This window comes from Felis catus, chromosome A1 (genome assembly GCF_018350175.1).
Source record: "Felis catus isolate Fca126 chromosome A1, F.catus_Fca126_mat1.0, whole genome shotgun sequence".
Classification (NCBI taxonomy): domain Eukaryota; kingdom Metazoa; phylum Chordata; class Mammalia; order Carnivora; family Felidae; genus Felis; species Felis catus.
Window position 1 is genome coordinate 12,156,385 of NC_058368.1, and position 144,179 is coordinate 12,300,563.

Here is a 144,179-nt window from a genome sequence, read left to right on the forward strand (position 1 = left end):
TCTAGTGTCTCCATGAGGTGCTTCAGCTCTGGAGAGTTTGGCAGGGCTTCAGCTTCCCAGGAACCCACTTGCTGGCGTCTTGAAGCCTTCATAGAGTTCTCTTTGTCACTTTGGTAGTAGCTTTTGGTCCACTGCCCTGGGGCGCTTGCATAGGCTGCCTTCTCCATCTTTTGAGCTTTCCAGCTGCCTGCTCTGGTTTCTGTAGTCTTTTTACGGTCTCCCTGTTTATTTTGCTGGGACCTTAAAAGTCTAGAATCATCTACTTTAGATCACAGCTGGTGCTGCACAGTATTTTGCTTCATCGAAAAGATGAATTCTCCTTCTCCTTGACCTTTCCTCCTCTATGCACAAACAGGTGCAGAGCTCCTCACCTCGAAAAAGTTTCTCTGTACTCTGTGAACCCCCCAAGTGACCGTCTTCTTGCACTCCTTCCGCCGGCCAACTCCTCAGACGAGGAGGTACAGACGGCCTTTATCTCCTCACCTCCCACACTCTCTGATGCTTCACACCGCAGTCCGGCTTGAGCCCTCTTTAGTTGTCTTTTCTCAGCAAGTTTGATCATCTCTCCTTTTGGAAGTGCTCCTCTCCTTAGCTTGAAACGCACATTATCCTGGGACCTCTGGCACTCCCCTGTGGGTTTTGTTTTCTTTTCTTCTCCTTTCTTACACCACCACCTCTCCTCATAGATGGATGCCCTTACCAACAGTCGGCCCTTGGCTTTTGGTTGTTTCTTTCAGAACACCCTTATCTTATCTGCCATCCCAGCATCAGAATGTCTGGTCCAAATCTCCAGGCCGTATCTGCCTTTTTAGTCTATTTCCCTGCACAAATAGGTGTTTTTACTACAAATACACTGTGAGGCCTCTTTTCTTCATGTTTTGCCTTTCTACTATCCTTGCCTCCAGATCTCCTCGTAAATTTTATTCTATAAACCCCAAATGTTGTCACATTTCTTATGAAATTAAACAAAATTTTTTTTAATGTTTATTTTTGAGAAAGAGAGACAGACTGTGAGTGGGGGAGGGGCAGAGAGAGAGAGGGAGACACAGAATCCGAAGAAGGCTCCAGGCTCTGAGCTGTCAACACAGAGCCCGACGTGGGGCTCGAACTCGCAAACTGTGAGATCATGACCTAAGCTGAAGTCTGGAACTTAACTGACTGAGCCACCCAGGTGCCCCTCTTATGAAACTTTTCCATCCAATTCAAAATAGGATAATTTCTCTTTCCTCTGAATTCCTGGAACGGTATCATGTATGTCATTTGTGAACACTCAACAACATATTATCAACATTCTTTATCCTGTTTCTCCAATGCAGTATTGTCTTTGAAGGCAGGGTGAGGGGTCAGCTACGATTTGAAGTCTTCAGCTCCTCACGGTTGCTTTGCCCATGGTTGCTACTCAGAGAGGTTGTTGGTGACAATATCCATTCCTCCCCATAGGGGCTGAATGTTGTGGCTGAGGAGCTGAGAGCTTGTGAGGCTGGGGCTGTGTTTGGGCCCATGGAGGTCAGTGGACTTCCTTCTGCTCTCTTGCCTGGCATGGGCTCACAGAGCACACAGAGAAGGACTTACAAGAAGGGACTGAAGGGTGAAGGAATGTGGATGATGGGTGGCTTGGGAACCACCTTGTGGTTGTTGAAAATCATCACCGTGACAGATCTCAGTAAGTAAATTTTAAAATTTCCCTTCCTTGGATGCATCAATAACTTCACCTTCATATTCAAAGCACAGCAAGTAATTAATCTCTTGTTTGCCAGAGAACAAAGCACTAAATGAAACCCACATTTTAGAATTCGAAGGTGGCTGTGAAAGACGAGAACCAAAATCAAACTGAACAAGTGAGGGGCAGTGCGAGCAGTTCTCACGCTTCAGGAACCCGCCGGTCAATAACCACAAACAGAAACTTGATAAACAGCAAGTTCTGGAAATAAACCTTAATTATCATGAATGTTCATCGTCGAGTTAAATTAACTATCACCTGGGAATATCTCTGCAAATGCGGGAGCCTTGGATGTCCAACTTAGGAGAGATGAACTTCAAATGTGAGCATTAATCAACTTGGTCATTCTTTTTAACCACGGCTCCAAAAACAAACAAACAAACAAACAAAAAAACCAAAACAAAACAAAAAAACCACTTCTCTCTCTTTTTTTAAACTGTTGGTTAAATAAAAGTAGCAATAAATACAATCTGCCCTGAACAGACCATACATCAATAAGTGAACACTTAGCCTAAGCTACTTTTCCATGAGACCCATGATGCATTTCTAATTGAAACTTAACAAGCTACGATCCAGCAAATGCTCCAGTCGTCAGCTCTAGAAGGGAAATGTGGTCCTGCACGCAGACATAAATGCTTTTTAGTTTAGCGGGGAGCGAGTGTGCCTGCACAGTTGTGTGGTATAATTTTTTTAATTGCTTAAGTGTCACTTTGTTATTTCACATTTATTGAAAAATGTAAATGCCACATGTAAAAGAATAGCAGTATGTCTTGTTCCAGTCCGATGGCTTAATCTTACTAATCACGATAATATATGCTAGCTGGAGTTGGGAATATTTAATGAAATATTGGAATAAATTTATTGTGCTAACATGTAAAGGAAATTAATAAAAGCACCTGCATTTGCAATGTTCAAAACTTTACCAATTTTAAATGTGTAAGAAACAGCACAGGGATGATCATCCCACAAGAACAGACGGACTCATACCTCGGCGGAGATCTTAGTCATTCAGCACAGGCACAGGTGTGCTGGGAGTGAGTCCCACGGTACTGGAGGGGGAGGGAGATATTTGCAGGATCTTACATTTGTCTGTGTTTTCTGTGATGGAGTCATCTGTGTGCACATTTTTACGTTTGCATTTCACAGGCCTCAAAGGTGGCAGAACAGACACAGACATCTGCATCTTACATATGAGAATCTTAAGCCTCGGAGAAGAGATTGTTCCAAGATCACAGAGGTGGAGCCCAGGTCGCTCCACTCGCCACCAGATGGACATCAGTTATTCGTAGGTCATGCATGTATACACATCTTCAAATGGACACTGTGTCCCCACAACCTGTCAAAAGGGCTCTCTCTCAACTGGGTTGAAGTCACCAATCTCTTTTGTTGTAGTGGGTGGGAGTGGTTGCTTGGGCTAAATCCCTCCTCCCCTTTCCCTTCTCCGTTCAGGAGGCATTGGTGGGACCCTGGGACCCTGGGCTCCAGCAGAGCTGCGCGCAAAACTTTACACAGATAAGTGACTTGCTAAGTCAGAGCTGAAAGCGAAACCGTGATTATTCATAAAAGGATTTTTTTTTAAAAATAGGTAAATAACAGTTACTCAAAATTGAAACCTTGGTACGTCGTTTTTTCTTAAAAAACAAAAATGTGTAATAAGAACAATCAAAACTGTCGTGACAGGAACTCGCCACCTTTCCCTTCCTTTGGGCCGTGGGCAAGTAATTCTGCAACGTCTAACTCAACAACCGGCGCTGGTTTGAAATGGTTACAAGATAACCGTATGAAGGAGAGTAAAGCAAAGTGTCAATGCAACCCACGCGTCTCCTTTGTCGTCCTTGAAGGCTTTCTACACGGGTCCCTGGGGACCTACCCTCCGTCCCTGCGCGTCCCTGCTCTCCCTAAAGACTCTAAGAAAGTCCGCCACCAGTCGCTGTCTCAAGGCATTCGGAGTTCCCACCTGGCTTTCCCCCACCTTACCCTCCCAATCGGTTTCAGGCAAACGGCTCTAACAATGTCGGCCTAAAGCTGTTCTCGGCCTTCGAGTGGAGGCCACGAGAAAGCAGGTGCTCCCCCACCGCCGGGCTCCGGGAGGGCAGGCAAAGAGCCCGCGCTGAGCTCGGGGAAAGTTGGTGGGCCGCCTTTCCTCCTCGACGAACACCCGCTCCGTGGCTTCTCCCAGGGGAAAGAGAAGGTGGCCGGGAGGCCGCTTGCGTCGCCAAACATCCCCCCGCGCTCCTGGGAGCAGCGAAGGACAGGTGCCTTTTCTCCGACGTCCCCGAGAGGCGCCCAATGCACCTCGCTCGCTGCCGCGCCCCCTCCGCGGCACGCGCTCGCCCTCTGCGCCCCGCGCCCTCCCCATTCCCGGGAGCGGGGAGGCTCCGGCTCGCAGGTAATTATTGCCAGCGGGGCCCGGCGGGGAAGCGGGGGTGGGCGCGCCGGCAGGGGCGGGCGGCGCGGCGGGGCGCGGGCATAAAGGGGCGCGGCGCGGTGCGGCGCCCCAGCGCCCGGCTCCCGCGAAGCATGCCCGCCCGCGCCCCGCCGCGCCGCCCGCGGCCGCCGCCGCCTCTGCCGCTTTCGCTGCTGCTGCTGCTGCTGCTGGGCCTGGGCGCCCGCCGCCTGCGCGCCGAGCCCGGCGACGGGGCGCAGACCTGGGCCCGCTTCGCGCAGCCTCCGGCCCCCGAGGCCGCCGGCCTCCTCCACGACACCTTCCCCGACGGCTTCCTCTGGGCCGTGGGCAGCGCCGCCTACCAGACGGAGGGCGGCTGGCGGCAGCACGGCAAGGGCGCGTCCATCTGGGACACGTTCACCCACCGCCCCCCGGCGCCCCCCGGCGCCCCCCCGGTAGCCCGCCCGCCGTCGGGCGCCCCGTCGCCGTCCCCGCCCGCTACCGGGGACGTGGCCAGCGACGGCTACAACAACGTCTTCCGCGACACGGAGGGGCTGCGCGAGCTCGGGGTCACCCACTACCGCTTCTCCATCTCGTGGGCGCGGGTGCTCCCCAATGGCAGCGCGGGCGCCCCCAACCGCGAGGGGCTGCGCTACTACCGGCGCCTGCTGGAGCGGCTGCGGGAGCTGGGCGTGCAGCCCGTGGTCACCCTGTACCACTGGGACCTGCCCCAGCGCCTGCAGGACGCCTACGGCGGCTGGGCCAACCGCGCCCTGGCCGACCACTTCAGGGATTACGCCGAGCTCTGCTTCCGCCACTTCGGCGGCCAGGTCAAGTACTGGATCACCATCGACAACCCCTACGTGGTGGCCTGGCACGGCTACGCCACCGGGCGCCTGGCCCCTGGCGTCCGGGGCAGCGCGCGGCTCGGGTACCTGGTGGCGCACAACCTCCTCCTGGTGAGTTCGAGGGGCCGGGCAGAGGGCCACGCGGGGAGAGGGCCTCTGGAGATGCCAGGGGCGAGTGGGGGGCCGAGCCTTCAGCCTAGAGGAAGTTCCATTTGAACACATTCCTGAAGTCACCTAGGGTTGGCATCTTGAGGGGGGGGGGGCGGGAGCTGAGCAGCTGGGGCTTTCCTGGGAAGCCAGGCATTTGGGAACGGGGAGAGAAAAAGGAAAGTTCCTTTCTCTAGGTGTATGGGAATCCCTAGAGGTAAGGAGGGGACGATTTCCCAATAGTAGCTAAGGGGAGAGTGAGGAGGGTGGATGAAAGAAACAGGTTTGTTAGGAAGACGAGCAGGTGGCATTAGCCTCTGCTAGAGTTTGTGGAGATGTCATGGGTTCAGTGTTACTCCAGTAAGATCTGTGGGGTGTGTGTGTGTGTGTGTGTGTGTGTGTGACAGAGAGAGAGAGAGAGAGAGAGAGAGAGAGAGACCCATGTTCACAGTGCAGCAGATGCAAAGGTCTCAAAATGGCATCTCCTGGAGAACTGAGCTTAAACTGTCTTTGGAAGTTCTTTCTAATGGCAGGCAGAACTGCGTCCATCAACCGTACTAACCATCAGGGCAGTGAAGACCCCTTGGACAATCTTAAACAGGGCTATAGCCGTAAAAACACAGAAGCAACTACAGGATGATCTAGATTGTGCCCTACAACAACAGTATTCCCAAGATCCTTTCTCCAGTTCAGAGGACTCCTTGGTGATGAGATGATCCTTAGCCTGACGCACTTGATTTTGACACCCTTGTGCAGAAGGCTTAGTACATCCTGACGGCAGGAGTTCCTGATATGCCATGATCAGGTTGTCTCTCAGTTCTTCTTCCTAGTTCTTCACTCAGTGCTCAAGATTAGGTCCCACTGATTTGAGGGTTCCTTTATGATAATGTCAGTCGTTGGCACATTTTGTACAGAGTTTTATACCACGAGAGAAAGAGTTGTTTTTTTTTTTCTGTATATGTGCAAACATTTTAATAAAAGTGTTTACATGTCTGACTTCTCGTACTCTATTTTGGTGACTAGTGGGCTTACGGAAGACCTATTTTAAATTGAGAATTAAGCCACAGATTTTGAACAAATTCAAGATGAAAACCACTTCTACACACTTTTCATGGAAGCCACTGAGGCAGAACAGGACTGGGTTGTTGAGGTGACTAAGCACTCTGAGCTCCTGGTTATGTTGGAATAATGGCTAAATAAGATCGTATGTCAGCTCCTGTGTGCTACCACGGGGCATAGAAGAATGTTGGATTTGTTTGACAACAAAATTGTGATTTCAGATTGATATATATTCTTCTCGTTAAGATACTTTAGAGCAATAGTAAGGAAGTTTATCAGTCTGTCAATTCTTTAAGGAACCAAAATACCTTAAACACCACCTGTTCATTGTTGGTGATAGAAAAGGTATGGGAAGAAATGGTCCCTCTTTTGAAGAGAGCATAAGCAAATTTTAGTTCATACCAGAAACAAACAAGAAATTGGTAGACCAGCTGGAGGGTCCGATAGACCATTCCTGCAAAATCACTACTTTAGGATTTAAATCATACAAGTTCTATTTTTAGAGTGCATGTATTAAACTCTGTATGTATACAAAAAGTCATCAGTTTTTATTGCAGTGACTTACATGATCCTTTCACGTATAAAATCAGGACTGGGGACTGAAGGAGCTTTCTAGTAGACTGGTATTTGAAATGGTAAACATGCTTTTTTTTGATCCTTGTTCCCACTCTTGGCCCTCTGATTAACTTTTCAGTTATAGTTTTGTGTCTTTACACACAAAAAACTTGACAAACACTAACCATCCTTCCCAGAAACACAGTGGACTTTGTATTCATAAGAAATTAGTTAACAGGTGGACGTTTGGTTTTGCTGAGGCTGCAAACAAAATGCTAGTAGCTGTAAAATATTAATTTTGCTTTCAAATTTCTTTGGTTTGGAATGTAGCCATTCTTACATACTATGAAGAGGTAACTTGTCGTTATCAAAAACAATAGCTGAATTTTTTCATATGAGGTATTTGCATTGTGTTTTCAATGTTCTTTCTTGGTGGCTGTGTTAGGGACAGGAAGGTAGGGAAGTTTGGACCTTATTTGAAAAGGTAAGACATATTGTGCATAAATGGGTAATAGAACATTTCAGCCAGGGCTTAGATATTGCTGTTAAGGCCACTAAGCCCCTAGCATATTCTTTTGCATTTGGGGATCTGATGCTGGTGAAGGAGCAAAGTGGCCAGCACCCCTTCCCTGCCCCATTGTGTGCTTCCACTAATTTGCGGACTAAAGAGACCCCCCCCCCAGGGAGACTGGGGATTTGAACCAACCTTCTCTCCTAGCCTCCCACCCTCACCCCTGCGCTAACCCCGAGTTCAAGAATCGTTGTCTGATGGCCTGGAGGACAGGAGGCAGGTCAGACAAACAGCAGGTTGAATAATGGAGGGTTCTGCTCAAAATGGAAGTCTCCATATTCTTTTGGGTTCCTGGTACTGAGATAAACCTTGAAAAAATTGTGTGTGTGTGTGTGTGTGTGTGTGTGTGTGTGTGTGTGTTTAAAAGAGAGCCAGAGTCAGAGACTGGGAGAAACAGAACTAAAAGGTTTTCCCCAGAGAGCTCTAGGACCACCCCCCCCCCCAGGTTGTTTTGCTCATCTGAGTATAACCCAGAAAGAGGACACACCTTTTCTTTGTGACTTGTAGAGAGACTGCTATACCTTCACAGCTCCTGATGTCCCCTGAAAAACTAGCATTGAGGCCTGTAGTTGGGGTTCTGGCCCCAGCAGTGCCTCTGAGTTTTTATTCTGCCCATGGGTTTCTGAGAGGGCCAGGACCGAGCTGAAGGTACGCGTGGGCTTCCCATGTGGGAGTCTTGCAAATGTTTGTACAGGGAACCTGTGGAAAAAGACACTTTCTTTCACTTAGGACGTGGGACTAGGCGAGAATACTTTGGATGCTAATGGATGGTACAGACATGATTGGCATCGAGCAGGCTATGCATTAACATCAAAGCTCACATCTTAGCCGATCTGTCTGCAGCATTTGTCTAGACACTGTTCTCTTTCTTGACACACTTCCTCAACTTGACTCTCTTGCTTCCCCTCTCAGCTCACTGGAGATTTCCGTGTCCTCCTCACCTTGCCTCTAGATATTGGAGGGCCCAGGGCTCCATCATGGCACCTTTTCTCTAGATTCACTCCAGGTGAACTCTTTGAATGCTCTAGATCCTGATGGCTCCAAGTTTGGAGTCTCCAGCCAGACTTGTGCTCTGAGCTCCAGACGGTCCTGTGCTTCCCATACCCATTATGGCAACTCTGAACTTTCAGTTGGCGGGGCCCCAAGCCTTAACTCTTCCCTTTCTCTCACATCTTACTTGCAATCTATCAACAAATCCTACTGCCCTACCTACCTTCAAAACGTACCCAGAATCCAACCACTTCTCCTTCTATCTGGAGCTACAGATTCAAGTCCCTGTCAGATTCTGCCTGGATAATTGGAATAGACTCGTAGCCGATGCCCGTGCTTATGCCCTTGCGCCCTGTGGTGTTTCATGATGGACATTCTCAAGGATATCGTCCTGTGTGAGCAAGACAAAGTCCCTCATTTATTAAAATCCCACCTTTCCTTGAAAAACCAGTTCACATTTGAACTGGTCTTCCCTTCGGTTCCACACCCGAATGCCATATCTTCCTTCCCCGGAACCCCACTGTGCCTCATTTCTGATGCCTTCTACCGCACGCCTCCTTCATGTGACCATTTCCTCCTTTCACTGCCCACTGACTGGGCAATTCCTTAAGTAAGGAAGTCATATTCACTTGATCTCTCCTAAAGTGCCATCTTGTCCTTGGTAGGTGCTCAGTGAATGCTCCTGGCCATTTAATAGCCTGACTTTGCCTCTATAATCTGATGCTCCTAAGGTTTTCTTTCTTTGTCAGTCTTTCTAGCCACTCTCCAATGGGACGAGGAATGCCAAATCCTAACTGTGTAGAAGATCAGCAAGCATAATGGGGCAGAACGTGACATTTTCAGTAAAAATTTAAGGTTCATCAGATTTATGATTCCATTGTAAAGATTACCAAACAATTAAAAACTATAGTCCCTATGCAATATTATGAAGAAGTTTCCAGAATTGGAGGTGGGGGAAATCTCCTGGCTGGCTTTAGTAGTGTGTTGAAGTAGCTTTGTTATCTAGTTGAGTTTTCATTTCCCAAGTAATAGTGGAGGCAATTTATCTGGCAGATACATGCTCAAATTCTATATGCCACGTACTTTGGGAGGCACTTTACCAATTTTCCTCTCACTGAAATATATTTGGTGCATAGATGGAATAATCAACTGGGTTGAACGTTAAAGTATTTTATAGAATACTGCTGAATTCCTTAGTGTGTTTAATCATAAATAGTTAAAAATATCTCCCAAAGAGCTTGACTCACTCTTCTTTGAATAGCTGACTGAACACGGTGGTTTTTTTTAAAGGTTACAGTCAAGTCCAAGAAGAATTTTAAGAATAGAAAAAGGACTATAATAATTTCAAATAATTTCAAAATGGTAGCAATGTTTAACAGTGTTAATAAAAAAGAGGAAAAGTACAAACTACTCAACCTTCAAATAATGTCCACGTGTACTTCTTAAGTACAAAGTGAATGAATGTTCAACTGTGTACCTGGCTGTGTAGTTAGTCATGACTTTGGCATATAGAAGTCTTATGAGTTCTATTTAGTGTTCAGACAATATGGTTGCTCTAAGCCAGAATTTTACTATAATTAACTTGTACAAAATGTGCCTTTCTTTCCATGAATGTCATCTTTTCAAGGCACCAAGGAAAGTTTAGGTGTAGGAGGAGAATAGAATACAAGCTTAATGGGAGGACAAGAAACAAAGAGTGGATGAGTAACAATACACAGTGGTAGTGAGTCCTCCGGGGTCCACACCTCCTCAGAAACTACTAAATTACACTTGTCACTCGTACTTACACAGAGAAGCATCGTCTACCTTTTGTATGCTCCGTCTTGGTACAAAGTCAGTCTGAAGGATCACTCTACTACTTTGCCGCTCCATCTTGGGATAAACTCTTATTTAGCCTTCAAAGACTCCACGCTGATATTTCCGTTACGTGCTAACAACAGGAAGAGTGGATTGTTTTACTCATTTGTGACTCCTTGAGGTCCCAGACTGTAAGATCATATTTATTTTTCAATTTTTAGTGCTTACCTCACAGAAGAATACGATCGATATAATTTTTAATGAAGGAATAAATGCAGATGTAAAATAATCTCTACTGGTTTCAGTCTGTATGTCCTTTTTTTCTCTCTTCTCAATTGAATACTTAAAGTCTGTTTTCTCACACAGTGTCTGGGGAGGAGTTTAAAACCGTGAGGAAGAACAGGGAAAAAATTCCTGCCCAGATAGGTGTATGACCTTTGTGCATTTCCAGGGCAAATAATACCTGCATTTCATCCAGTGACAAAGAAAGAGGGGAAGGGGAAGAAGGTGGCTGTGTAAGTGCCCCACCTGGAGGCTGTGCCGTCCCTTCTACTCACATCGCGTTGGCAGAATTCAGTCACGTGGTGTGAGGAGCCTGGGACTTATTATCCCGATGCATAGCCAGGAGCTCAGCGGATAATTCTAGTTGTGTTGAAACCAGGTGGAACCAGATCTTTCAGGCAACCAGGGATCTCTGCCACACCGCCTATCTCCCAGGCATATTGTGAGAAGGAAAACAGAATCATAAATGTCAACATGTTTTGAAAAATGGAAAGAACTCTACAGAGGTGAGGTATGAATTTATTGTCAATCATAATAATAAAAAGAGCAAAACCACGGGCTATTTAGGAGTGAGGAATTAGACAAATACTTTAGAAATTGTTGCCCTACTTAACTTCTTCATATGCAACTTATAGCACTCAATGGAACAAAATTTTCACAGTTATTACAATAGCGTTTGACCAAAGATTATTCAAATCATTTTTGGAATGATCTATTTTACCCAAAACACATTACCAACTACCTTTGTTTGGACCCAGTTTGGTGTTTGAAAGAAATATACTCAAGTTTACAACTGCTATAATTTGATATGTTGACCAAACTAAAGTTCACTATTTCGTGAACTTTTGTGGTCTCAGTCTGAGTAGATTTTTTATTGATAACATTATTGTTTAAAGTATAGATGTCAGAACATCATCCATGAACCATTATCTTTGTGGTTTGATGAAATACTCAAAATAAACCAAAAGTTGTGACGTACGTTAAGTGAAATACAGTGGTTAAGCAAATACTATTTCCATGCCTGTAGTGCATCTTTATTTCATGGTTAGAAGGTTAGAAATATAGGGGCACCCGGGTGGCTTTGGTCAGGTCATGATCTCGCCATTCTCAAGTTTGAGCCCTGCGTCGGGCTCTGGGTTGACAGCTGGGAGCCTCAAGCCTGTTTTGGATTCTGTGTCTCCTCTCTCTCTGCCCCTCCTCTCTCTCTCTCTCTCTCTCTCTCTCTCTCTCTCTCTCTAACATAAATAAACATTAAAAAAATTAGAAAAAAGGAAAGAAATACAAGGGGCTGGGGAAATCCCAGGTCACATTTCTTCTCAGGACAAACCACTCACACTCTCCTGGGGTCCTCTAGCTTCTGCTCGACTATTTGCAGGAAGAGGAACTCAGTTCCTCCCATGTAATCCACTCATTCTCATCTTTTATATTGAGTGGGAAGCCTGTCTCTTCATTCTAGGACTTTAGTACAGGACTTACTCCTGGTTGGCTCTTGGCCTTTCCAAATCTCAAAGAATAAAATGAACTGCTTTTTGATGAGACAGCCTTTCAAATATCTGAAAAGGCCACTTTGTTCTTCCTATTTTCTCTTCATGCTGAAGCCTCAAGGAGAATTAGAGGAAGCCGGACATTTAGCCAAGGCCCCCTTCTTGGGAGCCTGCCATGTGGCAGGCAGGCAGGCATGTTGTTGAATTCTGAGAAGGCAAATATGACCCTAGAGAGGCCTCTGTATCTTCTCACACTTGAGGATAAGGTCGAGTGGGAGGTGGAAAAGTTGACCTTCCTGTTTCTCCAGGGGTGGGAAGTGGGGCATGGTCTTCAAGGAGCAGAGCCCTCCAGGGTTGGTTGTCAGACCTGCGTGTGTCCCACCATCCTTAACAAGGGGCTGGAGATGGGTGTAGATGTAAGGGGCCGGAGGTTTCCAGACTCCGGATCCTGCAGAGAATAGGGACCTCTGGCTGTATTTACACGTTCTTTTTGTGAGGGACCAGGGGATGGCTCCAAAGCCACAGGGGAGGTGAGGGGTGGTAGGGAATGTATGTCATCTCCAGGCGCCTGCAAATCTTTGGGGGGGTGCTCCTCCTCCTTCCTGTCTGACACCCCTGTCTCTCTGGATTCCTCCTCATTTGGTCTTTTCCCTCCAGCCCCTTCCCCTATCAGTGACATTACTTCTCTCCTGGTGCTGGCTTCTCTTTACTCAATGTCAGGCCTTTCTGCTGGGGCTTGGCAGAGGCAGGGGGAGGGAAGGGTGGCAGGGTCTTTCGTTCTGGGATCAGGTACATCTTCCCTGAAGTGATCTGAAGCCAAACGGAAGTCATAGCACAGATATTTTCAAAGTACACTCTTTGGGCTGCGTGAGAGATTCAGCTTCCTCTTGTTTACCTAACGTGGGCTGTGTTTACCCTGAACCAATCGCTTGGCCCTTTCCACCCTTCCTGGTCAGGGTTACATGTCACAGCCTCCCTGGACCCACAAAGGACAAAAACTTCTCTCTGAGTCTGCAGGTCTGTTCCAGATATACAAGAGGCTGTGGCTGGGGGGAGTGATGGCGGTTTAAGGGTTTAAGGGAAAGGCTCTCACATTTCCACAAAAAGAAGGATAAGGTAAGACCCCTGCCCTCATGTCCCTTAGAGATTAGTAGGGGAGATAGGGTTGTCAAATAATTACATTGAAATGTGTAAGTGCCTTCATAGAAGTAAGTACCAGGGACGACGCGGGTGCCAAGAAAGGAGGGATGGGTAAGAGTTTTGGGGGTAGTCGGGGAAAACTATGCTGGTGAGATCAGGGGCTGGCAAGCACTTCTGCAGAGGGCCAGGTCTTAGGCTTTGTGGGTCACGCAGTGTCTGTCGCAAGCACTCGCTTGTGTCCGTGCAGTTAGAGGGTGGCCATAAGCAACGTGTAAATGGATGGGCACGGTTCGTTTACAAAAATAGCTGTGGGCTCCTATTGCTGGGGCTGGTGTGCAGGCACCCCGCATAAGAAGGGCTTGTGATGGTCCGGGAGAGCGGCATGCGGTTGGGGTAGGTGGCAATTCGCCCCACAGGATCGGTCGTTGGAAGGGCTGAAGCATCGGGGGAAAGGAGGGAAAGAAGCTGGAAAAGCAAACCTAGAATTTTTCAAGTCCTCTCTTAGAATTTGAGGTACAGAACCAATTGTAGCTGCCCCAGATGTTTAGGGCGCATTTCTTTTCCTGGACGCTGACTGAGGATAATGCCGTCCAAGACTGCATTAACCGTTTTGTCTGTCACCTCCCCGTGGACTGGCTTAGTTTGTAGTCAGTTAAAGCCTCTCGGGCTTTTTAGTGTTTCCCTGTGTAAGTTGCCATTAAGCCAGACCTCTCCTGAAATCTTTTGTTGCTTATTTTTAACTTTTAATCTTAGTAAATCTCATCTTCACTGGGCAACAGAGGCAGTTACCACCGATGGATAATTCAGTTAAAGGAATAGCAGGACGTGCATACAGTGGAATAGTATTTGGGTATTAAAAAGTTGATATATGGTGATTAAAAAGTTGCACATGGTATGTTGTTAAGAGAAAAATGCCAGTTGTATTATGCTTCTTACATAGCTCTGCTGATAACGACATGTGACTAAGTAGTGAGCACTTTACAGTTCTTGGGCCGTGCGGGGCTCTCTCTAGTCCCTTCCTGACATAACCCAAACTAGATTTGGCATTCCTGCTTGGTGCTTCCATAAAATCCTGTATTGCTTCTCTAACCACACTTGACCCATTTTACTGAAGTGATTTGTTCGCTTGTCTTCCCTCGACAGACCTCAGCTTTGAGATGCCAGGAACCATGTTTATATTCCTGTTTTATACCCAGAGCCTCACAAGGGAGGCATGCAAGGGAGCATGCAGATGTTTGTTGCAGGAATGAGAGAATACACCCCCTGCAAGAACGGGGAAAGGAAAAAAGTTAACAGTGGGTTATTTCTGGATGGTGGGATTACAGAAGACTTTAAAAAATTTTTATTTTTGAGAGAGATAGAGCGTGAGCGGGGAAGGGCAGAGAGAGAGGGAGACACAGAATCTGAGGCAGGCTCCAGCTGTCAGCACAGAGCCCCACGTGGGGTTCGAACCCACGAACTGAGAGATCATGACCTGAGCCCAAGTCGGATGCTTAACCACCTGAGCCACCCAGGCACCCCCAGATGATTTTTTCTTTTTTTTTTTTTTTGCTTTCTGGTTATCTGGATTTTCTAATTTTTCTGTAAGTAAAATGTATTACTTTTGTGATAGAGAAATAGTAAGTAGTATTTCTGGAAAAAGATGGCAGATTGAATTTACCCACTACAATTTTTTTCTCTTCCTTGAAACCCCATGAAACTGTAGTAAAGAAACTGCTCAAGAATGAAGGTGGGGGAGGAGTGAGGGCAGGAGAGAAGGAGGGAAGGGGGTGGAGACAAAGACCCACACAGTGGAGACAGCAGAGTGGCAGCAAAGCTTTGGGAGCCGAAAAGCAGATGTGCGAGTGTTGTTGGCTGAGCAGGCCTAAGAAGGTAGACCGTTGGCAGGAGGAGAGGCCAAGAACAAATCCCAGGATTGCAGAGTCTCCAGGAGGCTCCGAGAGTAGCAAGACCAAATATTCTGGATCTGGAGGAGAAGGGAGTTAAGTGCTCACATGAGGAGAACCGGCTGAAGGTTATTTAAGAAAGAACCAGATTCCTAGATCACCCCCTTCTCCTCACTGCTGGGCATCTGCCCCTTCTCCACTCAGGAGAAAACTAGAGGTTAACTTTCTAGAGAGGAAAAAATGGGAAGTGTCTGGGCTTAGGGACACCAGGCACATTTGAGGGCATGAGTCCTATACTGAAAATAAGGAGTAAGTGAACATATGCAGCTGACAGCTGAGACACCCCCAGCCTCCCCCCCCCCCACCCCGCCCTCCATCTTCCCTACCAGGGTTTCAGAAGGCTGACAGTGTGGCCTACTCTCCAGGTAGAGATTGGAAGAATCTTCTCCAGGGAATCTGATGAGTTCATGTGGAAAGACCTCAGATACTGATCCTAATGTTTTCCACAACAATTAAATGAGACAGATCCCTCTGCAGTGAAACTCAAAGTCAGCCAACCCCACCTACACTGTAGGTCAGACCTTCCAGTCAGGTTTTTTGTTTGTCCTTCTTAAATATGAATAGGCAGTCAAAGATCAACAGACATCTGAGGAAAGCCTCTAACATGAAAGATTGAGACCCACACAAATAAAGAAACAACAACAGAACGATCAACTAATTTTGAAGGAAACTTGGAGAAACCAAGAATATACAGGGAGAAAATGCTCAAACCCCCCTTCCAAACCCTCAGTCAAAACATACAAACTTCCAATTATCAAATAAGTCATGGAATGTAATATACAGCACGGTGACTATAGCTCATAACATTGTATTGTATATTTGAAAATTGCTAAGAGAACAGATCTTAAAAGTTCTTAACAGAAGAAAACTGCAACTCTGTGTGGTGACGGATGTTAATGAGACTTATTGTGGTGATCACTTATAGTATATACACATATTAAGTCACAGTGTTGTGTACCTGAAACTAACATAATGTTATATGTCGGTTATAGCTCAATAAAGAAAAACAAATGTTAAAACCCCCAATGGGAGTCTGAGATAAGAGAACATACTGAATACAGGATATAAGAAAAGGATAACAAAATGGGGGGGGGGGGAATACTTGAAAATGAAATACATGATAACAGAAATGAAAAATTTAATAGAAAAGTTGGAACATAAAGGTGAGGCATGAAACCTAATAATGTAGCAAGAAGACAGAGAGATGAATGGAAAAAAAGTCAAAGAGGTGGGAGATAAAGGTGTGACATTCAAATAATGAGAGTTCCAGAAGGAGAAAGCAGGGGTGCAGTAGGGTGTTAGGCTGTGGCCCTCAATGAACCATGCTGGCCAGTAGCCATGATCTGTGCCTCCCCCTTCCCGGACTGTGGGCTTGACAGCAGGTGTGTTTTGTTCCATGGAACATAGTGAATGTGAAGCAACCAAAAAGTTTAATTAAAGTGCATTCACATTGGAAGTCTTTCTGGATTGCTCCGTCATGAGAACCGGTGTCAGCACGTGGGCTGGTTTACTGAAAGGTGAAGACAGACTTTGGAAGATCAAAGATCACCCTGGATGTTCTCGCCACCGGTGAGATCCCAGCTGAGTGCAGCTATATGCGTGACCTCTGCTACATCACATGGAGCAGAGGAACTGTCCAGGTAAGCCCGTTAACCCGCAGAGACCAGAGAAATCATAAATCCTTGTTATTTCAATCCCCTGACCGGGGTGGTTTGTTTTATAGCAATAGATAACTGATAGAAAGAGAAGGCAGATGATGAAGTAATTCCAAGATATTTCCTAGAACTGGAAGGTGTGCATTCCCATACTGAACGTGAGGTACTTGGGGAGTCATTATAGAACAAAGCTGCTGTGGTACAGCAGGGCCAATGGGTCCATGAGCAAGGGATCATGGCTTTTTATTTTTCCATGTTCTATTAAACATCTTCACAGCTCCCTGTGAAGCGTGGCAGTCTGCCCAGCCATGCCAATGCCATGTTATGGCAGTTGTGGCCTCCTGGCTTCTGGCTTTAAGCACCACCCACTGCCTGCTCTCTGTTACTTCACGGTGTCATGGCCTCCATGGATGATAACAAGCCCAGCTCTGTGATGGCCTCTCCAACCATCAGCCTTGACCTGCAGAGAACTGCCGCCACACCAGCGATGCTTGTGCACCCTCATGGCATATTCCCAATGGACTTGGTGCATGGTATCTCTCCCTCTGGTGCTCAAATGAAACGCCAAACGTTAGTGGGTTGTTTGGCCTTACATAATATCCTCATTCCAGTACGCCTACGTCTCTCGGCTTCTTGTATTCCTTCCTTTCTCAGCTGTCAGGGAAACTCAAGCATTTCTGCCCACTCAGTGTTGGCCATCACTTTTTCTAGGCTTCTCAGAGCCATTCGAGCAGCAAGTTTGCCCTGTGTCCCGAGGTCCTGGCCAGAGCATTAACACACATTTCTGGAGAGAGTGCTCCGTAGTCAACAAATTCTGTGTTGTCTTGTCTTACATTCCAGTTCTGGAATCCAGGGCCCTCCAAATTCAATCCCGGTAGTACTCCTTGGGTTCTTGCCACTACATTCTAAATCTTTTTTTGTTTTTTTTTTTTAAGTTTGTTTATTTGACAGAGAAAGCACAAGTGGAGGAGTGGGCAGAGAGGGGGGCGGAGAGAGAGAACCCCAAGCAGGCTCTGCTCTGTCAGCACGGAGCCCTGACGCGGGGCTTGAACTCCTGAACCGTGAGATCATGACCTGAGCCGAAGTCGGACGCTTAACCGACTGAGCCAGCTAGGTGCCCCACTACATTCTAAATCTTGAAGCTACTTTGGCATATGATGTCTTGCCTCCTCTGTAGGCCCAGCTGCCTCCAGGTTTTAAACCTGCGATTTAACCCTACTTAGTGGCCTGTCAACTTCTGAGGGAGGCACCTGCTGTCTTTTAAGGGTGAGGCCTCTTCAGCATAAGGAAGTGCTATCTCTAATTAGGCAAGGGCCAGCCACCTCTGTAATCCCCAAGGGTTCTAAGGGTTCTGAAGATCCCAGCAACTATGGCCCATGTTCCAGAGTCCTAGGTTTTCCCAACCAGGGCTCTGACCTTGGCATGACAGACCCACCTTAACTGAGCATTTAAACATCTCTGCAGCTCTGTATCTCTACCAGGTCCTAGGACTGAGGCTAAGCTGTGTGTATACTTCCACTTCAGGAGATAAGCTACTAGTGAAACCCTCTGGCTCTCATATTGAGTCTTTGCTTCTTAAAGGCCCTTGGTTTCTCATGATCTCTCTGCGGAGACTCAGTACAGTATGATAGGAACCAGTCAGTTCGCCCCTCCTTGTGGGCATTGGAATGCCTGGATCATTGCACCTACGATGCATTCCCCTTCACCATGACATTTCCCCAGGTTCCACTGGTGAAATATTTGGCAATTGGAACACCGTCTTGTGCCAGGAAACTATCTGCCCCCTTAATATTACCCAGAATGGCACTTTCTTTCCCTTCTAGGAAGTGAAACCTGACTTGTGTTTGTTTAGGTCTTCTGAGATGCAAATGTCAGAACAGGATTAGATATGTAAAACATTTATTGAAGGAAACAACTGTGAAGGATAAAGAGGAAGGAGCACAGAAGGCAGAGCCTTTAGACCATGACTTGTCTGACATCTGTGAAAGAGAGTGGGCAAGAAGTAGGTTTAGGTGGGAAGAGTCTCAGATGGCAATACAGATCTAAGAAAGATACAGCCAGGCCAGTCCACATTGCCTATTAGAGGGGTCCCCATCCTGCAGGAATGGGTCTACATTAGTACCCCTGCTATGTTCAGTCATAAGGGAGTAGCCTGTGAGAAGCATGACTTCAGGGCCAATGAAGCAGTGGGTCCAAAGGGGTAGCAACTGGTGCTATGGGTCAGTTATGCTTCTCAGAACAGGAAAGTGAGCAGTGCATTTTCATGGCTACTACAAACACTCCAAACACCAGTGAGGAATGCCACTCCCAAGAGGGGAATTTCCAACCAGATTTTGTTATTTATTTAAACTATCAATCATTTATGAAGGTAAAAGAATGAGATTTCAAACTACTCAAAGTCTCAAAAACTAAATCTTCCATGCACCCTCCATCAGGAGCATGATGGAGACAAGAAGGAAGAAGGAAGAAGACAGAACAGTAAATCTAATCCAGGAACGTGACGGTGAATTGTAGACCCAGGAAGTCAGCTGTGCAGCAGAACTAAGAGCAACCAGTCCAGAAGGGGAGAAGATTCTAGAAGTGTGTCTCCAAGAAAAATATTGGAGGCTGATGTGAACTTGTAGAAATTTATGCTGACGGGCTGTTGGAAAGTGTGGGAAGAATTAGACACAAGCACAAAGAAAACCAAGGAAATGAAAAAGCAATGCAATTAGTAACTTTAAGGAAAACAAAAATAAGAAAGAAAACAGTCTTAATTACCATGTTATAAAGCCCAGCTGTGAGTAATAGTCACATTAGCAGAGTAATGTCAGTTATGGAACATTAGTTTTTTAAACCAAACTCTGCTGTATAGCTAAGTCCTCACCTACCGTAACAGGAAGTCAGTGGATACTGCCTGAAGTGTGGAAGTATGGAAGTGTGTAAATTTCAAAAGGTATAAGAGTCAAAGGTATTAACTTCTGCCAAGGGGACCTGGGGAGATTGTAGGGGGGTGGAGAGTAGGCAGAACTGCAATTATTGTTACAAGTTGCATAAAAATTTTAAAAAAAAATGTATCATCACTTAAAAAAATTTTTTTAAATGTTTGTTTTTGAGAGGCAGTCAGATTGTGAGCAGGAGAGGGACAGAGAGAGGGAGACACAGAATCTGAAATAGGCTCCAAGCTCTGAGCTGTCAGCACAGAGCCTGACACAAGGCTCGAGCCCACAAACCGTGAAATCATGACCTGAGCCGAAGTCGGTCGCTTAACCAACTGAGCCACTCAGGCGCCCCAAAATTTTTATCATCACTTTAAAACTTAATTTTGTGGGGTGCCTGGGTGGCTCACTTAGTTTAGGGTCCAACTCTTGAGTTTGGCTGAGGTCATGATCTCATGGTTGTGAGATTGAGCCCCACATTGAGCCCCAGGTCAAGACTTGCACTGGGCTCTGTGCTCAGACTCTTAAGTAGAGCCTGTTTAAGATTCTCTCTCTCTCTCTCTCCTCCCACCTGTCTTCCCCACTCTCTCTAAAAAATACATTGTTAAAAACCTTAATTTTGTTAGTTATAGTGCTTATTTGTAACATTTTGGTCTGTAGAACACTTTTTGAATTGAGCTTTGCAGAATTTCCAAATTTCCAGATTAATGCTTTGTGAATTTTCATCCTTTTGATGATAAAAATGTTGAAAAGAAATAGGACTGTGAGTAAACTCTGTTTACTTGTTGTTAGTGACCTTGCCTCAGTGGGACAGCTCCTATTAATTAGTGTTGCAAACACCTGTCAGTGTTAGACAGTAAGCAACCAGTAAATTTTTGCTTCATCAATGAATACTCTTAAAATATAGCTTTCAAGCATCAATTATTCAAGAAGCAACAATACTATCATATAAATTCATTTCTGACTAGTTTTTAAGTACTTTTCTCTCAAATATGAATGCACAGCCAAGCATCAAAAAGTATTTGAAGAAAGTGCTCAACATGAAACAGAATAAAATAAATAAACAGAAAAGCAAACCAAGAGAAGCAAATTGTGCAAGAAATTAAATACACACAAACTGAAAAAAGAACAGAGAATATTAAAAAAAAATTCTTGGACCTCCACAACATGATTGTTTAGTAAAAAGTTTGGAGAGTAAAGTAAAAGAAATGCCCCCAAAGTAGTGCAAAACGACAACGAAATGGAAATGTTAGAGACAAGGGGAAAAGATTGAAAAGATCAAGTACAAAAGTCCAACATCAGACTAACAGGAGTTTCAAAAAAGAGAATATGGAATAGAGGGCAGGAAATTACTAGAGAAATAACATAAGAAAATGCCCCAAAACTGAATGTGAGCCTTCTGCTTTAAACTGAGATCCTAGAACAATGAATGCACAGTTGTAGAGGGATTTCGAAAGCTTATCTTCAATGTAATCTGTTCTAAGACTCTAATGGAAGGTATGCACCAGCAAAATTACAGAGCAAATAAGAAGAAGAAACTGGATCCAGAAGAGTATGGCTCCAATCCATGAGAAACAGAGAAAAATCCTAGGACAAGCACAGCTCTAGGCAGCATCTAGTCCAGATAAAACCAGGAAGATGGAAAGGTCTAGCAGAGCAGGTGGAAATGCACTCAGTGGAACAGGTGGTATGGCAGTGAATAGGATGGAGAATCATGAAAGCATTTAAGTGCATGGAATATTTTGCAGGTTTAATAATGAGGTGATTGTTTTTTCAGGGGAAAATAAAAAACTGTCCAAAAAAGGCGGTGGGGGGCAGGGGGATATTGTTAGTGTCCTATTTGGCTTTGCAATGACCAATATTTATATAAAAACCTTGAACTGATTAATGATTTGAATAACAACAGACATTTGGGAGAATAAAGGAAGAAAGTTGGGGAATATAAAAGTGCCATCTCTTCCTTACCATGATGCTGTATTAAATTTTGGAATAAGCAGGTCATTTAGGACCATGATGGTAATTGCTGGAGGAAACCAGCTAAAAGTTAAATGTGGCTGCCTGCAGGGAGCAGGAGAGGGAGTTTGAGGGGGTGTGGAAAACACTGTTTTTCATGGTTGGCCTTTGGTACTATTTGATTTCAAGCTACATGAATGGATTTATGTAATTAGAATAATTTTTAAAAACCTGTACCACTGAATAATGCTTTATAGAACTTGAAGTGCTTTTGTGTATATTGGGGGGGGCAGGTAAATTAGTTGAGAGGCTCAGAGTCTAGCTGACTTTCCCGTGGCTGCCAACTGGGATCAGAACCCAGCTTTCCTGAACCGGTTCCCAGCACGCATTCCATTAATGCAGGCTGCCTGAGCACAGTTTCATTTGGGGGTGTGCTAGTGAATGTCTAGACTGAGAGAAAGTTCCCTTCTTGTCCACATATTAGCACTCTGAAATGGAGGAGAATGTGAGCCCTAACTTGTCACCAGTGTTTTTTTTTACCTCCATTAAATATCTAGAGACTCACCATTACTAATATTTAACAAAACTCTAAACCATATACATCAGTTCCACTAATTGTTGCTACGTCATTCCCCAGGACTTACTGGATTCCACATGGTGGGTTGGGATTAGGGAAGTTTTCTCTGCAGTCATGTCACTTCGACCGGGCTGGGCTCTCTCGCATGATGGGCAGTTAGTGCACAGTTTGTGAGCCTCAAGTCAGTCACATTTCTTATGTGGAAGCTAGCTTCAGCTTAGCAAGCACCCCAAGAGAACCAACTAGAAGGAAGTGGTGTCATGTAGCTTCACTTCTGTCAGATCAGTCACAACCCCCGGAGTCAGGGGGAGGGGGAACACAGACCTCTCAGGGGGAGGAGTGGCAAGGTTACGGTGTACTGGATCGTGGGGGGATGTTCTGTCTTTGAAAAATATGAGTTGCCACACATCACAGGCTTTCCAGCTCGCAGTGATCTGTCTGAAACGTCTTTTTCCATCTCCCCAGGACCTACACATCTTTCAATATATGGTTTGGAAATTACCTCCTACGTGAAGACCTCTCCACAGGAAGGAGTCTTCCTTTTCTCTGAAGCTCCATTGTATTTTTTTTTTTTCAATCCTTCTTATGGCCCTTTCATTTTCTTTTTTTTTGAAGACCTTATTTATTTGAGAGAGAGAGAGAGCGAGAGAGAGCAAGCGCAAGTGGGGGCAGTACAGAGGGAGAGGGAGAAAGAGAATCTTAAGCAGACTCCATACCCAGTGTGGAGCCCCACCTGGGGCTCGATCCCACGACTGTGAGATCATGACCTGAGCCGAAATCAAGAGTCGGATGTTTAACCTAACTGACTGAGCCACCCAGGCACCCGGGCCCTTTAATTTTCCATCTTATGTCACAGTCATTTTGTGTACATGGGCTTTGATCCCACACTATCTGCCCTGCACAAATTGCCTGTTGCTTAAATGTTTGCTTGGTGAAATAATGATTACACGATAAGACATATAATAGTTGTGAAAAAAGTGTGTTTCAATTCAGAGGTCTTGTTTGATTTTCCTTTGCAATTCTAATTTCAGAAACATTGGAAGGAAGCAATCTCTCAGGAGTTACAGCAGAAACTGCCTAAGGCTGCCTCCCTGTGTTTATTGCTAATCTGTGAGAAACAAGGGGTGGGGGGGGTGGGGGTAAAAACCATGCCATTTACAATTTGATTAAAAAGCTTCTTTTCGTTTCATGTTTAATCCCCTTTAAATTTTCCCTTTCGTCACAGAGGGGGGCTAGATCAGGCATTTCCCCATTCTGGAAACGCTCTTGCAGGCACTAACACATTCGGCCTCAACTCTAACTCCTGCCCCTCACTCACTGTCCTCCAGTCCTGCCGAAGGTCTTGCTATTATGCCTTGGGAATGTTTCTCCCATCCCACCTGACCCCCAAATCCGCAGAATCAGCTTCCTCACCTGTTTTAAGCCTATGCTCAGAAGCCACTTTCTCGAGTGAGGCACAGCCTGACCACCCCGTCCAGAACCGCTTCTCCCAGAGAGGCCTGGCCTGTGAAGGAAGTAGAGAGACCTACTTCCTGGCGCAAGAAGTACATCCCGGGAGGCTTGTGTAGAGGGGCGTTCGCCAGATGTGTAGGTACCGCAAATGAAATGTGTGAAGAAGAATTTGGGGGGCTTGGCTTTTAGCTTCAGAATAGAAGACCCTAAAAGAGCTATTAAAAAACAAAGCAAGCAAACCAACAAAATCCCTCTGGCATAATAGCGGCTATTAAAAATGCAATCTTCCATTTCTTATGCAATCCTCAGAAGCTCCAGGTCTAATAGTTGCTCAAGTGTCATATACATACTAATTAATACCCCTTGAAGATTATTGGAAGGTCTCTAGATCATAAATGAATCCTACCAAAGCCCAAGGAGAGCAGTTTGGGGAGGGGCAGTGGCGGATAAAGAATACTTTTTGAGGGGTGCGCCTGTGGCTCAGCCGGTTAAACATCTGACTTTGGCTCAGGTCATGATCTCATGGTTCACAAGGTCGAGACTCGCATCGGGCTGTGTGCTGACAGCTGGGAGCCTGGAGCCTGCTTTGGATTCTGTGTCTCCCTCTCTCTCTGCCCCTCCCCCCTACTACCTCTCAAAAATAAATAAAACACATTAAATTTTTTTTTAAAGAATAATCTTTGAGGATTATTTAAGATCACAGAAAAATTATCCTAGATATGGGAATGGGGCCGAATGACTGGGTATCTTCCTGAGCTGAGGCCTGGAGCTGGCCTACCCGGGTCAATCCCATTCTCTGATCCTTATTTCCTGGTGTGCCTTTGCTTGATTTGTTATTCACTATGGATTAAGGGTACTTTAAGTTCTGTGAGGGTAGGTGTTAATGGAGATGATTCTTACCCAATAAGAACACATATGGATTTTGCCCTATAGAGATGCCAAAGGAGACTAACACCGCAACATATTTAATGGGGGGAAAAAATGAAAGATTGTTGCACGCACCACCAAGAAAATGCATCTCCTCTCCTTGGCGCCCAGACCACCCTTATTTTGTCCTGAATTTTCTGTACCACTTACCACCTTCTAACATTCTTTATAGTCATGTTTATTATGTTTGCCCTTTATTATCTCTTCTGCTAAAATAGAAGCTCCATAAGGGCAGAAATTTGTGCCCAATTTGTTTGCTGTTGCCTCCCCAAGTGCTAGAACTGAGCCAGGCAGGTAAATAAATGCTTAGTATATAATACATATTATATAATAAATAAATATACAGGCAGCTCAAAATTACTTGCAGAATGAGAACATCCCTTAACTTAGACCAGTGATTTTCAAGTGCTTGGAACTTGACCCATGGTAAAAAATTGACATATTCACAACTGAAACGGAACTTTCACGAAGCAGCACTTACCTACCCTTACTATACACGGCATACTCTGATAATTTCTAATGAGTCCTAGTCTAGGTTTTCCAAATTGCTGTAGCTCCTCATAACTGGATGTCACGACTGGACTCTGCCGTGAAAAAAAGACAAGGAACTGTGGTAGAAATTGCCACCACACGAGGTAAATGGGAAAGAGGGCGGAAATGGAGGGGTAGTTACCTTCTACTGGCTACTCCACAAAGCATATTTTATATTTCCATAACCTTACCCCATCTGACAACACAGAAACCCTCGCACGCTTACATGTCACTTTTTCTTTGGGTGGAAAGTGTTCTCTACCTGCGAGGGGAATTGAGTTATTTTGAAAGCAAAGAGCCGTAAATGAGTCTGTGAACTGATAAATGATCTTAAAGTCTCAGAGAGAGTCACTCAGTTGGCATCTGCTGTTGATAATTCAGAGCAGGAGAATTAGGAGAAGAGGCAGAGGTAAACCATTTAGAAAGTAAAGCTGACTATTACGAGGAAAATACTTTTCTCGGTTTTGCGGAAATTGGAGAGCAGCTGTGTCATGAGGGTATTATAGATTTACGTTGGTGATTTTAGTAATGGATGTTTACTGAAAAGATTCCAGCTGATGGATGAACCACAGGATGCTTTTGCTGACTGTGTGATAAACATCCCTTATATGAGTTCTTTATCTTCTTGTCCCTTTTTCTCATCTAGCCTTATGTCTCCCTACCTGTTCCTTCACCATTCTCATTTTGTTGCTATTAGGAAAACAGAGATACAAAATCCAGGGATTGGAACTCCTCTATGTCTCCGATAACATGGTGATTAGTGGACTAGGTGGGTTTTGGTCGCAAGCCAGATATTTTGTTAACAACCTGGCATCAGTGATTTGGAAGGATTTTTATAGCAGCATGATTTAGTATTAAGTAGAATGAATTAACTGATGTTGATTAGTTCTGTACAGATAAATGAGGCAAGAAACTTGATCTCTGATTTATTGATGTATTTACTCAAAACAAGTTATGAAATGCCTTTTACTTCATTTGAAGGAAGTTTATGCTTCAAAACAAATGAATAAGGCCTTTTATGTAACCTGCTTTGGAAAAATCCAGACAAAATGCTTATAGGTAACAAAACTCCAAAATCATGCCATGATTTAAAAAATCTACCTTGGCTTTTGTCTTGACTAGTTTAAAAGCATACCTTTGCCTGAGTGAGGTCTTACAGAATCTCAAATTTGGTTATATGTGTATTTAGGGATTCTATATTTGCAAATGACCAACCCCAACTAAAACTAGATTAAGGAAGAAAAGAGATTTTAATAGAAAGACACTGGGATAATTCACAGAATTGGAGAAAAGCTCCAGGGACTTTAGGAATTGGACTTTCAGGTAATTATCACCATGTTGGGGGGGGCGGTTGCTGAGGGTGGCAATCTCTCTCTCCCTCCCTCTCTCTCTCTGTCTTGCACTTGGGTTTGCTTGGCTTCGTTACATCTCACTGCAGAGGGTCTCTTCCGATACCAACAACCCCAGATTTACTCCAGAAGGAGGGGAGAGCCTTGCCTCTACTACAGCAGAAAAATCTCAGGGAGAATCTCTCATTGGTCTGCCTTGGGTCATTCACCTTGAAGTTGAAACTGAATCCTCTCTTATGTCTATTTATTTCATATAAGTACAGATGAGTCCATAAACTAGGTAATACTACACATGCTTTATCTGTAGCTAACTATAATTTATGAAAATTATTGATGATCATTTGTTTTTTGATGATCATTTGATTATTTGCTAACAAATAATTTGTTCCATTTAATCCCTCAGTCCTGGATTATTTCAACTAATCCTTCTTGTTTTCCCTTTAGATTGTTTCACCTAATCTAAGAACTATGTCTGGCACATAGTAGCTACTCAATAAATATTTGACTAAAAGGATAAATAAATAATCTCATATTGTTAGATGTTCAGGCTGTTTCAATTCAACTCTTGTTGATGAGGAGTGTAGAGCCTTGCTGAAGAGCCACTAATTTATGAAGAACTATGAAGAAGCATGGTTCTACTCCAGCTACATATGTTCAGGGTGTGGTGGGAAAGGAACGTCTAAATGCATCCAGGACGCCAAACAAGTCTTCACAGAGGAGAGGAGAATTGAGCTGGATTTGGAAGGAGTGGACTTTTACAGAGAGTAACTCGGGAAAATGTCACTAAGAGTAAGCAGGGTTAATTATGAACTCTTCTTAGAAGAAACAAATTCAAAACAGGAGACAGGGAGGGCCACAGGTAACAGAGGAAAAATAGAATGCCATTTCAGGATTGATAGGCTGTCATCCAAGGTAGAGCCCTGGGTGAGGGGTATCGAGAAATTGACTTGTCTGTAGTAAAAGAGCTGGTCGGGAAGGGATGAGATATGAAACTCGTATGGATATGAAACTGTACTAGTCCTACTTCTTAACTTGTGAGAGGCCATGAGGCTTGGTGCTCAAGCTAGAAATTCTACTTCCCCGGAAGTCCAAAGTGAAGGCAAGAAAGGCCAGCGGCTGCTTATTACCATACATGTATCTCCCTGGGTGTCAGGGAAGGTGGAGCTGAGGCCCTGGGCACAGGTTGGGACTCGGAAGGTAGAGTCAGGTCCTGGGCAACATTTGAGGAACCACACACAGAGACCACCGGTCCTGGTATTTTTGTGGCTAAACATTCTAGCGGGTTATGTTTGGAAATTATTTTTGTGCTCTCTTAAATTGTTGTTTGGTGGAGGCTGCTTGAAATTCCATCTGTAGTAACAACAGTTTATAATCCACAGAACTGTGCTCATAGAAACAAAAGGGTTAATTTGGTCTACAAACACGAACACTGGATAGCTGGCATACGTGTGTAACAGCACAGGGTGGCAGTGACTTTTACGAAAGTCCTTAGACATGTGATCGTGATATTGTTCTTGTAGTAAAAGGATGCCAAAAGGAGAAAATAGCAAACCTCTGGGGCTCTCCAAAATTTGTCTAGTCCTTTGACCTTTCTTAAAAGAATGTACCTCTAATTTAGAACTACACAACACTTCGAGGTCTCTTCTTGGGTGGAAAGTAGACAGAAATTAGCTGCTTGAATTATTTTTTGCTTATGGGCTGCATTTCAGTTCTTTAGCCACTGGTCTCAGTCAATTTAATGATGATTATTTGTAGGATTAAGTTAATCTGTTAAGAATTATTCCATTTCATTTTTTAAAAAATATATCTGAGGAATGATAGCCAAAAGTGACCCTGTCAGTGTTACCTCTGAAATGTATTTGAATGATTAATACCACCCATGTCTTCTCCAACTTTCGACGCTTACACCCAGCCATCAACCAGGCATCTTCACCCAAATATCAGACCCACGGTCCAAACAGAACTTGATCACTTTCCTTCCCAAGTCCCTTACTTGTTGCTTTCTCTGTTGTCCTTGATTCTTTCCCTGCCTCACAAGTCACGTGTAATTCATCGGCTAGCTCTACTGATTGATTCCACCTTCAGTGATGGCTGAAATCTGGCCACTTCTATCTACCTCCTTTGGTCCAAACCAACATCATCTTTTACTGGGACCACAGCAATAGCTGCCTAACTGCTTTCCTTGTTCCTATGTTGCCCTCCTGGAGTCTGTTTGCCACATAGCAATCAGTGATCTCTTAAAAATCATAAATTAAATTCCATTACTACCACACTGAATCATAAACTTACCCGATGGGTCACAATCATAAGTTTTTTTGTATATTGACTTATTTAATCCCCGTAAGGATATGAACGTAAGGTGCTATACTTGTTTTTATTTTACAGATGAGGAAACAGAGGCACAGAGAGTTAGATTATATGTCTAAGGTCACACAGCTAATAAGGGCACAGATTTAGAACAGTCTGACCTAGCCCATGTTCTTAATCACTAAGCTTAACTATCTAGTGAATTTCACCTAACTTAGAATGAAATCTACCCTATGACACAGCAATTTCACTGTACTAATAGGTATTTACCCAAAGGATACAAAAATATAGATATAAAGGGGCACATGCATCCTGATGTTTATAGCAGCATGTTATCAACAATAGCCAAACAATGGAAACAGCCCAAATGTCCATCAACCGATGGATGGATAAAGAAGATGTGGTGTGAGTGTGTGTGCGTGCGTGTGTGTAATGGAATACAACTCAGCCATCAAAAAAAAAAAAAAAAAAAAAGGAAATCTTGCCATTTGCAATGACATGGATGGAGCTCAAGTGTATTATGCTAAGTAAAATAAGCCTGTCAGAGAAAGACAAATACCATATGATTTCACTCATATGTGGAATTTAAGAAACAAAACACATGAACATAGGGGAAGGAAAAAAAAAGAGAGGGAAGTCAACTATAAGAGACTCTTAACTACAGAGAACAAACTGAGGGTTTCTGGAGGGGAGGTGGGTGGGAGATGGGCTACATGGGCAATGGACATTTGTGATGAGCACTGGGTGTTTTATGTAAAGGATGAATCACTAAAATCTACACCTGAAACCAATTTTACCATATATGTTACCTACCTAGAATTTAAATAAAACCTTGAAAAGAAAAAAAAATGGAATAAAATCAAACTCTTCACTGTGCCCTATGAGGCTGAGCCAACCGCGTCCCAGCCTGATGCAGGTCTGGCTCCCCAAGAAGCAGGTCTTGAGTCAAGAAGTGCTTGCAAGAGAAGTCAGTGAGGGCATGAGAGCAGAACAGGGAAAGGGAAAAGACAAGCTATGTTGCCATCTCAGCTTGATCCCTTGCGGGACCTCTGGACTGTAAATTGTATCCCACAGTTGCCTTTCAGGTGGATTTTGAACTCCCACACCTGTCTGTCATTACCAACAGCCCACTCGGCTTGGAGGTGGGAGGAGTGGGGGCTCAGTGTCTTGTCTGATCTTCTCTTTGAGGAGATTCTCCCTTTGCCTTCTGTACGGTTTACCTCCAACCTGCCACATGCCCACAGGACCCACAGATCTCTACGCTGGCCCCATCCTCTACCCAGAATGCTTTCCCCCTCCAGGGCTCCTTTAGCAGCCTTCATTTGTCATGTTATTGATAGACCTCTCCTCAAACATCCCTGCTCAAAGAAGGCTTTCATACTGTACTCCCCCATCCTGACCCCTGCCACCTCCGATTCTCTTACTCAGTTTTATTTCAAGGACCTCTCTTCCTCCCTAGAATGTAAGCTGCATGAGATCAGAATCTTATTTTGAATCCTATTGATTTCTAGAAACTTAGACAAGTGCCTAGGACATTTGTTGAATGAATAAATGAGTGAGTGAATAAATGAGTATTGATCCCCTTAATTAAAAGCTAAATAACTACAAATTAAAAAAATGTTTAATGTTTATTTTTGAGAGACAGAGCATGAGCAGGGGAGGGGCAGAGAGAAAGAGGGAGACACAGAATCTGAAGCGGGCTCCAGGCTGTGAACTGTCAGCATAGAGCCTGACACAGGACTCGAACTCACAAGCCATGAGATCATGACCTGAGCTGCAGTCGGACGCTTAACCAACTGAGCCACCCAGGCACCCCAACTGCAAAATTTTTTTTAAGCAACAAATTACTACTGTAGTTTCAGAAATAAATTAGTGTTTCAGAGAAAATCAGTTTTCTCTTGCCATGTAAATCTTAGATAACTCTATTTCTGTCCCCAAAATAGCTTCGCCTGTGACTAAGGTTTTCTTTCTTTCTCTATAGATCTTTAAAATTGACGCACATATTTTAATGTATACTTTGATAAATTTTGGCAACTGCATACACTTGTGTAACCAACATTCCAATGAAGATCAGAACATTCCCATCACCCCAGAGTTTCCTTGTGACTCTTTTTTTCTTCTTTCTTTTGTTAATGTTTATTTATTTTTGAGAGAGACAGACGGAGTGTGAGCAAGGGAGGGGCAGACAGAGAGGGAGACACAAAGTCCAAAGCAGGCTCCAGGCTCTGAGCTGTTAGCACAGAGCCCTATGCAGGGCTTGAACCCACGAACTGTGAGATCATGACCTGAGCTGAAGTCAGACGCTTACCCTACTGAGCCACCCAGGAGCCCCCTTTGTGACTCTTTCTAATCAATTTTCACCCACCATAGGCAACCACTGTTCTGATTTCTATCACAGCAGGCTAATTTTTGAATTTTATGTGAATGGAATCACGCAACCATAGGCTTGTATTCTTTGTGTCTTGGTTCTTTTGCTAAATATAATATTTTTGAGGCCAATCCCTATTGTTGCATTTAACAGCAGTTCATGCTTTTTATTGCTGAGTAGTATTGCATTGTAAAAACAGACAGGATTTATATATACTCTTGTTGATGGACATCTGTGTTATTTTCAGTTTTTTTGCTATTGTGAATAATGCTATTGTAAGCATCCTTGAACCGTTCACTCTTGTTTTTATCTTGACATTGTGTCTTTTTGTGGACCTATTTTGTCATTTCTTTTGGGTAAATACCTAGATGTGGAATTTCTGGGTTATAGAGAAAGCCCATGTTTAACTTTATAAGAAACTGCCAAATTATTTTCCAGAGTGGTGGTACTAATTACACTCCAAGCAGCAATGTATGAAAGTTCCAGCTGCTTTTCATCCTTGTCAGAATTTGCTGTCAGTCTTCAGCTGTGGCATTCCTGTGCATATGATAGCTCACTGTGGTTTTAATATGCATTTCCCTGATAATGTTGGTGTTGAGTACCTTTCCATGTGCTGATTGAACATTGGTGTAGATGCTGTTGTGAAAATGTCTGCTCAGATCTGTTGTTCATGGTGGTGATATGGTTGATTTCTTTTTTTGTTATGAATTGATAGGATTCTTGTATTTATTTTGAATACAACTCTTTTGTCGGATGTATATATATATATATATTTTATACATATACATATTTCTCCTCAGTGCTTTGTCTTTTTTGTTAACTTTTTTGATGAGAAGATTTTAATTTTGATGTAGTCCACTTCATCTGTTTTTTCTTTTATGATTAGTGCTTTCTGAATTCTAGGAAATCCTTACTGTGAGATCCAGAGGCTATGTTTTATTCTGTGAGTTTATAGTTTTATATTTTACATTTGGGCCTGTGGTCTATCTCAGATGAATTTTTATGCAAGGTGTAAGGTTGGGTTCATTTTTCCCCATAATGGTTTCCCAATTGTTGCAAGAGAGTTTGTTGAAAAGGCTTTTTTTTTTTTTTTTTTTTTTTTTTTTGCCATCTAAGGATTTGTTCAAAATCAATTTGCATTAGGTCTATTTTTGAATTCTTTATTCTTCTCCTTTGATCTATTTGTCTATTCTTATGCCAATATCACACCATATTGAATATTATAGCTTTATAGTAAGTCTTGAAATCAGGTCCTGTGAATGCTTCAACTTTGTTCTTCCTCTTGCAATTTATTTTAATTTATCTATGTCCTTTGAATAATCACATACATTTTAGAAACAACTCATTAATGTCTACAAAAAAATGTATTGGAATTTTGTATGGGATTGTGCAGAATCTAGAGATCAGTTTGGGGAGGATGGATAAGTTTCAGTGTTGAATCTTCCAGTGAGTAAACATGGTATCTCCCCCATCCAACCTTGTACCAGAGATCTGAGCCTAAACAATAAGGAAATCATACACCGAAAGCAGAACTAAAAAAATAAAATAAAATTTAAAGAAAGTGGTATCCTTCTCCTTTTTCTATATCTTCTTGAGCCGTTTTTAGTACTTTGTGTATTTCTAGGAATTTGTTCATTTCATCTAGGTTATCTCATTTGTTGGCATACAATTTTTACCATCTTCCCTTATAATCCTTTTATTATGGAAATAGATATACAGAAATGATCAGTAATAGTGTCCCCACTTTTGTTTCTGATTTTAGTAATTTGAGTCTTCTCTCTGTTTTTCTTAGTCAGTCTAGATAATTTATCAGATAATTGTCTAGACACTCTTCTCTGTCTTGTTTCTATCTACTCTAATTTTCATTATTCCTTTTATTCTGCCAGCTGTGGGTTTAGTTTGCGCTTCTTTTTCTTTTTCCTTAAGGTGGAAGGTTAAGTTCTTGCTTTGAGGTCTTTCTTTTTTAATATAGTGATTTACAGGTATAAAGTTATCTCTGAGTACTGCTTTGGCTGCATCTTCTAAGTCTTGGTGCATTGTGGTTTTGTTTTTATTCAGCTTTTGTTTTTATTCATAAGTGTTTCCTAATGTTCCTTGTGATTTCTTCTTTGGCTGTTGATTTTTAGGAGTGTGTTCTTTAATTTCCACATATTTATGAATGTTATTGATTTCTTGTTTCACTTCACTGTGGTCAGAGAAGATACTTTGTATGATCTCAATCTTTTAAAATTTATTAAGGATTGCTTTGAGTCCTCACATATGGTCAATTCTTGGGAATGTCTCATGTGCACTTGAGAAAAATATGTATCTGTTCTCGTTGGGTGGGGTGTTCTGTGTGTCTCTTAGCTGGGATTGACTTCTAGTAATGTCCGAGACCTCTGTTTACTTGTTAACCTTCCATCTAGAGTTTCTGTCCATTATTGAAAGTGGAGTATTGAAGTCTGCAACAGGTATTATCAAATGATATATTTCTCTCTTCAATTCTATCAATTTTTGTTTCATTAATTTTCTTCTCTTCTTCGTGTGCAAATGTTTGTAACTGCTACATATTCTTGAAGGATTGACCCTCTTACCCATATGTAATGTTCTTCTTTGTCTCTTGTAACAATTTATTTATTTATTTATTTATTTATTTATTTATTTAAATTTTTTTAAATGTTTATTTTTGAGAGAGACAGGGTGTGTGAGTGGGGGGCGGGGGGGGGGTGCAGAGAGAAAGGGAGACAGAATCCGGAGCAGCCTCCAGGCTCCGAGCTGTCAGCACAGAGCCTGACGCGGGGCTCGAACCCACAAACTGCAAGATCATGACCTGAGCTGAAATCAGACGCTTAACCAGCTGAGCAACCCAGGCGCCCCAAGTCTCTTGTAACAATTTTTGACTTAAACTATGTTTTGTCTCATATTAGTAATGCCATGCCATTTCTCTTTTGGTACATTTAAAAAAAAAAAACCTTTTTTTAATGTTTATTTATTTGAGAGAGAGACAGAGTATGAGCAGGGGAGGGGCAGAGAGAGGGAGACACAGAATCTGAAGCAGGCTGTGCTGTCAGCACAGAGCCCCACATGCGGCTTGAACTCATGAGCCGTGAGATCATGACCTGAGCCAACATTGGGTGTTCAACTAACTGAGCCACCCAGGCACCCCTCTTTTGGTACATTTTAAAAAATATTGTTGTGTTCGACCTCCAGTTACTTTTTGCATATCTATTCCAGGGATGTTTGGTTTCTAATTTTCGTTTCTTAAATTTTTTGGCAGATTTTTACATCACTGTTATACTAACTTCACAAGGTGAATTGAGAACGACCTCTCCTCTATTTTCTAAATGAATTTTTGTGGAATTGGTATATTTTTTCCTTAAGTCTTTGATAGAACTCACTAGTGAAATTACCTGGGGTTAGAGTTTGTGGTTTTTTTTTTTTAAGTTTATTTATTTATTTTGAGAGAGAGAAAGAGAGAGGGCACATGCACATGAGCTTGAGTGGGGAGGGGCAGAGGGGGGGGGGGAGAGAGAGAGAGAGAGAGAGAGAGAGAGAATCCTAAGCAGGCTCTGTGCTGTCAGCAGCAGACACTATCTGTCTTTTACTTGGAGCATTTAGTCTATTTTCATTTGAGTAATTATTGATATGATTGGGTTTGTGTTTACCATTTTGCTGTTTGCTTTCTGTTTATTTCATTGGTTTTTGTTTGTATCTTTCTTTAAGCATTCTTCTAGGTGAATCAAATATTTTTTAGTATTTCATTTTTGTTATCCTACTGGCTTTTAAAGTAAACATTTAATATATTTTTGTGGTTTCTTTAAAGATTATTCATCCTGGGGCACCTGGGTGGCTTAGTCAGTTAAGCATCCGACTTTGGCTCAGGTCATGATCTCACAGTTCATGAGTTCGAGCCCTGCTCTGAGCTCTGTGCTGACACTCAGAGCCTGGAGTCTGCTTCGGATTCTGTGTCTCCTTCTCTCTCTGCTCGCGCTCTGTCTCTCTCTCTCTCTCAAAAATAAAGAAACATGAAAAAATTTTAAAATAGAGATTATTCACCCTAATTATATAGTCTATGTAGAATTAATATTATTAATCCCCTTTGATAAAATTTTCATTTTATATATTTTACTTTTCAGTTCTAGAATTGTCATACTTTCTTTGAGTTTCCATTTCTCTGTTGTTACATGCTGCTATTCCACATTCGCTCACTTTTTATATCTATCTTTTTCTTGAAATCTTCGAACACACTTGTAATAGCTATCTTAAAATTCTTTTGGGTCATCTTGGCTTTGGTTTCTGTCCTTTTGATTTTTTTTTAATTAAGATTTTTATTTTCTTGCTTTTTCAATGTCTAGTAAATTTTTTTATTATGCCTGGGCAATATAAATAACACATGATAGGAAGTCTGGCTTATGCCACTTCCTTTAAAGGGTGTGGTATTTTGCTCTGCCAGGCAATTACTTTACCAAGGATTCTCTTGAACCCACTAGGCTTGGATGTAGTCTTTGTTAGAGCTGGTGTGTCTTAGTTTTGTCCTTATTCCTCACGTATGACCTTTATGGATTTCGGTTGAATGTCTGAAGTATTCAGCCATGTTTCTCTATTGTGGCTCTCTAGGTACAGCCTTTTGTATTCAGCTCTCAGACCTGTGGCGTCTGCTCTTTGTGAAGCCCTGCAGAATCTCGTCTTCTTCATAGTTAGCCAAGGACTGCCGGGAAATCCTCATGCAGAAATCTGGGCCCTCCCTCTGTGCCCTTCTCTTCGACATGTGGATCTTCAGCAGCCTGTATCACTGAGCTCTGCCTTCTCAGCTCAGCAGTGCTGCTGTGTGTTTCTTGGGCTTCATTTCCCTCATCCAAGTCTGGAAACTGAACCGCGGTAGAATGCTGGAATGGACGTGGGGTTCATCTCCCATGTTTCCCGTCCCTCACTATTTTTTAAATACCCAGTATGTGTGAAAGGTTTCATTGAGCTCTGTGAAGGGTACAAATAGGTAAATGACAAGGAGTCATTTAACCAGAGAGAAAATGTTTATATGTGTATGGAATTCAGAATATTTCAGTTGACTTCTAAAATGTGGTGATACTAGCTGATTGGCAGAAAGAAATATAAGATTAATTTTTTTTCTTAGATTTTTCAGAATGTAGATTGCAAAATCAACCATGAGGCTAGGAAGGAAGTGGAGAGGACATTATACACCGTGTCATATGCCCCACATTAGATCATTAGCACACCTTGGGATACCATGCAGTATTATTCTTAAGAGCCTACTATGCCAAATCCATTCTAATTTATTTTTGTGATGGTGTGCACCTGAAAGTTTTCTGTCTTTCAAGGTCTCAGAAATAAAATACAACCAGGGTATGTGATGAGAGTTTTCCTGTTCTGGCTCAGAAAAATGTTCGCTTGTGTCGACACTCTTTGGTCTGGTTTTCACTGCCAGCCTTCATTCCTCCATATCTGTTTGTTATACGTATTCTGCCCCAGACACTTTGCTAGAATCTGGGAATAGACACATAAAAGACCTAGTCAAAGACTTGGAAACACCTACAATCTAGACACTTGAATGAATGCAACCCAATATGGTGAAGGTCTTTGATAGAGGGCAGCTGTGGAGACACATGGAGTGGACACTTCAGGGCAGAGAGAGGGAAGATGTCAGGGAAGACTTCCCAGAAGGGTGATGTCTGAGCTGAGTTTTGAAGCGGGGTGGAACTGGAGGGACTGGGGATAGGAAAACTTGAGAGAGATGCATCCATGAAGGCATGGGAGCCTAGCGATTTCAGACCTTCGTGGAGGGTTCCATGCACCCGGGATTCAGGACTTGAGGCAGAGACCATAAGGCACAACAAAGAAAAATTAGGCAGGGGTTATTTAGATCACGGCTTTCAAATTACTATCATGGACAGTTCAGCAGGGCCAGCCATCCAGCTCCTATGAGCTATTTTTCATTTTTAAATTTTAAGTGAAAAAAAAAAACCAAAACTCTAAAGCAATACATGTGTATGGTAGGAAATGAAAAAATATAGATAAGCAAATTGAAGAGAATTATACCACCCACAATCCTGCTACAAAAGCTCTTTTAACAACTTATAAATCATTTCAGATTTGTATGTGTTTTCCTTTAATAAAAAATTCTGTTAAACTCTACTTACTAGTTTGTAGCCTGCTTTTCTGTTCAGTTAGTATTTTAGAAACAGTTTTAACATGTAAATGGATGTTCTTCTGTATTGTTTATAATGTCTGAATAGTAGTATATCTTTAGTCATACCATAATGTGTTAAAAAAATGCACGTATGGGTGTGAATGTATTTGAATATTGGACATTTCAATTGTTTCAATATTTCGCTATTGGAAATAGTTCATAGATAAACATTCTTACATACACCCTTAATTACTTCCCTGAGTCTATGTCAATAGCTTTATTAAATGTCAATCTTAAAATAACAAGTTTGTAAGATTAATGTACCTGGAATAATTAGAAAGCAATGCAAAACCAAACATAACCATGTGTCCCTCTTAATCGTCCTTAGTTGTTGCCACACCTTAAGTAGTGACCGTCCCACACCTTGCCTTACAGTAGTCGACTACTCAAATCTACCATCAGAAAATGGAATGAAGGTGAATGAAGCAGGGTTCAGTTGAGTTTAACAGGCAATGGAAGGGGATGAGGGAAGCCAGGGAGCTCAGTCTGGGGAGGAAGGCATCATTACCTGCAGTAGATGCAAGAGAGGTATGCCTGAGACTCAGAGAGCACCCAGAGGAGGGACATGCAGCCCAGTGTGACAGGTTGGGTGGGGGTGAGGGTGGGGGGGCCTCCATGAGTGGGATGACCACCAAGTTGGGCTGTGGTGGAGAGCAGTCAAATAACAGATCAAGTAGGGGTTTGGGGAGTAGGGTGAGTGGTTAAGACAAGTGACATCCAAGATGCTTTCTATATTTGTTTGCAATCTCCAGAAAAACAGTTCACCCTTCCTTCCCTTTTTGGTTCTCTTCAGCCCCTCAATGCATGGGTTGATGGCAGTCCACATTGGTGAGGGTGGTCTCCTTTACTCAGCCTTCCTATTCAAATGCTAATCTCTTCCAGAAATACCCTCATAGACACACCCAGAAATAATGTTGTTATGGTTTTGTTAAATTAACATTTGTTAAGTGGAGCATAGTGCTGTATGGTGAGCCCCAGTTCAACAACAGAGCACAAGAGAACTTGAAATAGAGAAGTCTGTTACTCACAGGTCCTGGAGGAAGTACTTGGCCTTAAGGGGCCACATGGGGAGGTCAAGGCAAAGTACAGACAAAGAGAGAGGCAGAACTCAAATACATGGCTTGATTAGGGTTCTTAGGCAAGGGCCAGATTGGTCAATTCAAACCAGAAAGAGGATTTTAGTAAGCTCCGTGGTGGTCTATCTAAAGAACCCATAAGGCATACAGGGGCTGGGAGCAAGGGGCGATTCTGGATCACAAGGGCGGTTAGGGAGGTCATGTCAGGACCTTAAATTTGATTGTGACCCTGCAGGCTGCTGTCTAGGGCATGCACTTGCAGGAGGGGCTGATGTCAGGTCAAGGTCCCTCAAGGCTGCACGGCCAAACAAAATGGCTGCTGAGGCAGCATTACCATGGCATAGTTTAGCTAAACCCTTGACAAGCATTTTACCAGCTATCTGGGGGGCCCTAAGTCCAGTCAAATTGACACATAAAATTAACCATCAACTTCCCAATGCTGCAAATATATACTTCTATAAAATAATAAACTACTTAGTAGACATTTTTACTTGCATCATATCACTTGATCCCCATCGTGTCCTTGCAGGAGAATAGATGCTGTCCCCATTGATACTGAGAAGTACCTGAGGCTCACACTGGTAATGGAAGGGGGAGATGGGATCCCAACCTAAGCCCTAAGCCTCTTCTAATCCAAACCCCAGGTGGCATCAGTACCTCACTTGGGTGCTCTTGGGCTGAATTCCTTAGCAGGTGATATTCCCTGGACCTGCTATGCTTTCCTTTTTTTTTTTTTTTTTTTTTTCTGTTCATCCTTTAAGGAGAAGGAGTAAGCATTCATGGAGACCTTATTGAATGCAGACTCTGTGTTAGGTGTTTTATGTAAATTATTTCATTGTCATAACATCTCTGTGAAAGACACAAGGAAGTTAGTCTCACCTGCCAGGTTAGGTAGTGTGGTTAAAGGCACCCAAAAATGTGACAGGGCAGGAAGTTTATCTGACATTAGAGACCACGTGTACATTTCTGTGTGGCCCAGGGCATTGGTTTCCTAGCCAGACTTCCTCTGCACCGTGTCAAAATATCCAAGGTTAGAGGAGTGGTCCATTAGTGTAGGCTATTCTATGGTAGGACTCCTACTTCTGCTACCTGCAAAACTGACCCAGATTAGGAAGTTCTTGGGTTGCTCTCACTCTTGCCTGGCCTCTTATTTCTATCACAGCAGCTGGTCTGTCAAGGTGTGTCTGTTAGACTTAGAACACGAGTGCCTGTGGGCCTCAGTTGGGCCAAGTTAAGAAAGTGCCCTGATCTGACATTCTGAGGACTAGCCTGAGATGTTCCTTTTCTTTTCTATTTAACTGTTAAGCGACATGACAAGATGTCTTGACAATGGGGAAGAGAGATATCGGGTGGTGGAGGGGAGGAAGATAAAGGTGGGGGACACCACAAGACCAGCAGCGTAGCACGACTGAGCCCCCCCCGCCCCGAACCACATGGGTGAATGCTACTATTCTTCTGATCAATCTTTTATTCTCCCTTTCTTTCTTAGCATATGGGTAGAAAAAATATATTCAGTGGAAAGAAACATAGTAGATATTTACTAAGAAACTAAAAATGAGAGTTAGACATAAACTATTTTATTCCACTGAAATATTTGGCTGAACTCATAAGAACAGTGATAAGATCATTCTTGGACACCTGCACTGAAATGAACCACGAGAAGAATATTTAGGGAAAATGAAGAGCATATTTGGCATACTGAAAGAGCTTCTTCAGGCCCAGGGAGCGGGATGAAATTGGCATGATCATTTTGGAGAATATGAGTCAAACAGAGAACTGGAATGAGGTTTTCAAGGAGGATATATTAGGGGAGTAAAAGGCCAATAAACAGCCCTTGTGTTTGTAGAAAAATATGGAGAGTAAATCAAGGAATTCAAAAGTGAAGAGAAAATTCAAATAAGGGAGGAAAAACCCTGTAATCCTCACTGGTCTTCATAAACACAAAGAAAACAAGTGAAAATGAGATATCAGAAGTCAGCAAGATTTTATGGGAGTATAAAGTTAATCTTAAGCAAAGCCCATTTCATTGCTGTAGGAAACTCCCAGCTGAGTGCTGACTAACTATGGACAGCTGATCTCCTCAAAGCCAAGTTTGGGTGATTCTTGCTCTTGGCTCATACCCTCGCACTTCTGGGTCCTGTGCGAACCAACACTGTCCCAGAGTTCCAGAGGGTGGGCTGAGGCTAGATATTGGAGTTGGCCCTTTACTTTATTGTGCTGATTCTTCTTAGGGAAGAATAAAAATTAAGAATAAAGGGACACGTGTTAGAATTTTAGCTGTCAGAGATGAATACAAAATATCAAATTGACTCCAACAACTTGAGTCACCTCGAAAACTCCCAGTCTCTTAGGATAAAAAATATATAATCCTATTTAGAAATTCCTGGTGTGGTCATAATGCAGGATTGGTTCTTTTCACGAAGCCTATTAATTAAAAATTACATAATCCAAAGTCAATTAAGTAGTAAGATATTATAACAAATTCTTATTTCATTAACTTCTCAGAGTATGAATAATGACTTCAAGACAAGAAATTCACATTTTCCACTGGCTACTGAAAAACAATAGAAATAATTCCAGTCGTGGTAGCAGCTCACTGTGGGCTGACCTACCCCTGAAATAACTTATTGTTTCCAGGTGACTTTTACATTGTGGGGTGATTCATTAAGTTAGGCTTGATGTGAAACAGACACCAATAGAGTTGAGGATTCAGAAATGTATTGCATATTTCTTCTCGCAATCAGAGAGAAATTCACCATGGCTTTTCTTTTATAGGCTCATGCCAAAATCTGGCATCTCTACAATACTTCTTTCCGTCCAACTCAGGGAGGCCAGGTCTCCATCGCCCTAAGCTCCCACTGGATCAATCCTCGAAGAATGACCGACCACAGCATCAAAGAATGTCAAAAGTCTCTTGACTTTGTACTAGGCTGGTTTGCCAAACCCATATTTATTGATGGTGACTATCCTGAGAGCATGAAGAATAATCTTTCACATCTTCTGCCTGATTTTACTGAAGCTGAGAAAAAGTTCATTAAGGGAACAGCTGACTTTTTTGCTCTTTCTTTTGGACCAACCTTGAGTTTTCAACTATTGGACCCCCACATGAAGTTCCGCCAGTTAGAATCTCCCAGCCTGAGGCAACTCCTTTCTTGGATTGACCTTGAATATAACCACCCTCAAATATTTATTGTGGAAAATGGCTGGTTTGTCTCAGGGACCACCAAGAGAGACGATGCCAAATATATGTATTACCTCAAAAAATTCGTAATGGAAACCTTAAAAGGTAGGATTGGGGATAAAATTCTAATTTCTTGCCGAAAGCAACAGGAAAATCTTTCAGATGATCTGTAATAAACTATGTGAATTTATAGATTTTAATTGTAATGAAGAAATTCATTTTGGCAATAGTAGAAATGCACTTATGTAACACCTTTCTCATTTGGGGACTTGAGGAACTTAAATTCATTTTTAAACTCATTTTGAAAATGAGAAACTGGGTTATAATGTGTGAAAACACTTGACTTTCAGAGTTAGTACTCTAGAATTTCAGATTATATTAAGGATTAAGTGAATCCCAGGACATCTAGATCTCTGTACATGTTTTTGGGTTCTTATTATTTGCACTGAATAAAACAATTTTTAAAGAAAAAAGAAGATCAACCCTTTCTGAAGAAAATATTAAGTAGTTTATTCTTTTAAAGATTGTGTTCACTTATTGTGGCAAGCACAATGCTAGGATAGAAAATGGAGCAAGACCATCATCTCAGGCCCAAAGAACATCTACTGGAAATAAAAATATTCCAAGTAAAAGCATACTGGAGATAAGCATGTTGGTGAAGACATTTGTTTGTAGAATTACCCGAGTGTGACAGCCTTTTATTAGTAAGAAAGGTCATTGGTTTACCAAACAGTGACCATTATACACAACTTATTTCCATAAGTAGTAAACCCCTCAAATGCTCTTGACACATGAGGCCAGTGCCTGGCTAGGGGTCACATTGTTCTTGTCCTCTCTTCTCTTTGCAGCCATTAGGCTGGATGGGGTGGACGTCATTGGGTACACGGCCTGGTCCCTTATGGATGGCTTCGAATGGCACAGAGGTTACAGCATCAGGCGTGGACTCTTCTATGTTGACTTTCTAAGCCAGGATAAGAAACTGTTGCCGAAATCTTCAGCCTTGTTCTACCAAAAGCTGATAGAGAAAAATGGCTTCCCTCCTTTACCTGAAAATCAACCTCTAGAAGGGACATTTCCCTGTGACTTTGCTTGGGGAATTGTTGACAACTACATTCAAGTAAGTCAGCTGACAAAACCAATCAGCAGTCTCACCAAGCCCTATCGCTAGTAAGTAGTGCTTCCTTATTAGGTTGTCATGACACATTGTCCATTCTTTGGGCCAGACGTGATTCCTTAATGAGAACATTAAGGGCACAATTTGGAACGCTGCACCCTTCTCTCCACAAATCTTCCTAGCTTCATCTTGCACTTTAAATCAGTCCCAAAGGAGGAACAGATTTAAAATATATGAATATTTAATATCTGAAAAGATAGTAAAAAGATAAAAATACTCCCTTTTAATACAGTGGTTTTGGATGCTTTTTAAAGCAGTTGAGTTCTTCCATAAACAAGATAGGACAAACAACTTCAAATTTTCTGAGATCTCAGTGGAGCTGCTGAGTCTGAGGCAGGAACATTAGGCAGAGCCCTGCCGGGGCTTAGCTGCACCCTGTTGCAGAAGCATCTCAAGCGGTGAAAACTCTTGCTCCAATGGTTCACTGCTTGAAGTTTCATTTCTAGAACTAGCTATCGAAAGGGTAAGGAAGTTCTTCAAAATGGTCAACCAATATTTATTGAGCACTTACTACTTAGTTAATCCTCAGTATATTTTTAACTTCCCAATTTTAAAGGAATTTGTTTTCTGGAGCTTGATGGACTATTTTAGGAGGCACTTATTGGATGCTTAGCATGCACAAAGCCCTGTGTTCATTGCCGGGGATGCTCCGTTGAGGGGAGTGCACACTGACATGGGTAAGATTGACCCCTGATTTCAAAGAGATCTACTGCTGGGCGCCTGGGTGGCTCAGTTGGTTAAGAATCTGACTTTGCTTCAGGTCATGATCTCACAGCTCGTGATTTTGAGTCCCACGTAGGGTAAGCTTGAGCCCCGCTTCAGGTGAACACAAGCCCTGCTTCGAGTGAGCCCCTCTCCTCTCTCTCTCTCTGCACCTCATGGGATTCTCTCTCTCTCCCTCTCTCTCTGCCCTCGCTTATTTGCACCCTGTCTCAAAACCAAAAAAACAAACAAAACAAAAAAACAAACAAACAAAAAAACTCATAGAGGTCTACTGAAGGAAAATGATTGATGTACAAATAATATAATAGAGTGCATGGAGCATGGTGTTAAGTGAGCAGGTGCTGGTGGGGTGTTGTTGAAAAGTCTGAGTGTGAAAATAGAAATCAAGACAGAGACATGGGCGCCTGGGCCGCTCAGCTGGTTAAGCATCCGAATCTTGATTTTGGTTCAGGTCGTGATCACTCAGGTCATGATCTCACAGTTCGTGAGTTCAAGCCTGTGTTGGGCTCCATGCTGACAGCACGAGCCTACTTGGAACTCTCTCTCTCTCTCTCTCTCTCTCTCTGCCCTTCCACCACTTGCATATACACACACACTCCCTCTCTCTCAAAATAAATAAATATTAAAATAAGAGACAGAGACAAAGTGTGGTATCCATAGACAAGCAAAGGCATTTGGCACTTAGCATGCTGTCGGATGCTTCTAGCCAACTCACTGGTGCAGTAGGAGAGGAAAATCACTTTCCCTCTACCCTTCTGAGTTCTTTAATTATAGGGAAAATTAAAAACAGACTAAAAAGAGAAACACAAGCAGGAGTATCTCAACATGTGTACCTGATATATACATGAGAGATACTCAGACAAAAATGAGTTAAGTCCTTGAAGTGACTTAGAAGTCAGGCTTAAGTACCAGCTTAATAGAAAAAGCTGGAAGCAGAGGTAGGATATATGTCTCTTAGGGAAGAATAAGCAATTTTTAGGAAAGATGGATGGGCCCTTAGAAGGATAGATGGGAGCCACAAGAGTTTCTGACAAAGTCTGTCTGGGTCTTGTGGTGGCCTCTGGTCTCCTGTGACGTGTCTCGAGCTTCCCTGGGTGATGAAACTCCTGGGAGGGATTGATGAGAACAGAGTTCCTTCTGGAGCATCTGTCTTTAGGCAGGTAAGGGGAGTTCAGAGAAAGCCTTTCCCTGCATGTTATTATTCGAGTGCCTACAGCTCAAAATAGTATACCAGAGGGGCATATTTTGGGGCGGCAGGCCCTGAACTACGGTCACATTTTGGGGTGGCATATTCTGTTACCCTTCAGCTCAAAACAAGTATTTGGAAGAATGGTTGGATCTGAGGGAGGTTCTTTTAGTTGAGCTGGGTTGCTGTTTTCTTGTAAACATCAAATGGCAGTCCTTTATAAGGAAATAAATAACACATTCCTTCATACATTTTTTGCTGGGTTGTATTATTCTTAGGTCTTTTGAAGACCTCCGTTTAAAAGACTTAGTTTTAAGGCACCTGGGTGGCTCAGTCAGTTAAGTTTCCAACTTGGGCTCAGGTCATGATCTCACGGGTTCGAGCCCCGTGTCAGTCTCTGTGCTGACAGCTCAGAGTCTGGAACCTGCTTCGGTTTCTGTGTCTCCCTCTCTCTCTCTGCCCCTCCCCTGATTGTGCATGCCCCCTCCCCCCAAAATAAACAAACATTTAAGAAAAAACTTAGTTTTAAGTCTCAGTCTTAAATCCCTTCTTACATTTAAAAGGCGACTGAGGGACATGTATTAGCCAGGATGTCTGAGCGTAGCTCTGCCCTGTTGGGTTTGGGGTTTTCCGCCCTCCTTCTCTCTCCTCCCTCAGCCTCTGCTCCTACCCCCTTTTCCTAATTTCTCTCCTGCAAGTGGGAACGACAGTGGGCTTCAAATAGGGTCTGGAGGTGCAGAAGTGGCTGGTGAGATGGGCTCCCCATCCTTCCCTGGTCTTTGTTCTCTCTCATGACCTTGTGCCAGGCCCCACTCCCTGCCAGGCTCTGTGCCCTTGGTCACTGAGGGCTCATGCTCCGCCCTGATGTCTAATAGCAGGGCAGGTAGTTCCCGCTTCAGTTTTCCACCAGCATCTCTGTGCAGGCAGTGTGAACTTGGGAGGGACTGCACATTGGAGGGAACTCCTTCCCTCCTGCTCTGCTCCCCACCCCAGGGAGGGTTTGCCTTGGGAACCGGTAAGTAGTGAGAAGGTTTTAAGAGGACCACCTATTTCCTCAAGAGAGCAGAGAAACTCTAGGCACATGCAACAAGTATGGCAGTGAGGAGGAAGGCAGATGGGGAGAGAATTGCTTTTTCTACCCCTCGGGGGCCGTTGTTTTAAAATTTGATCTGATGCCAACGAGACATTAGCCCTGGAGGCTGCATTGCCATTTTACCTCATCACTTCCGGGGTCGTGGTGGTGGTGGTGGTTGGGGGGGGGTGGGGGTCTCTGTTCCTCCACCCACTGGAGCTCCCCAGTCTCTCCCACACCGAACCAGCCAAACACAAAACAACTCACTCTCAGACCCTCGGTGGGTGAACTTCTCCAGAAGCTCTCTGGTGGGAAAAGGTTGCCACTGCTGTGTTGTTCTTCCTGCTTTTCACCTTGAGCTTGGCATTATTTTGGCAGGGCCCCTTCCTGGGGGAACCTCCTAACCGACAAAGTGAAATCAGGGCAGTTCCGAGGAGCGTGTGCCTATGTTTTCATTTACAAGCTGTTCTCTATACTTTTCGTACATTGAATTAAAGTCCTGAGAAGTAACTTTTAAACCATTGAAAGTTATCTTTTCCCTCCTGGCTGGTATTTCAGGGACTCCCAGGGTCACTGTCCCTGGACAACCACGAATGCTCATAATAAATATAGGTACAGAACCTGCCACATGCTGGGGACACAAAGCCTGTTTAACATTGGCCACTAACAGGAGAAGGCTTCTTCCACGATAAACGAAATATATACTTTATATCCATTTCTGAAAGGCTGCCCTTAATTTTTTCATTTTTTTATTAAGAAAAGTTGACAAATTAATGGAGGTTAGATAGAATTGTGCCTAAGTACTTATTTCTAAGCGTCCTGTAGTTTCAAGAAACAGATCCCCGCCTCCCCCCTCCCCCCGGAAATTGTACCTTAGTCTCTCATATTTATTTGCAGATGGACTGAATAAAACCTGCTGTTTTGGAAAAATTGTGGTAGAAAATGTATAAATTTAGTCAACTCAGAGCTCTATAAAAATAAGCCAAAGAATTCCTTCAAGCTATGAACACTTTCACTTCAAAAGAGCATGCAAATATTTTCTCTTGCAAAGCTGAGGAAACAAGATTTGTGGGTGCATCACAGTGGAAAAATACTTCTCACAGCATTCCCACCGTACTAGGGGACACGCATGCGTGGGTGATCTACAAGAGACGGTTCTCCAGAGAAAGCAATTTCCCTCTGACACGCTGGGTTTTTATTACTTTTCCTTTATAAACACAGCACTGACCCCTCCAGAGGAACAGCAACTCGGGCCCGCAAAATGCAACAAAACTTCTGCTAGAGGTCCCTAAATGGAGTTAGACCCCAGCTTGCATACAGAGGGTCAAACCAAGGGGCCTGTTTGAACAGGATTGTTTCTGAGGAGAAAACTGGTTCCATCAAGTGGTTCCTTGGGATGAACTTTCAGTTTGCATTTTCCTCCATGGTTTACACGTGGAGGGAGGATTTTTTGATTTCAGTTTACGTCTGCTCTTCCTAAATACTTATTTCCATTTTGGAGGCTTATGGATCAGATGATTGACAGCCATTATTGTCATGATCATCACAGAAAAATAATGTAGAAAAACCTAAAAACTATGTTACAATAGCCCGATCTGTGGAAATGACAACATCGTTCCTCATTACCACATTCTCTATCACTTTTACCATCAGATTGAATTGGTTAAATCCGGTCTTTGACACTAAAGGCAATAAAAAGCAACAGTCACTGGTTTTTAGCATGGTCTCTACCTACAGCAAACTTCAGTTTGGAACACGATTTTAAGAAGTACAATTTAGTTTAATTTTTTAAATTTTTAAAAATATACTTTTTAAAGTTTATTTGGGGGGGGGGGGAGAGGCAGAGAGAGGAAGAGACAGGGGATCCTAAGCAGGCTCTGTGCTGTCAGCGCAGAGCCTCTCACGGGGCTCGAACTCAGGAAACGTGAGATCATGATCTGACCCGAAACCAGGAGTCCCACGCTTAACCGACTGAGCCACCCAGGTGCCCCCATGATTTAATATTTCACATACCATTCTGCATTTTCTGATTCTAACTCAGGTTTTAGGCTTTATCTCTTCATCCATTTTTTTTTTTAATTTGGGAGTCTCATAATATTAGTAGTTTTTTTTTATATTAAAATGCAATCGTTCAAACATGCTTGCTTAACACAGACCAGAGGTGTGTGAGAAACATTGTCATCTGAAATGATCAAGAGTTAGAGCTAGGGGTAAAACAAATAGGCATCAAAGAGTGGAATGTGGTTTTTTTTGTTTTTGTTTTTGTTTTTTTTTCCAGGAACTTAACGACTTGGGAGGAATGGTTGAAATGGGTAGGGAGGCTCTATTTTTGCCCCTCTTGCTTGTTAGTTTCGCGGAAGGGATTGCGTGGGATTTCGTGAAGCTAACGCTTACTCCTCTGCTGGCAGGTGGACACCACTCTGTCTCAGTTTACCGACCCGAACGTTTACCTGTGGGACGTCCACCACAGTAAGAGGCTAATTAAGGTGGACGGGGTTGTGACCAAGAAGCGGAAGTCCTACTGCGTGGACTTCGCTGCCATCCGGCCCCAGATAGCCTTACTCCAGGAGATGCACGTTTCCCATTTCCACTTCTCCCTGGACTGGGCCCTGATCCTGCCGCTGGGCAACCAGTCCCAGGTGAACCACACGGTCCTCGACTACTACCGCTGCGTGGTCAGCGAGCTCGTGCGCGCCAACATCACCCCGGTGGTGGCGCTCTGGCGACCCGCGGCCCCGCACCAAGGGCTGCCGCGGCCCCTGGCCAAGCACGGAGCCTGGGAGAACCCCCACACCGCCTCGGCTTTTGCAGAGTACGCCCGGCTGTGTTTCAAGGATCTCGGCCACCACGTCAAGTTCTGGATCACGATGGGCGAGCCGTACACACGGAACATGACCTACAGCGCGGGGCACAATCTTCTGAAGGCTCACGCGTTGGCCTGGCGCGTGTACGATGAAAACTTTCGGGGCTCTCAGAAGGGGAAAATATCCATAGCCCTGCAGGCCGACTGGATAGAGCCGGCCTGCCCTTTCTCCCAAAAGGACAAAGAAGTGGCAGAGAGAGTTTTGGAATTTGACATTGGCTGGCTGGCCGAGCCCATTTTCGGCTCTGGGGATTATCCGCGTGTGATGAGGGACTGGCTCACGCAGAGAAACAATTTCCTTCTACCTTATTTCACTGAAGATGAAAAAAAGCTAATCCGGGGTTCCTTCGACTTTCTGGCCGTAAGCCATTACACCACCATCCTCGTCGACTGGGAAAAAGAAGATCCAATGAAATACAACGATTACCTGGAGGTGCAGGAAATGACCGACATCACGTGGCTCAACTCCCCCAGTCAGGTGGCAGTAGTGCCCTGGGGCTTACGCAAAATTCTCAACTGGCTGAAGTTGAAGTACGGAGACCTCCCCATGTATATAATATCCAACGGCATAGACGATGATCCGCAGGCAGCGCAAGACAAGCTGAGGGTGTATTACATGCAAAATTATGTAAATGAAGCTCTGAAAGGTAAGGAGCCCCGGAAACAGCAGCCCCTCGAAGCGTATGTCACGCGAGGGCGTGGTACTCCATAGGCACCCTCAAACGAATACACCCACTGTCGCCTGGGAAGCAAAGTGCTTGCTATCCGTTCCTTGCCACACTGAAAAAGTCCAAGAGAGAGTTAGTATTTTCCCTTCAGGATAATGGAGTTTAGCTAAAAGTCAAAGACCCTGGGGGGGGGGGGGGCGGGCGGGGAGGGGGGAATGCCTAGCACCTGCTGGGGCCTATAAAAGCATGGCCTTTCTTGTCCCCCATTTCAGACGGCTTCACAGCAGTCTTACCTCCTTCATTGTGCATGAAGATTTAACCCAAGTACATCAGAGTAGGTTTAATTATGTAAAACCTTCTACGTTAACTGTAGCTCAATGTTTGTCCTCGCATGAAGGAAGCCTGTTGTGATCAAACCTAATTTAGTTTTATTAAATAGTATTGAAATTTTCTCCGATGCACCAAGGCTGTGTAAAAGTGAAGTGCTGCGTGCAAAAAATTTTAATAACTATTCTGTCCTTTTGTTTTTCTAGCCTACGTATTGGATGGTGTCAATCTTTGTGGATACTTTGCTTATTCATTCAATGATCGCACAGCTCCAAAGTTTGGCTTCTATCATTACGCTGCAAATCAGTTTGAGCCCAAACCGTCCATGAAACATTATCGGAAAATGATTGACAGCAATGGCTTCTCGGGTCCTGAAACTCTGGGGAGATTTTGTCCAGAAGAATTCACCCTGTGCACCGAATGTGGCTTTTTTCACACCCGCAAATCTTTACTGGCTTTCATAGCTTTCCTACTTTTTGCTTTTATTATTTCTCTTTCTCTGATTTTTTACTACTCTAAGAAAGGCAAAAGAAGTTACAAGTAGTCCTGACCTTTTTCCTATTCATTTACTTTGAAATGATTATGCACACACATCAGCTGTTCACCATTTGCACTTCTCAGTGTCGTAAGACTGGATTTCACTTATCTGACTTCTAGAAAAAAAATGTGTGGCGTATGACAGAGGTATGGAAGTGAGCATAGGTGATTGTAAAATACTGAATAATGTGAATAGTGCCTGGATTTGTTCTTTCTTGGAGGATGATCAAAGACGGTTAGGGGCCATCATCTCTGCAACACATTCTGTAACAAATGTATGGGAAGTGGGACCCATTCTGGAACATTTTTATAGAAATTGAATAGCAAGATCAGTGCCCGTTCCTAAATTATCTTGAAGTAAAACAAATGTGGAAATAAAAAGTTAAGTCCCAAATAACCATCTCTAAACTTCCATGATATGCCTAATGGCCTCTGTTGGACCCAGTTTCCCTTGAAAAAGAAATGGTAGAATATTAGAGACATGACAGAGGGCCCTACGCTAGAACGTTCCTTTTATTTTTTTTTTTAATTTTTTTCAATGTTTTTATTTATTTTTGGGACAGAGAGAGACAGAGCATGAACGGGGGAGGGGCAGAGAGAGAGGGAGGCACAGAATCGGAAACAGGCTCCAGGCTCCGAGCCATCAGCCCAGAGCCCGACGCGGGGCTCGAACTCACGGACCGCGAGATCGTGACCTGGCTGAAGTCGGACGCTTAACCGACTGCGCCACCCAGGCGCCCCTAGAACGTTCCTTTTAAAAGCAGTGTTGCTATCAAATGCTGCTAATATTAATTTACATATCTGGTTAATGATGTACTTAGCAGAGCAAATTGTAGAATTTTATTTTATGTGACTTTCAAGGCACTTTTCAGGCCCTGGGGTCCTTGAGGGTTTTGTGTCACTGGGGCCTTATCAAGGGTCTGTACATAGAGGGCTTTAAATGTTTGCAGAAAAATAAATATGAATCATGAGATGTTGGACTCTTCAGGAAGCATAAACCGATCGTGCAATGCATTATACTGCGTGGCGAGGAGGAAAGGAGGAAAAAGTGCATATTACGAGCAACAGTATGATTAATTTGATTAGAAACCCTTTGATTTTAGAGCACTCCTTTCAATGAATGATGTGACCTTTCCTGAGTGAATAAGAACGAAATAATCACTCATCCTATGAAGAGTGACTTCACTTGCTGTTCTTTAGAAAGTGCCCTGATTTGTTTGAATCGAGTTTTTAAAAATTCTTACTAGGTTCGCATTTGGTCTGATAACACTGGAAGATTTATTTCTGTGATCGCTAAGGTTTATTTTCTATTTTTGCTGCACCTTCTGTGGAACTAGCTTTGAGGTAGTTTTGCTTTGAACTTTCACACTGAAACATGCTACTGATTTCTAGAAAGGGCTAATGAGGTCTTATCTTTTAATGCCCCTTAAACAAGTTTTGCTGATTTTCAGACAGGGGTCTTTCTATGACACTGGAGTTGTGGACGATCATAATGTTTGTGTTATAGATAAGCCAGTATCGTATCAGGCAAGGTAAACCACTATCGTATCAGGCATAACTAATCTTGCCGACACAGGGTTATAGTGTATAATAAAATGTTGTACTGTATTATGTATCATCTTTAGAGGTGGTGTGATTTTTTTCCGTGAAAGATAAGCTTTTGTTGGTATTCTTTTAAAAATTGGACTTATTATTAAAATTAGAAACTAGAGAACAATAGTTTCTCTTATGTATATATATTTTTCTGATTATAAGAGTAATATATATTCATTGTAAAAAAATTTTAAAAACACAGAAACTATACGTAAAGAGAAAAAATTACCTGTCATCGCACCCAGGTAGTCACTATTACCGTAGCCTGTGTATTTTATTTTACATAATTAGAGTCAGATCATATTGTAAATAGTTGTGTATCTTTATTAATTTTTATTGTGCGTTTCCTTTGTCATTAGTCTTCAAAAACATGATTTCTAATAGTTGTAGAGTAATTCCACTATACAAATTTATCACAAGTTATTTAACCATTCCTATCAGTTGAACTAGTTTCTCATTGTAAATTACTGTTAAATAATGTTGTTTAAAAGTTTTCTTGCTACCATATTAATTTTTATTCCCTTGAGTGTAGACAGAAGCGATTCTGTCCCTTGATGAAGTATTGTAATAAATCTGCCTGCAACTTTACTGCTTTCATAATCATTTGACTGGCTGCTGGATGAATTTCTTTAAAAAACAGTTTTTTGAGTTGACTGAACTACATAGGCTATGAGCAGTGAAGAAACGGGTGGACAGCCAGGGTGGAAGGTGGAAGGGGGTGGAGGCTGCCTCGTGCTCATCCCTGTGGTTCAGCGGAGACTTTCAGACACTGAGAAAGCAAAATAGAGGAAGAGCCGAAAGAGACCAAACAGACATGCCAAAGCCTCAAGGAGAAATGACATCTCAAAACCATCCATAGTGAGAGCAGCGTATTAACATTGAGTCCTCACTGACCTTAGGAGGAGGTCAGTGGCTCCCTACATAGGGAAAGGAGCGAGGGTCCGCCCAGACCGCGGGAGGGGGGAGGGGCAGGGAGGAGGGGGGAGGGGGAGGGGGGAGGGGGCGGGGCCAGGGGCGGGACTTCCTGTCCACCGCCCTCCTACCGCATCAGTTCTAATATTTTACTCACTAGTGCTGGGTACTTCACCACTTTGCATATTTTCTTGAAGGTAGAGACTCTTCCTCTGGAACTCCTACACCTCTCATTAGGTTGTGGGGCCAACTCTGCAAGGGCATTAGGTGGTACTGTGGTTTTCTGAAGCCTTTGGGCTAATTTCTGCCACACTTGTATTTGCTCTGCCTTCGCAGGTCCTCTCTTGGACCCCGGTGTACCCCTTGCACTTATGCCCAGTTCCTTTTGCCTGGGTTTGCATGGACGGTTTTTCAGATTCAATACGGACGCTTTTCATTGTATTTTCATCTTCCACAGACAAGAATTAGAATCTATTAATGCCTTGGAAGCTTTTCCTTTATACTGTTTATACCAAATGCGGTCCAACACAGAGATAATGCAAGCTGCATATTTTAAATTTTCTAGTAGTCACATTAAAAAATTAAAAATGTGGAAAAAATAAAGATTAATGGTATACATTATGTTTCCAACATCATCAAAATATTAACTTCAACAGGTAATCAATATAAAAATGATTAAGATTTTTACATACTTTTTTTTTTTTTTTTTTACTAAGTCTTAGAAATCTGGTGTGTGTTTTACAAGTATGGCACATCCCATGCTCAATTTGGATTAGCCAGACTGTAAGTGCTCAATAGCCACGTGTGGCCTAATGGCTGCTCCACTGGACGGTGCAGGTCTGTAAAGAAAGCCTTGCTCTGCCAAGTAAATTACTAGCATAATTAAGATACCCCAAATATTTAACAAACTAGAAGAATAAACTCTTCAAGAGTCTTCCAGCTCTACAGTCCATGGAAATAAATTGGCAAGTAAGTTTACAATTAAGCTAAACTATTGATTAAGCCAAATATTTTTAAACATCTTCAGGGAAGGGAGACTTCTGTAACTAGTTCTGAATCTCGCAGTATTTCAGGTGGTGGAATTCAACTGCTCTTGTTTCTACATAAATCTACAATTCCATTTTTTCTCTCATTCAAATTGCCTTTTTCCAACTGAATAGAGCAGTTATATTGTCTTGTAGCATCTCCATTGAATATTTAATATTGAGCAATGCTGCTCAAAATTTCTGTCTGGGAAAGAGAATGTTAATTTAGATGACATGGACCAACCTTCACAGAGAGCCTTGGTTCTAGAGGGAAATCAGAGGCCGTGTCTTCTTGTTTTGTTTTGATTTTTAGTATTTAGCCCGGAGCCTCCTATAAAATATTGTTCAGTAAATGTTGATTCGTTGAATAAATGTATGAATGAATGATGGAATACAGGAATTAACAGAATTAGCTCCCTGACATCACCTTTGTCCAGAGACACATTTAATAAAGACTGTCAAGAATCCAAAATTGCCATGTGTTAGATGCCACACAGCATCAGTTCTGTGTATCCAGAGGAAGGAACACACGTTTCCATGTGATAACCTTTGATAGCCTTTCTACGTAACAAAGCAGTAACATAGCTTTCCTAAGTCATCACCCCTAGACCAATCACAGAGTGAGAGGATTATAATTTGTTTTCTTTCTTATTCACATTGTCCCTTAGCCAATCAGTATTCTATTTGCAAGTACTGTTATAGGTTAAGTTCTTTATATGCAAATAAGTACCAGGGAACTCCTCTTCTAGCAGGAACTCCTTTATGTCATCTTGAAATACAATTTCTAAGAATATGTTGCTTTTTTCTCAGATCTGTTATATTTTTCCATTTGTATAACCATTAAGTATTGTTAGAGTTTTGTTTGTGGCAGTGCATTTCCTGGGACATTTTTGTTTCATACATTTGTGGTAAATACCCGTTGTTTGATATCAAGGAGAAAGAGGTCAAGAAAAACCACAAGGAACCTTGAGTAAATGGTGGAAATACTCTACTGCCTGTGATAGGATGCCTACAAATGAAATTTATTTTGTGATGTAATTGCTACATACCAGAAAAGGCTTGGTGACTGATATTCCAGCCTCAGTTTGAGAAATAGATTAGAGAAGAAAACAGATTAGAGAAGGAAAAAATGTCAGCCTACCTATTAATCGGGGCAGAAAGGCAGACAGAAAAGAGTCAGTAGACCTACTTCAAAATGGCACTGAGCCTCAATTTCTTCATCTTTGAAATGGGAATAATGTCTGTAATAGCAAAGTGTTGAGCATACTAACTATTCAATAAATAAAGCACCTCCACCAGACATGTTTTTCAGGATTGATTCCACTTATTTTTCTTTTTTTTTTCAACGTTTTTATTTATTTTTGGGACAGAGAGAGACAGAGCATGAACGGGGGAGGGGCAGAGAGAGAGGGAGACACAGAATCGGAAACAGGCTCCAGGCTCCAAGCCAACAGCCCAGAGCCCGTCGCGGGGCTCGAACTCACGGACCGCGAGATCGTGACCTGGCTGAAGTCGGACGCTTAACCGACTGCACCACCCAGGCACCCCGATTCCACTTATTTTTAATGTGCGTATGATTTTTTGTTAATCAGATATTCAGAGCTCAGTAAGACCCTAAGTAAGACCAGGGACTGTTACAGTTAATACAATTCACCCTGAAGTCCCTTCGTGATTTCATTTGTGACTTTGAATAGACATCGTCCTAGGATGCCCATGGGTGAAACCAGACTAAAAATACGAATCCCCACAGTTACTTAATAATACCAGATTACTTTCTTGGCTGTGAATTTTACGAATGTTGAATTGATAGAATCCCGAACATAATTTGGCAGAAGATGCTTCTATATCAGTGTGCTCCGCCATCTGCTCTTTGGAAACAATCTAATGACACAGACGGAACACGGAAATTTGTATATTGTTATTGAATAATTGAAGACCCATTAACTAAATTTTTATGTGATTCAAAAATCCTTGGTAGAGTTTCTAATTTTGCTTATAATCTTTCCATATGCTTATTTTATGGTAAAAACGAATTAACTTTTAATGAGCTTATTTATTTTTTATAAATTATTTGCAATGGAAACATTGCTCCTTAATAAATCACTAGGATTTGCTGATTTCCTTTTTTCTGTTTAAAATCTCAATTGATTAGCTTATACATTTTGGGTTCCTTTCACTATTATAGTAGTTATTGTCTAATGATGACCTTAAGCGTAAACATTGCTTAAGACATTTCAACCTGTTTTGATCTCCAGCTGCATGCGAATCAAAGCTTTGGCTAATTTAGTTCCAGGTTATCAGAGTACAAGTTTTATAGTGTTTCAAGGCTGTGTCATTTAAGACATGAAGGTTTTATCACTCCCCCCCTCCCCCGCCCCGCTTTAAATTATGGGTATTATGAGTCTCCAGTAAGTAGCCCAAAGGCTTCAAAATGTAGCATTATCAATAGACAGGGGCAGGAGTGGCAAGCGTAAGCCACAGAGCAGCAAAACAGATACACTTTGAAAAAGATTGACGGGTCAGGTGAAAATATTCCATTAGTAGAAGATAACAGATGAGACATGAACATGATTTTATTTCAAACAGTACCATTCTAAAATATCCTGATTCTATCTGTGCCTTCTCCTGGACCTAATAACCCACCAAAACCAACACAGTGGGGATTACTCGTCCATCAGACTGACAATACCAGAGCTGCGAGATTCTGGCAGTATTCACCTTGAGAGGAAGGAAGGAGACAAAGGAAGCCAGAAAGCATGGGAAGGGCCTGCAGGACTGGGGAGAGCCCATGAAAGAAACATTGGAAACAATGACAGAATTTTTCCATTAGGGAACATTAGAGTGGGCTAAGGTTGGATATTTCTCTTCTACCAGGTCAGCTGGGCATTGATAATAACACGCAAGAAGGTTAGGCCCCGGTTAGCTAGTTTTTCATGAAGGTAGGACGTGTTAACAACAGAGTGCTCTCAGCCGCCTGTCCATAAAGCATGACACTCTTGTTCTCTGGGTCGTGAGTTTTATTTTAATTTTTTAAAAATGTTTATTTATTTTTGAGAGAGAGAGACAGAGCGCAAGTGGGGGAAGGGGCAGAGAGACAGAGGGAGACACAGAATCCAAAGCAGGCTCCAGGCTCTGAGCTGTCAGCACAGAGCCCAACGTGGGGCTCAAACCCACAAACTGTGAAATCAGGACCTGAGCCGAAGTCAGACGCTTAACCAGCTGAGCCACCCAGGCGCCCCCCGGGGTTGTGAGTTTGATAGTAGAATTTACATCAAACAAACAAATAAACAAAGTGCTCTGGCATATTCCAAAATCGTTCCTTCTTCTCTCCCCTTATCAGAAACAATCTCATACTATAACATAAGAACTTGGTAGAGCTCCTGGAGAAAATCTAACCAACTGTGCACCTCCCCCCACTGCCATGACTGGGTCTCCTTAGAGTTTTTTATTCTTCAAGTTGTCCACACTGAGCCTCCGACAATTCGTGAATTCCTACCCTAGCACTGGTTCTTGAGGTGGTTCCCACCCCTGAGTCTCTGCTTGGGTACGCCATGACTCCCTGTATTTGTCTGTCTCTCCATTTTGGGGGCAGCGATTTGCTGTGCGCCTTCTCCTCTCTGACAGATCCAAGAAGAGTTGCTGATTTTTCAGTCTGTTCAGCTTTTTGCTTGTTGTCAGGATGAAGAGGTGACTTCCCTCCCATCCCGTCTACAGAGATAGAGAAAAAAAGGAAAGGAAATGCTGCCATGTTTATAAAGCAGACTGGGGGTGGGGGTGGGGGAGGTTATCATCAACTTGATTGTGATGCAGTTGTAAAATACAGTCTCTGTCATCTCAATGGTCTCTCCAGCCTTGGTCAGGAAGGCACAAATACATAAAGAACCCCAAGGATCATCACTGGTCATATTATGGACATGTGTGAACGGGTGGATCTGGAATTCTCCAACCTCATCCTAAAAGTCTGGATGACATCATCATCACCACTGTGACTTTGTCAGAGGGAGGTGAAGGCAGTACCTGTGTGATGCTTGCGTGAATGGCACGGCTATTTTTGAAAGCCTTTATGAATATTGTGCTAACACAGGAATTTATATTTTTATTCACAATATTTTAGACTACAAATGACAAGTGTTTTATTTCTGGCTACGGTTATACAAGAACAATCTTACAAAAAAGAAAACAATTTGGCAAACAGTGAGTGTTGCAGTGCACTCACCGTGGATGTTTCTTGTTGGGTATCTCTCTAGCCTTCAACCAGATATGTCTGAAGAAGAATATTCATTTTGTTTCCCTTCAAACTAGCTCTTCTTTCTGTTTCCTTCATTTCCCCCAGTCCTCCCTGGGGGGACATTTAGCATGAAATTCTATGGATTCTTTTCACTCTGATGTTTCTAGCATCCACCTGGCATTTGACTGTTGAAGTTGTCCTCTTTGAACTGTTTGCTTAGGCTTCTCCCAGACCCCCTCAATGGTTTTCTGGCTTGTGTCCATTCTGCCCGTCAAACGCCATTTTGATTCAGTTCATTTCTCTCTTCAAGTGCCTACAGAGGGTGTCCTTGTTCCTCACCATCACCTGGCATTTGCTCTAAATCTCCCTCTGCGTGTCCTCTGACCTGGTCATCCACAACCTGGCTGAACATTAGGATCAGCACCTACTACCGTCTACTACCAGGATTTGTTTGTCTAATCTCTGCCATCGGATTATAAAGTGCTCTGAGGCAGGTACCTTATTTGTCTTGTTATTCTCTGGAATGAATATTAATTAGCTAATAAATATTTCTTGTATGAATAAATGCTTGATGAAAAAGGGCTAGAAACTTATTACAGGTGGTTCTTTAAAAAGAGTTAACTGTTTGTTTGTTTGTTTCCCAGTTACCGAGGCTTAGTTGACCTTTATTACCTGGAGTTTTGCCAGTCAGACTTCTCGAGTCAACAACATTTGTGATGATAATTGGTGTTCATAATGATTGCCCTGGGGCTGGACAAAATCTTGAACTGCCTTCTCAGTCATTTAAGAGAAGATCATATTAAGATGTTTGTTTCTAGTTAACAGGTTCATTACATGTATCATCATGGATTATCCATTTTAAAAGAATTAAAATAAAAAATTATGATAATATCACACTGAACATTAATTTTCCTTTGACGATCAGTCCATTCAACAAATAACTAGCACACACTTAATATGTGCAAGTTTATAGAGTTATTACCCAGGAATGTTCTACTCCAGTCATATTTATGTATATCTGAAATGCCTTGTGCATCGATTGTGCCAGTAATTGGCATACACTGTGATAGTTCATCAAGTTTTGCCAATAGACGTTTAGCAAAATACGGCTCTTTAAAATAGTGTATTTTGTAGAGCAATTACTAAAAAGTTGCCTATGACGCAACGTTCTATAAATCAAATCCAGCTCTGTGATGTATCTTCAAGGTACCTTCGAGCAGGTTGGATGCCTATCTAATCTCACTGGTAACTTCGGCCTCGTGGTGGTGTCAGTAGCTCCTCTCCCCACGTCTGCACCGCCCAGGAGAGATGTAACACTAGGTAAGCAGATTCTAACTGGATGCTTTGAGCAGTGGTTCTCAAGCCTGGTGGCACACTGGGATCACCTAGGGAGTTTTAAAAACCACTGATGCCTGGTTCCTTTGCAGGGATTCTGACTGGCTGGTGTGGGATGTGGCCCTGTGTGCCTCTTTCCTGGCTCTAGTGCACATTGGATGGGCTCGCAGCCTCCCCCAGGTGACCCTGGCCCTGCGGTCCAGGAGCACCTTCTCCTTTCAGCTAGTAGCTCAGGTGAGGCCGTGGCTTTCTGCTGCTGCTACTCCCTGCGTTTCCTCTCTGTCCCTGCTGGCTTCTCTGCCCTTCCATCACATCTGTAACCAACTCTGTGGATTCCATTCTCCCTTTTGTAAAATCTCAAAGGCGTTCCTCTTTTCCTTGTTCTGGTTCTCAGAACTTGGAACGTGACTGAGACAGCTGGCAGTGAAGACAGTGAAAACCACGAAGTAAGCGCAAGATGAGACACCCTTGGACAGCCAACCTTAGTCCTGCCTGGAGGGCAGAAGAAGCCCAGGCAAGAGGGGATGGGGGAGTGGGAAGGACACAAATTTGGTGACCATTTCCAGACCATTCTTTTAGCAGCACACTTTGCAGATATTCTATAACACAAGTCTCATGGGAGAATTTCATGAAATGTTCTAATTTCATCATTTTCTGATGATTTAATTTCCTTGTCATAGGTCACACTTTTATTTTGTAAAGTCTATAGGGAAGAAGTTAATTTTTTATGTGATGCCTATCTCCTGGTATGTAGGGTTGACTACTTATAATCTTTTAGTCCATATTAGTGTGGTGGAAGAAACGTAAATGTGAGTTTCTTTTTACGTTTGCAATTCCTTTTTACCAAACCCTGCTTTTGGCTTATGCTTCAAATTCATGACCAACCATAAGGTAGGTTTGGAAAGTCTCATCCCAGTTAAAAAAAAAAAATCAACCTCAACAACTGCCTGTTCTTTGTCTTGTACAAGCAGGAGTGCTCTGTTCTGTATTACCTGTGTAGTCCTTTGGAGTTCTGTTGCCGGCTGCTGTGTAAACAGGAGGAAGCAATCCCAGTAATCAGAAGGAAGTTCAAGGCTGCTCACATGCAGACCCATAGCCTTTTCTTCACACATGCATACACACACACACACACACACACACACTCACACATAACTGCCACGCCCCCAGCTAACCTTACAGCAGCCTTCGTCCAACTGTACTTTCTGAAATGGCCTCTTTTTCTGCTCCTTTGTAGACTCCTTCAGAAAGCGGTTGTGAACAACTACATTTTACACAAAAAAATTGTCAGTCAAAGCCAGCGTTTTTGTTTTCTTAGGAACAGCACTGCTATAAGCAGAGAGATTGAACCCCGTTTACCTAGAAGTGAATATTAATAATAAACATCTGTTTGGGGCGCCTGGGTGGCGCAGTCGGTTAAGCGTCCGACTTCAGCCAGGTCACGATCTTGCGGTCCATGAGTTCAAGCCCCGCGTCGGGCTCTGGGCTGATGGCTCGGAGCCTGGAGCCTGTTTCCGATTCTGTGTCTCCCTCTCTCTCTGCCCCTCCCCCGTTCATGCTCTGTCTCTCTCTGTGCCAAAAATAAATAAAAAACGTTGAAAAAAAATTAAAAAAAAATAAATAAAAAAAATAAACATTTGTTAAGCCCCATCTTAAAAGGTGTGCTACTATCACCATTTTACAGATGAGACAATTGAGGCTTACAGAGGTTAATACCATGCTAAATTTGAGGCTTACAGAGCAGGGGAGTGGAGGTAAGAGTGGGATCCAAGCAGTCAGGACTGCTCCAGACCTTGTACTCTGAATTTATGTCCATCACGTTTTAAATGGCTGGGTGAATGCAAAGCTTCTCTAAGCCTGAGCTAATCAGTCTTGGGAAAATTAGAGGCTCAGAAAGACCCAGCAACTAATATAAGTCATTAGTGACTATTTAAGGTTAGGTTCACATTGCTTTCCTAGGAAAGGTAGCCAACTGATTTACAAGGAGAAGAGAGACAATCGCTGGCTAAGAGAGCTGCACAAGGCCTCTAGAAGGAGAGACTGTAAATGGCAGATTTATAAGACAAATTACGAGATTGGCAATAAAAAGTGCATTAACCACTCCAGTCCAAACCACTAGTGGGTGGAAAACCAGGAATTATGGTTGCTATGAGGCAGAGCCCACAGTTACAAAGGGCCCAGGTTGACTCTGTGCTTGGGTTTATGTTCTTCTATGACTGTCTGGAAATTCTTCATCGACGTCTATCTCTGAATTTGTGTTTTGTGATGATGCTGTTTTGTGATGATCCAATGCAATATGCACATGGATGATGCACCAGGTAGCAGCCCGCGTACGGATGGCAGTGGTCCAGCACAGTCCACGGGCACACAGCAGTTGGCCCAGACCTTCCGTGCACGCCTCAGGCAGTTCAGCCTTCCCAGGGGTGTGGCCAGGACAGAATCTGGGTCCATCGGTGGTGGGAACGGTGGCAGCAGGAGTGGCAACCACAGATCTGCAAGTTCAAGGAAATGTCAGAGGAAACGTTGAAATAGCATCGTATAAATTCGCATGTAATGTTCCACTTACATGAAACCCATTTGTACAGAGAGATAAATCTTTTAGAAGAAGTTATTCTGTGATAATCCTCAGTTCCAGATGTAATAAAATGTATATTTTGATATAATTTATCAGAAATTTATCTGCATATAATATCTCCAATAATCCCAACAATGTTGTCTCAGCATGTAAAATAGCTCCAGTAACAGATGCATATGCAAAAAGAGTCTTCTCAAAATTAAAAATGATAGAAAATATTTTTGTAATCTTGCAAGAGGGACTAATATTGTTTTATATATGTATAAATTTTTTTTAACGTTTATTTATTATTGAGAGAGAGACAGACAGAGCATGAGCATGGGAGGGGCAGAGAGAGGAGAAGACCCAGAATCTGAAGGAGGTTCCAGGCTCTGAGCTGTTAGCACAGAGCCTGATGCAGGGCTCAAGCCCACAAACCCAGCGAGATCATGACCTGAGCTGAAGTGAGACGCTTAACCGACGAGCCACCCAGGCGCTCCGGGACTAATATTGTTTTAAATCAATAGCTATTAAAAATAAAGTTGCGGGGCTCCTCGGGGGCTCAGTCGGTTGAGCATCCGACTTCTGTTCAGGTTATGATCTGGTTCGTGGGTTCCAGCCCCGTGTCTGTGCTGACAGTTTGGAGCCTGGAGCCTGCTTTGTTCTGTCTCCCTCCCTCACTGTTCCTCCCCTGCTCATGCTCTGTCTCTCTCCCTGAAAAATAAATAAACATTAAAAAAACAAAAAAAAAATAAAGTTACTAGAAGTATGGATTTTGACGTTCCAATAAATTAGCCAAAATGTCAGAAAAATCATACGATCGATGGAGGTATCACATTAACAAAGCATAATCATTATGACATGATATAAAATGATGACACCAAAATATCATTCTGCAAATTTGCAAGTTTGTGTTGTTACTCGTGCATCGCTATTACTCCTGTTACTCTCTTGTAGGTAACACAAAACTTTTGAAGGAGAACTTTTTATATTTTAGTACCTTCAGTAGCACTTTGCCCTGCCCTTTCAACGGTAGCTTTCATTTTCATTTTGCATGGGGTCCTTTACGTTAGGTATCTGGCCCTGCTCCCAGCAGAAGGAGATGATACTATAGAAGAGACAAAGGGGATGAGGTTCCTTACCAAGCGTCCAAGTTTCATTTTTATCCTGATGAAATATATAGCTCCAAGCAGAGGGAGTGGCCAGCTCAGGGCTGGGGTTGAGTGAGTGCTGAGTCAGGTGCTACCTTCTGGCGTCTGGCCAGGGCGAGTCTCGCTTTGGAGCCGGCGTGCTTTCTCTGGTTGCCAAAGTAGCACATTAGGTGCTGGACGGCATTCCAGGCAGAGACAATCCGACAAGAAGGGATTGTTTCTTTCCTTAGTCACTCCTCTAGTACAAAGTACTGTATGTTTTATGTCTATTTTTATTCTCATCTTCTTTTCCTTCTCCCCAGAATTAGCGCCGCTTCCAAGGGGAGAGGGAGATGGCAGAGCGGTCTGGTGTCTGTTGTGCTGGGCTGGAGAGCTGGATGTGGGCCTGGCTTTGCCCCTTGTTGAGACCTTTAGAAGCTACTCAAGTCTTTACTTCTTCATTGGTGAAGGATGCAGTGACAGCTGATGCATATTAGTGACACTGCTTTGACTCGTCGCTTTTGTGTCATCAGAGCAAATGTCAACAGCGGGAGAAAGGCAAAAACACGGTAGGATTATTACAACAGTGCTTGGTCATGTACGTGCCCCGAACGGGTCTTGGGGACCTGCAGGGTTCTGTGGACCACACTTTTGAGAACCACTGTTCTGTGGCATCGTTTGAAGATGACAGAAGCCCCAGTGTTCAGAGGAGACCCAGGAGCCCGAGAGAGGAAAACCCAGCAGAACACACAGGACAAGCCCCTACATGAAAGATTAAAGTTTGAACCAAAACGCAGAAGTATGTCAACGTAGTCAGTTATACTTTGTAAAGACTTTCTGCATGCTTTTTGAACTAAAACTGCTAGCAAATGAATTGGAGGGCAGTGGTGTTAGTGAGACTGTTAGTGACCTGGAAATTCACCCGGAAGTAATATCTTAAAACACAGAGCAAACGAACGAGGACAAGATAATCAGGAGAAAAAAACTGGATTGTTGGCAGCTGTATCTGGAAGAATTAACATGTGAGTAAAAGAAGATTTAGAGAAGAGAAAAGGAGCAGATGGAGAAGAGGCAACAATTAAACTAATGGAAGAAGAAAATGTCCTCAAGATTAAGAAAGACCTGAATGTGCAAACTGAAACTATTCACAGAGTTCCAAGCATAAGGAATGAGACAAAAATGTCCCCAAAGCTAGTCTGGAAAATTCTTAAACTCCAAGAATGGAGAGAAACCATTACCAACTTCTAGACAGAAATAACTGATTGCTTAAAGAATCAATGCCATTCGATGTTTCATATGCAACACCTTAATTTTTTTTTTCTAATGTTCATTTACTTTTCAGAGAGAGAGACAGAGACAGAGTGCGAACAGGGGAGGGGCAGAGAGACAGGGAGACACAGCATCTGAAGCAGGCTCCAGGCTCCGAGCTGTCAGCACAGAGCCCAACACGGGGCTTGAACCCACGAACCACAAGATCATGACCTGAGCCGAAGTCAGACACTTAACTGACTGAGCCACCCAGGTGCCTCTCAAATGCAACACCTTAAGCATAAGATGGCGGGTATGTGGCCACTGAGAGAAATGAATTGCCACGAAGACCCTTTCTTCTCTGAGCGTGTCAGTCACCTTTCAGGATGGAGGTAAAAGCAAGTGTGCTGTGATCCAGACAGCATATCAGTCGTGCACCTGGGACTCTGGAAGAAACCCCTAGGGGAGGATAGAGCAGGCAGACCTCCCCCCACTGCCTGTACCACCACCGAAGGAACCAGAGCACGGGGAGGAAGAGAAGCAACGGTGAGCAATGTGTGCCCAGTGGAACCCAGATGGACAGCAAGAGACCAGGATTGAATACTAGCAACCCCAGATAAGAATTCTTAAAATAGAAAGGAACTATGCAAGGGTAATTCTAAGAATAATCTGGAACTAAAAGTGCTGAACTATTTAAGGGAAATCTAAGAGCTAGGGGTGAAGGAGGAGAAAAGCAATGAAGCAAAGCATTACGAAGATTTAATCTTGGTCTGGATAAGGGCAGAGTTGAGAATAGGAATGAAAATATTCTTAGGAGACTGATCTCATTAGTACAGGCGGTCTTGGCGAAGGAATAAATTATATCTTTTGTGTTTTTTTAAAGAAAATTACAGAAATGTGTGTTTTGTTATGAGCCCCGAGAGAGAGGAAGCAAACATTTATGGAATAGAAACTTCCAGCAGAACAACAGTATTCACAAAATGAAAAAGACAATGAAAGGAAATTTATGAAAACCAGCAAAAAATAGCAAAAGGAAAAGGAGACAGCAAAATAAAGCAAGCTGAATACAAAGTAAGCGAAAAATGGAAGGAGTAAAATAAAGCACAAAAAGCACCATGAGGTCAAAAAAGGAAAAAGAGAGAAGTCTGAGAAACACTCACAGCAGGAGAAGCCTGAGGAACATGACAATTACATGAAATGTGGTATCCTGGACAGAGAACAGACATTTGATAAAAAAACTAAGAGAATCTGGTTTGGTTTTTAGCTTAGTGGGAGAGAAAGACATTACTGTACTATTTATGCAAACAACTATGTAATTACAAATAAGAAAAGTGCAAAGGACAAAAGGACTGTGAGACTATTTCCCCAACTTAGTTGAGGGTATGAGGGAGGACTTCCTGGAGGAAGTGACTGAAGCTGAGACCTAAGTGTAGATAGGAGTTCCCTAGCCACTGGGGACAGGCGTGGTGAACACTACTGCAGAAAAGTTTGGAGGTGGGCAGAGGGAGAGAGGTGGAAAGTGGACCTATTTATCCTAAGCCTATAGCTAGTGTCTACTTTAAGGTGCAGTCACAATTTTTCTATTTATTAAATAGGAACCTATTTATTTACTGACTCCTGAAGAACATGCAGGGTTGTTTTTTTTTTTTTTTTTAACATCCATGCATTACTTACAAAAATAGTTGGTCATGTACTTGACCACACAGAAAACCTTTATCTCAAAAAGGTGATTCAGAAACCTAAAAAACACTGATGATCTCCTAGGAAAACATAAATTATTAAAATGGAAGTAGAAGTACAAACCTTGAATTAGACCAAGCACCATAGAAGAGATGATAAAGGTGATTAAAAATGCATTACTGAAACAAGTTAACAGGATTTGATGATTTCATAGCTGAACACTAAGCTTAACAGGCAAGCCATTCTGAACCATTTAAGACCCTAGAAGAAGACAATTCTCATTGTCTTTATGAAAGCAATCCTGTTACTACAACCTAATAAAAATACTGCAAAAAGGTTGATGTCATTCTAATTAGATGCAAAATATTTTAAATGTGATATTAGCTACAATAATCCAGAAATATGTAAACAGACTAAGAAACTATGGCCAATAGAGTCAATTGCAGGAATGAAATGTAGATATCAGGAAATCAAGCAATGTAATTCATTAAATCAACACATTAAAGCCGAAAAATAAATGAACAAGCCAAAAGATGCTGCAGAGCCATTTTGATAAACATTCAGGAGTTCTTTCCTTTTTTTATTTTTAAGTTTATTTATTTATTTTGAGAGAGACAGAGACAGCAGAGATGGGGAAGGGGCAGAGAGAGAGGGAGAGAGGAAGAATCCCAAGCAGGCTCCACGCTGTCCGCACAGAGCCTGACATAGGGCTCGGACCCAGGAAGCCGTGAGATCATGACCCGAGCCGAAACCAGGAGCTGCCATTTAACCAAATCAGCCATCCAGGAGCCTTAGGAGTTATTCTGAATAATAACTTCAAGAATATATGTACATGGGGTGCCTGGGTGGCTCAGTCGGTTGGGCGTCCGACTTCGGCTCAGGTCATGATCTCACCGTCTGTGAGTTCGAGCCCCGCGTCAGGCTCTGTGCTGATAGCTCAGAGCCTGGAGCCTGTTTCCGATTCTGTGTCTCCCTCTCTCCCTCCCTGTGTCACCCTCCCCCATTCATGCTCTGTCTCTCTCTGTCTCAAAAATAAATAAATGTTAAAAAAAAATTAAAAAAAAAAAAGAATATATGTACATGAGGAACCCTCGTAAATATGATATAGACTACAAAACACCGGTAAACATTATCCTAACTAGAAAAACACCCAAATCATTTTCATCGTAATCAGGAACTAGATAAGATTGGGGGCTCTTGTCATTATTATTCAGCATTGTCTTAGAGGTTCTAGCAAAGATAGTAAGAAAAGATAGTAAAATCATTTTAAACACATTTAAAGTCATTTAAAAACATTGGAAAGGGAAGGATAAAACTTTCGTTTTTTGTTGGTAATATTATTGTTATGCCCAGAATTCGTGATCCCCAAAGACCACTAGGGAGCCGAGTCCGATGCAAAAGCAAAAGAGCCTTTATTCGAGCTAGCTCGAGCTCAATCCCCTACCTGCACTGATGCAGTGGTGAGATACCGGGGAGAGAGAGCGAGTTTCAAAAGGACAAAGGTTTTATAGGGGTCTAGGGGCAGTTGGTGAGGTAATGGCTGTGGCCTCAGCCAATTGGCTGGGGAAGGGTCGTGGCCTCGGCTGATTGGCTGGGGAAGGGTCAGAGTCCTGTTACGCAGGTCGCTGGGCGTGTTTTGATCAGGAAGTTTGAACGGGTGAGCGGGAGGTTACTCAAGGGGAGGAGGCTCGGTCTGAGGTTTCTGCGATTTTCCAGGGAAAGGGGTCATGTCGGGGACATAGTCACTCAAGGTGGAGGACACAGAACAAGATGGAGTCGGCCGGCATAGACTCGCCCTTTCAATTATATTCTTGGAAAAGACAAGAGACATAAGAAAAAAGCACTTGAAATGGTAAGATACAGAGATAGAAAAATGACATACAACAATGAATAGCAGAAATCACCTAAATGTGAGCATGGGAAAAATTAATTTGTGGTTGCAATAAAATGTAAGGCAATACTGTGAAGAAAAGTATAAAATCCTAACAACAAGATTCAACCTAATGGAAAATCGTTCTATGTTCTTCGATATATCCTAAATTCTTAGATTTATAGACTGAATGTAATTAAAATGTTAGATCTCCCCAAATTCACTATACGCATGTATATATAATATTTATAATACATTAATTATGATATGTACTACAATTCCAGTTAGAATCACAACACTTAAAAATAATATAAAATGTTCTTAAAGCTTATTTGAAAAAAATGAAAAGTCCAACGATAAAATGTATAAAGAAAGACCTAGTGAGCGCAGATATTAAAACATACCATACAGCCACTATAATCAAATAAATAGGGCATTGGGTTTTGAAACACATAATGGTAGAATAATTGAATGGAAAATCTAGATATTTGTATTCCAAAATACACACTATTTTAATCTATCATGAAGTTTACATTTCATTTCAGTGTGAGAAGAAAGGTACACATTCAACTGGCTGTTCATCTGGAAGAAAACAGAAATGTATTTTCTATTTTCTCTCAGCATTTAAATAAATAAATCCCCGATAATGGAAGACTTCAGTGTAAAGAACTAGATTAAAAAAATCGAGGAGATAAACAAATTATCTAAATTATAAAAGAACATGTAGGAGCCTCCATATACAGTTTAGGATTTGTGGAGAATGTTCTCACCCAAGACAAGAAACCAACAGCTAGAAAAGATTTAAACAAGGTCAGTGAGGAATTGTAGAGGTCAAAATATATTTGCATCACAGATGACAGATAAAAAGTTAATATCTTTAAAATACCAAGAGTTTCACTAATAGGCGACAGAAAATAAAAATAAATATGAATGGATAATTTAGCCCAAAGTGGGCATAGTGGCCATAAGGTATGGATATTTAAAATCATCTGTAATCGGAGCACCTGGGTAGCTCAGTTAGTAAAGCGTCAGACTCTTGATTTTGGTTCAGGTCATGATCTCATGGTTCATGGGATGGAGCCCCACATCAGGCTGTGTGCTGTCAGCTCGGAGCCTGCTTGGGATTCTATCTCCTCTCTTTTTGTGCCCTTCCCTCGCTCACGCTCTCTCTCTCTCTTTCTCTCTCTCTCTCTCAAAATAAATAAACATTAAGAAAATAAAATCATCTGTAATCAAAGAAATGCAAATTAAAGTAACAACACAATAACCCTTTACAGCCATGTAATTAACAAAGACAATAGAATGGTAACACTGTTACTCTCTTTGGAGGTAAGGATGCAGAGGAAAAGGTACTGTTGCACTTTGCAAACTGAAATGTGAATCGTTACAGTCCTTTTTATTTTTTTTAGTGTTTATTTATTTATCTTGAGAGAGAGGGCAGGCGCCCATGAGCAGGGGAGGGGCGGGGAGAGAGGAGACAGAAAATCCCAAGCAGGCTCTGGGCTCACAGCAGGACTTTGATCTCATAAATAGTGAGATCATGGTCTGAGCAGCAACCAAGAGTCAGATGCTTAACTGACTGAGCCACCCAGGCGCCCCCTGTTACAGTCATTTTTAAACTGAAGTTTGGAAATATCTTCTAAAAATAAAAATTCACATGCACTTTGATCTACCAATCTCATTCCTAGGCAGCTATTCTGAAGAAATAAAAATACATACCGTAATAATATAATTTCACAAGAATGGTGTATCATGTTTATGACAGCATTATTCATACAGTTAAAATTCTGAAACAAGATGAATTCCCATAAAGAGAGGAATGGTTGAATCAATCTTTAAAATAAAAAAATTTAAATATCATAAAACATTATGCAGCCATTAAAAAGAATGAATTATAGCAAAATCAGTTGACTCCGTTAGGATTTCTATGAAGTATCATTGAGAAAATCTAACTGCAGAAATGTATTAACGCTGCATTTCTGTAAATAATACTAATAAACGATGACCAAAGTATGTCATAATGTTGTTTGTGAATGTGTGCACTTGTTTACAAGGCTAGGTTAACACAGAATACTTAGTGTGGTTTGGGAAGGAAGGAGGGAAGGAGGGGGAGGGGAAGGGGAAGGGAGGGGAGAGGAAGAAAGGAGGGACTGAGGGCTGGGGGAGGGAGGAAGGAAGGAATAAATGAGGGAGGTAGGGAGGGATCTGAACTATTTAAAAAGCCAGCATGATCTCCATTTATGTTCTCTTTGTGGAATAAAAACAAATAAAAGACTGCTGGGTTACCAATAGGCAAGCTTTCAGTCACTTTTTCATAAGACCTGACTTTTCTACCTTATTGTTCCTGTGGCTACTATTCTGTTAGCAATTATGTTGCACTTGGCACACTGGGGAGAGTTCTTTTTCATCTTTCCAGCCTATTAAATAAACAGGCACTCCATGTTTCTTTATCACTCCATTTGTCAGGTGGTGTTTGTGCCACATAAAAAGACAGAACGTTGCACAACCGTTTTGCCATGCTTGACAGTACCATGCTTTACTTGCCATGCTTTAACGTACCTGCCAATTGGTGTGCCAGCTCCATATTTTCAATATTTTAATTAAACAAAAATAGAAATCTATACAAGTGACCTTCTGAATAGCTGCATTTCTCTTAAGTCCTCGGGTTATAGCGTATTAAGAAGAGAAGCAGGAACCCATGCCTTTAAGAGCTTTGCATAATAATTCTTGATTCTGGGAATGCCCATAAAACCAGGAGACTAAATCTTCAAGGCCATCTATCTACTCATTTGGGAAATAAAGAGCAGCCACAGGGCGTGTCACTGCCTTCCTCAGTCTACCTCAAATGCAATCCTGCTCCCCTTCCCTAGATTTTCTACTTCTTGTTGGCTTATTCCTTCTCCTCCTGGGCCATCATCTGCCTGGTTCCGTTGACTTTTGTCTTGTGATCTCTTTGAGGCCTTTCTTCTAGCCATATCCATGGAGATCACACAGTTAGTTTAAAATCCACTGTTACATTAACCTTTATAGCAAACGTAGGTTTCAATGACCCTTTACACAGATCTGAACAGAAAGTCAGTACTCACAAAGCTAAGTGGACAGAACAAATCTAGTCCAAAATGTCTTGGGATTTCCTCATAGGGAGAATTCATATTCTTGTCTTCTGCAAATGCTCTCGTATCAAACTCCTATCACACTCCTCCCCAGTGGGAGTTGTCTCTAGTGTAGCAACTGAGTATTTTGAGAGGAACTTTTTTTTTTTTTTTTTTTTGGTATTAGGAACAGAAAATAATTCATTGCATTACTTTGGTATTCACACTCATGTGGAAGCCTGGAGGTTCAAGATGGAATATTAGAAGACAAATCTTTTATAGCTTGTCCTCCAAAAAAGAAAACAGGCTTTGGGAAATTTCAGGTTTCTCAGAAACTACACTTGACATACTGCTAAGCACTGTTCTGTTCCTGTAGAGACGGGCAATTATGGGGAAATAATTTTGGGGAGCATGGCCACACTAAATGATAATGACCAAAGATGCCCTGGTGAATTTTGCCATTTTGCGTGACCTTGTACTTGATCTAAATATCAGAGGTGTTAAAACACCAATAAGAATGGCTACCACCATTTTAATTTGCCTAACGGTGCCCCGAGCACCAGTTCTTTGAAAACAGCTTGGTTTCCAGGCTGAGGTTACCATGGGGACTCAGTCTTTTGCAGCCCTCAGATGGCCATTCTTGAGGACTCTGCTGAATTTATGGGCTCTTGTTTTTGAGAATGTCTGACCATGCAAATGTTCCTTATGGTTGGAAATAGTAATTCTCTAAAACTGCTTGTGACCTCCTAAGGCATTGCCTGATGAATCAGAGGTGTTTGCTTAGTTGCTCAGGGAGGCCCGGGGTGCAGAGGAACAGGCACGGCATGCCGTTTTCTGTGACCTGGACGTCCCCTCTGAGGCTGTTCCCACCCAGCGGTTTCCCGATCCCTCCTCCCAGCATCTGGGTTTGCTGCTCTGCTCTGAGGACTAAACCAGCTTCCAACCCTGCGTGCACATTATCTCCCGATGGGGCCCCCTGGCGTGGGAGCAAAATCCTCCTTGGAAGGAAGTGAGATCCGTGAACCCAGAGCAGAATTAAGTGAGACAGGAGAAAGGGGCGCTCATGGCCTCTGTCCTCTCAGGGACAGGCCACTGACAGGAGAACAAGACTGGAAGCCCACCGCCCAGATTTCTCTCTTTCCCAGGCAGACCTTGATGAGCATTCCCAGTGTTTACCTCCGAGATTTCCTTTCTTGTGGCTCCACTGCTGACAACTGCACATGTGGGCAGAACATTCTTTCTGGTTTCATGGAACCAGCGTCTAGTCACTTTGAACTGGGAGCTGTTTTTGTCTTTTGAAGGTAACCACCTTTTTTGCTTGCCCCCCTGGTCGTGCCTCTCAAAGGTTCACCCCCTTTCATGCCTAAGTTTGAGGGGTTCTGAGTACAGATCCTCTCTCCCCGCCAGTGCTGGCCAACGTCTCCGGCTGGGAAGGAATGCATCTGCATTTCTTTTCCCCTGTTCTCCTCCTATTGGCCCCTCGAAGGTGTGTTCATTTAGCACATTTTCCTTCGTCACTCTTAGGGTGGAAGCTGGAAAAGGAAAAGAGCGCAAGAAAGCAGAAAAAGCATAGCCCTAGAGGATTTCAGGCGGGGGTTAGGGAGAGAGTGCCAAAATATGTTCTCTGTCTCACCCTCTTCAAGAACACGAGCGAGTAGAGTTTGGAATTATTTTACCTTGTTTTGGGCATAATCCCTGTGATTATTCCAATCCCTGTGGTTATTTAAACTGCAGATTTGAAATAGTCAATGATAGCAGAGTGATTATAAGAAGTGAGAACCGAAATTTGAGTTAATTGCATTCTACCATTTCCTCCGATCACTTGGAAATTCTATGTTTGCTTTAAGTTGAAAACAGTGAACAACATTTAACACTGTGAATGACTTCACCCCATCCGAACCATGGACAGTAACAAGTGTTGATGAGGATGTGGAGAAATTGGAACCATCGTGCATTGTTGTCAGACGGGTAAAATGGTGCCACCGCTTTGGACACACTTTGCCATTTCCCTTAAAAGTTAGATAAACCACATACCGGATGGTCCAGCAATTCCACTTCTAGGTGTCTATCCAAGAGCAACGAAAACCTACCCGTATGCTTACTCTGCCATTTATACCACTGTCCATTTGTTAGAAGCAACTCACTAAATACAGCCCACATTCAAGGAGAGGAGAATTAAGCTCTGCTTCTTGAAGGGAAAAGCATCAAATACTTTGTGGACATATTTTATTTATTTTTTATTTTTGTTAATATTTATTTATTTTTGAGAAAGAGAGAGAGAGAGAGAGAGAGAGAGCAAGGTAGGAGCAGAGAGAGGGAGACACAGAATCCAAAGCAGGCTCCAGGCTCTGAGCTGTCAGCCCAGAGCCCAACATGGTGGCTCACATTAGAGAGGAACCCCCCTGCTCGTTAAGGGAAGTGGCACAGCAAAGATCGGGTTGCCTGGATTTGAAGTCCAGTCCTGGCTGAGTGATGTCAAGAAGGTCACTTGTCCTCTCTGGGCCTCGGCTTGCTCTTTATTAAAATTGGAAGTGATAGTATGTGTTTCATTGGATTATTGTGAGGCTCGATACATCAATGCCGCATACCTCTGTACATATATGTGAACGTGTAGGAAGATTCTTTGGCGTTCAGCAAGACCTCAGTGCATACAGTTGTTGTGAGCTTCTTTCTCCTTGGCAGGGAGTTGATTCCACGTGTGGTTGGGGCTGGTCTGAGGCAGGAGGATAAAGAGCATATAGCGTCTGGGGAATCGTCCCCTGATGTGTCTACTTCCAGGTCTGAAGTTCTGGTTCACGGTGATGCCCCCCATTAAGCTTCTCAATTCCACCTGGACAATGCTATGGAGAACCGCCACGCCCACCTGCCACTTGGTTGGATTTTCTTTTTGTTGAGCAGAGTACAAGTACTTTTAGCCTTGGATCCCTCTCCTAGCCTCGACTCCCTGGTCACTGTGTGATGGCCTTAACCCTGTACGGGCATTACTGCCCCTGGGAGATGCTCTTCCTGATTTGCCCAGCTCACAATGTCACCTTGAACACTCGATTTCCAATCTCTGCATGACGTCTTGGCACCGGAATGTGGGGCCGTGAGGAACTGTTTGTTTTACACTCCCCAATCCTTGAACAAAAATTACAAAGCATTCAACTGTCTTCTCAAAAACTGCCCTTCTCGTCCTTATTCAGTTCCGTGAAGCGACAGCTGTTGCTGTGCGTACGATTGTTTAAAATTCTTTCAATTCACGTGCAGGAATCCCGCTTGATGCCTGCTTTGTGATAATCTGATCCCTGAGCAGTAACTGGCTCATCAGGACTGTAGGGGAGGGGGGCTCTGTGCAAAACGAATTTGGGGATGTACGGGGGAGAGTAGGATGGACATACAGCCTTCTGAAAAACGAGCAATGCAGCGAGACAACCGTAGGCTTCGTAGAAAGGCTGCGTCTCGGGGCTGATGCTTCCACTGAGTCAGCTGCTGTTTCTCGTGCTTCGTACGTGGACTGTGTTTCGTACTGGACCCACTGCAAACGGACAGAAAACCAGGAAGAAATTTGCTCTCCTTTGCCACTTGCCAGTTGCTTCTGAGTGGAACAGTCCGTTTCGTCCAGTTTCCAGAATAGGAGCACTGCTCTGGAGCGAGTGTTCCTTATGCTTGGTGTCCAGAGGGCGGCTCCAGCAGATCCCAGCGATGGGTCGTCCCCAGGGGCTGCTCCTCCGAGCGCATGGCTCCTTTCAGACGATTGGATAGTTTGCTTTTTCCAAAATAATTCGAACCGTCCATCTCCACGGAAGACAGCACAGTCTATCTGCCAGTTATGCCTGGTTTCCTTTTTCTTTTCCCCTCACGATGAGGACTAACAGAGAACCTAAAGGATTCTGAGGAAAACCAGTGACTGCTCCCCAATCCAGCCATCTTATTTGTGTGTGTGTGTGTGTGTGTGTGTGTGTGTGTGTATACCGTGCCCCCCAGTTTGGCACTTTCTTACCTGATGTCTTCAACTCTTGTCCCCTTGAAGCATGTCCTGCCAACAGGGCATTGCCCCACCAACCCCAGGACAGGCTCTTTCCCTTGGCTGCCGCCTCAAGCGTGTGATGTGGGCATTCTCTTGGGTCCTCCTTGGGCACACAGTTCCTGGCAAAGCTGTGCATTATGGACTTTAGACGACACGGACGTCAGGCACCGTCTTTGGGAGTTCTCAGAAAATGCCTCAGGGGCTTAGAAACCAAAGGTGAGGGGGATTTTCAGAGAAGAAAGATCAGATTTAGACAGCTTTGAAGCGGTGGAAGGGGGGAGGGCAAGGTGAGGGAAGGGCCAGGTAGGAGGAGGCTGCCAGGAAGACCCCTTCTGAATCAAGGCAGAGCTCCCCCATCCCTCAGGGTCCAAGAAAGGTGCAGCTTCCCAGCTTCCCGGGAGAGTAAGGCCCGCGCAGAGAAGCAATCCTCCTGCCCACCCCAGTAATCCTGGAACAAGATCAGATCCACTGTCGGGTTTAGGCTTTATTTTACACGGTAGTGTAATTTCAGCCTCTTCCTAACTCCAAAAATAGCTGGCACCGACCTGCGGATGCCTGAAATCCCTGTGCCCCCTGATTCCCAATAAAGAGATAAAAGGCTTAATTATGCAAATCTCTGGCGGAGGAGCTCGGGCTGAAACTCATTCATATTAAAATGTCATCAATCAGCTTTGCAGCGGTGGGATGACTGACACCAGCCGTGGCGGAGGCTGTCTGCAAGAGGCGGCCCCGGAGCCTGGATGTGAGGAGGCACCGGGAAGGGAAGGCGAGGACGCCCGGTTCCAGGGCTGGCTGCGGCTGCCGGCTGGCTCTTCTGCTATGCCCGCCAGAATCAACGTGGTGGTGTTTCCTCTGAGCGAATCCGGATTTAGGGCAGCGAATCAATGAAGTTCTGCTGTGTGATTATCGTCTGGCGTCCAGAGGGTTGAGCTGCACCCTCGGATGCGTCGCCGAAATGGAGTTGGGACTCATTCTTTTGGCCAAGCAGTGCCAGCCGTTCATCACATTATGAAGGCTCGGGGTGGGGGAGGCTGGTGAAGAGAGGTGGGCTTGGGACCAGGCAGGCCCTTCCCTGCAGGCGAAGACGTTCGCCTGTCTCGGAGTGGACAGGCTCAGCTGGCAGGGGTGAGGCGGGGCAGGCCGGAGCGCTGGGGGCCTCTGAGGTCAGGTTGGGGTCAGTGGGCCGGAAGACAAACCACTTTCAGGTGCAGCTTTAAGTTATGCCTTATTTTCAACTTCTCCCCAGGATATTGGTGGAGACTTACTGTAAGGGACAGCCTGGTCTCAGACACTTGTGCTGTGGGGATTTAGGGAAGAATTGGGGGCAGCTCCATACAGAGGTACCGAGAGGAGAACCGGGTCTTCCCCACCGAGACCCCCCAAAAGGTCAGTGTGACAGGAGCAGAAAGGAGATGTGCGGAGCCCGGCAGTGAGCTGAGGAGGTCATGGTCCGCAGGGGTGGCTGCTGTGTGGGGTGCGATGAGGGCACCAAAGCCGATGAACGGAAGCCTGACCCTGACCACACCGGAGACCTGGTCTCCAGAACTCCCTGGAGTACCTGGGGACCTTTGAGACGTGCTACTATCCGGGAACCAGAAAGCAGGGGCCTCACGATCATTCAGGCGTAAGAAGAAGATGTTACAGTTCGGGACATGTGGGTTTCTAACATCTGTGCCTCCCTGCTCTCCTTACTTCCTGACCGGCTTGGGAGGTGCAACCATTCTGTCTGAGCAAGTGTTGTTCTCAGGGGATTCATTTGTCTGGTGTTGCTTTTTATTTATTTTAAGAGAGAGAGCGAGTGAGAGCGAGTGAGCGAGCGCCAGGGAGAGGCAGAGAGAAAGGGAGAGGGAGAATCCCAAGTAGGCTCCATGCTGTCAGTGTGGAGCCGCATCTGGGGTTCGAACTCCTGAACCGTGGTATCCTGACCTGAGCTGAAATCAAGAGAGGGACCCTTACCTGGCTGAGCCTCCCAAGTGCCCCTGTACTTCTTTTACTTCTCGAGGAATAGGTCTCTGCAAGTTGATTAATTAATCGATCAGTCCTACCACTGTAATTTTAGAAACTCTAGTGGAGCCGGAGAGAAAAATAGGGTGTCTGTTTGAGTAGTTCTCTACCCCAGCCCTCGTTAAGGTTTTTCTGGACTACCTGATCTATCTCCTGCCTTTTTTTTTTTTTTTTTCCCTCTATAGAGCTTACATGGCCAATTATTTATCTTGTTTCTTGGCTATTTTTCCCACTAGACCAAAAGCTTCATGAGAACAGGGATTTTTTGCCTCTTTTGTTCACTGTTTTATTGACTAAGTCTAGAACAGTGTCTTGCACTGTGCTCTATACATATTTACTGATTGAATTAACTAATCAAACTTTTATTTGCTGTGAGCAAATATTTGTTATTTGACGGTATTTGTTAATTTCAGAAATAGCCACGTTTAACTTCTTGGGACACCAGCGAATTCTCCATTCTTTGTTGGAGAGGTGAAGTAGTCAAAGCACAGAATGCAAGTTATTTCATTAGCTTTGGAAAACTTTACACAATGTCCCTATGTGATGACTTCCTTGTCTATGGCTTCTGTCCTCCTAATGCCCACTTTATTTTAACAATATTTATGGGATAATATAGCAGGAAGTCTAAGATCTAGAGTTTCAACCATGCCCTCAAGAGCTTATAATCTAGTAGAAGAGTTAGCTTTATTGCTAAATAATGACATGCAATGTGATTCGTGCAATAAGAGAAATATGGAAAGAAACAGGTGGATTCAAGAGGGATGGTCAGGAAAGTCCACGCCCGAATAGGGCTTTGAGGAATAAATAAGTTATCACATGACCAACAAGAGGGAGAGAAGGTCAATGCAACATCACAGAGATGTGAAACGGTGGTTTGGTATCACTGGGCCAGTAAGCATATGGACAGAAGAGGCAGGAATGACAAAACTGAGGTGACCTAAGGGACACAGCTTCAGCTTGGGCACCGGTCACTCTCTTGGGTTTCAGTCCTGTGTGTTGAACTGGCTGGTGGGCACCTCCACCTGGATGGCTCCCAGCCATTGCAAGCACTACACGATCAGAGCCCAACTGACCACCTTTTCCAACATGGTTCCCTCCCTGCCCCGCTCCCCTCTGAAACATGCTCTTCCTCTTCCTTTTCCCTGTACCAATTAAAGGACAAACCACAAACTAGAAACTCAGAGTAATCTGTAGCTACTTCCATTTCTCCATCCTTCTGCAACCAACTGATACATAAATCTTATGAATTCCAGCTCAGAAATATCCTTAAAAATCTCTCTACTTCTGTCCCCACAAATATTGCCCACCGGGACTGGTTACCACAGCCTTCTGCTGGATTTTCCACCGTCACACTGCTCTTCGTCACTCCAGGCTGCCCTCATCTCAGCCGCTAGTCATTCTCATGGCTGTAACCTTCTGGAAGCTTCTCCTCAGCACCCATTAGGTCCTGAGCTAATCAGAAAAGGACAGATTCCAGTCTGGCCTATGGGAGGGGTCTTAGGTACATGTCTTGGCCATGCTGGAGTTGAGGGAGGATGCAAAGTGACAGGTCAAGCTCCCTTCACACAGATTAGAGAGGCCTTCTCTCAGTTAGCAAGTGGTCTGGGGTTAGACCTCGCTCATCACCAGAACCAGCCTACCCCCTGCGACAAGCATTGGGCATTACAACAAGAGAGGGAGAAGTCAGGCCACCAGCCCTGCCTTTCCTGCTGATTTGTTGGAGTTTGTCCTTGGAGATCTCACCAGTAAGCTCACCATACCAGCTCTTGGCATCTTTAGATCATATGGCACCCAGACTGATCTGGAGCTCCCTGGGTCTTGGCATTTTGGTTTGAAAGTGTCTTCTCTGAGGGTGTCGAATGAACACATTTACACAAATACTTCTGCAAGTAACAAGGAACAGGGGAAAGCAACATGTTCTAGAATGAAAGGAAAAGCAAGTTATCATGGATTGGTATCAGCTCAGGAAGGCCAGTGGTAGCAATCACTATTTCTAAGGAGAAACCAAAAGGAAGAGGGAAAGGCAAAGATGGGGGTGTCTTCATATCCCTGCTCCTGCATATAAGAACATGCCAATTCTCTTTTAGCCCATTTTAAGTCTCTGCCATCAGAACAGATGTGAATCCACCTCTCTGCTTTTTGGCTCAATACAGAAAGCCCAACGTCCCTGCTGCAGCTGAACAATTCCTGGCTCGTGACCATCCAGCTTTATCTCCTGCTCCACTCACTCCTATCCTCTGTACCCTCTGACCTCGTCCTGAGCCACACCCCACTTCTACCTGATGCCCAAGCCTGTCCTTTCCCTTCACATCCTAGGTTTTCCATGTGCCAGTCCCTTTGTCACTCTTCTGAAGTCGCTGGGGGTCACCACCACCTCTGGGCTTCATAGACTTTGCAGTAACTTTCTACTGGGTATTGTATATATATTCATCCTCATTACCTACAGAATCTGCATTTGCAAATTCACCCACTTTTCAAAACTTACTTGTAATCCCCAAATCAATACTCACTGCTCTTTCCTGGTCATTCTTGGCACAGAACTGGAGTCACCGATGTTCATGCACATTCCCAGCTGAGACCAAGCAAACGTGACCTCTGCCTTCCTGATTCAGCTCTCATGCCGTAAAGAAGTATCCTTTTCACGGTGTATTCAGTACCACGTTTTCCCCCCTTTTGAGCTTTTTGTGAGTGATTTTGCTGTTTAAAATGGCCCCCAGGTATAGTGCTGAAGGGCTGTCTAGTGTTCCTGAAATCAAGAAAGCCGGAATGTGCCTTACAGAGAAAATAAGTGTGTCAGATAAGATTTGTTCAGCCAAGAATTTTAGTGCTGTTGGCTGTGAGTTCCATGTTAATGAATTGACCGTATGGTACATCTAGAAAAAGAAAGAGGAAATGCACCGATCTGTAAGTGAGGCGACTCTGGAAAGTAACACTGATAATGCATGATGAAGTTATGGAAAAGATGGAAAGCATCTAAATTTGTGGATTCCTGAGATGATGGCCCATTAAAAAAAAAAAAGGTAATAAAGCATTGTTGTGAGGCTGAAAGCCTAATAAATCTATAGTCACATTACTCAGGGTCAGGAAAATATTAAGCCTTTCTTGACTGTTGTTCTCCTATAAAGAAATACCGTAGCTCAATCATTATTATTAAGAAATAGATATTGAGTGAGGCATGTTTAAACAGAAATTCACATAGAATAAGGTTTATATATTTATTGGTTGACACAAATGTTGTGAGCAGAGGCTCCTGGGAACCTGCCCCTATATTTCTGTCAGGAGCAGTGGTCTGGTACTCGCTAATTCAGTTCACGGTGACTTTAACGAACAGAACTGCTACAAGTAACAAGAAAGGACTGCTGCTTGTCACTGTTTCTGTTCCACACCGTCTTCTCTGCAGCCACACCTCTGCCTGCCCGGTGTCCCAGCCCCCTCCAATGTCGTGTGGATGTGGACCGCACATGTGAACAAACGTCCTCTGCGGGAAATTTTGCTGCAGAGGAACAGCACTACTTGGGATTTGGAGCCTCATCTGGGCACAGGAGCATGTGGGTTAGGAGACATCTGGGTGGCCTGTTGGGTGGGGTTGCTAGAATGGAAGTAAACACTCTCCAGAGGATGTAGTCGGCCGGGGGCGAAGGCATGTGCAACTTCGCATGCTGTCCGTTGTTCAAACTTGCTGGCTTTGCAGTGTTACAGAGCTGTGACTGCAAGTGTTTATTTCCTAACTCCTTGTTCGGTCAGCACACGCTGATTTTGCTTTTGTGTCAGCATGTGCCACTGCCCTTAGCTGGGGTCTATTTCATCCCTGTACATCACCTTCCTGAGAAGAAGACATACAACCGGTTTTTGTGCGGCCAAATATCGAGAGCCAGCAGAGCAACGTCATCCTTGAGAATTTCAAGACGTATGCTTGCCATCAGGTTTGAATTCATATGGTCTGGGGGCTCAGGATGTTTGTAGCCGGTGGCCGCCAGAATGACCACCGTGTTCTCTTCTTTCCCATAGGGGGCAAGTGAAATTCCTCCTTCGGCTAGGACAGGAAACCTTTCACGAAAGGGGGGAAGGCATGAGAGGGACGAGCAGAGGGCAGGGTCTGGATAATTTTTATGCGGGCATATGTTCTCTTGGGCTGCTGAGCCTTTTGCAGCCTGTAGCCGAGACTACCAGGGAGCTTCTGCTTAATGAGGAGCTACTTTAGTTATCTGTTAGAAGTAAAGCAGAGAACAAATAGAGTGAAGGCCAGAGGCTCGGGGTCAGACGTGGCTACTCTTCGTGGCCCAGTGGTGCAGCCAGAAGTCCCTTCATCATATCTCAATTTCTCGTCTACCCTGTGAAAATGAAATGTAGCTGTAGTTTCCAGAATCTTCAATAAAAATACCGTAGACGTGTTTTTAGAACTTCCAGACTTCATAACAATGAAACATAAAAAAAATAAGCCCTTCCCATCACCTTAATGCCTTAGACGCAAATTAAGGCGCCCAGACTGTTTGTGTTTGTTGGTAACAACATCCTTGTATTTGGGAGACGTACTGAAGACAGGTTTTCCACTTACAGGATGAAGCATGAAAATCAACATATATTTTTATAGAAAATAGGAAATATTTAATGTATATAAATTTATTTGCCTTGGCAATTATTTACAATTGATGATTGATACCAACAATTGAGGTAAAAATATACATGAGGTATAAATATAATATTTAAATGCAATATCATATTTTATTTCCATTGGCAAGATAACAATGAATAAAATACTGTGGTATTTGACAAAGAAGCTCGATGCATCTTTTCCCTCATTTTTCCTGTTTTATTTTTTTAGACGCACTAGGTTATGCAGCAGTGACGTGATTAGTACGCGCGCAAAAATGGGAAAGTCAGGTAATTTAAAGAGAAGGGGGGTCATGAATACAACCGTATTGGTTTTAGTACCCTCTTGCTTCCCAGAGTGTGGTCTTTGGGCCAGCAGCATAGGTATCCCGAGACTTGTTTGAAATGTAGAATCTTACTCCAGACTGCCTGAATTAGAGTCTGCAGTTGATCAAGATCTCCGGGTGATTCGTGTTCACGCTAAACTTGGTGATACAGTACGATTCATCCGTGTGTGTCTAGCGTATTTTCCAAACCCCTAGGATTCCATCTCTGGACCAGTGTTAAACTAGATTAAACTTCATTAATCTTGTCTATGCATATTAAGGTAATCCAACATATATGGTTGAATTTAAGATGCATGGCAGAAATGAATTTGTTTTCCTCACAGAGCATTGCCCAACTTGAAAATTATGGGTTTGCTGGCCACTTCTTTGTAGGCAAGGAAATGAAAAATTCCCAGGTCATAATTCAAATAGTATGATTTTCCTTGCACCACAGAGAACTCATATATAATATTTTTATTTCTCTCAATAAAAGAATTGCACATTGCTGATAGGAAAAACATTACATAATAACATAAATGCATAACAATACAAAAGAACGGGAAAACACTCATTTAAGGGTTTTTTTTCCTCCCATACCAGTTGCTAAGTTATGATGCCAATCTTCATGGATTACCAAAGAAAATCTCTTCCTGAAGCCAAGCATAATAACTTATCTTTCTCTCTACCATTGTCGAATTACAATTAACAAAAAAACTCCACAACTTAAATCCATTAGCAATGGGTTAAGGAGAGTCAATCTGCTTAGCCTATACAATAATAAATAAGTTTGGGTCAAACGTGTAGGTAGCTTGACTGGCTAATGAAGAAATATGAAATTAAGAAACCTGTTTATATTTTCTAAGAGTTCTATTTTCGCAGAGTACAGTTTTGGTCTTATCGTTAGTTTAAAACCCTGTCTTTTAAATTGCAAAAGTTTAACGAATTATATCTTAAGAACATCCTCCATGCAAAATAAGAATTCCCTGAAGCTGTAACGGGCCAGGACTCTCAACTGACCATCGCCTCCCCCGTCTGGTGTCCAGAGTTAAATTCAGTGCAATGTATCGGTAAGAAAATGCCGATTAACTGTGACCAAAAAGGCCACTGGTCATACAGAATGACATTTAGGAACATGATAAAATGTATCTATGAAAACTCGATAAAACACAGAGGCTCCCTTGGGCTTTGACTATGCAAAGGCTATTATATTTGGCTCTAACCAGCAGGGCAATGAAGTTCTTGCAGTCACTTGCCCTGACTCCAGTGGCCCGTGGGCATCTGACATTTCACCAAACTGCATCCGGCTGGGTCCACTGGCCACTGGCAACCTAGCCTTATACTTGGTCATGACTTCTACTCCACTTCTGTGCTTTTAAGAGGAGTAAGTATTCTTTTCCCAGCATTCTCCAGCACTCCAAGCTCAGTTTTTGAAGGACGCAAGCAAACTGACAACACATAACAACTCTCAATGTTGTTTTCCTTTGGTTAGCTAATCTTTGGTTAGACATCGGGGCCGACCGACAGACTACACATTTTCATACCTGGGTGTTAGCAGCAGGACAGTGGGGGGCTGGGCCCAGAGCAACTCGGAAAGAACCACGTGAGTGAGGAAGGGACTCACTGAGTCAGATGCATTGCTTTTCAAAAGACGCAATTATATATAAAATTGATACTGTGCATATATACAGTGAAGATAGAGATATACACACATATGTACATATGCTATACATACATTTATTTACAGGTAAGAGTATGCTTCTTAGAAGCCTTTAAATAGCAAATTAGGCAATGCACAAGAAATAATCCATTTAATTTTAAGTAACATAGATAAATGTTCCGATTTTTAAAAATATTATATTAGTAGGGATGTAGCCGTCTCCAGGAAGGCTAGGAAAGTTCTCAGCAATTCTTGCCTCTTCAACATTCCGACTTCTCAGTGTTTCCATTTTGAAGCACTAACCACGTCTCTCTCTCTCTCTCTCTCTCTCTCTCTCTCTCTCTCGCTTTCTCACGAGCAGCCTCTCCCACAAGTGTTTCCGTTCACTTCCTCTTCCCTGAGTTTGATGTCGCACTGGGGAAAACTCAGATTTTAGTTTCTGGACCCTCAGCAATGAGGGGCTGAAAAGAGTTTCTAATCCTGGCAACTTCTGCTGCACACAGATGTCCAAAGCCTTTACTGTACCACTCTGGGGAGTGACCTCTGTGGGGACAAAAATGAGAAAGGAAGTGGGAAAATCTTTTTCCAAACCTCAGCACTTTATCACGGCAGACCGGGCTGTGCTGTGGCCCGCACCTCGGGGCGCATGCCTACAACTCGGGGCTGACGCCTCGAGGGTCTGAGAACCTCCCTCTGTCATCAGGTGCCTGGAAAATGCCTTTTTGGCCAAGTATTCAGTCTGTCTCTTCAGGGCTCACTGGGTGCTTCGCAGCAATACCATGTCCCCAGAGAAGATTCAGACTGAATTCTGGAATTCACTGAGAACACTCAGTGTCCCCGGACCCAGACCAAGAACCTGTTCGGCATCGTGACTGCCTTGACGGGGTCGGAAGTAAGTTCGTTTCTTCTCAACGCAGGGCAACAGGAGGGGGCGGCAAGAGGAGAGCAGGCGCGACAGAAACACACGAGAAGGGGACTCGCGATCGCTGTGCTGCCACCAGGCGTGTGTTCGCCCTGCCTGAGAAGCACACAGGGTGGGAACGGCACTGAATGTAAAGAAAAGCAAAGGGCTGCAGGAGAATGTCAGAAGCTTGGGAAGGAGGGGGAAAAGGAAAACAGAGAGGGGGAGCGATCACCTACGAAAGCACGCGAACGGCCGTGAAAACACCAAGTAGGGTGAAACGGGGGATCAGGACGACGAACGGCGCCCTGGCGACTCTGGCCCTTGAGTGAGCCTGGCGTCCCCGGGAGGGCACACTTACTTCAGGTCTATCCTGCAGATGTGGGTCAGTCTCGATTTGCCGGAGCCACAAGGTTCTATCAAGTACTGAGAATCCATCACCACGGCCCGCACGCCGCCCATGAGCTGGGCTTCCTCGTGCTCCACAGAGAGGGACACCAGGGTACACGTTCCTTTGGGCAGGTCCGTCTTCCAGGTCCTGTGGCAGAGCACCCAGCACCGCAGGATTAGGGCCGAGAGAGAAAGAAACACGTGGGCGCGGCACTGAGGTTCGCGCCTCTGTTTTCCCGCTCAAATCCCAATCCTGGTTACTTCAACGGATGGTTTCCAGAAGGGTGTGTAAAATCTTTACAGTACAGTTCAAAGCAAGGGTCTCAGCCCTCTGACCCAGAGGCCAGAAATGGTTTTGCAGCTTTCCTTTTATTTTTATTTTACTTTATTGATTAAAAAAATTATTTAAACCTTTTGTTTTAATGTCTGTTTACTTATTTGAAGAGACAGAGATACAGAGAGCAAGCAGGGGCAGGGCAGAGAGAGAAGAAGACAGAGAATCCCGAGCAGGCTCCGTGCTGTCAGCACAGAGCCCGACACAGGGCTCAAACCCATGAACTGTGAGATCATGACCTGAGCTGAAATCAAGGGTCGGATGCTCACGTGACTGAGCCACCCAGGAGCCCCAGTCTTGCAGCTTTCCAGTCTGCCTCTGGAACCCCAAATCAAGGCTGTAGAGGTTCCTGGCCATTATTGAACGGTTGGTCTTACGGTTTTAGAATTAGGACTTGCCCATTCAATTCATTCAATAAACATCTCCTGGACACGTGAGAAGCCACTAAGAACACAAAGATACACAGCCAAGGAGGAGAAACAGACATACAGAGCGACGTCTAAAACACCAAAGTGAGTGCAGTGATGAGGCTATGCACGGAGTGATCTGCAATCACGTGGAAAGGAAGGTAGGGCTGACAGGGGAAGGCTTTCCGGAAGTGATGCTCAACTCAGTCTTACAGGAAAAATGAGCTGGTGTGCTTGGCCTGAAGCAAATTAGACACATGTGGACTGCTAATTCTTTCCAAATACCTGAGTGGCTCCTAAGCAGAACAAGAAAAAAACACAGTCGATTTGACTCCAGCAGGCAGAGATGCGACGGGGTGTGTCAGCTCAGTATAGAGAAGACCTGTCTCACAAAGTACACTCTCCAAAAATGAAACAGGCTGTCTGAGGAGTAGGAAGTTCCCTGTTATGGGAGCCATTCACACAGAGAGGAGGCTACCACTTGGAAAAATGTTGCAGACGGAAATCAGGAACTGTGAGAGAATCTGTGTAACCATCATTTCTACCGTAAGATACAGGTTTCATTATCATAATCTCAGTTATTTACATCACCAATCCCCTCCCTTGCTTGGCCATATCTTCTATAACTTTGTCAGCCGTGTCCTACTATACCAGGAAGAGAAACTACTCTGGGTGCCCAGCAAGACCTTGGGAAGAACAAAGCCCTATAGAAATGCCTAGCAACTTCTCCACGGGTGGGACCCTTCCCTTCACGTGAGATGAAGTGATCAGCAATAAAAACTGGAAGTTGTACAGATTTGTGGGGATAAAATGGAAGAATCCTCAGTAGCTACCACTGGAAGCTCCCGAGGATGTAGGGAAGGAGACAAAGAAGTAAATGTGGTGGTCCTGAATGGAGACCAGCTACGTACAAGCTGGTCTAGAGAGGGAGACACTCTGAACAGGAAGCATCTCAGCCTTGTGACCTCCTCACCATATTTGTCACCTTCTACCTTCTTGTGTCAGAACCACCTTCTACCTTCTTGCGTGGTTAGTTTTGTCGAGCGTCGAGTTCTTCCTGCTCAGAGCCTCATGATGCAACCACTTTCTCTTTCAAGTTGTGGATTAACTATCGGTGCTGTGAGACTCTGCCCTAACCACTGTGTTTAAAATTCAACCCCTTACTATCCTCCTATCTTCCTTATCGCCCCCACCCCAAGATAAGGAACCTGATCCCCTTACTCATTATTTATTGATCCTCCCTCCCGGATAAAATGCCAACCCCAAGAGAGCAGGACTGCAGTCTCTTGTATTCACGGCATTATCCCCACAGACTCCCCACGGTGCTGGAATGATGTCCTGTACTGAGAAATAGGCTGGTGGGACTGCGGGATGGATAGAAGGACGAGGCTCCATGCGTGGACTCTGGCCCTCAACCTCCTCCAAAGGGAGGGAAGAGGCACGCCATGGCACGGTTCCATCCCAGAAGAACTGGCTGCCATCCCAGAAGAACTATTTGCAAGAGTGAAGATGTGAACTTTAACTTCCACGAGATGACTAATGTCCCAACAACTGTGGGACTAAGCCACCCTTAAAACTGCCCACGTTCTCCACCGGGATCCCAAGGTTGCTAAGATAAACACATATATTTTGGCAAAAATGACCCTTAGAATTCAAGGTCCCAAGGACCAACTCCAAAGGCATAAATAGCCTGTGTGAAAAGTAACCTGTGGTTTGCCATCAAAACTAGTTTCATAAAGTATTTGAAACAGACGTCGGGGAATTTCACTAGTGATTCCTTTTGCACTGCTAATCTATGGGAAGAGACACTGTCTGCCATCAGTTATCAATAAAAAAAAGCAGATATTGGTTTAATTACATTTTATTTGCTTTCTTGGTATCCTCAGTCCCTGTCCTTTCTGATTCGATGCTGACTCCCCAGCCCATGTGCACAGCTATACTCTGCACGCCTCCTACTGCTGGCTGAGCACCCCTTCCAAACCCAGAGGGCAAGGGGCCAGAACTCAAGCCAGAAAGCTATCAGAAGCAACATCTGAACAGAAGACACAAGGCTTTACAGGCCTTTCAGGCCCTGAAATCCTCCTGGATACCCAGCTGTCTGTGCATAGTTGGGCCTAAGGCACAGTTGGGCCTCGGGGTTGTGCCAAGGTTTCCATGCACGACAATGAGTTATGAATCTCTGAGGTTGCACTGATGGATTTTGAGGTTGCACATACTTCTGTCTTAAGAGGTACCCACACCAAAGACTTGCTTTCCCAAGGGAGAAAAGGCAAAATCAGGAGAAAAGTCAGAGTCAATCTGCATAACATGGCAGCAAGTCCCACTGGACCAACAGCAGCTTATTCTCGGGACTCTGTTCTGAGGAAATGAGCAGTATTTATGGCCTAATAAACCGTCTGCTCCGTAATGAAAGGGGCCAGAGGAGAGCCCAGCACAGCTGTAAACTGGGTGAAGGAAGCAGGAAGTCGGGCATAAATACAACAAAGTCAGGTGTCGCTGAGGGCAGCGAGCACCGGCTCAGAGTTCCCAGCAGAGGCTGAACTCAGGTGATAGAACTGTGCGAAATGTTTAAATATGCAGCTCTTTTTTTTAAAGTTTATTTTTTTAATGTTTATTTATTTTTGAGACAGAGAGAGACAGAGCATGAACAGGGAGGGGCAGAGAGAGAGGGAGACACAGAATCTGAAACAGGCTCCAGGCTCTGAGCTGTCAGCCCAGAGCCCGACGCGGGGCTCGAACTCACGGACCGCGAGATCGTGACCTGAGCCGAAGTCGGACGCTTAACCGACTGAGCCACCCAGGCGCCCCGAAATATGCAGCTCTTAATCTGCTTCTGGAAACAAAAACATCTTAAACCCTAGAGTCAGGCTTACCTGAGAACCACGAAGTCCCTGGAAGGATGGGGGGCCATGCTGTTCAGCACGTACTGATAGATTTCTGTTTGCTTGTCCAGAGTTTCCACAACCTTCCACTGCACAAAATCCTCATCCCACAGGTGACGCTCTCTCAGCACACGATTCAGAACCACCGAGGGGGGCGCTTCAACCTCCACAGAGGCCTTCCATAGCTTCAGCGGATGCCCGTCCCCCACCTTGGGAAAGACACCATCGAAGGCTGAAGGGGCCAACTAGTTCCAACGAAAACCTACCATACTTCACTGGGCGCCCAAAAAACATCACTGGTTATGTCACTGGGAAGTGATTCTGCATATCTCAGGTTTAAGACGTTAAGATGTTAATCTTTAAGCTTAGAAGAAAAATAACAGTGATCGTACAAATAATCTCCATCAACACACGCGGTATTTACTGTGTGCCAGGAAAGATTCTAACCCATTTGATTTTTAAATAGCCCTCCTCCAACAGTGGTAGGATTATGTCCATTATGCAAATGAAAAACCAGGCACAGAGAGGCATGTGACTTGCCCAATGTCACACAGCTAAAGGACAAGGATAAGATTGGTACTCTGTAATCTGATTACATGCACCAGGGACTGCTTGGTCTCTAGAGTGGATCTTTGACCTGTTTGTGTGTGTGCCAAGCCCCATGGACAGAGTGGCCTTTTTTTTTTTTTTTTTTAATTTAAGAGTGAGAGAGAGAATGCTAATAGGGGAAAGGGGCAGGGGGAGAGAAAGAGAGAGAATTTTAAACAGGCTCCACACTCAGTGTCTGCCTAACATGGGGCTTTATCCTAAGACTCTGCGTTCATGACCTGAGCAGAAACCAAGAATTGGACACTCAGAGCCCCTAGGTGCCCCAGAGAGTGGCCATTTTTATTTATTTATTTTTTTAATTTTTTTTTTAACGTTTATTGATTTTTGAGACAGAGAGAGACAGAGCATGAATGGGGGAGGGTCAGAGACAGAGGGAGACACAGAATCTGAAACAGGTTCCAGGCTCTGAGCCGTCAGCACAGAGCCCGACGCGGGGCTTGAACTCACGGACCATGAGATCACGACCTGAGCCGAAGTCAGACGCTTAACTGACTGAACCACCTAGGCGCCTGAGAGTGGCCATTTTTAAAGCAAAACAAATCCCTGCTTGTTAGACATGGGGGTAATTTTGTTACAACCCTGAGATTACCTTTTTGAAAGCAAGATCTGTATTGTCTGTGCTGGAGCACGTGACCCAGCCTTTGAACTTCTCCTTGGCTTCTTTCTGGAGCCCCTGGACGAGATGTTCCAGGTACATATGGAAAGTTGCTCCGCTCTCCTCCAGCTGGGACCCCAGGTCTTCTAGAGTCGGAGCGTGGATCTCAGCCTCCACGTATGAGTTATGGGACTGGGCTACCAACTCATGTGGGACCTGAATCAACGGATGCACACAAGAGCAACATACTGAGCTAAAGAAATGCTGAAACTAATAGTTAGAGAAAGCAAAGTAATTTTGTCAAAACCCACAGTGTGGGCAACGGGCCTAGCGCCATGGGGATAGTTTCCCAAGATCAGTGGCAAGGCTGGGGTGGGGGAGTTTCCTAAAGTCAGGAAAAGCAAATATGTTTCTGAGACTACAGTTATTATCCAAAACATTGCAATGACTTCCCATTCATTCTTTCCGTTTTCCTTTTAACGTATTTTTCTTCGGTTTGGCAAAATGTGGGCTCAGGAAACTTAAAGCACATAGACTTAAGAGAAACATCAAATATGAGTCAGAAATAGCTTTACCTTTTTAGCACACTTTTCCCATTTACAGATGCCAATTCCACCACAAAAAGTATGCCAGCAGTCTACTTCAATAACTTCTTAAACACATCTGTGGCTACACTCAGAGCCTGTCATTGATTCTTGGTTCACAGAAACAAGAGGGTTACGCAGATGTTGAACCTAATCAGGTCCAAGTTAACACATCCAACATAATTGGCTGGCTGGCCTTGAAGCTGGCACTGGAGGGCAATGGAAGCGTTTTCTTGAAAACCATCATCACGGTAGCCCCAGGTGTCTAACTGTCAGGGCCTCAGTGATACAGAGCTCCTCACGCTTCTTGGGGGCAACGACCAGAGCCACGTCATGTACTATTGTCATTATAAAATCAGGAACAAACACATATAAGCCGCAAATGCAGCAACGGTTCCAAGCATCTTCTCTGGCTCCAAGAGCTATGACGAAGGCTGTTGGAAGCGGTTACTCACCTCGAACAGTCTGTCGCATTCTGTGATCATGTGGGCAAGCCCCTGAGCCGCGGCCAGGTTCTCACTGAGGTCCTTTTGATCTGGCTTCCCGGTGGCATATTTCTTCTGTATGACTCTATAATTGAAGGACAGAGTTGTAAGCGGATCCCAAACCCAAGAGCTTTTCGCAATTCAGAGCTTGTCCCTTTTGTTTTCGGTTCCTGTCCAAGATGCTAATCCAGATCCCAGACTTTCTCATTTCCAAATAAAAACAATGACCACACAGATATTCTGAGTCAGGGGAAGAGTCTGACAGCTCATAATGAAAAACCTTGGAAAAATACAAGGGCAGGAGTAACTGCTGGGGGAGAAATTTATCTATTTTTTCCCAAATTTGAAACCATGTCTTTATAGGCTGCTGTTCTCAGGTCTTAAGTCCTGCTTTTTTCATAGAAGATTGTAAATATGACTTCTTTCCCACCCACACACTACAAACACACCAGAACACAATGCCTCAGGCTTTCTGGATGGCAATGGCCATCCTTCAGTACTACTTGGTTTTATATCTGAGCACATGAATTAGCTCACCTTGAAACATTTTCTTTCTTTTTTTTAAAGTTTATTTATTCAGAGAAAGAGAGTGAGAGAACGAGCAGGGGAGGGGAAGAGAGAGAGAGGGAGAGAGAGAATCCCAAGCAGGCTCCATGCTGTGAGCGTAGAGCCCCATGCAGGGCTTGAACTCACAAACTGTGAGGTTGTGACCTGAGCCGAAACCAAGAGTTGGATGTTTAACTGACTCAGCCACCCAGGGGCCCCTTGAAACATTTTCTGATTATAATAAACTAAATGCTGACAAATCCCCAAACTGAAGTACAATACTAGAAGTGTTTTTTGTTTGTTTGTTCGTTTAATGAACTATGGGGAGCATCTAAGGATTATGGCTGTTGATGAGAAAAACCCACCTGGGGGAGCTTTCTTTCTTCAGTAAATTAAGATGAAAGAGGGAGGGGGCCAGACACACAGCCAGGTTCATGGGTGTCATCTGATTCTCTTCCACCGAGTTGACCACGTCACTCAGGAAGCACAGCAGCGTCTGCAGGACCTCCCTGCTTTCATCGGCCAGCAACAGGACGGCCGCCTGCACTGCTTGCAGCCGCTGCTCCTTGGGGACATCTGCAGAAAGGCGGGTGCCGGGTCATTAGAGGAACAGCCACAGGAGGAGCCAGCTGGGGGCCCGTGAGGAAGCTCCACCTTCCCGGTGTGCAGACCCCCTCAGAGATATGACCATCACCGACTACCATGGCGACAGCCACTAACGGCACAAAGAAGTAAGTCACCACTTAGGCCTCACAGCTGCTGAGAGGCAAAGCTGGGACTGGAACCCAAGTAGTCCAGCTCCGGACCCGCTGCCTTAACAAGAAACGCTGTTTGGCAAGCAACGGCCCCGTCCTGGCCTTTCACGGTCTCTGAGCTAGCCACCTGCTCAGCCGTTTGCAAACTGTTTTTCTGCTCTGACTGCAGCTGGCGGCTGGCCAGGGCATGGTCAGCCTGGCCTCCCTCATGTCCACCCTCCCACCAGACAGCTTGGGAAGCACCTCTCAGGAGGCCCAGGGCTCCGGGGCACGTGTTTGGACACCACTGTGTTAGGGGACGGCGGCCTCGCCTTCCCCCACCTCTAGCAGAGGAGCCGGGCCTCGATGCCAGCTTGGCGCTATTAACCACGAGTGGTGGAATGGAGCTGGCTGGCCCTCTCGAATGACTCCTAGAGGCTCGGCTCCTTGAGGGTCAGCCGGACACATCTTCCTTTCTCCTACAAGTCCCCCAGGGCTTGGTGCAGAGGGAGTGTGCTGTTGCTTCATGCGGTGACCTAGTGTCACGCATTTCATAGTTTTGGGGAGTATGGAAGTTGAGGTTGTACTTGGGGAAGAGGATCCAGGTTCACTAGGGTGATGGGGAGGGTCTGGCCATGTCGGGCCACTCTCCTTCGGGGTGGTCCGTGTGGGGTGGTGGTGGTGGGTGCTGGCCATGCAGGTTCAGAAGGGTGCGGGCCCCAAATAGGTGATGTGAACCGAAAGGGAAAATCCCAGCAAATGGGTGCTAGGCACTACATTATGCTGCCCCCTGGCTGTGTTCATTACTGATCTTTTAGGTCTGACTCAATGCCCTTATACCTCTGACTCTGAAAGACCCGGTCAGGAATTCACTCCGGTTACATGGTCTTTCTTAAAATACCATGTTCTAGAACAGGTGTCTGCAGTGGGGTGTCTGTCCTCTGAAGGGGTGGAGGAAATGCGCTTGTGATAATCCCTGATGTGAGAGAAGAAGATATCAGGATTTTCAATGGTGTTTATGTTTTCTCTCATGCTTTAAAAATACTGACTGGGTACGTTTTACAATGTTTGTCATAGTATATCACAGTATATTTCTATTATGAAAAATAAGTATACATGCTCAGATATTTACTAGTGGTAGGGGTACAGGATAAAAAACATTGGAACCTGCTGCTTCAGAGGGCCTGTGGTGTGACCTTCATCCCGGGTCTGGATCCTCTCCATCACTGTACATCCCAGGGCTGGGTACCCTCTGGACCCCAGTCACGCAGCAAACCCACATTTCTGGAAAAGCCTGATGTACAGTCAATGTTTTAGAAACCATCTCTATCCCTGCTACGTCCACTGTGTAGTGGCACAAGACAGCCCGGGGTTTAGTAGAAAAGAGCCATTTTGTTCAAATTATAGCAGAACCTTTTTCTTTTTTCTTGCTTGTGCTGAAACAGAAGCAGATGCTTCAGGCTTGTCACTGAAGTGTTATAAATTCAGCTGAGCCATTGAACTGCTTTTAAATATGCTGCTTTGGCTAAGATGTCTAGTGTGTACATTGTTTAACTTCAGATCGCCAATATTTCGCAACAAAATTTGTAAGAGTCATCTGTCATGGCTACATGTTGTCTCAACTTTCTCTCTAGTCACTTTTCCCTTTATCTGTCAGAAAGGATCTTCTATTATTTTCTATAAAAATTGTTGTGAAGGTCAACTATTAATCCCTAAATTCAGCATTCATTTTGAATCCTATCCTCTTTGACCGTTCTGTTACATTCGGCACTTGTGTGGCTCCTGCCTCTTTCTCAGCTCTCGGGAGACTACTCTAGATCTGCATATCTAAATGTTGATAATGGCAACGATGTGGATGGCTATCGGCGTCTCAAATTCAATGTCCAGTTGATTCTGAACACCTCTCCTCTCCCTGCTCTCAAACCAGCTCTCCTTCCCCTCTTCTTTTCCATATTCTCCCAGTCATCAAATGTTAGGACTACAGAGTAGTCTCTGATCCCTCCATCTTTCTCCCTCCTGTAGACCAGTGGGTTTCAAATATTTTCATTATCCATCCAAACTCCAATTAATCATTTAATGAAAGTCCAAGAAGTAACATAGCTAAAATTAAAACCGCCCTGGAAAAGGGGAGGAAGAACGGTCCCTCTCTTTGACTCTAGAGTCTATCCACGGAACACTGAATTTCCAGTCTCACTGCTGGAAGTCACGGCAGGTAACCCAGTGCTTCACTTACTGTGTTAGCTCACTCACTAACCCCCGGTTCCTGGACGGTCCAATATCTCTTGTTCACCACTTCCACATTCATGGGTCACAAGAGCAGTTCTGATGGATATTTACCCTTGTGGCAGACACAAACATGGATGCCTATTCAACATCTACTCCCTCTTTCTTCCTCTACGAGAAAACACACTTTCTGTTCAGGTGCGGGCTGCAATATGCTCAGGGAAGGTGGGTCCTTCCTGCAGACCAGGGAATAACCATGCTGGCCTAACTCCCAAATGGTAATCCTTCTCTTTCCGGTGACTGATTGAAGGGAGAAGGTATAAATAATTTCTGGCCTATGGGACCAAGATAAATGCTAGGAACTTTTGTAAATGTATCTCCCTGATAAAAAGAGACATTTGCCCAAGGAGAAGCCCTTCTGCTCTCTTCTTGACTTTGAATGTGATTTGGGGAAGACATGATAATTATAAGTTGTGGTAATCATAATTCTAAGTTGTGACCTTCAGGGGATAACCAAGAGAGGCTGACTTCAAGCCTGGCATCACTGAGCTGTGAAATTAACCGACTCTGGAATTACATAATTCCAGATTTCTTGTCATGTGCGATTGTATGATTTTTTTTTTTTTATTGTTTAAGCTATTTGTTGGATTTCTGGTTCTGTCTTTATAGCCGAGAGCATTCTAACTGGTAACTCCCTCAACAACACCCAAGGGTTGGTTCCTCAATGCTTAACGAATCAAGTATGAACTCTTTGCCCTGATATTCAATGCCCTTTCTTGGTATGCACCCAGTCTAATTTTTCAGTGTCAGTGGTCCTACATCGTACAGTTACCACTCATGCCAGCCAGATGAATACCTTGTAATTCCCTGACACATGCTCATGCTATTTGTATAACTCAACAAGTGTTTCTTCCATAGCCCAACCTTCCGTTGTGGAACCAAGTTCGATTCCTCATCTCAACCTCCTTGGGTTTTCTTTGTAAGCTTACTGTGGAATTTCTCCAATCTTGCTGCACGGCAGTTATTTATATGTCTCGTGTCCCTCAGTTGTAAGATCCTTAAGAGCAGAGAGTAGGTCTTACCCATCCATATCATCTGTAGCACTCAGCACAGTGTCCTGTGCATAAGAGGAACTTGGCAAATGTTTGCTCAGCTAAAATAAACCCTGCTTTGATCCAGTTTCTTGCTGGTGAGTCTCAGAAGGGGCCAAAGGGATTTATCTCTTGGAAATCATCTGGCTTTAACCTTGGACTAGTGTCAACCCTAACCTGAGAACTGATTAAATGTAAAGAATCATATATGATAGTTCCAAACCATGAGGGAGGCTTCATGGCAGCTCAATCTCTTATGGCAACAAAATCATAAACTCTCTGTGTTTGGGCTCACACAACATGTACCATTAATTTAACTTAACTTATTCACTTTGACAAAATAATATTTATTTAGTGGGTCATCACTTTATCCTGTTTTTACAAGTGGTATTTATTATAATCCCTTTTGGATTTGCACTATCGTAGGCTCCTGAAACACATTTAGCTCAGAATTCTCTATAGCAGGGATCTTCTTCAAATTGGATTAATTCCATGTTGAGGCCCAGTTCAGGTATATTTTGCTGAACACTCAAAGTCCACAGCCAAATATTTTTTTTCCTAAAGTATTGGGACTTGGACCACTAAAATAACTTATAATCATAATATTATTGCATCTAGAAAAGAGTCATGTGTTCATTTCTAATATCCCCCTTTGCTGCTACCTTCAGAAGGATATGCTACCTTCAGAAGAATAAAAAATTTTTTATTCAATGGTTATTTTAATTATTGGGGCTTTGCTGAGAACTGTCAATTTAGCATCACTTAAAAAATTGCAAGTGAAAACATTACTTACTTGAATTAGGCCTAAGCTTCATTTGGTTTGTTTACTTTTCACCAATTAAAATACATTGTATTAAGATACATTTGCTTCTTATTTCTGGTCATTTGGCTTTGAATTTCATATATCGCAAGGAAATGTTTATTTTAAAAAGATAAAATATATTTTTTAATGCTATTCATTTATTTTGAGAGAGAAAGCATGAGCGGGGAAGGGCAGAGAGGGAGGGAGAGAGAATCCCAAGCAGACTCTATGCTGTCAGGGCAGAGTCTGATGCGGAGCCCAAACTCATGAACGGTGAGTTCATGACCTGATTCGAAATCAAGGGTCGGATGATTAGCCCGACTGAGCCACCCAGGCACCTCCAAAATTAAGTAAGTTTATAAAAACATTTATATACCAAATAAATTCCATTGTGTCCCCTTTGCATTTTAAAGTTATTAAAAGTACATTGAAAGTTAGTTTTAGATCTTATGCAAAACCCTACTGAGAAGGAAAACTTTGATGTCAAAAAGGTATTTTCAGACCCATAAAATATGGCCTGGAGATTTCCATATCAAACTGTGAACAAAGTTTACTTTTGGAAAGAAGTGTAGAATGATAACTTTCATATGTTTCTTTATGGATTTATGTATTACTTGTACAACAAACACTCAGTCTGCAGAATGTTTTTACGTGGATGCGTGCGCATGAGAACAGTGGTCTGCATGGCTTCCACTTACACTGATAGATGTGGAGGAAGGTCTCGCTGAGCTTGTTGGTGAAAAGAGGCTCCGGGAGGTCCCGGAAGAACTGTTTTACCATATCCGCCACATCATAAGCAGATTGGTCCTCATAGCTGACATTCTCAGGGAAGCTCTCGTTCATCTGACGTAATGCATGGATTCGAGATTTCACGCCCGATTTTCGAAAAAGACCCACCTGAAACAAGTCACAGGGACGTGTTAGCGAGGCGGCCCTGGCCCCAGTCATTCTCTTCCTAAAGCAAGCAATCTGGGAGTGATGAGAGAGCATGGAACCAGGACCAGAATGAGCAGCAATTGCTTCCGAACTGGTAAAACCGTGAATGACGAGTTTAGTTACTTTGGGCAGTAGTTGAACGCTGACTTCCTCTCCCATAAAATAAAGATAAGAATAATACTCTACCCCGCAGGGCGTTCGTGGAGACTAAATGACAAAATGTGCATGACAGTGTTTTGTAACCTGTAGCCTTCTAACACACTAGATGCTATCATGGCATTCACTTACCCAACAAGCAATGATTAAATACCACCATATCGCAGGCATATTTACAGTTGCTAGGAGCCATTAGTGAGCAGAGCAGACCAGACAAAATTCCCTGCCGTCTGGGGTTGACACTTCAGTGGGGGGTTTTGAAAAAGTTTGGTCAATGGAAGGTTTGGTGGGTCCCAGATAAGCAAGCAGTGCACCTTTGGGGGAGAAGTCCATCGGGAATATGCTCATGAAACAAAATAATACCATAAACATGTATTTTGATTTAAGGGTCTTATTTCTTGTTCTCCTTTGGAACCCCTGTAATCCTCCCTATGTAGGTTTCTCATATGATGCTTGGCACCCATTATTCTACCTGGTTAGTTATTATGTGCATAAACTGTGGCTCTAGTGAGGATCCCTGGGTGGCATTTTTTTCACTTTAAGGCATTGTCTTATGTAGGGCTTAGATTCCTCTTCTCTTTGACATGTAAATGGAGAAATCGAGCAGTAAGGAACCAAGGAGATAATGCTTCTAGTAGGAATGAGTTGAGGTGGAGCAGAGCCCCAGGAGAATGGAGATTCCTGCCAGGGTCGGCAGGTTACACTCTTGGCCCCTCAAGAGGCTCTGCACTCTGGACTTGCCTCTACCCAAGAAATGACTGAATTTCTCTGGGACCCCTGGTTTACAGTGAATTTGCATGTCTGCTATTTTTTTTTTAGTGTTCATTTATTTATTTTGAGAGAGAGAGAAAGAGAGTGTGTGCTTGTGTGCACGTGAGCAGGGGAGGGGCAGAGAGACAAGGAGAGAGATGATCCCAAGGAGGCTCTGTGCTGTCAGCACAAAGTCCAAAGGGGGACTGGATGCCACAAACCATGAGATCACGACCGGAGCCGAAATCAAGACGCTTAACCGACTGAGCCCCCCAGGTGCCCCAGCATGTCAGCTATGTTTAAGTGCCTGTAGGGCCCGGAGTTGCTCAAACTCGGTCGTTCATTCAACCCTCAATCTCTACTCTTCTCACTCCTGAAGGGCTCACAGGTTGGCTCACTTCCAAAAAGGTGGGGAGATTTTGAGCGGTCAGACAGGTAAGCAGCCGCACACCGGTCAGCCATGGCTCCTCCTCCCTGAGCCTGGGGAAACTTTCAGGCCATGTCAGCGGCTGCTCCGTGGGCCAGGCCAGGCTTGACCCAAGTTCAGGCGTCTGAGGAAAGCTCTCCTGGTTATTGCTCTAAATGGAGAGCCGTCCTAATTCCTTTAAAGTACAGTGACAGCAAGGGGAGAAGTCTGAGCGATGAGAGAATGCTCAGGTTTTGTACACGTCAGCGGAATGGATCGCAGAGGACGCTGCTACGTTTTGAGGCAATAAGAACCGAATCCTTAGTAACACTTTTTTTGCATTCCCAGGCTTAGCACCCTAATTCCACAGATCAGGAATATTCAGGCATATTGTCACTGAAAACATTAATTGCTTTCTTTTTTATTTCTTAAAGTTTGGAGTGTCTAGAAAATGCAAAACTTCGCCGCACTTAGAAGACTGCTTCAAGAATGCAAAGGACATTTATCATCCTCTGACAACTGCTCCAAACTTCATCAAAGCGCATGAGAAGAAAGCACGTACTGTCGAAAGAAAAAATCAAGGTGTCAGATGAACGATTACTAAAGTGAGGTTCATCCTCAGCCTGGTTACATTCTCAACTTCTCTAGTTCTGGAAGGAGGCCCAGGACGGTGCCACGGGGCTGTGCTCCACGGGAGTTCTCAGAATCGAAGTGCCTGGAGGGTGAATTGTGAAGTATGACTCACAAACATTTATCCTCCTGTGAGTTGGTATTATTCCGCCTGAGAATTCCTGTTATTTTCTTAGCAGCAGAGGACTATTGATTGGAATCTATCAAGAATAGAGCAGATAGGTGTTTGTGGGGAAATTACGAGCATCCCGAGTCTTGCTGGCTTCATCTCTGGGTGAGGACCGACGTGCATGTACAAACACATCCCAGCAATGTTTTCCTCGTATTGTTCCGTTTCCAAGTTTCTTTCTAGTTTCAGCAAATATTGTTATTTTAATTATTTTAGACATGTCTGGAGCTCTCCAGCTGCGGGCTCTCAGCTGCTTGTTCTGACTTAGATCTCACAGGATGTCCAGAGGGCAGTCAGGTATTTATTTGTTCTGCCTCAAATTCTGACAATAACCTTCCCGTCCCACCCTTATCTTCCAGGGATGTGGGAAATATCTGTGGGATCTGTGGATTTTTGTTGGAAGCACAGAAGGAAATTTCTTTCCTAAACTTAATAAGGAAAAGGTGGTCTGAACTCAGACCAGATTCCAGATGTAGTAGCTCAGGATGGCAGAAGGGAAAGGCAGGAAGAAACCCCTGTCTTCAAGCTTAGCCCTACGCTGATGAAAAAACTAACCTTGGAGCCACCCTACTTCCTGACTTCTTGTTACAGGAGCTCCTGAATTTCCTATTGGGTGCGCCATTTTGGGACTGTCTTCTTCTGTTCCTTGCAGTGGAAAATTCTCAGGACACAGTGACTAGAAGATTCTTCTGATGGTGTAGAGACCCTGAGAATAAGGAGAAGTCCACCTACCTTCATTAAGCAACCATGGCGGCTGGTGTGAGTGACTGGCAATAATCATTCTTTGAAAAGTTTTCAAAGGAGTGATGAAATTTGCACTTCTGGTGAAAAAAGAAAAAATTTTTTTTTTTCCGAGTGAAAACAGAGAACCGAAGAAACCATGTTAAAGCTGTCGCTTCTAAGGGCAGCCTTGTCATCACTGTGGATGGGAGGCTGCCCCAGATCCCTCAGCTTCATTATGAGGAAGACCCAAAGAGTGTGAAATGTCTTTCATTCGCCTCTGCGCCTGTCACTGCTGGTAGTCACACAGGGCCCCATGCTTGGTTTCATTCTCTGCTTTCACCGTCTTGAAATTCTTAATAAGTTATGAACAAAGAAGCTCAAGTTTTCATTTCGCACGAGGCCTTGCAGGCTCCACAGCAGGTCCCGTTCTCGTGTGCCGCTAAAGCACGGCTCCAACACCCTCTCCAAGACGGGAAGACTAGTGGTCAGCAATGCAGAGTTCATTTCACAAGCATCTTGCATGTGATCTCTCCTTTCACAAGTAAAAGGGTGAGTGGCGAGCGTTCCCTTGGTCCAGTTTTACTTTCCTCTCTTTTGTCTTCCACCTAAAATCCCAGCTGTGGAAAAGCAGACTCCAAGTATAACCTAGAGAGGCCCCAGAGCATCATTTATGTCATCTGAGGTAGACAGCAGGACCATGATGAACAGGCAGCGCATACAGGGCACCTGCACTGAGTAGGAAGTGTCTTCCCAGAATAATTGGGCTTCTAAAACCTACTGTTCCATTAGAATGAGAGGTCGGGCATGAGTGCTGCATTAGAATTCAAATTTCATCTAAATAACATTAAATCTCCTACTTGGCATCCTTTTTATGCTAATCCATTCAATACTTAATGATGTTTATCAGGACTTCCATTTCCTCTTCTTCAGAAATGTGCTCAGCTAATGAAGAAAGGTTGGTTTTATGCAGAAAGAGAAAGGTTCCTAAGTACAGGGTGTGGGGGGGGGGGGGGGGAAGGGAGGAGGGGCGGGTTCTGATTCTGAGCACTGCAGGCTTTGCCTCTCCTCTCCCTGCGGTGGCTTCACATTCATCAGGATGGGCATAACCTGTGCTTCTGTGCGCCACTGATTTAGGGCAGAAATAAAAGCTCAGCCAACAAAGCAAGGCTCCTCTCACACACTGCTATGTCTGAATACAAATGGTTCATAATTGAAGGCTGAACTTCCTTATTTCATCTACGGCCAGCTGCAAGGGTGAAAATGGATACACTGTGTTTCATCATCTATAAACTGTTCTGCACTTGGGAGTGTAGGAGGGGAAATGTTGGCAATGTTTCAGGGCCCCGGGGGGCTGCGCTCAACCGTTGGTGATGAATGCTTATGTTTGAGGTGAATGCTTAGCATGAGGAAAAGGGGTCTAGCTCATGGTAGGAAGCCTCCTTCCCCGGGGTCCAGGGCAAAGCCTTGGGAGAGTCTTGGATGGTGGTTCAAGGGAACCATGTGAAGGGAGGCAGCACGGAAGCCAGAAAGGATGAGAAGAGAAAGGATGTTCTGGATGCTCTGGTTTCCTATGACTCAGGGGCTGAGATCTCAAGATCCTGTGCAGACCTAAAACTTTTCGGTTCTAAGGAGGTGCTACTGGTGAAGAAGGAACAGTCTAGAGTGATGCATGTTCCTTCCCTCTCACTCTTGTCCCCTCTTTCTTTACTGATTCATTCACTTTTATGTGCTTTTGTTTGTTCTTAGAGTCTCTAGAATAGTCTTCCTTTTAAGCCTGGTTTTAATTTTCCATGTGTTTGTCTGGGTTTCCCTTGTGCCCTTGTTATTGCCACCTTCCTTCTTCACCGGGACCAGAGTGGGGGGGGGTCTCTGTGTGCTTTCCACACTCTGTGATGGTGAAGGGGAGGGACTTACAAGGTGGGGAGCCCTGCAGGTGTGGAGGGCTTCATGAAGTCCTAACTGGCTCTGGGGAAAGTCCCGTTGACATCTTATGGATTCTTACTTTTGACTGATACAAGAGAGGGTTGCCTCATTCATTTTGGTTACATTTATAATCGGTATCTATGTCCTCGAAATCAGTCTTTTGCCCACAATGGTTTGCCAGCACACTGTTTTCTCAGTAAGGCATTCTTCCAGATTTCAAACACAGTTAGAGGCTTGATATGGAGACCGGGAATAAGCCAGTGAGCCAGGATTGAGGAGATTTTGGTGCCCACCATCCTCCTCTCGATTTGTATGACTTTTCCTTCAGATAGGAGACTAGACCAAGTAACAGTGGTCTTACTGATGCCATCCATGATTCAGAATCTACAGGGGTCCTGAGTGGTTTCCAGTCTACACTAAAGGAGTGAGTAGAACAGTGGTAGTGTAATTCATTTACTCCCATCCAACTTTGTTCAAGAAAGAATTCAAGGTGACCTATAATGATCTCTAAAATGTATAAGATACAATTAAATTAAAGATAAAAGATAAGAAAAATTTGAGCAAAAGGAAAATAAAGATGAAAAGGGCAGCCAGAAATGAGGTGGATGTACAAAATTCATGCCAAATATTTACATATATTTACTACAGGCAGAATATACATTTGGCTCCGATCATTCTAGCAGCTAATATAGAGAGGAAAAAATACCCAGTTGTTTTTAATATTAAAAAAGCTAAACAAACAGACTCATCATCCAAAAGAAACACAATGCTTTCAGGTGTTGGGGCCAGAAAAAGATTCTTCCATTATCACAGAAAGGCTATCACCTCATGTAATAACCAACATCATCAACAAACAAAGGGTATGATGCACAAAGGGTACGATGCATTCATCAATGAGTTGTTTAGGGCTATTTCTCAAAGTGTCCCTTGATGCTGGAGATGGCATCACCCTAGATCCACTGGGACAAGCAATTCTAACAGGTGACAGCAGAGTGGAGTTTTTTAAAAACCTGGACTCTGGAGTTGGCTTTTCAAGCGAGTGTTGGCTCCACCATTGCCACCTGGGGGACAACCCCACCCAGGGTGGATATGGCATTAAATGAGGCAGTGAATGTAAAACACTCAGTATGATGCCGAGAACATGCTGGGCATCAAGAAATGTTACTAGTATTAAGCCAATTGCATAGATGGATTGCATTTGCTTTAGGTATTCCTGAACAAACACTGTTTTCCCTTGATAGAGCTTTTGCTGAGAAGCATTCACTGGCCATGCATTAGAATGTCTAGAACAAAATATTTTTTGTTCTTGGGAATAGCCAGAGCCAAAAACTCTAAGGAAATTAGCCAAGAGGAGGGACGCGTCTCGTAAACCCTTAGGAAAACTGAGAAGCTTGGAAAAACAGGTGTCTGAAAAAAAGGTTACCCTCCACAAAACACAATCTTGGGTTTTGTGATATTCATAGATGATCCACCTTTGATTGGTGTGCAGTTTTGGTAAAAGCTCTAAAATTAAAAATAATAATAATAATAATGCTTAAGTAACTTGATTCATTGGTTTGCTCTATTCAGATGTTATTCACAAATCAGTTAAATGCTGGGGTATCTGCTGAGCACCACAGTTATAGAAAAGTGGTCTGTTCCCTTCTTTCTGAGAAATAACAGGGAAGCTACTAAAGCCATTTCTCAAAACACAATAGTCCTCACCATGACAGTAACAGCAGCCACTCCTGCCCTCCACTATGCCATCGAAATAAATGGAAGAAATGTGTACTTGTATATTCTCTAAATTAGGAGTGGGGAGGCAAAAAGGGGATCATGCATCATATGAAGAGGTTACTCCTATTCTATTAGCTCCATTGAAAAGTGGTATCTGATTCATCAAGAGACCATCCTGATTCTGACTGTGATCTCAGTTTTGGGGTAGATACAAGCATAAGTAGCCAGGATCTGTGAGTTCATGTAGCTCAGCTCATTCCTATTCACTGAGGCCGAGGTCAAGGGTAAATCATTAAAAGGTGCAAATAATCTTAGGTGGGCATGGATTATTCACATGGTATTAAAGGGTATGATGCACAAAAGCCACTGTAGAAGACTTACCTGAAAATACCCCCACTACTCCAGGGTGTAATTTATCAAGTTGGAATATGGCTCTTTTGGGGGGCAGGATATTTAAGAAACTAATGGGTATTAGTTTGGAGGAGCAATGGGTTGGCCTAGTAAATTACAGACTGGAATGCACTCTGGGTCCAATCATAGGCCACCATTATGGTGGTTCCCAAACAGTCCTGGAGACAGAAATCGATCTCTGAATATTTTATTTAGCGTTTTAATCAACTCTACAGGATGAGGGGATATTTGACTTAGCTGACATCATTTTCAACATTTACTTGCACATTTAAAAAGATATAAATTAATTCATCTTTGGTTTAAGTTTTCCTGGTCATGGTGCTGAAAGAATGATGAAAAGGGATGAAACCATGCTGTGAAAACAGTGGCGGCAGTGGGCCAATAATGAAAAGGAAACGCAGTGTAAAGCATAACTCCCAGTTTCTGGGGAATGTAAATTTGCCAGCACAGGTAGAAGCTACTAACATGAATTTTCACTCATTCAAGTTGCCAGTGAGGAAATACCTTCAAATAGCTTGATAAGGATGCAACCTGGTCAAATTCAATGCTGACATATAAAGATCACAGTGACATATAAAGATCGGATAAAGGCACGTCTTATCCGATACTGGAGGGATCGGACTTGGTCTGGCATTCCATAAATGCACGCCTGTGTTTGGGATGTCCAACCATACCTGATCGAGGCAGTTGCTACGCAGGTATCTGAGTGCTTGCTGAATACTCTGAGGCAGGGGCTGTCCCGTTCTCTGCACGTGAACTATGAGGGGAACACCAAAGACAGTCTTGTCTTTGTAATCAGGAACTTTCATCCTCTTCATGAACTTTGGAACTGACCTAGAATTCACAGAAACCAGGTCACGCGAGCCTCTTGGGGCAGCCTGTGGGGAGAGGCTGTGAAAGCAAGCAAGAGGGAAGCCAAGCTTTTGTTGGAACAACCAACAGACACAGGGGGAATTCAACATCTCTCCCTTAATGAATCACATTACATGGAAATACTGTGTGTGCCCCTTGCCTATGTTAGATGTCTAACTATTAAACAGCATGATTCATGTTAGCGGGATGGATTTATGGCTCTAGTTTTCAAGTCAAGTGGACAACCTTCCAGTTTAATTGTGAATGACATTTACTGTCCCCAGTAAGACAGAAGAAATTTAAAAACTACGAGAAGAAGAAATTTAGTTGGGTTTGGAGGAGAAAGGAGGGGAGAGATGATGAAGCACTTCTTGGCTACGTTCTTACTTTTCCAGAACCGGTCGAACTTTTTAAAGGAAATTTTAATACAAGCATATATTGATTTGACTCTGCAATTTATAACTTCCTAAAATATTTTTATAAAGGCACTTTCGATTCTTCTCTATACATAATATATAACATAAGACGATTAATGACATATTTTATATTTTTTCAAATCCATCAACTCATCTAAAATAGGGACTTACTTAAGGTTTCAACACACACTTTTGTCAATTCCTTACTATAAAGGTTTACTGCATATTCTTGTTCTTATTTGCCAGTGTGGTAAATGCAGAAACGTAGTTGAAGAATCAAATGCTCTTTGAATGAATCAACGCTCTAAGTGTTGAGCTCTGCCCTGCTCCAGAAGGTACGAGTGACAGCTGTTTCTTTGCAAGCTGCCAGAATTATTTTATGGCCAGTTTATTTTTAATTCCTCTGTTCACTATTAATTACCCTTTGCTGGTCTTTGTTTCCTTCTTGGAGCCTGACTGCTTTCCCTGGAAACTAACAAGAGAGCTACAGATAAAGCAATGCTTCCTGCAGGCGACATCACGTCCCCGCTGCGGCAGCACAGAAGGCAGACAGTAAGGCAGAGCTCCGGCATGATTTCCAGGAGATCGGAACGAATGGCTTCTTCAGAAATCAGAACTTAAATACTGAAGCTTTGGCAACTGTGTACTTAGCTCTCGAACAAACGATCCCCTCCTAAGTGACCACACTACGCACCACGTCCAGCCGTGTTTATTGGACAGGGAGTACTTCTCCATGATGGCCGTGAGGCGAAGCAGTGAGAAACGCTGGAGCAGGTTCAGCTGGCCGGCTGTCTGGTTGCTGATGTGGGGTGCCGTGGACGGCTGAGGCTGGTGCGAGAGCTGGAAACTATTCCATCGGAGTCGCCTTTACCGGAAAGACCGTCAGAGAAGCCAGTCACAAAGTGGATATGTCATTGGAAAACACAGGATGTTACTAACTTTTAAGTAGCTAATCAAAATAGTTTTCGAGCCAAGAAAATCACAAAGCAAATGGAACAGGAGGCGCCAATGTACAGAATGAACATAAGAAACTTTTTTTTTTTTCAAGTCTGATAATGGAAAAGGTCATTCTCTGTTTTGTTGGGAGGTTTTAAATAAGTGACATAATACATTTTATTTGTTTGTTTATTCCTAAATTTGCTCCCAAAGTGTTGAAAGCAGCTGAGACGGTGTATGTGTAAGTGTGTGTGGAGGGAGAGAGAGACGCAGACAGAGAGCTCGAGATGGAAAGTGAGATGTGGAATGTTCCGGAACTGTATAACATTTCACACTGCCGTCCTGTCTGCATTCTAACTCTCCTTTGCTGTTGAGATGGAACCTGAAGGTGGCAGGCGCAGATGAAGACGCACTCCTGAAGTGAACATTAGGGAACCACAGGACACATGTCTGTCTCAACAAGAGCCCAGCGGCAGGTACAGTATTACTGTTTCTACTGCTTTAAGCTCTTCCGGGTCCATTTTTCAAGGGTGCTTCTGAAATGCTCTTTGTAAAACAGCTTTAATGTACCCTGTAATGGGCATTTTTTAAAGCCAAAATAAACTTGTGAAGTATGCACCCTTGCGTCTCAGAAATTTCTCATAGGATTAAAAAAAAAAAAGGTTAAAATTTGAGGTGGAGCTGTTTAATTAATACTGCAGCAAGGACACGGGAGGTACCTGGGGCTCCCTTACCAGTGATCCCTGATGGTGCCTAGCACAATGCTTTCAATGTATACTCACAAATATACATATATATATATATATATTTTTTTTTAGTAAAACTGAGATCAAATTAAAGGATAAACACTCAGAGAAATGAATGTGAGTTGACACGGATTCAATCCCCATAATATTTGTCACAAAAGATATACTTGTGTTCGAATAGCCTAATCCCGTGTATCACCTCAAACAGGGTCCGGCATTTAGTATGTGCTCTTTAAACGTTTCTTAAATAAAGACACCATAATTATTACGAGATGGATTGAAAATCATGCCACCAACCTGTTTGGCCTGGTCAGAGAGGCCCCTACACCAGAATCCCTCCTTTCCCTGACCCCAGTGGCCTCCGACTCATTAAGAGATGCTCTGTCCACATCGCTGGGTGTTGTCCGACCTTCGGAGACTGAGTTGCCTTCGAAATCTAAGGTGATCTGATTAGGCGATGGAAAGGGGCATAATCCAGATTCTCCAACCAGTGCGTCGTGTGTTTGCAGCTCAGGCAAGACGTTCTTTGACCAGTCATCCACTACCTCCTGGAGCCCATTGACGTGGTGCAAGATGTCATCTAAATGAGGGAAGAGGTCATCTTTCTCCAAGTCCAAAAGGTCTCCCGTGCTGGCGTACAAATGGGAGCCCGGGACGTTGTCGTAGATACTGACTCTACTTGCTCTGTGGCAGGACGCCATGAGTCTGGGCTCCCCGGCACCAGGGCCCTGCTGTCTGCCCAGGGAGATGCTACCGGTCCTCCAGTTAACCCCATTGCTACCGTCTGTGGGCGAGAGGCTCTCAATAGAGAGTGCCTTGGGGAACGTTCCTGGTTTGTGATCCTTGGGAATATGCACGACCAAGTTCTCCTGGGAATGGAACTCGTGTGCGTGGTTCTGGTCGCCTGTGTCCCGCAGTGCCGTCCCGGCCAGCACGTCCAGGTCTTCCAAGTACATGCCCCCGCGCTTGTTGGCCTCCTGGCTTTTCCGTTCCTTGGGGCCGGGCGTGCTCACCCCGCTACCGCTGTTTAACGACTGGCTGCTTTCCCCGCTCCATTTGCCGGAGCTCAGGAGCCCTCTGGTGCAGGCAGCGGGGGGCGAGCTCTGGAGATCCCCGTTCGGGATGGGGACGCACTGCATGGCCTTGAAGGCCTCTGGCTCCTGTTGCAGCACGGGCCCGCTGATCACCAAGCCCCCGGTCCGCCCCGGCCCCTTGTGCCTTCCGTGCGCTCCCTTCCCTCGGAGTGTCTCCATACGTTTCAAAAATGATTTGGCTCTGGTCCTGGTGGCTTTCTCATTCTTTGGGTGGAGGGGGTAGCTGAGAACGTCTTTGGGGGACTGTGGGAGGCTGCCGCTGACGAACGTGGCGTCCAGCATGACTGGGCTGTCGGGGCAGGACTGGCCGGGGCAGTCGAACGGCTCGCGGCCCGCGCTGTGGCTGCCCGGCTGGCCGCGACCGTCACTCCCTCCGCTGCTCTCACTGTGAATGGAGCAGACCTCGGGCTCGCTCAGGTCTGTGAGGACACTTTCACTGCTGGTGGTGTTCCTCATCCTAATGTCTCCCGATGACCCATTCCGGTCTCCTCCGGGGAACAGCGTGTGCAGGTCGTCCACGCGAGACCACCGGCGGCTGGTTCTTTGGAAAGTCCATTTGTTGCTGATGCAGAGATCTTCCTCATCTGAGTCGTCACCCTGAAAAACATTACAGATGACGCTCGCTTCCAGGAAGCATGGATGCAGTGGGAAACCGGGTGAGCACCGAGGCACGGTACTCCCCCTCTTTTCCCTTCCTTCCACGCGTGCCCTCTGGCTGTCCCACGGTCCTTCCACCATCTTTCATTGTCCCCCACACCCTCCTCCTCCCTTGTGCCTACAGATCTCTTCTCAACCTGCTGAGCTTTCTTCCTTTTAATTTTCATAGAGGTTCTGAGTCCTTCCTTCCTCTCTGAGAAGTTTTCCTTGACTGATTACGAAGAGGTGTAATTACCATCTGACTAGACATCTAAATATAAAACACCTGCAGCTCTCTTTTTCAGAAACTTAATCCTGCCATCAAAGGCACCGACTTCTTTCCCGAAACCTCTTCACTGAGCCCCAGGACCATAGTTCCAGCTTCCCTCCTCTTTTTTTTTTTAATTTTTAAAAATGTTTTTATTTTTGAGAGAGAGAGAGAAGGGGGGGGGGAGAGAGTGGGGGAGGGGCAGAGAGAGAGGGAGACACAGAATCTGAAGCAGGGTCCAGGCTCTGAGCTGTAGGCACAGAGTGTGATGCGGGGCTCTAACCCGTGAGCCATTAGATCATGACCTGAGCCGAAGTCGGACGCTTAACCGACTGAGCCATCCAGGCGCCCCTCCAGCCTCCCTCTTCTGAACCTCAGAGTCAATCTATCTCAAAAGTAACACTCCTTACCTTAGTCTCCCAAATCTGATTCTTACCACGTATTCCCTGCGCAAATTAATGCCAAAATTATCCACTGAATTCCCCTAAGTAGAAACTTGGGAGCCATTACAGAGATCACTAGTTGAGGAGAGTCCAATCCAGCCGGCTCTGCTTGGCCAGCCTGCTTGTTTTTGATCAGCTCTGAATCTAAGTGCCTTTTCGCAGGACATGCATTGCCGGGCAGCTGAGCCCCCAGTGCTCTGCCCTGACTCACACTCTGCACCTCACACACTTCTTTTTCCTGTCTGGGTGCTGCCTGAGTAGAAACCCCCTGAGAGATGAGAGTCTGGGCTCCTTGAGGCCAGAGATGTCCTCGTTTACCTTTGCCAACCCTTGTGGCCCAGGACAGACCCGGACCTAGGGCAAAAAATCATAATTTCCCTCCAAGATGAGTGGATTCATAGCTTCTTCCCCCTCCTCATCCTGCATGTTACCAAGACCCAACTCTGAAGTGACTTTCAAATCCATTCCCTCCTTCACATCTGCCCTCTCATTCCCTTTGTGTAGGCCCTTGGCACCTCTGTCTGGGTCCGTTACAGTAAAAGCCTGGCTAGAATCCTTGTCTCCAGCGTCTTTCCCATCTAAACAGCTTTCCACAGTGTAATCCAAATATGATCATGTAATTTTCCAGCTTCAAAGCCTTCAGCTTCCCTTGGCCTTCCTAGAAGTCTTTAGCATGGCCATTCAAAGCCCTTTCAACCGGCCTGCAGTGTCCTGTTCTTGCCTCACTTTACTTGTGCCTCCCAGTTTCCCCGCTCCCTGGCCCATTCTCTTCGAAGCCTTCCCTCACTGCTCCAAGGCAATGACTACTTCCCGCCCAGAGCTCCTACAGCATTTGGGTTAGATCTGTGTTGTAGCACTTACTCTAATGATAACTTGAGCTCACGCTGCTCGAATCCACTCTCAGTTGTTAGAGGTAAGCTCATCAAGAGAAGGGCTTGTGTTTCTGTGTCTTAATCACATTTATAACCTCTCCAACGTCAAGCACATAGTAACTGCTCAATACTGTTTTGTTATTTGAATTACATTTATTTTACTTTGACATCTGGTTCTAAGACCTGGTTCCAAATTCTAGTAGTACCAGTTAAGAGTTTAGGTGATTGCTTGCAAATTGCTTCTTCTCTCCAAAGTTTCCATCAACTCATGAAATGGTACTAAAAACAGGTTCTGCCTCATGGGTTCGCTGAGGGAGCTAAATGAAATAATGCATTTAGTAGGCCCTCATTAGAGGAGTATTTGTTATTTTCCAGTGTTGGCTAAATTGCTTATCTACTTATTGTCTAAGAAGACTGCTTACCTATCTTTTTACATATCTAATGTCTACTTTAACCCCCCTTAACTTTGCGATATATTCTCCTTTCAAGAAAAAGTAAATAGATGTTCAGGCAGTAAATATTGCCATCTCCCTATTCTCACTTATTTCTTGAAAATCTAGATTCACATGGGCTGGACTAACTGACAAATTTGAACATTCACGTACAGCGGTTACATTCATATACGGTGGAAGGTGGAAGAAAGTAAAAACTGAGGTACTAATGGAGAATTCCATCGCGTTGGGATCACAGTGGGAAATTAGCTTTGAGTTTAAAAAAAGTCATATAAAGCTTTGGCAAAAGAGTTTAAAAAGATGTACACGTAGGAAAAAAGGAAAGGGTCTCGGGTGATGAATCAAAGTTATACTTTCTTTATAGCATTTTAGAGTTCTCTTTTTCTGTGATTGATACACAGTAAGACATGACATTTGAGAGCCACTTATGTATCAGGCACCATAAAGGTTGAAGGGTGAGCTCACTGGATTTTCAGATCACATTTCAGGAAGCTAGTGAAAAGAAGCTGATATTAAGTTAGCATTCTGAAAAAGCCCTTTCAGCAAATACGTTTTGAGAAGCCAAAGAAAGGATATATTTTTAAAGAAAATGTATATATTTTAAATAGAAACTACGATATTTAGCGTGGGCTCCAATGATGTCTCTCAAGTTAGCCCAAACTCGGTTACTGATGCTAGAAAACCACATACGAGTTGGATAAGGATTCCTTTATTTTGGTCAAGAAAAGATGCCAAGCTGGGCACTGTGGACTGGCAATGGAAAGCTTGCCCCCGTCTGCTAGACTCTAAGGGTTTATTATACTAGCTTTGGGCAACAGGAAGGTATTTACAATCCAACCAAGGCATGTGAAAAAGTGGTAAACTCCTGGAAAACACGGCCAGCAGTTCAGGGAAATTTTGCAGTATTTAGATCTTTTGAACCCAAACAAACAAATGAAAACCAAAGCAAAAAAACCCCAAACAAACAAAACAAAGAAAAAAGAAAAAAAAACACCCATTCTCCTTTAGCATCCTGTGCATGTGATTATCATAGTATGTCCCAAAGGGCAGTGACATGATTCTGTCTGTATTTTCCACCAGGGCAGAATCTTTCAACCTATTGATAGTGACATACAATAAGAAACTTTCCATCACAACTTAAGGCACACACATGTTACAATAAACAAACATACAAATGAATAAATAACCAAGCTCATGATATAAATATTATCCTTGTTTTTACTCATATTTTATAATCTAGTTTAGTCTATTTTTCTTAATATTGTCTGTTACCCACCAAAATTGTTTCACAGCTCACCAACGTGTCATGACTGACAATATGAAAAACACACTGTGCTAGAGTTTAAGTTTTTTTTTTTTTTCTAAACACTCAGGGCCCAGCAGACTTAACGTGCATACAGCCGACTCTCCAGTAATTGTGGAAGTGTACTGATTAAGAGATATTGAGATCTCCTCTGTTTGATAATTTTTTTGAGGCTTAAAAACAAATAGCTTGATTATTTAGGAATGCAAAATGGAAATCTCTAGGAGTCAGATGTATTTATGAGAAAAAGACACACCAGACAAACCTTAATCTCCCATCTCAATGGTTTAGTATACCATGGAAATCCAGACACAGAGTGTCTGGATTTCAGCAAAAGAACTGACAAGAGATTCTCACGATATCGTTGTGACCAAGATGGCTAACCGTGTTGGATGCTATAGAGAGTTCTTTTGGTAACTGGTTGAGTAGTTCACACCAAAGAGTGTGGTCAAAAGGCTGAATGCAACTACAGGAGAGCTCTCTGGAGGATGCCTCCAAGTTATGTCAATTTTAAGAATAACTTGAATGAGCCAGGAGAACTCATGTTAGGTAATTCACTAAGTAATGTTGACCAAGGTACCCTTTTTGAGAGTCAACTATCTCAGTTGTAAATGGGAATAATAGTAATATAAATCCAGCATGATTTGTCAACACAGCCAAAGGAGATTATATGTGAAAATGACACGTAAACCTTAAAGTACAATGTAAAGCTACTTATTGTTGTTAGAGACTGGTGATATCGGGATGTATAAAGACCTTAACAGAACGGAATGGTGGCCTCTTAATGAGATAAAATTTCATGAAGTAAAAAATAAATTAAATAAACAAACAAACAAAAAACCCCAAGTCACTCACCATAGACAGTTTGAGAAACTGTTCAAGATTGAGCAGAGGTCAGAAAACTTTCTGTAAAGGGTCAGATAGTAAATATTATAGGTTTCTGGGCCATGCGATCCCTGTCATACCTGGCCAACTCTGCTATTAGAGCCAGAAGAATGAGTGTTCTAATGCAAGTTTCACTTTGTTTGCAAAAACAGGAACAGTGGTTTGCGGACCCCCAGTCTAGAGGATTGAAAGCTGATGGGCTGCTGTGTGAAAAGTGAGCCCTCGGTGCTTCTGCAGAGAAAAGAGCTAGAATCCAATGGGCGAGAGTTTACATCAAATCCGCTTTCGGCTTACTGTGTGGAAGACTTCCAGTAATTAGAAAGAAAATAAATTGCCCTGCAGTGCAGCAAACTCATCGTGGCTAGATGCTCACAGGCAGAGGCTGAGTGGGCTATGAGCAAGGCTCTCGGAAGTAAATCCTGTAGTGGATGAGAGGCTGGAGGAGATGATGGAACATCCCTTCCAACTCAAAGATCTAATGGTCCTAGGATATGCACCTGCAATTATCTTCAATTTGAGACTGTAATACTCTCCAGTCAAGCGAATGCTGGAATACGACGTAATTTTTTTCTCTTTTGACTCTGCTGTTTGGAGTTAGTGGGAAGCGTCTAATTTGGAGGGAGAGACTGGGGTGTGTGTGAAAAGCAGAGGGGGTGGAGGGGAGAGGAGACCGGGCCCCTGGACAACAGCTGCAGCTCCTTTGAAATGCTGATAGCATCCAGGCCCCGAGATGCTGGCTGCAAGGTGGCAATTAGTCACGGTTTCTGAGTTGCTTTCCACCTTTGGTCATGATTCAGAGAGCTTTATTAAAACTATAACTTTAACCAGAACCGTTTGAAGCCAGCCTTTCTCTCTTGGGAAATCGTAGGGAAGAGCCTTGTGAGCATATATGTCCGTCTCTTTCCTCATTTAACAGACAGCCTACTGGAGTCTTTGGTCTCAACTTAAACTTTGAACGAAAGTCATACCACGTAAACACTAACCAATGGGGAGTTTGAAGGTCATCGTGAAGCAAGTGTGAATTTTGTAGGTAATGATGAAGAAGAAACACTTTTTCTGAGAACAAGTAGGTCTGTGTGTGCCTTGGAGTTTTTAATTTAGATGAAATGCTGATATTTTGGCTTTTCCGAAAAATGGGAACATTCTGAGTTGAAATTATATATTCCTCAGAGACAAATGCCAAACAGACATTGCAAAAGAAAGGTGTTTTTTTTCTTTTTATTTTTTTTATTTTAATGGCATTTGGCCAGATCTTTACACTGGAAACAGGAGCCCACACAGGTCGACAGCTGCAAGAGGCAGCTAATCCACGGTTACGTAGAAATTTAGAAGTGTATCTTCCATTCAGGTTAACGGGAGCTGAGTGGTGGAGTCCACCTGTTCAGAAGCTGGAATGTACCATTTGCAGGGCTGCAGGGGAAGGAGCCTGAAGCCGGAGGCAGGGGAGCTGCTGGTGTCCTCAGGGTCTCCAGAAATGCCTCCTGCCTGGGTTTTAGTAAGTGTCTCAGTGAGGTGTGTGGCCGAGACTGAGAATACTCTTCTCTACTTGACTCTCACAGAGACAGGGAAGGTTACCTTGAATCTCTGATAAATCACTTTTCTCTCCCACAAAGAGAAAATCTTGCGCTACTATCTTGAGAGGGGGAGGCAGGTGTGATTTCATTTTTCCTGGGGCTTTACAAGTAGCCATTTGTTGTCCAAGAAAGGTGTGTGCCCAAGTAAGTATGAATGAGGCTTCACCATCCTCATTTGTTTGCATACTTGTTTTTCTTTCTTGGGTGAACCCATCAAACTCTTCAGAATTAAAAAAAAAAATCCAATCAGAAGGAAATGCAAAGCAGAGCAAGGACATTCACTGTGAGAGACCCAGAAATGCATTTCTACAAGGACATTAAATAGATCATGGACTTCTGTGCAGATGGCAAGAAACATCCCTCTTCTAAAAACAACAATAAAAATACATTATAATTGTATGTATTGCAGAGGAAACTCTTCCACTTGGCCTCAGGCCAAGTGCCAGAAGTCCCCTCAGACTCCAGTACATTTCTGAATTTTTTTGTTATTATTTTTTTAATTTAATGTTTATTTATTTTGGGGAGAGAGAGACAGAGCATGAGCGGTGGAGGGGCAGAGAAAGAGAGGAAGACATAGTATCCGAAGCAGGCTCCGAGCTGTCAGCACAGAGCCCGATGCGATGCGGGGCTCCAACCCTTGAACCGTGAGAACATGAGCTGAGCCAAAGTCTGACGCTTAACTGACTGAGCCACCCAGGTGCCCCCTTTGTGTTATTTTTTTTAAAGTTTTTTTTTTTTAATGTTTATTTATTTATTTTGAGGGAGAGAGAGAGAGAGAGAGAGAGACCAGGAGAGGGGCAGAGAAAGGGAGAGAAAGAATCCCTAGCACTTGCAGTGCAGAGCCTGACTCGGGGCTCGAACTCATGAACTGTGAGACCATGACCTGAGCCAACATCAAGAGTCAGATGCTTGACTAACTGAGCCAGCCAGGGGCCCCTGTGAATTCTTTAAAAGGCAAGGAGGGGCATTTTGGTGCCAGAGTATCTGGGGTCAAACCTTGCTATTTCTGAGTGACTTTGAGCAAGTTACTCCCTGTGCATCCGTGACACGGGGAGGGATAGCGCCTGGCACAGGGCATGCTCTGTGTGGGTGTTTGCCGCCCACACAAACTGCTAGGTGAGCACATGTAGCCCTTTCATTGATCCCAAAGGGAGAAAGAACCACTGGGGCTATGGACACTTAGGCAATTTGGGGATGGTATTCTACAGAATGAATCATGTCTGGGCCTCTGCAGATGAGAGATAAGGATTATATTTTTATTTCTTAGATTGCCTAAAATGGGGACATAGCTAGAGGAAATGCTGCTGGTTGTCTTTTTCTTCCAACTAAACGAATTCCGAAGTTGACTGCAGTGTCACATGGTGCTTCTTCTCAAGTTTCACTTTCTACGTTTGATCATTTGACCTAGTCCTAGCTTGTATTTATGTATGTATTTATATTTTTTTGGTGCAGTAAAATAAAGGGTGAGCCTATGACTTGTGGAAGGGGCAGATCACAGGAATGCACACCCCCACACGGTCTCCTGCATAACTGCTTAGACCACAGCCCCAGATGCTGGTCATTATTGAGATTCACAAGGTGGTGAAGACCACATGTTGAAATTATTTATTTGAGAAGTCAGGCCATGTCTTCTCAATTTACTGAGTGCAAAGCCGTATTTTATTTCAGTGCATGCATTTGTGAGGCCTCTAGCTGAGCAGGGGCTGTAAGGGTAAGGGCTGCTACATCCAACGTGAGGAATAAATTAAGAATGTCAGAATACTGAAGTGACCGATTTACAGAGGAACTTTTGTGAAGGTAACACGCAACCAGCCTAACAAATGTTATTTCGGCCGATCTCACATGTGGGTTTTTGAAAAGCTGGTGATAGGGTGAGAATCTGATCACTCCACTTGGCTGAAAACAAATCATGTCATTAGTTTTTGTCTTTTGTAATACACTGCAGCTACGCAGATCTGTCTAGGAAGCCGTATGGATCAGCCATGCTTTAGACACATAGGCGTGGCTGTGTTAGGTTAATAAGAACCATGTGTTACGACCAAAACAACATCTGATGCTCACGCTTCAGATCGTGTGTATGCTTTTCAAGGGGTCTATTCAGCCAGACAGCTGTTGGGACGTTTATTTCCACATTTTTAATTTGTCTTTGGCCTAGACAAATTGCTCATATTTTAATATTTCTCTGGATATTGTTTTTCACCATTTTACCTCATTAGCTTAAATCTTTGGTTTCTAACTCAAACCCCAAACTGTTTTTAAGGTGAGGTCAACCAAAATTCATTTGCTTTTTTTTTTTTTCCTTTGGGTGCTATTTTAGAATAGAAATTCAAATTCAAGTTATTTTTTAAAGATCAGGTTACTCAAGAGTGACTTAAAATCCATTGGATTTAATGATTTCTCTGGGTAGACCAGGATAAAGAGCACTTTCTTTCGACTCAAAGATGTTTTCTCTGCTTCTTCAAAATATACTGTGGCTTGACTTGTTACATATTGGAGATGTGAAATGAAAAAAGTAGTCAACGATCTTAATTTTGAATTTCCCAAGAGGATCAATTCACTGAGGGATAGGGAGGGTTTTCAGCGACAGTGGTTATTAGGAGCCTTGATTTTGGAGTCAGGCATGCCTGAGTTTGAAACTCTGTTCTCCCGCTAGCTTAAAGATCATGAGCAAATGACAACCCGTTCAAGTTTTATTTCCTTTGTCTAGAAAACAGAGATCCTACCTCAATGGATTCAATGAGATCACGTATGGCAAGCACATAACATAGCTCCTCGAAAACAGTAAGTGCTCAATAAAGTACAGCTTCATTTCAGAACTGAAGTGTCCAGTCTCATTCTTACAGAGGGAATAGCACATGCTAGGCCTAGAACATGGAGGGAGCATAGTGACTCTTAAAACTGAACGAAATTCCTTGTGAGAAGAGAGAAGTGTAAGTGGGAGGGATGGTAGAGAGGAGGCAGGCCCCGCATCTTGTTGCCACACTCCACACGACCCCTCACTGATTATGAAATGAACCTGCCTGCGGATGAGCACATCTTCCAGGGTACTTGGAAATAAAATGCTATGGAACAGGATGAAGCAAAAGACATTTGGCACGGGCCCACGGGTTCTTTTCTGCATTCGCTTAATCTACGCATCACTGTGGAGTACTTGAGACTGATGGGGAGTGGATACTTACGACTAAAGAAACTTCTAAAAGATGACCACAGAGAAGGCATTTTATATCTTTCAGCAAAACTCTTTGATCAAAATGAAAACAAAGTGAAATGGTGAAACAAATGGACCTCAGCCTGGATTTATAATGGGACTTATTTATGATGGTTATGATGAGCTGGGATATTTGGAAAACATAGAGGGTCAGGCATTTCAGAATTTTGCTTGGGTTCCTGTTGTTTTTAATCCATGAATGCAAACTTCTTTTGTTAACATAAACCATGATCTTAGTAAGGTGTAGACACCTACCTTTTTCCTTTGGAAGTTCACATCAAGTTTCATTGAGGCACACTTGTTCAATGTATGCAGTCGTCTGAAAAGAAAGAAAAAGGTGGTGATTGCTACCACTAATAAGCCTAAATTTTCTTTTCAGATTGATTCTCATTTATTGCCAATGAAGTTGAAAGTGTAGAAATGAAAAGTTATGTCCCAACAAAGTACTGTACCCACTCAACGTATGCTATGCAAAGGGTCCCGTTGGCTTTCCAGCCTACCAGTCCCTACCCATCCCCTAATCTAAACCCAGTCTTTTCCTGGCTTCCCTCTCCTTTCCTGGAATGCATGAACAGTCATCTTAGCCCTGCTTTCACCAGCCCCTCCATTCATTTGCCACCTCGATCATGCTAGTCCCCAAATTCAGATCAACTTAACCATCTGTCCTCTCCCCTACTCTTGGGCTATTGGGTATAAATGGCCAAGATAACTCAGTGCTGAATTATATATGTCGTAGACTAAATTGTGTCCCCACCCAAACTCGTATGCTGAAACCCTAACCCCCAATGTTATTGTATGTGGAGTAAGAAGTAATTGAGGTTAAATGAGGTCATGGGAAAGAGCTCTGATCCAACAGAATTGGTTCCTTACAAGGGGAGACACCAGAGAGCTCGCGCTCTCTCAATCTGCCATGTGAGAACACAGTGAGAAGGTGGCTGTCTGCTAGTCAGAAAGAGTGTGCTTACCAGGGACCAAGCCCTGCTGGCACCTTGATCTTGGACTTTCCAGCCTCCAGAACTGTGTGAAAATAAATGTCTGTTGTTTAAGACACTCAGTCTGTGGTATTTTGTTATGGCAGACCGGGCTGACGAATAAATACATTTTGATTTTCATCCTCAGCTGGGCTCTGAAAATTGCTACTCAGCATTCCTTTCATTTTTTTGTCTGGTTGGCTCCCAATCTCTGATCATGAAAAATATCCCAGTCCCACAACAGAGAACTTAGCCACTGCTGCCAATGAGAAAATATAGCTGAACATAAGCTATCAGACATAAATTCTTTTAATAATCCTTTCCTTCATCATAAAAAAAATGATGTTCCTCTTCTTTTTCAAAGCTAACCCTTTCATCTTATTTTTTATTTCAACATCCACCACTTCTTCTGGGACCTTGATACCTCATTTATTCCCTCACCTCAGCAAATTCTCTCGACTGCTTTCTTCTCTTTAAGCTTATCCCTGTCTTGAACAAATTGACTAACCAATTAGTTAGCTACCTAAATCACCATAATCACACAAACAATTTTCCCCTCAATCCTAATCTTCCCATCAAGCAACTGTACTAACCTACCCCAATATTCCCTTCCTTACACTACTCAACTGCCCGAGAACAGTCTCAATATTCATTCACTCTTCAATCTATTACAATGTAATTTCCTGAAATGCTCTTGCAAATACCTTTACTAGTTTACTTTATCTGATTACACTTTAAAAATCATAGTTATTGAATGCATATGGTTTGAAGAGTCACACATTACCCCTCCTGTCCTTTTTCATTTATGCCTCTTTGGGGGCAACTCTTTCGCCTGTTTCTTTTGTTGGCGTTTACCTCTAACAACATGTTTATGCTGTTACTTCTTGATTTTTCAGTACAAATCATTATTTATAGACTTTATTCTCTGCAATGATGATTTATTTTTTTTTACTACCTGTCCCCAGCCCTCGCCTACCCCACATTCGTACACTGTATCTTTTATAATTATAGTTATGTCATCATTTCAGTTTTTGGATAAATCAGCATTCAGTGTTTATTATATTTATTATTGACCATGTAAATGCTGTTCACATGTATATCACACTCTGATTATTTTGTCTTCCATTCTCAACTTTTCATTATCCTAGGAGTTAATAAGTGTCTTGTTTATTTGTTTCCTTAGTTTTCAATGTATTTATTCCTAAATTCAAACTCAAATACTTTCTCAGCTATCTAACTCCCTAAGTGTGTTACTCTAGTAATCTAATTTCCTTGGTGACGTCTCTCTCAGAGCCTTCTTACCTGTTCTAGTTGGGGGTTTGCTGCCCTTGTTTTTAGTTTAGTTTATTTTACTATCATGGGCTGATCAGATTTCTCAGCACTCAGATTCTCAGATTTTTCTTGAGTGTGTTTTCTAACACGCTGAGGCTGAGCTACAAAAGAGGCCTGAGAACCTCAATATTTAGAACATAAATATCACTGTCACTGAAGTTCCCATTTTCACTTGAGTGCCTCACCTTCAACTATGTCTAGTGTTCCCCCAGCCTAGGGAACTTCTGTTGTAGCCTCTCCAGGCCATCAACTTCTAGTTTTGGGCTGATGGTGGGGAAGAAAAGTCACCTAGATATAAACTAGGGGAGTAAATCCAGGGCTCTATCTACTTTAAAACAGAATTTCAAACAACCGTCTTCTTTTTAGCCTCCCTTAAATGTCAACCCCCATTTTTGAGCTTTTTAGGATTATTGTAGTACAGACTGAATTTATGACTTACTTCACTGACCACTCAGCTTTTATTTCTTGGGCTTGCCAAGTTTTCTACTACATCATTTCTGTTTTTCTGCTTTGAAAATTTTATAGTTGTGGTGTCTCTCTTTGTATGGACATCTGCTTTTGTAAAGGAATGCCTCTCTAAATCAGTGGGAATTTAGATAGCAAGAAAATTCAGGCGTTCAATCTCCTATCTTTGATGACTCCTTTTGTATTCTGACTGCTCTGCTCTGGCTTTAAATTTTCAGCTCAATGAGTTTTGGCAATTTTAACTACCCTCAAACAAGGTAAAGAACATTTCTGCACATAGGAACGTTCTCTTGCGCTCCTTTACCATCAATTCTCTCCTCACCACCACATCCCCTCCTACCTCCCTCAGGGTCATCTTCTTTCTGATTTCTATCACTCATAGACTGATTTTGCCAATCCTTGGTTATCATATAAATGGAATCATATGGTATGTAGTTTTGTGTGTCTGGCTTTTTTTTTTTTTTTCACTCAACACAATATTTTTGAGATTGATCCATTTTATGGAGTATAGCAGTAATCATTCCTTTTAATGGCAGAGTAGTTTTCCATGGTATAAAGACATACAATTGGTTTATCTACTCTTTTGCTGGTGGATATTTAGGCTGTTTCCAGTTTTGACCAATGCTTTTTGATCACCAAATTCCATATCTTCTTTTTAGCAAAGACCTGTTAGTAGTAATGGGCAATAATCCCCACTCTCCATTCCTCGAAACTTTTCTCTTTGGCATTGAAGATTGAGTTCCCTCATCTCTCTAAACACTATCTCCTTCCTGTCACCAAGTAGTACCTGCCCCTTAACTATTAATATTTTTTAGGATTCAGACTATAGTCATTGCTCTTTTTATTCTGCATGAATATACTGAAATATATTATCCCATCTTAAAATAGACTCTGATGATGTCCAATCTTCTTTCTCTAACCCAGATACCTCCCTTGAGCCCCAGAGTTACGTTTCTAACTACTCATTAATCTCACCCATTTGTGGGGTTCTGCTGACCCTTCAAACTCAACTTTCAAAACTGAGCTCATCGTATTCTCTTCCAAACTTGTTTCTGATACTTACTGTCTTATCTTGATTAAGAGCATCACCAAGTAGGCCAGCCAAATGGAGTCATCTTGACACTTTTCTTCTTTAAGGTCTGTATTCATTTGATTACCAAGTCCCGTCAATTACATCTCTGTGGTATTTTTGAAATCTTGCCTCTTCTTTGGCCCTATTTTGGTGCCTTCTCATCTTTTCCCTAAGTCAGGCAATAGCCTCTTAATTGGTTTCACTACCAATTCAAATGCTTTACATTAAAACCAGTTCTATTTCTCAACTTTTTCCCATGTCACTCATTTATTTAAAAATATCTGATGACTCCCCTTATTTTCAGCCATCTCCAGTTTACCCACTGACTACACATTCATTAGTGTCAAATATAATAAGCAACCCTGGATTAGAAACTGATCATTTAGTCTGAAGCTATCTTTAGCATGGGCTTGGCCTTTGCTCTTATAACTGACAGCCTATCTTTTTGGTCAGTTCCACATGTGTCCATTGCTGCCTAAGACCTAAGAGTGGTATGTGAGGTAAATTTTATATATACATTCTCATTTGGATATATAATGAGGTACAGAAGAGCTTAAATAAGTCAATGTTGCTCATCTGGCAGCTCTGTAACAGGTTTGTTTAGGTAAGGATTGCTTGTCATTTATAAAATTTACTTTTCTAACAAACTGTTCTTCCATTATAGGTTGGAATCACAAACAAACATTTTTATTCTGTGCAAAAGTTTTTGATCTCCTACATACACAAAAGCCATCAAAGGGCTCATCCTTTATATGTCACATGCTTGAATATGCTTTCTACTTTTTGACACAAACAAGAGGTCAATTTGTTATTTTCTAAAGCTGGAGACTCAAACAAACTAGATTTGACTACCTAGATTTGGGTCCTTTTATCTCCCCTGAACCCAGATATTTGCCTGCACTTTAAGAGTTGCTCCTCTTCTTAGAAAAAAAAATATTTGTAAAACCTGTATCTTGTAAAGGACTTGTGCCCAGAATACATAAGAACTCCACAATAAATTCCATAATAGGTCAAACAATCTTGAGTTTTTAAATGTGCAAAATATTTGAACATACAGTTCGTTTTTTAAATGTTTATTTTTGAGAGAGAGAGAGAGTGCACAAGCAGGGAGGGACAGAGAGAGGGAGACACAGAATCCGAAGCAGGCTCCCGGTTCCAAGCTGTCAGCACAGAGCCTGATGTGAAGCCCGATGAGGGGCTCAAACTCACAAACTGTGAGATCATGACCTGAGCCAAAGTCAGATGCGTAATCAACTGAGCTACCCAGATGCCCCGGAACATACAGTTCTAAAAGAAGATATTCAAATGGCAAATAAGCACATGAAAAGATGCTTAGTGGTCATGGGAGAAATGCAAATTAAAATAATAAGACACACTGGAATGCCTAAATTAAAGACACTGTCAACGCTAAGTTTTAGCAAAGACATAGAACCACTGGAACTTCCAAAAGGATACAGCCTCCTTGGAAAACAATTTGGTAATATCTTACTAAATTAAACATATTCTTAGAATATGACCCAGCAATTCTACTTTTAGTTATATCCAAGATAAAATAAATCGTACACCCATACAAAGACCTGTACTTGAATGTTCACAGCAAATTTATTCAGAAAATAGCCCCAAAGTGGAAATAACACAAAGGTCCCTTAACTGACAAATGGAAATAAAAACTGTGGTATACACATATAAAGAAATATTCAAAAATACAAAGGCACTAACAACTGATACATGCAACGAAATGGATGAGTCTCAGAGGCATTATGTTAAGTAAAAGAAGCCAGACACAAAGAGCACACACTATATAATTGCATTTATACAAAATTTTAGAAAAGGTAGAACTGCAGTGACAGAAAACAGTTCAGTGGTTGCCAAATGTCAGCAATGGAGAACTTTTTGAGATAATGGAAATGTTCTACATCATGATTGTGGTGAATGTCACATAACTGTATACATTTGACAAAATTCAACAAATCGTAGGTTTTAAGTTGGTGAATTTTTTTGAATGTAAATTACACTTTTAATAAAGCTGAATAAAAAACACTGCAAGTGAGTGACGTCGGTGGGAATGGTGGAATAAAAGTCTTCAATGCTCTGTTCCTCTATAAAAGTAAGAAGAATATTGGCAATAACTGTCAAAATCAACTTTTTAAGAACTCTGGAAAGTAATAAAGGCTTGCAACCATCCAAGTACTGTCTATTTAAGAACAGTGGTTGAATCTACGTGGGAACAGGGAGATTTGAGGCATCTGACCTTGCCCTATTCTCATGTTTCTTTCCTCAGCTCTGCAAAAGCTTTGTAAACAACAGCATCACAATCAGAGCACCTATGAAAACTGGCAGCCTAGCAGCCACTGGAGAGGGCAGAATGGGCTTGGCTCCCCAAAAGCTTCATTATTAAAGAACTGTCATTATCTGAGCTGCCTGGAAACTGCCTGAATGGCCCCCATTCACAGGGCTTATCTTCATTTAACCTGACTCTGAGCTCATCACTGAGAACAGTTTCCCCCCCAGGGTGTTTGTCAAAAACAATCAGCAGCAATTATTTAACATCATAGCTGCCTGAACCGCTGATAACATTTGGGCTAACCAAGATGTGAACCAAAATGAATGAAAAGGATAGCTGCAAGAATGAGATGCCCATAGGGGACTTAGAAAAGTTCTAACATATTCTTAGGAATCTAGAAGGCCAAGCACATATGAAGAACTGTGTGCATACCCAGAAAAGGCATAACAAAGTCCTAATTTCTCACCTCTGCTTGGCATTGTTGATCTGCACAAGCAGGAAATAAAGGCTAAGGCAGAATTATCAACTTCCTCCTGGAACATTGAAACCATAGCCCAATATGCACAAAGAGCCCTTGATAAAGGCTGGGAGACATACTGGTTCAAGGCATTTAAGGACAGTCCTGTTCAATCATTTGCTGACCGCTAAGCTAACCAAATGGAGACTTCAGTGGTAATATATAGCAAAGTATTCAGACTTCAGAGAATTAGCTGAGGAAAGTCACTGAACTATAGCCACAACAAGGGAAGTCACTAAACTATAGCCACAGCAACAAACCTTGGGGAGAGGAGATCTGATTTTGAGAGTTGCCACATTATAGTGTTCAACATTTCTGGTATTAAACAAAAAATAACAAGACAACACACAGATTTTAAAGTTTAGATGGAGAGGCAAAAGACCCAGAACAGCCAACACAATATTGAAGCAGAAGAACAAAGTTGGAGGGCTGATACTACCCAACTTCAAGACTTACTATAAAGCTAAAGTAATCAATACAGTATGATATTGGTAAAAGAATAGAAAAATGGATCCATGGAACAGAATAGAGAGCCTGGAAATAGACCAACACAAGTATGGTCAACTGATCTGTGACAAAGGAACAAAAGTAATATAATAGAGAACTGATAGCCTTTCAACAAATTTTGTTGCAACAACTGAACATACACACACACACACACACACACACACACACACAAACACAAATCCATCTAGACACAGACCTTCTACTGATAGCCTTTCAACAATTTTTTTGCAACAACTGAACACACACACACACACACACACACACAACACACACACAACACAAATCCATCTAGACACAGACCTTCTACCCATCACAAAAATTAACTCAAAATGAATCACAGACCTAAATGTAAACACAAAATTATAAGGTCTCTGGAAGATAACATAGAAGGAAATCTAAATGACTTGAGGTTTGGTGATAACTTTTTAGATACAACACCAAAGACATGATCTATAAAATAAATAACTGATAAACTGGACTTCATTACAATTAAAAACTTCTGAGAAAGACATTGTTGAGTGTATGAGAAGACAAGTTATAGACTTGGAGAAAACATTTGCAAAAAACATATCTGATAAAGGACTATTATCTAAAATATACAAAGAACTCTTAAAACTTTAATAAGAAAACAATCAACCCAATTAAAAAATAGGCAAACAGTCTGAACAGACACTTCTCCAAACAGGACACACAGATGGCAAATTAGCACATAAAAAGATGCTTAACATCATGCATCATTAGAGAATTGCGAATTAAAATAACCATGAGATAACACCATACACTTATTAGAATGACAAAATTATAAAACATTGACCACACAAAATGCTGACAAGAATGTGAAGCAACAGGAATGCTCACTCACTGTGGTTGGGGATGCAAAATGGTACAGCACTTTGGAAGACAGTCTGACAGTTTCTTACTGCCAAACATACCCATACCATAGGACTGAGCAATCACACTCTGGTATTTTACCCAAATGAGTTGAAAACTTATGTACATATAAAAACCTGCACAGGAATGTTTATAGCAGACTTATTCATAACTGCAAAAACCTGGAAGCAACCAAGAAGTCCTTCAGTAGGTGAATGGATAAATCAACTGTGATATATCCAGACAATGGAATATTATTCAGTGTTAAAAGAAACTGAGCCATCAATCCATGAAAAGACATGGAGGGACCTTAAATGCATACTACTAAGTGAAAGAAGCCAATCTGTGAAGTCTACGTACTGTGTGATTCCAACTATATGACAATCTGGAAAAGACAAAACTATGGGTACATGAAAAAGATGAGTGGTTGCTAGGAGTTAGGAGGGAGGGCTGAACAGTCAGAGCATAAGGGATTTTCAGGCTGTGAAACTATTTCGTGTGGTACTCTAATGGTGGATACAAATCATTATACATTTGTCAAAACCCACAGAATGTGTAAGACCAAGAGTGAACCCTAATGCAAATTATGGACTTGGGGTGATGATGATGTGTAGGTCCCACACTCTGTGTGGGATGATCATGGAAGAGGCTGAGTATGTGCAGGTACAGGGGGATACAGGAACTCTCTGTACTCTGTCTTCCTTTTTTTCTGTGACTCTAAAATGGCTCTTTTAAAAAGTCTATTTTTTAAAGACATAGTTTTTGTTAGATTCATTTAACGATAATTTTATTTATCTGCCTTTGAAATTACCAACGTAAAGTGATCTCCATTTCCTTTGCTCTCCATCCACTTGCTCATTGGTTCTCAATCCTATCTACAAAAGTATCATCGTTGAAGACCTCTTAGAAATCCTGGGTACAATTTCAAATATCATACCCACAACCATTCAACTCTTCCTTTGAAAATGTGTATGTGTATCAAATCAGCATGTTGTGCACTTTATATATTCTATAATTTTGTCAGATATGCCTCAACAATGCTGGGGGCAAAAAAACACAACTGATTTGTTAAGATGAAAAAAAAAGACACAAGGAGAGAAAACACTCTTTATGGTGGTCTGAAACTAGGCAGACGGTGCAGCATCAGCCTGTGATTTATTTTGCACAAGGTAAAAGAAACTGGCTAGACTCTGCAAGAATACAAAACGGATGAAACACATATCCTCGAGAGATGTGAATGCCTCTTTAGGGACTGGCCGCCTCAGGTAAAAGAACATGTCACATAACAGAAGTATCCAGAGCGCTTTATCAAAACCGCTGTGAAATTCTGCTATGAATGAAGCCTATCTTTGTTCAGGACAGTATTTAGCATCGGTATTTGTCTACCTCTAACTTCATGGTAAGTAACATAAAACCCTTCAGATAATCTGAGTTGGTCTAGCAGCGGTTTCCTGAAAAACTATTCCTGCAGGAGTAACAATCTTGATTATAAAATTTATTTTATCAGCTGCATGCACAGTGGGTCTTCTCTGGGTTAGAGCCTCTTTTGAGGCACGAACCATAATTTATTCATCTAATCTGAATTAGGCCTTGCAGGAAATTTTACACATGATCGTTTCAGTAGGTTTTTCTTCCTTTCTCTCTTTTTTTTAAAGTTTTGTTTTATTTATTTATTTATTTATTTATTTATTTATTTATTTATTCAAATGTTTTTATTTATTTTTGAGACAGAGAGAGACAGAGCATGAGCAGGGGAGGGGCAGAGAGACAGGGAGACACAGGATCCGAAGCAGGCTCCAGGCTCCTAGCTGTCAGCACAGAGCCCGACGCGGGGCTTGAACTCGTGAGCCGTGAGACCATGACCTGCGCTGAAGTTGGAAGCTTCACTGACTGAGCCACCCAGGCGCCCCAGTAGGTTTTTCTTTCTTAACCGAACATACTTTGTTTATATAGGTCCAATCGGTGATTGATTTTAAGTAGTCGCAACAGCCTGTGCAGAGTCAGATTAACAGAATTATTCTTCCACACTGAATACGACAGGCTAAGGACTGCATCTTATTGGCATCCCTAATGCCTAGCACAGGTGCTGGCTCAGGGCAAATCTACTCAGTGATTTTTTTTCTAATGAAACCTTAGAGCTTGGCAACCTCTGGGGACAATTTGGTCTGACGCTTTTATTTTTAAATGAGGAGAATAAGGATCTGAGACGACCACTCGCTCCAGGGAGCCACACATTAGTTAGCAGGAGAGCTAGGACGAGGACTTCTTGACAGTGATGTCTCTGCTCCTGCCTATCCAGGAAATGAGAGCCTAATCCTGTACCTAGCAGAGGCTTTTGAACAAATGGTAGTTTCCTTCCCCTCTCCTTTATTCCATGCAAAGAGAAAACCCATGACACACGATGAAGCTCGTCCACTTTGCACTCTGAGCAAACTAGATTTCTGTTTTAACAGAAGCAAAGCAGTTTGATCCTTTCAGAAGAATCTGAGGATGGGATATCACTGCAGAATCTGTGAATTGCCATTGCTGTCTTCAGAATCCTTGAGAAGGCCAGTACCTGAGTAAAGGGGAGGTAGAAATCTCATTTTAAGAGTGAAACCTGGGGTTCTAATGGGAAAGAAGACAAGAAGTCAAGACTCTTTGTCCAACAGTGCACTACGTACCAGGAGCAAGGGTAGGTGGCAGGAATGCAGAGGCGAATAAGATGTGGTCCCTGCCCTTGAGGATCTCACAGTCCCGCGTGCGATATAAATTTCACAAACAAGAAGCAGCTCACTTCCTGAGTGCATAAGGACAAAACCTCCCAGAGGAGATAATATTTGAGCAAGCCCAGGAAGGACTAGGAGAAATTTGCTGCTTAGGCTAAAAGAGTTACAGGCAAAGCAAACGGGCATTAAATAGCACGCTTCAGTCTAGGACTCATAAGTATGTGAGTGGGGATGTCTGCAGAGAAAGGCAGGGGCTAGATCACGAAGGACCAAAATGAATGTGTCAAGAGTAATCTGTGAGTGATGGGGAGCAGCTGAAGGATATTAGACAGGAGAGGAACGTCGTTAGATCGCACATTACAAACGTAAGCGGTGGCAGGGCGGGGAATGAGCTGAAGAACGTTAGGGCGTGTTTACGATAGTTTGGGTGAAAGATGGCAAAAGGGAGTTGGAGCCGATGAAGATTTGGTCTTTGATAGGGAAGGAGCCAAGGAGGAGAAGTAGAGGACGACTCCCAGATTCCAGGCTTTGTCACCGTGCCACAGAACACAGAAAACAGTGACTTGGGGAAGTCAGCGGGGAGCCGGGCAGGAGAAAATCAGAAGTTCATGTTTGGATGTGTTAACTGTTAGGGGCCTTTGTGATGTCCGGACCCCCTTGGGAAAGCTGGGCATCACAGTGACTTACACACAAGATACATAATAATTGAGCCAACCATCCTCAGGGAACCCAGAACCCTGGAAACTCCAGCGTGTAAGGCACAGGCCAGTGAGAAGGAGTCAGATGTGGAGGAGGTGTGGTCAGAGACGTAAGAGGTCAACAGAACTAGCTGAAGGCCGTGTCCTAGAAGCCATGGAATGACCATCACAGAAGGGAGTAAGTGGATGGTTCTTTTTTTCTTCAGTTTTTAAAGATGTTTTTATTTATTTACTTTGAGAGAGAGAGAGATAACATGCATGCTAGCAGCGGAGGGGCAGAGAGAGAGGGAGAGAGAGAATCCCAAACACGCTCTGCACTGTCAGTGCTGAACCCGATGTGGGGCTTGAACCCACAAACTGTGAGATCATGACCTGAGCTGAAATCAAGAGTTGGATGCTTAAGTGAGTGAGCCACCCAGGTACCCCAGTATATGGTTCATTGTACTGAACACTTAGGCCGGGGAGGTGATGTACAGCTTAAAATGTGCCTTTTTTAAAGTTTTGTTTTGAATGTTTTATTATTTATTTTTGAGAGAGAGAGAGAGAGACAGAGACAGAGCCCAAGTGGGAGAGGGGAAGAGAGAGAGGGAGACACAGAATCCAAAGCAGGCTCCAGGCTCTAAGCTGTCAACACAGAGCCCGACGCGGGGCCTGAACTCACAGACTGAGAGATCATGACCTGAGCCAAAGTCAGACGCTCAACCGACTGAGCCACCCAGGCGCCCCTTAAAATGTGCCTTTTGGATTTAGTAGTTACCAAGGGCAGTTTCAGAGAAGCATGAGGGAAGAAGGCTGAGGGGTAAGTGGACTCAGAGAAAGTGAAGACAGACCATGAACACAGTGCTCTTTTAAGAAGTCTAGCTAAGGAGAGATGTGTGGTATTTTCTGGAGAAAAGGAATAATTCATCATGACATAATATTCTCTTCACATGTAGAAGCAAGAAAATAATTCCCGAGCTGACAGGTTATTTTCTTCCAGGTTCCAGTTCAATGTAACAAATATTCACTTCCTGCTCCACACAAGGCCACAAGGCACCCACGCTACGCTCCTAAGATACAGTCCCTCCTGTGGAACACTTAGAAGCCTGGCAGAAGGTCCTTCCATTGAGGCCCAGCTAGCCAGAACCAGAGTGGGGCGGGGTGGTGGCCCGTGTCAAATCTCGTGGTGCACAGACTGCTCTGAGCACACAGGAGGAGAACCCCAGAGACGACGTCCAGGAGGGCAGGACGCGGGGGCCACGCAGAACACGGAGGGCTTGCTGGGAGGGCTGGCTATTTGTGAGCAGAGAATGTGCCGCAAGCATCTGAGGGTGATGGGAGGGTGGTCTGGGCCGTGTCTGAGAGGGTTCTTCCACTCACACTGCAACACAGGCCTGCCTGGGAGACACAGGAGGGCCCTCTGCCTATGGATGTACAGGAAAGCAAAAACCAAAAAACCACAAAACCAAAAAAACCCCTTCCCCTCCTCACATTTTAGATTCATATCTTACAGTTAAAACTACCAGACTTTAGAGGTCTCCCATGCTGATTTAATGGCCAGTTTCCTGTGATATTTCTAATATTCCTGCCAAAGCCATGAAAGGAGTGACAAGCAAAGGTATGAATTCGTCTCTAACATGTGATTCTGGTTAAAGCCCGCGCGGCCTGAACTTCTCACCCTGCACTCAAGTGTCAGGGGCTGAAGGTATCTGGCCCCGTCTGCTTAGGAGTGTTCCGGGCGGGGCCCTCAAAGACGGTCCGAAACAAAGTCCCCGAGACTCGTCCTGACCCCAGGAATCAAAGGTGAGGGAGAGCAGGGGCTCCTCCTCTCCGGGCAAGGAGCACAGGGCCTGGGAAAGGTCTCCCCACAGCCCTGCAGCTCAGGAGTTCCCAAAACCGGCTCTGCAGAGCAGGATGGGTAGCTGTGCCTGACAGACAACTGAGGCATGTAACTCTGCAAGGGTGAGGCCTTTCAGAAATCACAAGCCATCCAGCAGGAGGGCTTTATGGCGTGTCAGGGAAAAAGCATACGGTCAGAAGTCCACAAGCGGCTGTCACTGGGCCACCGCTGAGGCAGTGAGGGCCGTGCCCCTCTGCTCTGCGGAGCTTTTCACCCCTGCTGCTCTCCCACCAAGCGGTCACGCTGTCTCCTCCGGCCCATCGACCCCCACACAGCTGTTCCTGGATAGTAGCTGCAGCGTGGGAGGAAACCAGTTAGGCACGGACAGATCTAGCTACAAGAAGAAAAATGAAGTATGTGTCTGCTGTCGTCGGGGGAGAGAGGATGTGCGTGTGGAACTGTGTGACTTGGAAAGTCATTTTTTTTATTGAGATATAATCGACCCCTAACACCGTGTTCGTTTTCGGTGTGCAACCTGATGATTTGATGTGTGTATATGTTGCAAAAGGATCACCACAATAAGTCTAGTCAACATCCACAGCCACACATGGTGACTTTGTTTTCTCATAATGAGAACTTTTAAGACTTAGTCTCTGAGCAGCTTTCAAATATACAATACAGTATGGTTATTGTATACAATACAGTCACCAGGTTGTGCACTCCATCCCCAGAAAGCAATTTTATTTATTTATTTATTTATTTTTATTTTTTTTTTTCAACGTTTATTTATTTTTGGGACAGAGAGAGACAGAGCATGAACGGGGGAGGGGCAGAGAGAGAGGGAGACACAGAATCGGAAACAGGCTCCAGGCTCCGAGCCATCAGCCCAGAGCCTGACGCGGGGCTCGAACTCCCGGACCGCGAGATCGTGACCTGGCTGAAGTCGGACGCTTAACCGACTGCGCCACCCAGGCGCCCCCAGAAAGCAATTTTAAATCACGTCCTCTAATGATCAAGGACTCAAGAAAGAGTGTAAGGTCCACTGGCAAATCAGTAAGGTTCAACAGCCCAAGAAAAAGAACTTCAAAAACAAAAGATGCAGGTTTTCTTGGACTTCTTCAGTTTGTAGGATTTGATTCAAGTTTTAAATTCACACATGCCTGCGTTGGAAAAATCAGATGGGGTGTGCTTGGCCTTTAACTGTTCACAACAACTGCTAATCCAGATAATTTCTCTAGCGAGAGCTGGTCCAAGTTGAAGCAGGGGTCACAACCGGAGGTGTCTCTGAGAGGTTCAAAGGAAAGCAAAGCAAAACCAGGCCAGGGGTAACCGGCGGGCCTCACTCTGGGCCCTAGCATTGGCTCTCAGCTCCTTCCCCAGCCTGTCCTCCACCACATGGGCCCCCATCTTTCAGTCACGGTCCTCTTCAGCTCTCCTCACTGTCCTTGGGGGACAGCACTCAGTCTCAGGACCTTCATGCCCGCGTACGTAGATGACTTTGCATCTCTGTCTCCGGCTGTGGTCCCTGGCTGGCTGCAGACCCGCGCACCTGACGGCAACTCCTCTGGTCCCAGCCCCTCAGGTACCTCAGCTCACCACACCTTCCTGGGCTCAGACCCTGGCCAGACTCCATGGCTGCTCCCTGCCTCAGGGAAAGGCGCCACCACCCCCCACTGCTCCAACCGGGAGGAGCCTGGTCACCCTGACTTCCGAGCTACAGCACCTGTAACTCATAGGTTCTTGTACGGATTAAATGAGACCAATGTATGTTACCAAGCAGCAGTAGACACTCATTAAATGTTAGCCACCGTCATCTGTTATTTATCTGGCAAAGCCATTCACTTTTAAAAACATTGTTAGGGGCGCCTGGGTGGCTCGGTCGGTTAAGCGTCCGATTCCTGGTTTCGGCTGGCATCATGATCTCACGGTTCGTGAGTTCGAGCCCCACCATGGGCTCTGTGCTGACAGTGCGGGGTCTGCTTGGGATTCTCTCTGTCCCTCTCTCTCCGCCCCTCCCCTACTTGTGTTATCTCTCTCTCTCTCTCTCTCAAAATAAATGAATAAATAAATAAATAAATAAATAACATATTTTTAAAAACTAAATCAACATTGGGGCGCCTGGGTGGCTCGGTCAGTTAAGCGTTTGACTTCGGCTCAGGTCATGATCTCGCGGTCCGTGAGTTCGAGCCCCGCGTCGGGCTCTGTGCTGACAGCTCAGAGCCTGGAGCCTGCTTCCGATTCTGTGTCTCCCTCTCTCTCTGACCCTCCCCCATTCATGCTCTGTCTCTCTCTGTCTCAAAAATAAATAAACATTAAAAAAAATTTTAAAAAGTAAAAAAAAATAAAAACATTTTTAATGTTTTTAATAATGCAATACAGGGGCGCCTGGGTGGCGCAGTCGGTTAAGCGTCCGACTTCAGCTTGGGTCACGATCTCGCGGTCCGTGAGTTCGAGCCCCGCGTCGGGCTCTGGGCTGATGGCTCAGAGCCTGGAGCCTGTTTCCGATTCTGTGTCTCCCTCTCTCTCTGTCCCTCCCCTGTTCATACTCTGTCTCTCTCTGTCTCAAAAATAAATAAACGTTAAAAAAAAATAATGCAATACAAAATATCTAATATATGTAATTAAAAAATAGCAACTCTCCCCTCAATCTGCTGTCCTGTTTTATGGTTTCTTGTGTGTTCTTCTTGGAAGTTCATATACGTAAAAATCATTTTGAGTAGCCGGTTGGAAAAATTTACACAAGAGGCCATTTAAAAATACAAGGATCAATGTTTTTCATATATCTATATTCCATCTACATCTATATCTGAAGTCCCCTATCTCTGACTCTGGCGTGTCTGTACCCCAGGCCTGCCCTATACTATGATGGCTGTGTGCGGGAAGGGGGTGGGGATAAAGATATCTTTCCTGCACACTAATTTACTTTAAAAAAAAAAGCTAAAAGTTCAAAATAGGCACAACAAAATGTCATGTGTTCTTGTCTGGATAATCCTGACTGGTCTTTTAGGGTCATTTTTCCAGGAAGCCCTCTCTGAAACCCCTTTCCCTGCATCCGTACTTACAGCGATCATACTACTATGTGCTGGGACTGTGGGACGCAGAAGCAATGGTAAGGCATGGTTGCCATCCTGGAAGTTCACACTGCCAGCAGACACAGCAAACCTGTATAGCGTTCGAGACCGAAACCTGGGAGCTCCACATCTATGTGTTCTGGGCCACGCACGGGTCCTCCTTGCCATCAATACTCTCAGTACGATATGTTTTCCCAACCGATCAAAAAGTGAACTCTGTTCAACAACTCACCAAGTGTCATTAGGACCCAGGATTAACTGTCTGTCTACACAGGTGAGACACGTCCAGAAAACCAACGGTGAGTAAAAATTCTTGTCGTGGGTAACATTTGCAGGAGACTTTCAGCCCTCCTGTCTTCATTTGTTTACCTGGCAGAAACCTGGCAGAAACCTCTGGCTGCGGTTTCCTTTGTGATCCTGCATTAGCTCCGAGCTTCAAATATGCATGACAAATGCAAAGCTTAAAAATAAAATAGGAGACCAACTCTCACGCTGTGTCTATAGTGCACCAGTGAGAAAACGAATAAAATCCCGACCCCTTACTGCTCTCCAGGCATCAATCGTTACATTCCATGTGAGTGGGCGAGTGTCTAATTAACCACTCATCGATCTCAAAGTTTTATAAGTGCTGTCGCTCCCCTCAGGCTGGAGTTCTTCCTTCTGCCTGCGTTCCGCTATTTGCTACCTTGGCAATCGGTGCCCTGGTGGAACTTGTAATGAAGGGAACAAACTCCACACGGGTCCCCTTTAGCCAAGCCACCGCCGTCTGCCTCCTTACTGTGCCTGCTTCCTTTGATCCACCTTGCTGGGACTATTCCTTTGGCCTCCATTCCACCCACCACTCCTACGCCCCAAGAACCTCAGCTCACACACTTGCAGCCAAACGCTTTTGTTACTTCATAATATTTTTGGAGACATAGTTATCCTAAGACTGATTCCAATTATAACAACCTCCTGCCACTCTCGCCATTTTTACACAAGCTGGGCCCCTGTGAAGAACACCGTGCTGTCTGGCATTGCTGCACTCGCACGTATTTATGCAGCAACACCTTTTGGGGTATGTCTGCGCAGGTCCTGCCGTGGGCTGCAGCGGAGAGGGCTCACGGGCTCTACAAGAGAAGGCTTCCTGATTTTTCTGGCTGACACTAATAGCACTATTCAGAACTGTTTATCTCTAAATGATTTCACATTCATTGTACTAGGTCATCTCTATAATATGTCTGAAAGGCATTTAAAAAAATTTTATTAATTAATTAATTAATTTATTTATTTATTTTTAAACGTTATTTATTTTGAGAGAGAGACACAGAAAGCAAGCAGAGGAGGGGGCAGAGAGAGAGGGAGACAGAGAATGCCAAGCAGGCTCTGTGCTGTCAGTGCGGACAGAGCCCGACGTGGGGTCTGAACTCACAAACTGTGAGATCATAACCTGCACAGAAACCAAGAGTCAGATGCTTAACCAACTGAGCCACACAGGTGCCCCATGAGAGGCATTTTTTTTTTAAGAGTCGACTTTGATGGAAAAATCCAAAACTTAGTCAAGGCATCTCAGATCACAAGCAGCAGTGAATAGATAAGGATTTACCACCCAACTGTATGAGATGCAAAGATTGGCCCACTTAGCCATGTCAGCAGTAAACACAGCTGAACAATCAGAGATAGTCTTTGCCCCTGCAATCCTGTCTTGAAAATATGTACTATAATTTTTATTCTTGGTTTACAATGTAATCCTTTATTTATATTTCAAAATAAAATTTTAGATATCTATGATGAAGCTACTAGGAAGTAATGAGTGAGTTTAGAAGGACTATAGAATCCAAGGACAATATATAACAAAAATTTACATGATGTTAATTGAGCAATTGGAAATTGAAATTATAAAAAAAAGCTGTGCTATTTGCAATAGCACCACAAAACATGAAATTCTTTTTTTTTAAATTTTTTTAAATGTTTATTTTTGAGACAGAGAGAGACAGCATGAACGGGGGAGGGTCAGAGAGAGAGGGAGACACAGAATCAGAAGCAGGCTCCAGACTCTGAGCTGTCAGCACAGAGTCCGACATGGGTCTTGAACTCACAGACCGTGAGATCATGACCTGAGCCAAAGTCAGACGCTTAACCAACTGAGCCACCCAGGTGCCCCACAAAACATGAAATTCTTAAGTACTTTTGAGGATGTGTAGTATCCATATGTTGAAAATCACAAGTCAGGGTTGAAAAAAAATCAAAGGAGACCTAAATAAATAAATACATTGTATTTATAAATCAGAAGATTCAGTACTGTTAAGATGTCAATTCTCCCCAAACTGATCTATAGAGTCAACATAATCCAAATCAATATTCCAGAGGGTTTTTAAAATAGATATCACCAAGATGTTTTTAAAATTTATATGAAAAGGCAGAGGAACTAGAATAACCAAAACAATCCTGGCAAAGAAGAACCAAGTTGGAGGACGTATATTATTGGATTCCAAGATATACATAAAGCTAAGTAATCCTGTGTCATATTGATGAAGGATTAGACATACAGATAAATGGAACAGAATAGTCTAGAAATATATTTACACACACATGGCCAATTGATTAACATTACAAGTGCAAAGGCGATTTAATGTGGAAAGTATAATTTTCTAATATGGTGTCGAACCAATGGGACATTGATGTGCAAAAAAAGAATCTTGATCCATACTTTGTACCTAATAAAAAATTAACTTTAAATGGACCATTGAATTCGATGAAAACATAACACTAGAATCTCCAGAAGAAAACAAAGGAGAAAATAGTTGCGACCTTATGTTAGGGAAAGATTTCTTAGATATGACTAAAAATATGGAAAAAAATGATAAGCTGGATTTAAGCAAAATTTAAAACTTCTGTGAAAGACACTGTTAAAAGATCAAAAAGACAAGCTACAGACTGGTAGAAAATATTCCAAAACCCATATCTGACAAAGGATTTATACCTACAACATATAAGGAATTCTTAAAAGTCAAAAATAAAAAAAACAAACAACCAAATTTTAAAATGGGCAAAAGACTTGAACAGACACTTTACCAAGGAAGATACAGGTATGGTAAACAAGCACATGAAAAGACATTCAACATCATTACTCATTAAGGAAATGCAAATTAAAATTCTAATGAGTTAATAACTGTAGACACCTATTAGAATGGCTACAAACAAAACAAACAATACATGCCATGGGGATGAAAGACATAGCATAGGGAATATAATCAATGGTACTGTAATAGTGTTATATGGTGACAGTTAGTAGCTACACTTGTGATGAGCATGGCGTAATGTATGGACTTGTTGAATCACCATGCAGTACATCTGAAACTAATGCAACGTTGTGTGTCAACTATACCTCAATAACAAACAAAACAAAAAGTGACAGCACCAAGTGGTGGCAAAGATGTGGAGCTACTGGAATTCTGATACATTGTTGGTGAAAATACAAAGTGATATGATCACTTTTGAAAAGCCTGGTGATTTCTTAAGAAGTTAAGATACAGTTATCAAATTGACCCTGCAATCCCATTCCTAGGATTTTACTTAAAAGAAATGAACACTTATGTTCACACAAAACCCTGAATATGAATGTTTATAGTTGCTTTATGACCACCAAAACTGATGACAACTCAAACATCCTTCAGCTGGTGAATGGACAATGTAGAACGCCATACGATGTAATACTACCCAGTAATGGTACTGATTGATACACCAACAACGTGGATGAATCTTAAATGTAGTACACCAAGTAAAAGAAGTCAGGCTCAAAAGGCTACATATTGTTTGATTTCATTTATATGGTATTCTGGAAAAGGCAAAACAACAGGTACAAAAACAAGGTCAGTGGTTGCCAGGGGTTTGGGGGTAGGGTTAGAGGCTGATGATAAAGGGGAACCAGGGAATTTTGGGGGGTGATGGAGCTGTTCTTTATCTTGGTTGTGGTGGCAGTTACATGTCTACAGGCATTTGTCAATTCTCAAAAACTGTTCACTCAAAATAGTGAATTTTAGTTTGTACGTATATATGACACTTTGACTTAAAGAAAGCATATGGGGAAAAATGATAATGCAATATAACATAATTAAGATACAAAAATTACTTTTTTTTTTTTTTAATTTTTTTTTCAATGTTTATTTATTTTTGGGACAGAGAGAGACACAGCATGAACGGGGGAGGGGCAGAGAGAGAGGGAGACACAGAATCGGGAACAGGTTCCAGGCTCTGGGCCATCAGCCCAGAGCCTGACGCGGGGCTCAAACTCACGGACCGCGAGATCGTGACCTGGCTGAAGTCGGATGCTTAACCGACTGCGCCACCCAGGCGCCCCACTTATTTTTTTTTTTTAATGCCAGCTAGTAAAAGTCCCCTTGGTTAACACTGAGAGGGAAAACTCAGAAGGAAGTGCTATTGGAATAGTTCTGGTTTGAGTGAAATCTCCTGAGAAGGGAAACGCTCTTGCTTGGGGTGTACCTCAGACATCCTGAAGAGAAAACACTTCTTTTCCAATTCATGATCTTTAAAAAGTTGCAATCAAACCATCCATTCCTCTCATAAACGCTCACAAAGGGCATTTTGTGCTATTTATTTTGTGCCATTATTTGTTTTCTAGTCCAAATAGCCTGTTCCTCTAATTTGTGATTTCAAGAGTTCTTTGCTCTTTTACACACTTAAGCAAACCCACAGTACTATTTTCCTTAAACATTCAGAGATCAGTTCTTAATGCAAATCTATTTTTTTCTTCATATAGGAACCACAGAGCAGATACAAAAATATGTATGTCTGAAGACTCAGAAAGTCTAAGGTTATTTACACACTGTCCTAACATACCTTGGTCTCTCTTATCTCTTTTTTTATCTTTAGCTATTTTTGACAGCAAAGGAGACAGAGAATGAGTGGGGCAGGGGGTGGGGGCACAGAGACAGGGAGACGCAGAATCTGAAGCAGGCTCCAGGCTCAGAGCCCGATGCGCGCCTCCAACTCACAGACCGAAGTCGGATGCTTAACCGACTGAGCCACCCAGTCGCCCCGGTCTCTCTTATCTTGAAAAAAGTTTTGCTCATCGTTGCTTTCTGATTAAAGTACCATCCTTCTATGTCTATGCAGAATGTGCTAGAATGAACACTGGATTGAAAACTGTAAGTACCGCGTTTTAAGGTCAATTCAACTCCTAACTAGCTGTGTGGCCATGGAAAAATGACTCACCTCCTGTAACTACTATTTATCTCCATCCCTGACCTCTCTCCAGGGCCTTCGTTAAGAAATTTCAAATTCCTACAGACACATACTGTCTCTCATGCAGCATTTAATTGTTCGTGGATACTGGTTACATTGGCATCATTTCCTATCACTCAAATTACGATTGTTACTTATCTGTTCATGTATTCATGCTTTATTTCTTCAACTAGACTTCTCCAACCAGATTATAAATCCTTTGAGGAGAGGGAATTCCTCATTTACATCTTTATTTTTATCTAGCATCTATCACATAGCAAAGACTAAATATTTCAGGTTGCTGATATAATCACTTGAGCTTATATCTTCTAGTTTGCTCATATAATCACTTGACTTTGCAAAAAATACAGCCAAGTTTGACATACTCATGGAGTTTTTCGGGACCTACTCTGTCCACTCATGCTGTGGCCTCCCCTGCTAACCAATCCATCCCTGACCCCAATCACCACAGTCTATGGGGTCATCTTAGTTTTTTCATGGCACTGAACAGTCTCTGAGTTAACATCTCCCTGTTATTCTCTTTTTCTCTCACTGACTCTCTTTTTCTTTTTCTCAATGTATTTTCTGAGGCCTGTGACTAGGATTGAAGCTTCATGAAACCAGGGACCAATCATGCTCACTGTGGTAGAACCTGGACCCATGCCTGGCATATAGTAGGCACTCAATAAATACTTACGATGGAGTCATTGAACTTGCCCCTCACTACAGTGATACCTATTGGAGACTGCACAATTGAAACTAACAAAAGTATTTCACCTAATTTACCTGTAAAGAGGTTCTACAAGGTCCTTTTCAAGAAACTCATGATCATTCTTGACAGCCACAATGTTGATGGGAAATTGGGAATCTGAAAAAAGAGAAAGAGAGAAACAAGGGAGATTATGAGTCTTGTTTTTATCTGAATGGGCACCAATATCTTTCGACCACCATGTTTCTGTACACATGACTGGTCCTGGCAGTTGCTTTCCCATCATTGGGTGTGTTGGGATGTTTAAGATAGTAGGCAGTTTTAGTTTTATCAACTAAGTGCTTTGAAGGATATAAAAGGAGTCCTTTGATAGGAGTGAATATTAAGTGCCTGCATTTTTGTGGTTCATCATAATCACAGACATTAGCCTATCTATATGAAGAGTTTTTATACTTCCACACTTAACATCACTGACTTTTATGTTGATCAGTTCATGTAACACTTAATTTGGGAGTTTTTTTTTTCTTTAGAAAAGAAATTTCCAAAAATACCCGAAACTCAGTGGCCACAAAAGTGTTCTTTTGTAGCAAAATCTTGAGCCACTTTAGAGTATCAGCAAAATACTCAAACAACTGATTCTATCCGAAGAGATAAATTCCAGTATCATGATTTTTCTCCCACAGACTGACTATTCATGCCAACTTTGGAGGTCAAGGGCCACGCTCAAGAGGCAGTGTTAATGTTAGGTACCTTATTCACAGAGGTGAAAATCTGAGGATCATTCTAATAGAGGCCATGGTCAGAGATAACAGACAATGTCAAATCATCACCACTATCCTGCCATTCTTTCTCTTCCTCATTTTATACTTTGCACTGCCTCCACCTTGCCAGTCATAATAAATCTAAAGGTATCTAAATCTTAATGTGAGTTGGAAATAGAAACAATCTCTTCTGGTGATAAAAGTAATGGGAGTGAATTCCAGATGGTGCTGGAATGAAGACTGTCTTGTTCTGCTCGAGAGGGAGTGTGTGTAGTAATGAGAAACACAGACACCACAGCCCAGTTGCCTTGGCTTTGAGTCCCGGCACTGCTAATCTCTAGATGTAGAACTGGGTACAACTTACCTAACCTCTTCTGGGCTTGTGTTTCCCCATCTGTAAAACGGGGATGATGATAATTATAATACTTAACCTATAGTGCTGAGAATATTAAATAAGTGGTTATAGGTAAAGTGCTCTCAGCAGGACCTGGCACACAGTATGTTCCACATAAGTATTTGCTCTTTCTTATTATATTTATTCAATGCACATGGCTTAAATACAATTTGACAGGCACCTTTTACTTATGGCACATTCTTTTTCTCTAGAAAGGAAATTTCCAAAAATAACCAAAGCTCAATGGCCTCAAATGTTTTCTTTTGTAGCAAAATCGTGAGTCACTTTAGAGTACCAGCAAGATATTCAACTAATTGATTCTATCTAAAGAGAAGAAATTTAATTTACTTCTTAGCCATTTGTAGACACTTCATATTTAAATTGCAAGGTATTTTGGGGCACCTGGGTGGCTCAGTAGGTTAAACGTCCGACTTCAGCTCAGGTCATGATCTCATGGTTCGTGGGTTCGAGCCCCACATCGGGCTCTGTGCTGACAGCTCGGAGCCTGGAGCCTGCTTTGGATTCTGTGTCCCCCTCTCTCTCTGCCCCACCCCTGCTTGTGCTCTGTGTCTCTCTGTCTTTCAAAAATGAATACACATTAAAAAAATAACAAAAATAAGTAAATTGCAAGGTATTTTGAGTTCAAAATACATATGTTATATGTATTTGAGAACAATATTCACAATACATATGTTATATGTATTTGAGAACAAAGAGAGTTCACATTATAGGAGAAAACACACTGCATTAAGACTTAAGAGACTACGATTTTAATTCTGATTCCTCCGCCTTTTAATGTTGAAAAAGTCATTTAACCTCTGGGCCTCTCTCTCATCATCAGTAAATTGGAGGGGGTGGGAGGGTGGGAGTAGCGTTCTTTAGACCAAAATTATAAAACCCTCCTTTATAAAAACTTGAGTCAGAGACTCTAGACTTCAAAGCACATTTTGAGATATGCTCTCCTTCATCCACTGAATTTAAGTTACAGAAGTAGAATAAGGGTTTTATATGTGTGTGTGTGTATGTGTGTGTGTGTATGTATGTATATATGTATATGTGTATATATATGTTATATGTATATGCATATGTGTATATATATATATATATATATATATATATATACACACACACACACACACATATATATATATACACACACACATATAAAACTGAGCTTCCAGGTGAGTGAATGAGAGTCACCAGTGACTATGGGTTAATTTTGTTGCTTCTTTCTATCCTGCATAGATTTTACGCCATCAGGAAGAGAACTCAATGCTGTTTAATGTTCTAGATATCCTTTGTTTAGCCCTACAGATCCACTCTCCACTTTTTTATACCCTGCCTTGTGTGCCGAGGGTCACCAGTGAGGATGGCATTCGAGGGGACCCATTTTCCTTGGTTTCCTTTTGTGTTTGGGCAACAGGGAGCCCTGGCTGGAGATGGAGGGGAGCAGGAGTGCAAGGTCAGGGCATTTACCCTCCTGGTTATCACTCACCACCAGCTGTGTCCTTTGCTCTAGGGATCCTCTCTTGTCCTGGTTTCTGGCACCCACTCCCTCTGCCCATCCCTTTGGGCCTACGGCAGTGGCAGCTCTGTGGCTATGAACTCTGGGCACCTGTATGGTTCCTCCTGGTTTCTCATATCCTGCCCACACTTTTGTAATAAACATTTTTAGAAATAAGTCCTCCTCAGACCATCTTGAGTGCTCCATCTGTTTACCATTAGGATCCTAACTCACTATTCTGGACAATCCAAGAAGTAGTTCATAGCCTTGGTTATAGTTTCAGGGATGAGTAAGATACAGGTGATTAAGTTTATTAAGTGCCAAATAAAACATCAGTGAAAGAAGTATGATGCTGGCAATAAACATCTCACTTCAAATCCCCCCAAATAACTTCTTCTCCATATTGTGTCTTAATTTTTTTTTTTTTCATTTAAACAGAATGGAAGGAAGGTCTCAAGACAACTAGTTTTGTGATTTTCAGAAAACTTACCAACAACTCATTTATTGCACTTTCAAGAAATCAGAGAGTAGTACAGAAAAAAAAAAAAAAAAAAACAAGGAAAAAGGACAGAAGTGCAAGAGAGCTGTTACTAATGAAAGCACCACAAAGGAAATACGTAGAATAATACGACAACACCGCATGGTGACAATGGTGACTACACGGAGTGCGGCGAGCACTGTGTGATGTACAGAACTGTCGAGTCACTGTGGTGTATACCCAACGCCAATGTAATGCTGTATGTCAATTATACCTCAATCAGAATAGGAACAAAGAAAGCTGCTGAAGGTAGAATGCTGGAAGGAAAAGGCAGAGTCGGGGTTGACCGTGAAGAGAGAAGAAGCAGAAGGTAAAGAAGTGAGAAGCGGTGTAGAGCGGAATGTCAGGTAGGCCTGGGCAGCAACACTCGTGTCTAAATTGGCATAGGTCTACACCCTGGGATTGCAAAGGCTGAGGGAAAGAGACAGCAAAGGAAAATGGCTGAGAAAAGCTTTGGAAGTGCAAAACACACCGCAGGATATGCGAGGCTCAGTTTGAATTAATTCTCTTTATAAAGAGTGAAGGGAAGGCCAACCTACCCTCATACAACTGAGCGTATTGTGGGAACCCAGCAGCACGGAGCCAGTCGCATGCTTCCTTCGCCTCGATTTCTGAAAAATACAAGAAAGGGAAATGCGTTGAGTCCAGCAGCCACACGCTAGCACTCTACCTTCTTAATCAAGGAGAGACTGGTGAGCACTGTACTCGTTACAAAGCAAAATTGTTCTCAGGCAAGTCTGTCTCAGTAGACCTACCAGAAATGGGTGTAAAATGAGCAGGTATCACAAAGGTACTTATGTGCCTATTAAGATTATCTTCAATGTAGATCCACAAGTATTTGGATAATAACAAAACCACAGATTACAGAACACAAAGGCTGAGTTTCAGGCAGGGAAAAACGTCTTATTTATATACCAGGGAGCCAAGGGACTACAGAGAAGGAAGAAACACTTCCTTATGATCCTTTTTTTAAATGAATTTTTTTTTAAACTTTTAAAGTTTAAAGATAAGGCTAAGTATACTCATTCAACCTTCCTTTATTCTTTCACTCTTGGGCTAATGAAAGAAAGAATACAGCTGGATGGTCCATGAAAATGTATTTTCTCATGAAGAAAGGTATTACAAAAATCCAGTGTATTGCTATTTCTTTAATTTTTCTGATGGCTTTAATTCCCAATGCCTTCCAACAAGATGTTCATTCATCACACACATCCGAATGATTTCAAGCTGCAGAGTGGAGCATGGAAAAGCAAAGCTGGTTTTCCAGAACCGAGGCAAGTTTGATGGGGCTGCTAGAATCTCTGAGGGCTGAATCCAAAAGGCTGATATGTCCTTTGGGTGACCATTCAGTGTGGACACCCCAACCACGCACGGGACCACCTGCTTGGAGAAGCTGTGGGGTGAGGTGGGAAGAGTCTACAGTATGTGAACCAGGTCACTTTTTG

At 43.3% G+C, this 144,179-nt stretch overlaps 2 protein-coding genes and 3 long non-coding RNA genes across 8 annotated transcripts in view; 2 read left to right on the top strand and 3 right to left on the bottom strand.

Moving 5' to 3' along the window:
• Positions 1–4,215: 4,215 nt before the first annotated feature.
• KL (klotho) lies at positions 4,216–50,475 on the top strand. Its single transcript, XM_019825242.3, has 5 exons — positions 4,216–5,065; positions 40,998–41,508; positions 42,252–42,520; positions 47,967–49,068; positions 49,623–50,475. Exons 1-5 carry the CDS (start codon positions 4,241–4,243, stop codon positions 49,958–49,960), a joined length of 3,045 nt encoding a protein of 1,014 aa, XP_019680801.3. The 5' UTR covers positions 4,216–4,240; the 3' UTR covers positions 49,961–50,475.
• LOC109497379 lies at positions 7,008–10,550 on the bottom strand. 2 transcript variants are annotated; one of them, XR_002153529.3, is made up of 3 exons: positions 10,302–10,550; positions 10,083–10,206; positions 7,008–7,985 (listed from the first exon to the last, which is right to left on the bottom strand). It is a non-coding gene; the product is annotated as an uncharacterized LOC109497379 (long non-coding RNA). The 2 variants fall into 2 exon arrangements; XR_002153533.3 differs by having other exon boundaries at positions 10,064–10,206.
• Positions 50,476–61,118: 10,643 nt separating the features above from the next.
• Positions 61,119–67,141, bottom strand: LOC109497405. The gene is made up of 3 exons (XR_002153589.3): positions 67,100–67,141; positions 62,740–63,245; positions 61,119–61,535 (listed from the first exon to the last, which is right to left on the bottom strand). It is a non-coding gene; the product is annotated as an uncharacterized LOC109497405 (long non-coding RNA).
• A 14,186-nt stretch (positions 67,142–81,327) lies between these two features.
• STARD13 (StAR related lipid transfer domain containing 13) overlaps positions 81,328–144,179 on the bottom strand; it is a 185,077-nt gene continuing 122,225 nt past the window's right edge. For 2 of the 3 annotated variants that reach the window (XM_003980318.5, XM_045051825.1), the window contains exons 2-14: positions 143,274–143,345; positions 139,615–139,696; positions 117,547–117,610; positions 106,854–108,247; positions 105,569–105,739; positions 104,281–104,497; positions 96,485–96,683; positions 91,302–91,512; positions 90,361–90,475; positions 89,316–89,537; positions 88,109–88,326; positions 84,466–84,642; positions 81,328–83,746 (exon numbers count right to left, since the gene is read on the bottom strand). In XM_003980318.5, the coding sequence (XP_003980367.2) occupies positions 83,629–83,746; positions 84,466–84,642; positions 88,109–88,326; positions 89,316–89,537; positions 90,361–90,475; positions 91,302–91,512; positions 96,485–96,683; positions 104,281–104,497; positions 105,569–105,739; positions 106,854–108,247; positions 117,547–117,610; positions 139,615–139,696; positions 143,274–143,345 (3,260 nt within the window). In that variant the 3' untranslated portion in view covers positions 81,328–83,628. The remainder of the gene's footprint in view (positions 83,747–84,465; positions 84,643–88,108; positions 88,327–89,315; positions 89,538–90,360; positions 90,476–91,301; positions 91,513–96,484; positions 96,684–104,280; positions 104,498–105,568; positions 105,740–106,853; positions 108,248–117,546; positions 117,611–139,614; positions 139,697–143,273; positions 143,346–144,179) is intronic. The other variant, XM_003980317.5, reaches the window with a different exon arrangement.
• On the top strand, positions 91,512–99,702 carry LOC123383743. The gene is made up of 2 exons (XR_006593888.1): positions 91,512–91,667; positions 98,469–99,702. It is a non-coding gene; the product is annotated as an uncharacterized LOC123383743 (long non-coding RNA).

Bases quoted from the DNA above. Each gene is read 5' to 3' on its own strand.
- KL (XM_019825242.3), top strand. From the start codon at position 4,241: ATGCCCGCCCGCGCCCCGCCGCGCCGCCCGCGGCCGCCGCCGCCTCTG. The intron at 5,066-40,997 runs GTGAGTTCGAGG...TTTCTTTTATAG, and splicing joins TGGCGCACAACCTCCTCCTG to GCTCATGCCAAAATCTGGCA. The intron at 42,521-47,966 runs GTAAGTCAGCTG...CTCTGCTGGCAG, and splicing joins TTGTTGACAACTACATTCAA to GTGGACACCACTCTGTCTCA.